At 39.8% G+C, this 144179-nt stretch overlaps 2 protein-coding genes and 1 pseudogene across 2 annotated transcripts; 2 read left to right on the forward strand and 1 right to left on the reverse strand.

Moving 5' to 3' along the window:
- Positions 1-15443: 15443 nt before the first annotated feature.
- Positions 15444-77601, reverse strand: LOC149198007 (uncharacterized; annotated as a pseudogene).
- Positions 77602-134542: 56941 nt separating this feature from the next.
- On the forward strand, positions 134543-137750 carry LOC149198008 (uncharacterized). The gene is made up of 3 exons (XM_089408890.1): positions 134543-135661; positions 136171-137046; positions 137211-137750. The coding sequence occupies exons 1-3, from the start codon at positions 134543-134545 to the stop codon at positions 137748-137750; spliced, it is 2535 nt and encodes an 844-aa protein (XP_089265016.1).
- A 168-nt stretch (positions 137751-137918) lies between these two features.
- On the forward strand, positions 137919-140127 carry LOC149198009 (uncharacterized). Its single transcript, XM_089408891.1, has 2 exons — positions 137919-139839; positions 140072-140127. The coding sequence occupies exons 1-2, from the start codon at positions 137919-137921 to the stop codon at positions 140125-140127; spliced, it is 1977 nt and encodes a 658-aa protein (XP_089265017.1).
- Positions 140128-144179: the final 4052 nt, after the last annotated feature.

Here is a 144179-nt window from a genome sequence, read left to right on the forward strand (position 1 = left end):
CAAGAATAGGGTAACTGTTGTCCCTTTGACGAAGGACTGAGTGCAAACGAGGCTAAGCAGGTTGAAGCAAACCGGTTCGGAAAAGGAGGAGAAGGCACCAGCTCGGCGAAGGAGAAAAGAAGTGATTAAGGGTTAACAGTTTGGCGAATCCCTCAGGATCTTCGATCCTGAGGGATCGCTACTTTATTTATCTTGTTATTTAGACATCTCCGCCGTCACCCTTATATAAAGGGACGACACTGTTAGCTTTGGGGATTATGCTTTTATGTAACTTTTTGTTAAAGATTGAACTTTGATCATCGAGTCTCGTTGAACTTGGCTCATTGTACTTTCTGTTTTATGCATTAATATAAACTTGGTGATTATCTTATCTCTGTGTCTGGATTAACTTAAAGCGGTGTACCCTTGAGGCTAAGAGCCCAGACCCGGAGGACACTTGCTTTTGTATCACTACGATTTGATTTTTGTGTGGTTTGCTTATCGTCATTAGTTGGTAATCTGATATGCTTTATAAGTTACATCATATGCTCTGTTAAGACTCGTTCATTAAGGTTCTTTATATTGACTCTGCATTATATCATCAATACTTTCAGAGTTGATTCAATATTATTAGACTTAATTGAACATTGTTATCATTTTGTTACGGAGCTTTTATGCTGTGTATTTGTGTTAAGGAAATTATCTGAAAGATGTGTTCTTTAGGATTCAGGATTCATGCTATTCCATTTTGAAACACAGTTGTAATTCCTGTTGATAAATCAGATTACTTTTCAAGGGTGTTGTGTGCGTATGATTTCCAAATGTTGTTCCATAATTAGTAATTAATGATGTTCCATTAGTTGGTTGCGTGATTCGCTTGGATAATGAAAGATTGGAGTTTTGATTACAATGGGTGCATTTGAGTTGATAGGATAAAGTTTGATTATTGCTCGTGAGGTTTAGTTATACGATTGTTGTTCCATTCTAGATTTGTTGTTCAATTTCCTATTTTCCATTTCATTTTTATCTGTTGTTTCATTTACTCGCATTTGGTGTGAGAGACGATCTATGGCTGTAGTGAGCCTCGACATTTACTGCCTCGCTCCCAGACACGTGGTCCATGCTCTAATTTCCTTTCCATCAGTTTCCAAAGGGATGGGCTATTGCTGTCGAACCCTTGACTGATAAAGTTGCCTAGCTTTAAGAGCGTGTACATTAGTCATTTGAAGTAACTTAGTCATAGAAAAGCATCAGTTTACTCTTGTATTTTCATAGAATGTTGTACTACTAGCATTACTCTGACAAATAGCCTCAGATTGAGTCACTCTTTGAAATAACCAAACGCTCCCGGATTGACATATTAATGTGAGGTAATTAGAGGTGAAAGAGACCCCTTTTATAGCTCTACACTTGTCAGTAGTTCCCAAGATTGAAGTGGACATGGACATCAATGGAAACCTATACGAACACTTATTATAAATTGTTCTCTGAATGCAGCTTCCATCGGGTCATCACACAGTTGTTAGACCATTTTTCCACCTTGGTGTACAAGATGATATTTGAGCAGGATCCACCTTGCATATTGAAGGCAGCAATGGAGGCATTGATTGAGATAGTGGATTGGTATGCCTCACCTTTTGGCACCTTCATAAGAATGTACAGCATAGAGAAGCCTCTACGTGTTTTACCAAAGCTTCCCATGGACAAGATCGTCATGAAAGAAGTATCCTACCACATCTCGGAAGGACTTTCATCTAGGATGTATCGGAAGAAGAAGGCACCTTGGCCAACTCTTCCGTTGTGGATCGGGTTCTACGAGATACAGAATCTCAAGCATGCGGGTGCCGAAAGAGAAGAGTTTAATAAATATCCTTTCGAAAACAAAAGCTTTAATCCGTATGACCCACATTGCTTTGTGAAGAATCACTATGAGAGATTAAAGTTTCCATGGATCCATGAGGAATTTCATTCGGATGAGGAAGACCCATGGAGATATTGTCACAGCTTCTCTAGGCCCAATGAACTAGTTAGCATCTTTGTGGAATGGTTAGTGAAGTAGTGTGAAGAAACATCTAAAAGAGCACCAGTAGCAGCAGCAACAAATCTAAACATATTGGCGCATGACAAGGGCAAGAGAAAGATTTTCGATAGTCCAAAGGCAGAACAAAGCTGCAAGTTCAGAGCAGACCCACTTTTGTAGAAAGCAACTTTGGAAATAGAGGCAAAGAGGCAACAACACAACAAGAGGACCACACAAAGGTAGAGAGAAAAACAAAGGATGGAGGAAACAATGAAGGATTTTCATGAGTTGAAGGAGAAACTTCGGAAGGAACATGAGTTGCGCAGATAAGAGAAGGAAGATTAGCAAGGACAAATACAATAGGGGGTGCAACATGCACAGACTGATGAAACTATGCCCACACAGGTGGTAGACTCATCTGAGTAGCTGGTGCAAAGAAGACAAGGAGAGCAGTCATAGGAGCAGGACTTCGCTCAAGAGATTGAATGATTAATTGAGTAGATGGATACGAAGATGGAGCAACTAGAGTTAGAGTAATACATTGACCTCATGCCTTACCACAAAGAGGTTGATCCACTGGTTTCACCAGATCCAGAAGAAAAGCAGGTCCCAAGTGACCAAGGAGATACTGAGATCCTTGGAGACAATTCGAAAGAAGAGATGCACAACATATCATTCGACAAGTCGCAACATAGAGTTGTGCAATCATTTATAGTGTCTACTCTAGATGACCACACATCTCCTGCATAGTTTGAGGAATGAGTGATTCTATCTGACGTGCGCAATGATCCAGCAGCATTGGCTGATGCTACTAGATCATATGCCAAAGCCACTAGTTCGAGTGTTCGCTTCTTGATAACAGAAAACAAGCGAATGGCTAAGGAGTTACAAATGGCCAACTAGGGAGGATAATTGGTTATATAATACGCCTGAGTAGAGATGAAGAAGGTGATACTGGATGAATTATCGTCCCTTGAGACAGTCATGCAGGCGTTGTATTCCATATTTGGTACCATGCATAAGGCAGTTGTCCATCTCAATGGTTGACAGCAGTGATGTTCTAGGAGAGCACGTACCTTGCCAAACATTCATAATGTTGTTGACCAAATGAAAACATGAACAATGAGATACAAGGGAGCCCTGTTATACTTGCCCAACATGATGAAGCCAAGAGCAGTTGAGTTGAAGGCACGCATCTAGAGTCAGATCTAGAACTATGAAGAACTCCTGCAACTCATCACTAGTTTGCAGGATTCCCATGCATGGGTGTTTAGAAGCATGGATGTTTTCATGCATGCACATGCAATCCCATCTATTGGGAAACTCACTGAGGCAAAGACAAAGGCACAAGTCTGATTGGAGCTTGACTTGTACTTTTACGAGTTCATGCGCATAGCCACCAATGCCGACTTGGTGGTCACTGCAGACACTATTGGTGGGCTCCAGTATTGCAACAATAATGCTACAACTCCTGAGACTCCCTTCTTTAATTTTATCAACCCGGTAGTTCGTAACAAACTTGGAAGCGACGGTGTTGTATGCACAAGTACTAGCTCTTGCCGCAGCTGTCACTTGGTAAGCTGGCACAAGTCCACTAGGAGCTTAAGCCAACTTCTATGAGCTCTTAGAAGAAGCTTTTTAATTTATGGATGAAAGCTATCTCGAAGGAAGCTAATCTATTTGCGAAAAGAGATTGAAAAACTGAAGGAAAACGCAAACCCTAGCAAACCCTAATTCTACCAGCTAATCCTACTGATGCAAAGGAGAGAATGAAACCTTCTGAAAGAGATGCCATTACTTCTATGAAGGTAAAATACATGTGTCTAGACTACCTCTACCTGAAGAAAATATCTTTTATTTTTGAGTAAGTTATTAGAATTATCATGCATGTGCTTTTAACTGGCTTTTTATTGTGCAGGGGTGGATCAAGGAGGAGAAATGCTTGGAAAAGGTTGGGAAGGTTCAGAGAGGGTCTAAGGAGTCCCTAACACCCTTCCGAAGAGTTTCACAAAGTTTGGCTATCAAGAAACCTCATTTGTGAGCTTCTACAGGAAGTCTACAGGGGTTCTACAGGATGTTCAGAGATTTCTACAGGATGTTCAGAAATTTCTACAGGATGTTTAAAAAGTGGATTTTAGAGGATGGGTGAGTGAGGGGAGATGCATGAATGGATAGGGAGGTAGGATGGGGACCTTAAATGACCCAAGGACTGTTGGATGGAGTGGTGAGAAGGTGTAGAAGGCTGCCTTGGCTTTAAGACGGCTGAGATAATGGAGGAGCAAGAAGGTAGGGTTACGTGGGCAAAAGAGCAGGTGTGAGATGAGGAACCTAACTAGAAGATGGAGCAGCTGGTTTGGACGAAGCTTAGGTGGATGAGATAGTGGTAGAGATGCCCTGCACGGTGTACATTTAACCGAATCAACAAAGTCCTACACACAATCAAAGTCTTAGCTAATCTACTCTAATTGTCAATGAAAGAAATGAACAACAACTTTATTTGTAAAGAGAACCATGTACATCACTTAAGCAAAGAAACATTTCAGAGATATGAACTAATGACTAACTTCTACAAATGAAAACAGTACACCAAGGATTGCATGGTCAAGCAAACTAGTGTTTTTGTTGGGGCAACATTGTTTCTGCAATTCCAACCCCTGATCCAATAAGTGTTATAGACATTTTTGTGCCTTATAGCTCTAAGCATGGAATGTCCATAAACCAAGGGATCCAAAGTCCCTAAAAGTGTTGTTCCTGCCCCTAAAGGAACAAGGTCAACCAAATACAGCTTCTCCCAGAAGTTATCCACCAGAAACTACTCAGAACCAGTCAAATCAGGATCATTTCAGCTGCTCCACTAGCTACCTGCGTTGCATAGCACCCAAGTACACTATCCAGGTGCATTGCAACGCACCTAAATGCACTACCAGGGTGCGCTGAGCGGGAAATGCCAAATGGCAGTGTCATTCCGCGAGGTGGACAGACAATGGAAGCTTCCAGAATCTTCCTCAATGACACTTGCCTCACTGAGTTCGACCAAGGATGAGTAAGAGGCTCTCAGTCTCCAAGTGGAAGCAAGAACTGACAGAGAGAAGCCACAAGTCAAAACATAAGCTGACCCATCCTCTCTGCTTACATCTATATATGGATCCCTCATCCCAGAGATCTAGAGGATGGAATTTTTTACTTTGCAGAGAATTGTTGTTGGTTTTGAGATTGAGATTAGTGCATTGGGTGATTTATGCTTTGTTGGAGGTGAGGAAGGGATTCCTTTGCTGGGAGGTAGATGCTAGATCGGGACTCACTTGGTTGTATCTCCCCTTGGATCTTCTTATTATATCAATAAAACTATTTGAGTTTCTCCTACATGCTTGTGTATCAATGATGTTTTGTTATATTTGCATGTTTAGCTTAAATCTGATCCTAAGCTATTTATGAATGTAAATCTATGTCTTTGTGTAGTTTTCCTCTTCTATGATCTTGCAGGAACTTGGTTAAGCTAGGTGAGTAAGGGAGCAGGTAGCTGGAAGCTGTCAAAGAGGAGAGCGATTGGATCAACAAACTAGCGCAAGACACAGGTTAGTTCATCCTTCCTCTTCGTTTACATTTCATAAAGAAGAATACGAAAGTAGTTTTCCTTGTTTGTTGCTAAGGTACTGTCACACCTTAGAGTGGGATAGGGGCGTTCTGAGTAGATACTTTTCCCAACAACAAAATGGCGACTCCACTGGGGATCGTGTCTAGTTAGTTTATTTGTGTTTCTCTTGTTGTTTGTTTCATAAACACAGAAGTAGCAATCGAACTGCATTTGCCATCATCAAATGCAAAGTAGCTGCTACTTCAATCCACTCACTGGATTTGTTTATGATTTGAATAGATGATCCACAAATGATCTGATTGCCCTTTGTGATAGCTCTTAGTCCTCCTTTAAATCATCCCTCTGATTGTACCTTACTGATTGCTTTTACTCGGCCAAAATCCATAGATTAAACTGCAAACCGTGACCCAGAACCCGGATAGAAGTCTCGTTTCTGTGCCAGCGCAGGCTCTGTGAAGAGTTTTTGCATTTCAACGCAGGTCCCAAGAGGGCTACCTGCGCTGCAATTCAGTTTCTCTGTGCAACAGGTGCACTGATCAGCCCTTGCCCTGTGCAGCTGAGGTTCTTTGCTTCATTTTGTTCAGTTTTATCTCTGATTTTTGCAGCCTGTTATCAGTGTGTGTACCTGTCTGAAAACCCCTTTTCTTTGCCTTAATTCCACCTCCTTTGTACAAAAAGACTGTAGATGTTCTTTGTGTGTTTGTTACGTCATTTACAGTTTTCCATTGAAAAGTAGAATAGTCATACTGTCGCCCTTAGATTTATATCTGTTGTAAGTGTCGATTTTGATCTTAGGAGAAAGTTTCTTTGTTGTTGACAGTTGATTATACTTTTACTTATACCTTTAGTTTGAATTTGTCTCTTTCTAGTGTCGAAACGAGTGTTTATTTCAAAATCATAAAGTGTCGTAATCTTCTCTACCTTTTTGATTTCGAAAAAGAAGCTTGTTTGTGTTTTTTACTTGAAAGCAAATTCAAATTTGTACATCAACTTTCTTTTTAGGCATCAATATTAAGAAAGTGAAAACAAATACATGCATTTGTGCATTTGCATATTGATAGTTTGTATGGTTTGATTTAGGAGAAGTGCATCTACAGTGTGCTCTTTGCTCTTTGAGAAAAGATTGTCTTTCTTTTCCCCTTGTAGCTAGGATTTTCATTGTTGAAAAAAGATAAAAGCTTGCTTATCGTCTTTAGATTGCATTTAGGAATTACATCTACATCTCGTGGTGATCCAAAAAGGCAAACTTCTAAGAAAGATCAACTTAAAATAAATTGAATGAATCTAACAACGCTTTGGAACTTAACGCACAACATAGAGGTCTAGGCTAGAGACGTGTTCCGGCGTCATAAAGCCTGGTAACTGTTGTCCTCACTGATGGTTGGGTGATTCCTCCACTGTGAGACGATAAGTGCCAGTACGGATTGTGCTCCCACGTACCGTCGAGTATATATTGGGAGACCCATATAGGCTTCCTTTTATCCATAGGAAGCTGTGTCGGCCGCCCTACTGATCGCAATGCACCGAACACAACATTCGGGAAGATTGACTGCCGTACCGTAAAACGTATTCTGTAGTTTTGTGATTGGTTTGGCACACCCTCTACCTAGATCTCCAGAGCAATCCCTTTCGTTCCTTTTCACACTCCTTAACGGAAAAGGTCCATCTGAGCACTTGTCACTTCAGGCTCATTAAAAATCGAAGGAGACTAGAGTCATCTTTTGTTTTTTCTCGACTCTTTAAAATTGAAAAAACAAGTTGTGTCTAAAGCGTCTAAAATTCATTTAATTTGGAAACTTATTTCCCCTTTTGTATTTTAGTTGATCGAGTAATCCGCAATCTTGGAAGAAAGTCAATTGAAACCCCGTTGTTCGCGGAGACTTATGAGTCAACCGTCTTTGTCTCCAGAATCGAAACCAGTACGGACAAAGCAAACTCGTTTAACCGGTTCCAAATATCCTATTAAAGTTAGAACAAGTGTTCCAACAACATCTGAGATTCCGGTTACTCCAAACATTTCTGGAAACCCTGCCTCTACAGAAGAATTTCAACATCCACAGAGGGACAGTGATACTGATCCTAGTCTGAGAGTAAACACTTGTGTTACTGAACCAGTTACATCTACAACCGGTTCGGAGAGTCTTGCTCTTCAAACATCTATCGCTGTCGATTCCACCCCTTCTTCGGCAGCAGAAATATTTTACGGACCTGATGGTCTTCCCCTTCCACCTGGTTTGATTGCGATTGAAGAAATTGTATAAGATCCTCAAACAAGTACTCCAACACACTTTGGAGTCGGGGTCACTCTATATCCTTCTTCATCAGAAATTAGTCTACCACCAGTGGAAGTTCCTGTAGAATCGCTAGGTAATCTTTTGGATAGACTCCAAATGTCTGAACAACCGTCAACATCTAGGACTGTGTCAACTGACACAGCGACAGCAGAACTTCCTGCCGCCACTCCGACAATGTTCGCCGGCATACCATCTGTCCCAACTAGCTCTCAACCACTAGAAGGAGCCCACTCAGGGGCTATTTCGACAGTCTGGTTCGTTCCTGTGTGTTCAACCGGAATAATATCCGGTAACTCTTATGTTGAGTCTCAAGAAATTGATCCATTTGGAGGTCAATTTGGGCAATCCAGTCCCCAAGGGCAGACAATCCCCTTGAGTTCCGGATTACCACCGTATGGGGGGCAGTATGCCCTTTCATTACCCCCTCCGGGAGGATATCCATACGGGAGTTCACAACAATATTCAGGTTACACTGGAATCACCTCAAGTGGTTGGGTACCTATGCTACCTCAACAACCAAGAGTTGTGTATTCAATTCAACAATGTGTACCTATGTCGAACATCCTGACTACACCAGCTATTGTGATGGTGTCACAAGTTCAAATGCTGCCTGTTGTGTGCCAACCTCAGATTTCTCAGGTTGTAATGCAACAGCCCCTTGACCCTGTGACTCAACCACAATCGCCAACTAGTGGGGCGACACAGGTCCAGACGGGTACAATTACCCCACACCTTGGTCCAACGGTTAGTATAGCGCAATAGCACATGGCTTCACAACCATGGCTGGTGCAATACCAACAACCACAATTCCAACAAGTATACCAAGGTTCTGAGCAGCAGATCTTTGCGAACAGTGGACAATCGTACATTCAAAATGGTCAAAATCAACCATTTTACAATGGTCATGTCCACCAACCGTATCAGTCATACCAGCATCAACTACATTATGCTGGTATGCAAAGGCCAACTGCTCAGGCAATTCCATCGTATCCTGGGTATGCTTCACCTAACCTGAATCAACAGTTACCATTCGTGGCAACCTTAGAGTTACTTGATTTAAACCGGTTAACAAACGATCCAATTGCTTACGCCCCTTGGTGGCCAGCAATTCCGCATAAACTTCCATCAGATATTCCTAAATTTAATGGAAATCCGGGTGAAGATCCATCGAATCACGTGATGACATTTCATCTATGGTGTTCATCAAACACCCTAAACAATGATTCGATAAGGCTTCGCCTCTTCTAGAGGACGTTAACGGGTCCAGCAGAAAAATGGTATATTGAATTGCCTAGAGCTTCGTTCGACAACTTCAGTACCTTAGCCACAACCTTTTTAACCCATTTTCAATTACCGATAAGGTATGAAATGGGAACAGAACTACTTACCAACTTCAAACAAACAACAGCCACTCACATATCTGATCATATACATGATCAGATATACGTACGTTCCCGATCATATACGTACGTTCCCGATCAGCTATTAGCTGAATGGTTTATCAAGTCGTTATTACCTTCCATCACAGAAGATGTGGCAAAGGGGGGAGTCGTAACGGAAGAGCAAGTTATAGCTCGTGCGCAATATCTGGACTTGATGTATACTCAGTCTGGCACGCTCTACGACAAAATACCTGATGCCCCTAGACCGGAATTCTCAATTCCTCCTCCTCCTAAATCGAACAATGACTCTCACGCTGGCGATGGCGTGATTGGCAAAACAGACACAAAATCGATAAAGGCCACATCTAAGAAGGCCCGTAAGATTTCAGATCAAAATGCAAAAGACGAACTTCTTGCTTCGGAAGTAAATGCCATATCGACAGATAAGGGCAAAGAAACCAAACAACCAGGAAGCAAGAAGAAACAAGGCAAGGGGAAGAAGAAGAAACAGGATGAGTCATCACCTGAAAAACCTTCTTCAAACCCTCCTGGAAATAGGAAACCCCCTTCAGGGTGTCAAATATGCGATGAGGATCACTGGACAAAAGAATGTCCATACAAAGCCGAGCTTAAGAAATTCTTTAAGAGTTTGAAAACCTCGCAGTGTTGACTAATCCGTTTCCAAATCCAGGAACAAATCTGGTTGATAGTGGAAATGCTTCCCCGTCTCAAGTGCTAATGTTGTCGGTTTCAAAACAGCAAAATGATGCTTTGATTTCGACAAGGAAAAAAGATTACGGGAATCCGCAGCTGTTGAACAACAAGGATAAAGATCAACCAAGTAGTTCTACAACAACTTCGATAGAAGTTGTACCACCCATCATTCCTGAATTAACAATAAAACTGCCAAAGGGAGTAGTACACAAGTCGACATTTAATCCCCGCGCTAGAGCGGCGCAGCATTATAACATAGTGGAAGATTTGGCCCAATCGCCATCCTCTATGTCGACTCTTGAAGTACTACAAAATTGCCCATCCCAAAGGCAGGCTTTGTTATCAGCCATTGGTGGGGTTGACCCAAAGGATTCCAATCTTGTATCCTTCGACCACAAAGGATACGATCCTCAGTTACTAGCCCAACTAGCTTTCCTTATTCAAGTGAAAGCCCTCAATAAAACTGTTCATCAAACAATTATTGATGAGGGGGCATCTACATGTATTATGTCGATGAGTTGCTGGAAAACTTTAGGATCTCCAACCTTGTCGCGATCTTCGACGACGTTAAAAGCATTCGACGGAAGGACATATACCCCATATGGTATCCTAAATAACTTGAAAGTTGAACTAGGGGGAAAAGCAGTAGAAATAGATGTTGAAGTCATCGATGGGAATCTTGATTACAACATCCTACTAGGAAGACCATGGATATATGCCATGGTAGCTGTTGTGTCGACCTATTTTAGAAAGATTGCATTTCCCTTTCAAGGAGGGATTACAATCTTTGATCAACAAAACTTCCTCCCCAATGGTTCTCAAGTTACAGGAAGCATTCCCATGATCCATGGAATCCCCCATTCGCTTCAGAATATTGGAGTAGGCCTACTAAAAGATCCTATACTAATGGGAACTTTCGCTCTTCCACCTCCAATCAATCTGGCGGAAGTAGCGTCGATAGGAACCTGCAATATGATATCTTCCACAAAGATCTCAGAAAATGATATCAACATGGATCATGCAATGGTTTTACCCCCAAGCCCAATAGAAATATTATAGCAATCAATGTTTCTAGCATGGGAGGCAAACCCAAATCAACGCTCATCAAGCGTTTGGGTAGATAGGTCTAGAGAATATGGTACCCCTTCAGATCCTTGGTCGCGAGTGCATGGAACCGACGAAGGAATTGTACAATCAATGTTGATTGAAGGGGCACCATGGAGTGATTGCCACCATCGTTCCCTTCTTCCGGATTATGAAGAAGATACTCAAGATGACCTTTATCATCCTTCAGTTTTTGAATTCCTATCAAATACTGTAAATACGGTGGATTCCGAGCGAAACTTATCCAACATTGAAGAGACTATAGCCATAAATATCTCGACTAAAACAAATGTTGTAGAGAATATTTATGTTGGCAAATGTTGTTCTCCTTCAGAACTGGAAATATATAACACTCTTTTTCGCGAATTCAGAGATGTCTTTGCTTGGTCATACAGTGAAATGCCAGGCATCGACTCGAGTATCGTTGAACATGAAATTAAGATGTATCCAGATGTCAAACCGGTACGACAACGGCTCAGGTAGGTGCACCCCAAGAAAGCCGCTGCCATTAAGGAAGAAGTCGAAAAACTTCTCCATGCTGGTTTCATCTACCCGGTTCCTCTAACCGATTGGGTATCGAATATTGTCCCTGTTATGAAAAAACAAGGGACAATTAGAGTGTGTGTCGATTATAGGGATGTAAATCAAGCTTGTCCAAAAGACAACTACCCTACACCCTTCATCGACCAGATAATTGGTGAATGCACCGGATGCGAAATCTTTTCATTCATGGATGGATTTTCCGGGTATAATCAAATAAATATCCACCCACAGGACCAGTCAAAGACTGCATTCATTTGTCCGTGGGGCACATTCGCATATCGAAAATTACCCTTTGGTTTAAAGAACGCAGGGGCGACGTTTCAGAGGGAAATGAATTATGTCTTCCACGACATCAAAAACATCGTTCAACCATACCTCGACGACCTTCCGGCTCATTCGCGAAAGCGGACTGATCATCCGCAGCATTTAAGAGCGATATTTCAACGTTGCCGACACTACAAGATACGACTCAATCCGCACAAATGTGTATTTTGCGTCAGTTTTGGTCGTTTACTTGGCTTTGAAGTCTCCAAGGATGGGATTCGTCTCGACCCGTGCAAGGTCCAGGCAATCATAAATTTGCCTCCACCTTCAAATTTTCTTCAGATTCAGAAACTCCAAGGGAAAGCAAACTTTCTGAGGGGGTTCATTCCAATTACGCCGAACTTGCTAAAGGTTATACACGTCTTTTGAAAAAGGAGGTACCCTTCGTCTGGGATCAGGTTGCACAAGCTTCCTTTGATGCTTTAAAAGATTCCTTAATGAAAGCGTCATTAATGTACGCCCCCGATTATCAAAGAGATTTTAACCTGTATCTAGCTGCAGCAGATACAACCATCGTAATGGTTTTAGTTCAAGAAGTCGATGGAATTGAACACCCTATATATTATTTAAGTAAAAACTTAAATGATACAGAAAGCAAATATTCTTATGTTGAAAAACTAGCGCTTGCAGCTGTTCAAGCGATACAAAGATTTCGACACTATGTCCTCTTCCGAAAAACTACCATTCTGTCAGATCGCAACCCCATGACTTATATATTGTCGCGACAGTTGCTGGGGGGCAAATATTCAAAATGGATAGCAATCCTTCAAGAGTTTAATCTGGAATTCGTAAAATCCAAATCAAACAAAGCTCTAGTTTTTGCAGAATTATTATACGATCTCCCATCGTCTTCCAACGATGAAACATCCGAAGAATCAATCGTGGATGAGAATTTGTTTCTGATATCTACAAGCAATGAGTGGTATGGAGATATAATAATTTATCTCCAAACCCAAAAGTTTAGGCCTAACACCTCACACTCTGAACAAAAACGTATTCGATACCAAGCAAAAGACTACATGATCGTCGGTGATACACTATACCGTCATGGTATCGATACAGTTCTGAGAAGGTGCCTCACCCATGAGGAGGTCGAGAAAGCCCTGAATGAGTGTCATTCAGGAGCTTGTGGGGGGCGTCAATCTGGATATGCTACAGCACAAAAAATCTTACGAGCAGGATACTTCTGGCCAACAATGTTCAAAGATTGCATAACCGCAGTCAGAAGTTGCCATGCTTGTCAAATTTTTGATAGCAAAACCAGAAGACCACCCGCACCTCTACAGTCCATAATTGTTGTTGGGCCGTTCGCCAAATGGGGCATCGATTTCATGACATGTAACCCCACCTCGACCGGGGGGCATGGGTATATCATAGTCGCAGTTGACTATTTTACCAAATGGGCCGAGGCAATGCCTACATTAGATAACACTGGTGAAACAGCTGCCCTTTTCTTTTTCAATCATGTAGTCGCCAGATTCGGCGTACCACAGGCTATAGTCACGGATCATGGATCGCATTTTCGCAATCACATGATGCTCGAATTAGCTGCCAAACTAGGTGTTATCACAAAATCAAGCCCTGAAAGGCTGCTGATCAGGTAGACCTTGTGTAACTCTTTCAAAACAACTTTTGGTTGAGGCTTAGCCTCCTCAACCTGAGAGGGCTCTCTCTAAATGGGTTAATGATTTTTACTTAAGATAAGATGGCTAACTCTTTGTGATATATCTGTGATAAATATGGATGCTGGAAAAACATTAAACAAATTTCCATTGGGCATATGGAGTCAACAACACCTCAGTAAACAATGATACTGCCTTTACATAGAAGTCAGGGCATTCAGCATTTGAGTATTCAGAACATAACACATATGGAACCACAACTCATAAATGCATACAGGAAATCAGAGCACAATCAGTGAATTCTGAGTGATTATACATCTATGCAACTGTAAAAGACATTAAGGAAAGGATAAAATCACACATTCTGAACATAGAAATCCTTCATGAATCCTGAGAAGTAAAGCAGCCAAATTATATTACTGAAACTCTGTCTTTACATAAGCCAAAACAATGCTCTGTTATAAAATTTCCCAACCCTCATTACATTGTTGTTTCAGCTATATATAGAGTGCTTATTCTAACTGATTCGAGCTTCCTCCTCCAGCATGAGGGGAATTCGAAAACTACTTCTAGTGACACCTATCAACATTTAACTAACTAATAAATACAACAAAGTGCTGACTGTAGTTTTTAAGAGTTCTAAATCAACTATGACTGTAACTCCATATTACATGCATGATGGTTTCTCCTCGTTCTTTGACATCTGGTTCTCTTTCAGTTTGGCTGAGATGAGTGTTTAATACTCCATGTTGACCTTGGATGCTTGGATGCTGAATCTTCTTAACTGCCCATAAATATTAGGAGACTATCCTTGCTTCTCGGCTTCAGTTTTCCCCAAAATATTCGAATGCACAGAAACATACTCTTTATCCTTTATTTACCCAAAATAGAGCAGACTGCCACGTCCTTGATGTGCTGTCTACCGTTTCATGTGTGAAGACAACACCTTTCAAAAAGATTTGTTGATTTGTCCATCATAATTGATTGGCTCAATTGTAACATGCAGCTACAGCAGTTTCGTAGCGCGCTACGAAACTGCTGTGTAATTTCAAAAACACAGTCTTAGACTCTACTCTGTTTGTATACCTTATCTTCGATTTCATTGCCTGAAAAAAGGAGCACCAGATTTGTCTTGTCTTTTAATATCTGAATCAGAAGTGAGACAGTTACCATTGCCAAAAACCTGTTCAAGTATGCCAAAAAGCTCCTGCTGATTTTTTATTTATGAAATTTCCACAAAGATCCACCTCTGACTTATCCTTCAAACTATTCTGAAGCATCATCTTGCCTGTATTTTCATCATTTCTAACATCAATGTCTGAAGCAAATTTCTCTGTCAACTGTCCAATTCGAAAATTCTTCCCCTCAGGCTTTTCTGCATTATTAAATTGCCTTCCCTTTTCATTTTCTATCAATAATTCCTCTGGCCCAATAACTTTAATGCTACTCACTGGACTTTGATCATATACTGGAGGACCAGTGGAGTTTAGGTTATTGCTTCTTGGATGTGAAGAAGATAACGCAGATGATAAGACTTGAAGTGATGTTGAAAGAGTAAGGCTATCGGGTAAGAAGAGCTTTGATGTGGTTCTAGGATGAGAACAAGCATTGTTAGACATAGTCTCATTTTTTTCCAGATTAACAAATGGATCAGGAGCCTGTTCTGTAAGGATTCTGGACTGCCTTATTCTCTACAATCGTAATTGAGCAAGTTGAGTATACTACATAACCTCCTGATTTTGAGCCTGCATCCGCCATGTCAATTGCTGCAAGAAGTAATTGCTTTTGCGGAAAAGCACATTTTGGCACCAGATCCAAAGCATACACCAGTTCCATAGAAACTTCAGCGGAACCATTAGATTGAAATCACACCACTCCTGAAGGAAGCCGCAGCACAAGTTGCCCTCCTACAACACTTTTAACATATTAGTAGCAAAAGTTTGCCAAAATAAAAGTCTGAACAATCTCTGACAAAGTACCATGAACGACCACAAACCATGGCCCAATGCAAAACAAGTAGCTACGGCTATTCAAAACCTAGAGTACCCAATATGCACAGCTGAAAAACCTTGCAATACCCAATGCAAACACATAATGGGCTGTGAATGGTTCAACTATCTTTGTATTTTGCATCACGCGAAGCTGGGGTAAAACTGCAACAGCTTCAAGGTAAACACAAAAGGCCCAAAGTATCCTGTTTACAATATTATGGGATGTTGATGAATGGATAAAAAAGGGCAAGTACTGCACATGGAATCACCACATAATATATCGGAAAATTATCCAAATCTTCATCATGTGTTGCCTTCAACTTGAAACGTATCCTGTAAATCACCCACAAAGTGGTGACTAATGTTGCACAATCAAGCACTGTGTGTATATCATATTCTATAACAAAACTGTAGTACACCCTCACTGCTAAGAATATAACAGTAAGCTCCTGAGATTTAAGTGATAAGCCTGCACAGTTCCGTTCCTTGAAGAGCTTGTAGATCAAGACAGATATGCCCACAGCATGTGTTGCTTCGGCAGCAACGAAGAGATTATCATGGTTGTGAACCACGAATCTGAGAGCAACAAGAGTTGTGATGTCACTTACTTCCGCTAGAAATGCCTTTTGAATCCATTTCTCACAATGAATGTGCCAAGCTCATTATCTAGTGTCCATATGCTGAAGCCGTCTCTCGTATGTTTAATTTCGGTTGTGTCCCAAATGTTGTTATCAGGAATCTGACCTCCACTTACCAAATCACTACGAACACATCATAATAAAGTAGTTTCCTCAGGTTTCATTGTACTCTTACTTGCAATACAACCTAGCGAAACATATCCTGGAGGTGCCTGGGGAAACCAGAAGGATACACTATCCATGTCTCTCCGTTTGTCTATATGCCCCACTTGTCTTAAATCCAGTGGAGATCACGAAGCACCAGAACCATATTCGGAGGCTCATATCCTGGAACTGCAATATCACCGACATAAAAGCATCCAGGTGGAAGAATAGGACGCCAAATAGAGACCTTTCTCTTTGCACTGTTTCCTCTGTTCCACCACACTAACTCAAACTCTGCTACATTTTGATATCTCTGACTAGATAATATGAGTTCCGGGCTTTCCTCAACAGAATCACACTGATCCTTACAAACCTCACGCCAATCAACATTATATTCAACATCCTGTACACTAGCTTTAAGATATACGAGCTGTTCGTTGAACTGAAGATTCTCCATTTCCGGCTTTCTTAAAACCTTGAGGGCATGAACATAGACCTTGTAATAGGCGCTTGTAGATTCGAATATGCAATACTCCGCTCCATTCTGGAGCTCAATTAGCTCATGCCCATCCACTGGAAATACAGAGCAAGGATTTGTTCATCAGAAGTTTTGAATTCTCCCAATCGACTTGGACACCACTTTCGACATCAAAGGAAACACCATAATCCACACCATCGCGACCTGCTCTCATGCCAACATATCTAACGGACCTGTAACTTGAATATCACATAACCTTCTCTGCTTTTGCAGCCCAAATGACATAATATCCAACTCCAGCTGTCGCAGCCCAATCTCTGCACCACCAACGTGTGAGCATGAACTCACAGCTACATGAACTTTGAGGCTTCGAGATTCTATATCTTCTTTTGAAACTTGCAATCTGAGCTTACGACGACACCTAATGACCTGATGATAAGGATAAGCGGTCGAATTGACAGGCAAAGGGTATAAGCTGATCACTGATAATGGATTTTGATGGATATGACAGCTATGTAAGATTGTCTATGGATTAGGACAAATCCCCGATTTCGTAGCGCAGCGATTACAAAATATGAATTATGCGCTACGAAATTACTTAAAACATGTTGCGCTGCGAAACTAATAAAAAGGGATTTATGTGCTGCGAAACCACTTTAAAATGATTACAGGCGCTACGAAATCACCTAAAGAGCTTTGTGGGACATAGTAACCTTTGAACAAAACTGACACATGGTTATGTGACCGGTAATGAATGAGAATGCATAGTTGACTCAAGACTCCTAAGACTCGGACTCTAAGGCAAACAAAAATCAAACTTAGACTAGCACTGACCTTTTTTACCATCAAGCTAATGTGAGTGGTTTTGAAATCAGAATTCTTTAAGTGATAACAGTGGCTCCACTTGGGATAGTGTGCTCCTGTAGTACACTAAGAACTCGCAGGTCCAGTGCCTTATCCATTTATGACCAACAGAAATTTGCTTGACAAGCATCCCCTTCCAGCTTCTTGGGCCTTCACCTCGGGCTTAAACTTGATGATCACTGTGGGAGAAAGAAATCTACATCTACTGAAAAAAATAAATGCTCAGTCAACCTTGAGCTTATTTGCATTTTCCTACCTACCTACCCTATCAATTCAAACTTCTTTCAGCTCAATCAATGTGAAATTTCCAATGCAGCCAATCATTTGTCTTATCTGATATTTGAGTTTTTTGACTGCATCGGAGTTCAGAGCCACTATGATATGGCGATGACCACTGCCACTGAAATTGCCTCTGACCTTCATAGAAGAACTGAAACACTGGAGAGTAAAACTCTTCCATGTAGTCAGCTATAGGATCCCAGAATACATGATCAGCTTGATGATTCTTGTAACTTTCTGGTTGTGCAAACTGATTTTCAACAACAGTGTACAGTTCCTCAATCGTGAAAGAGAAAGGAAGCAACACTCTCTCCTTGTGTTTTGCCATAGAAAGCTTTTGAAAATAATGATCATGATTATGAAGACTATATGCCTGAATCTGACCTTCTAAACCTTCAATGTCTTTCTCAATGTCCTCAGCAACTTCATCCAAAAATTTCATCTTATCCTCTGCTTTACAGTCAAATGATTTTAGATACGAGGACAAGGACAAAGAAAAATTTTCATTTGTTTCTCCATTACTATGATCATTATTCCATTGTTTGAAACCTTGAATTGAAGGAGAGTTTGCCACCACATCTGATCTATCTATCCATTCCTCCAAAAACATAAACCAAAAGTCTTCAAATGACTTGATGGATTTGGCGGGAAAGCTTTCAATCCACCGTTTACATTTCCCTTGAAATGAATCATAGAACAACATAATGCAAACATCTTCATTTTTAACTCTAAGAAGCTCGATAAAATCACAGAACTCAGATAGATGCTTCAAAGTTAAACTCAAATCTTCTCCGTTGAATTTTGGACCATTCCTTAGAAAATATGCATCCTTGGGAAAATGATTTGGGAAACCATTAATTCCTGAAAAATTTATGCATGCATACCTTGAAATAAGAATGGTAGCATCTGGGTCCTTCATAACTTCAGTGGAATCACCATGAATGTATGAATTTCGAATTCTTCAACAATGGAGTCGCCAAGGTAGATTTGCAGCCTCAAAAAGATTTCTGAGCTCCTGCTACCTTCAGAAGTTCAGCCATTGATTTCAGGAATGAATAATCTTCAGGCTCCCGGCAGACGCACCAAAATGTTATCACAAAATCAAGCCCTGAAAGGCTGCTGATCAGGTAGAACTTGTGTAACTCTTTCAAACCAACTTTTGGTTCAGGCTTAGCCTCCTCAACCTGAGAGGGCTCTCTCTAAATGGGTTAATGATTTTTACTTAAGATAAGATGGCTAACTCTTTGTGATATATCTGTGATAAATATGGATGCTGGAAAAACATTAAACAAATTTCCATTGGGCCTATGGAGTCAACAACACCTCAGTAAACAATGATAATGCCTTTACATAGAAGTCAGGGCGTTCAGCATTTGAGTATTCAGAACATAACACATATGGAACCACAGCTCATAAATGCATACAGGAAATCAGAGCACAATTAGTGAATTCTGAGTGATTATACTGTTAACACCCAGGTTGTTCCCTATGATTCCCAAGGGAATACGGCCGGGGTAACCACTAACCAATCTTTGGATCACAGTTTCTAGCCAAACTGTAATCAGAGAGGGCTCTCTCTTTATGATTTGTCTCTGTTATGATGGTGTTTTAGGCTAGCTATTATACTCAGGTTTTGGTTTATGTTTTGGTTGAAGGATTTCTTTCAGGTCTTATGATATACTATTTAGAGAGTAAAATATCATTGGGCAATGGAGTCTGGAGTTATGGAGTGCTTGGAAACGAAAGATTGTTGCTGCTTAAACTGCAGGGCCAATTTTGTATTTCAGACAAACAAATTTAGTTTAAATAGTGTTGTATGTCAACCAATAGAAAGCAATTAAGAATTTTCTACTAAGCTGGTGAGGTGAAAGTGTAACACGCTGCACAGGAGCAAACTTGAATTCCTGTGACAAAGGCTACTGTGAAAGATGTATTCTGAAAGTGCAGCAATTAAGAATTACACTTATCAAGATTGCATTTGAAGAAAACATTCATTAACAACGCAGATTGAACTCAGGGTATTCATTGAATAAATCCTGAAAGTTATTCTTTTTCCTTGTTGCTAGATATTTAAAGTGAGATGACATATGGATTTTAACAAACAAAATACATAACAGAGAGAGTTACAGAGACTTATTGTATGGCGAAATACACAGGAATCCAGCAGTTTCCAACAGACACCAGTACGCATTCAACACTCCAGAAATCCGAGAAATTCCATCACTTTCTTTATTAACTTCTGAAAGGATTACAGCATAAGAACTTCTTCAGGAGAAATCAACAACAACCCTTGCAAGCTCATGCGAAGGGGACTTTATAGGAATGTTCATACAAAATATCTCAGGCATTGAGTCATCTGAGAGAGAAAATATCTTCATAGATTGGTACAGAAAGTAGAAAAGAAGTTATTGCAACTTTGAATGCAGCATAAATGCTCTTTATGTCTGTCAGAGGATAATTTGACCTTTGGAGGTCATTGAGTCGGTTGAGCCGCTTTGCTTTAATGCTGAATAACGCGTCTTTATTTCTTGCTGCGCTGTATTTTCTCGGGTTTGCCATCTGTGACTGTGATTGCTGCTGTGGTGACTGAATAGCCCTGTTGAGTTGGCTCAGCCTTTTATCTTTGCTCTGTATGCTTATCTATCAAAATTCTGCCTGTGTATGACTTACTTATAAACTGGAAAAATTAACATTTACAGTTTCTGGCTTGATAATATTATCTGTGTCAAATTCTTCCAGACTTCCTGTGTGGGCAATTGGTGATTCACAATTGCCTCTATGGTTTCATCTGCTTCTGTATACTTAAAAAAGTTTGGAGGCACATCAAACAGATGATTGATCTCATTCATAATATAAAATAGGTTGTCCACCCTATTGTATAAAGTTTGCCCTGATGCTGGCCCTGATTCTGCTGAAGTGTTGGGTTGTCTTGCAATTTGTCCTGCAGCATAGGCATCAACCCTCTTAGTGTAGTTTTCAAGGGTAAGCAGTCTTCCTACACTGCTTAATATGCTGGGGAGGCCTCTGTTCTGTAATGCCTGAAATCTGTCCATGAACTTGTTGATTTCAGTCTACATATCCTGGGTTCTTCTTTCCAATGTTCCAACCAGGTTTCGTAGTGTCAGGACCCTTTTAACCATTGAGATGGTCTCAGTCCTGTGAGCAATTCCCATGGTGGCCAGTTGAGAGCTTGTTCTGTTATTTAAAATATTGATCATTCTGGTGGCAGCATCAGGCATGTTGCCAAGGCTCGCTCTAGCTCTGTGTATTTCCCTGTTTGCCTTTGCAATGAGTACTGATTGTTCATCTATAGTCTCAATGTACTGCCACTGATTGGTGATAGACCGGCCAATATTGGCCCAAAGGACTGCTTTTAGCTCTGCTGTCACCTTTTCTAGTGTGAGCTCCTTCTCAAGCTCAGTTATCCTCTTCTTTAGAGCTTTTATTTCTCGTTCCTTTTCAGCTGCATTCTGTTTGCTCTTATCATATCTCTCATTTACTTTAGCCAAAGATTCTTTGGCTGATTTGAGCTCCAACATTTGAGCTTCCAGGACTTGAATTTCATTTTGGAGCTTCTGCATATCTAGACTATGAGTCTGCTCTGTTGTTGGTGCAGTTGTTGATGTAGTTGGTGCTGTAGGCCCTGTTTGCTGAGGAGGAGGGGCAGTTGTTGGAGGAGCTTCCTCAAGATTAATTATTTCAGGAGGAGGCTGGGAGGTTTGACCCTCTTCTCTTTGCTTCAATGCTGCCCATAGTGCTGCCTTTGCAGCCTCAGATTCTCCTAGTTTGTCTTGAGTCCGGATTAGCTCCTTGTATAGAGATATCAACAGGGTCGTGGCCTCTTGATCATGCCTTTGCTGGGCCACCTCATCTGTTTGAGGGTGGATTGTGGCAGGGAGTTTGATCTTTCTCCTCAAGGCTGCCATGTCAGCATCCCTCAACTTCAATACCTCTTGTATCCCTTTGATATCTTTGGGATCATGTCCAATCTCAATGATTATGTCTTCCAAGGACTTTATTCTGTTGTCCTTTGCCTGGGATGATGCCCTCTCCAACTCCAGTTGAGAGGCTGTATTGTTAAGGCTATTTTGCAGCTTATAGTTATCCAAGGTTTGGTCTACCAGGGAAGCATAGACCATCTCACCCGTTTGCTTGTGCAGTTCTATCTTGTCCATTGGGTGGATATCCTTGGCAAGGACTTGCAAGTTAGTCCTCAAATAATCAGAGGCAGATTGGGGTTGTACTGCTGTTGGCATGAAATGACTCATGATCATTTTGCCTTCCTGCACATCATATGCAGACATGAGTCTTTGCTGATTGGTGGGAGCCAAGTTTAGCAGATGGTTGTACAGCTGTCTCTTGATGGGCTCATTTCTCATCTTAATATCGATGAACTGTTGTTTAATACTAGGCCCACCTTCCCTTTGCTGCCTAGAGGAACTCACTTCTCCTCCCATTGCTCTATCCTGTTCCTGTTGAAAGGAACTTGCTGATGTTTCCCTGCTGGGTGGGACCATACCCAGAGGCTGCCTTATTGGCATCTCTTCCTCTGAAAGAGGATTGATTCTCTGCCTCTTCTCCCCATGAGTTGCTGATGTTGTAAGGGGAGTTTCTCTGTCCCTTTTCCTGCTTGTGTCCTCCTTTTGTGGAGTCTGAAGTATTGTTGCATCAGGTGAAACTTCTTGCCTTGGAGGCTCAGTTTGTTTAGTGGATTTAGGGGCTTCCACTGTTTGCTTTTGCTGGGCAGGCTGTTCCTGCCTTTGTTCTTGTTGTTGTTGTTGCTCCTCTTGCTGCTGCCCTTCTCCCTGCTGCTCCATTTCTTCTTGTTGCTGCATTAGGGTTTCCATTTGCTCTTCGGTCATAGGAGGTGGCTGTTCCACCTGCTTTTCTTTGCCTTTGTTGACTGTCTGTGGAGGATTGATGGCAGCTTGATGGTGCGTTGTTGAGGACGAGGCAGCTGCTCCAAGTTGTTTTTTGTATGAGAGGGGAACCTGTCCACAAGTTTCTAAGTCAGCTTTCTTTTGAATATTTCTAGCCTCTCTCTCTAGTAGCTCCTCACTAGTAATTTCTTCTTCTAGGGTACCTTCTTCCCAGCTTAATTTATTGGCATACTGCTCAATCTCAGGCTGCCTTATGTGTGAATAGCTGCCCAATTTGTATCTTATCCTCCTGAGGGAGACAAAGTGATTGGGATCATAGGGTATCCATTCAAAGCTAGTTTGCAGTTTGAGGGCCTCTAGGATACTGTTTGCCTCTTTCCACCCCTCCTCTTTTCTGTTGTATAGGAAAGGGCCCAGCTGGCTCCTTACCTTCAACTGTGCCTTTTTGTTCTTGCTTTGAAAGTGGAGGTAGTCGGCATTCCCAAATTGCCTGAAATATTCTAAGGCAAAAAGCCTCATGGGGACATACCTTGGCAACCTAAAAGGTTTCAACTCACAGCCATATACTCTGATGACTGTGTGGTCTTGGTAGAGGTACCAATTACCAATGCTGTAGGTTTTGTTCAGGTGGAGAATTCTCCTCATGTCATCAGTTAACCTTGGAGGAGGAACACCATCCAATACTGTCATGGCTGGATGAATGAATAAGTCTATGAACTCAGAGTATGTGTATGGTGATACAGAGGCACAATGAAAAACAGAGGTCCAAAACACAACTGACCTTGGATTTCCCTGGGCATTGACTTGTTTCAAGGGAATAGAGAAGTTGGCTGGCTGATAAAACAAGAATAGGTGGTATATGTATGAAGTATATCTGAACAGTATTTCCCTCTTCAAGTTCATGAACTGGTCATGGATCTTATCTGCAATGTATGTGGCATAATCATAATGTACAGCTGGGGGTTTTCCAGGAGAGAATATAGACAGTATTGCCATTATGATTTCATCCACCTCCTCCATTCCCTTGAAGCCTAGGACATAGCTGATCAAATCCACTAGCATTCTGCCCAATTCATTCAAGTAATGATATCCAATAGGAGGGGTTCTAATGGTTTCAAACCCTGGTTTTACAAACAGCTGGTTGATTTTGATGGTCTGGTCATTTGACAACTTATTCCCCTTCTTTATCAAGTCCTGCATGTGGAGGGGGGTCAATGGCTTTGCAGTGTGGAAGTGCAGCATCTCATTTATGCTTTCTGGGGTGATATGAAACAGAATTGCGCCTGTGGGGCTGAGGATAGCTCTTTGGCCTGGATCATAGCACTCCTGGCATCTGTAGATCAACTCTGGCATAGGATTTACCTGGGGGAGGTTATAGATGGGCAAGTTTGAGTCCCAAACCCCTAGGATGTCAGCTCCACTAAGGTGCTGGGCTCTCAACTCATTCAGCATCTGGATATTATATTTGGAGCCTAATGGAAACCAGTCTAGCATTTGATAATCCATATCTCCCAGGGCTTTCCATTCTAATTCCTGGTGAGGGGCATTGAGAGGCTTGATATTCAGTGCAATTGGAGTCTCCATGGTCTATTCAGTTTCTGTCTTGCAGGTGAATTAGTTCAAGTGAGTAGTACAGCACAGAAGTGACTTTTTGCAATGCAACTGTGAATTACAGGGACCAGAGGGTGGAGTGGACACGCAGCAATTGAAATACTGCTCGAATTATGAATAAGACCAATGCCTGGTCTCCCTCTGTCTTCTTTGGCAGGTTTAAATAGCTTGACCAACTGTCTCACGTTTGCGCGAGCAGTTTACAGTTTTCGACCAAAACTCGGGTAATGAAGGCTCAGCCGGTGGTTTCAAGGTTGCAGTTGTAATTTAGAAGTGTTGCAGAGGAAAACTATCGGTGAAATAGTGAGTTTCAGTGTTCCTTAAGCGTTCTGAGCAATTTACAGTGAATTTAGGCGTATGGAGGATGAACTATGAGAAATACCTGGCTAACCACGAACAGAGGTCATAACTGTGGGTGGAATTGGTGCTCTGGAGGTCTTCAGGTCATTTCCCGCAGGTGGCGCAGTTCAGGACGTGAAATAGCATGCAGAGGAAATAATAGCAAATGAGCGAAAAGTATGAAAAAACGTGTTTTTGGCTAAAATATGGACCTTTTGCAATTTGGCGCTTTTTCTGTGATGACGTCAGCATGACGTCGTAGGGTGGGGTCAGCCTCGGATGACGTCAGCATGACGTCATCGGACGAGGTGGCGGGCAGCTACTGGTCCACGGGGTAATGAGGTGGCAGGCACGTTGGCACAGATGCGGACAAAAGTGTGATGCGGTGGCAGGCACAGTGATGTCGTGGGGATGGCGCTGGACCCGCAAACCGGGCGGTGAATGACCTAACGGTTACGGTTTAGCCCTAACAGTTGCGGTTTCTCGGGGCGGTTATGATACGGCCCCGCACTTGTCAGAGATTGCTCCGAGAGTCCTCAACGGGCGACGCGTGGCCGCGCCCTGACGTAACGCAACGTCACTTTCTCGGGCGCTAAACCTCTGTCACGGGGACCGCTCCGACATCCATAAGGACCGTCGGATCTCTTGGATCTGATCCGACGGTGGACGGGATAATGACATGATAGGTCGATACGGCCACGGGCGGAGGAATAAATATATATTTTTTAATGTCTTTTCAATATATTCCGAAAAATTGGATATATGCGCAAACTTTGGTTTAAGCAGCGGAAAGTGGGTTTTTCGGGGTTTTTGGTAGTTTCAAAGGGGTTTCATGGATAAAGGGGTTTTGTAAGGTTTTCTGATGTGCAATAAGACAAGCCCGAGACTTAGGATAAGCGAACAAAGTGGGTATTTTGGGTTATTTTTGCAAATGAAGCGGGTATGGGTAAAACAAGGTCATTTATGAGGCTCTTTTGGCAAATGAAGTTTTCTAAGGGGCCAAATGACTTCAGAAGAGGGGAGGGGGTTAGACTTAGGTTCATCAAGATGACCAGGTGTCATTTGATCCCTGACACAGAACTTATTGGCTATAATGCCAAGGGGAGGGGTATTTATACAAAATTTGGGGTTTATACACCATGGTGTTAATACTAGTAGGGGAAAGGTAATATAGGGGATTTACATAGTAAAGTTAGAGTTAATATGGGGGAAATGAGTGAAGGGAGAAAATACTAAGTTTGTTTGAGACTAACTTAGTTTAAGAAGTAGATCAAAATGAAAAGAATTTTTACATGGGAAATGTGGCTTTTAGAGTCATAAGAACCATCATAACACTTCAGATTTTTCATAACTCTCCATGGATGAAGGGATGTTAGTAATAGGAATGGAAGGGGATTTGGGGAATTAGACATGCTCCTTTGCCTTGTTCTCTTATCTGAACCAGCAAGATTCACTCTGGAAATGAATATCACTTCTGCAACCCCATCTACTTACCCAGCTACTTTGCCTAGCATTTTTTATTCCTTCTTGGAGGGTGCATTTGGACTTGCAGACCCTTGCTTGCCTTTTCTTTTCTTTGGCTTTTTTCTTTTGTTTTCTATCTACTTCTGCCCTTATTTCTTCCAAGGTCCCAGATTAAGCTGTTGGGAGCCTTCTTTTCTCTACCTGAACTACTTTGTCTGCCAAGATTAGACAGTTTGGACAGACTTCTTTCTCTATTCTACAACTGGAAATTTAAACCATGGAATGATCCAGATTAGACTGTTGGACCATCCATCAAAATTGAGACACATTAAGCTATTTACACACCTTGTACTCCTTTGGAAATATGGGATCTTTGCACAATCAAAGCAGAGCATATTTGGAACTTCTATAGCCATCATGAAATATGAAACCTATTGGTATAGGTAGCTAACAGTGGCTCCACATGGGGATGGTTTTTCATTTGAAAGACCAAGAACAGCAGGTCAGATTGCCTTGGCCCTTAACATGTTTTATCCAAAACTTGCCGTATGCTGCTTTGAAATGCCAAAATTGTGCTTTTCCTTCTTGGTTTATCTCTGATTCTATGTGCCTTCTGCTGATAGTCAATAATCTTCAAAAAACTGCATTTTTACAATCTAAACAGAAAATAATATATACATCTGCATATATACAAGGGAACCTCAGGCTGTACTCATGGGTAATAGTCAAAATAATGCTTCAGCATCCTGCCATTCACAGGACCTTCATCCAAGTCAGTTTCAGTTAGACTTTTAAGGAAATAGGTATTGTTACCTTGCACTGCTTGGACAGCAAATGGTCCTCTCCATAAGGAATCAAATTTTCCATGCTTTCCTTTGTCTTCTCTCCTTGCATCCCACTTGAGGACTTTATCACCAACATTAAAATCTTCTGCCTTAGTTCTTCTGTCAAAGGCCTTCTTCAGTTTTTCTTGTAATACCTGAACTCTGCTGAAAACTTGATCTCTGGTTTGCTGCAGACATATGATTTGATTTATCCTTCTTTGCATGTCATTTGGTTCAGCTTGGCTTTCTTGGAGAAGCTTCATAACAGGCACTCCTAAGGATGAGGGGAACTTGGCCTCTAATCCATAAACCAACTCATATGGGCTGGTCCCAATTGATCTTTTGGTTGTTAGTCTATCTGCCCATAGGGCATTCACAAGCTTCTTGTGCCAATTCTTTTTATTTTCTTCCAACACCTTCTTTATGATGTTCACCAGGCTTTTGTTTGATGATTCAGCAAGGCCATTTCCTTGGGGATAGTATGCAGTATAATGGCCCAAGGTAATATGAAATTTATGGCAGAAATTCACCATCTTTTTAGATCTGAAAGCAGCAGCATTGTCTGTAATTATTTTGTCAGGGCAGCCAAATCTAGCCAATATGTTGTTCTCCAAGAACTGAATAATTATTGAATCATTGGCTTGTCTGCATGGGGCAGCTTCAATCCACTTAGTGAAGTAGTCTGTGGCTGTTAAGATCCATCTGTGTTGGCCTGAAGATGAGGGATGAATTTCCCCAATGAAGTCCAATCCCCATTGTTGAAAAGGTCTCTCTATTGCAATAGGCCTTAAAGGAAGTGGTAGCAACTGTCTCTTTCCTTCAAACACTTGACATTTATGACATGAGGTGATGAATTTCTTGACATCAGAGAACATGGTGGGCCAGTAGTATCCAGCCCTTAGTATCTTATCCACAGTGGACTTCCAGTACGCTGTATGCACAAGTACTAGCTCTTGGCGCAGCTGTCACTTGGTCAGCTGGCACAAGTCCATTAGGAGCTTAAGCCAACTTCTAGGAGCTCTTAGAAGAAGCTTTTTAATTGATGGATGAAAGCTAACTCGAAGGAAGCTAATCTATTTGCGAAAAGAGATTGAAAAACTGAAGGAAAACACAAACCCTAGCAAACCCTAATTCTACCAGCTAATCCTATTGATGCAAAGGAGAGAATGCAAACTTTTGAAAAAGATGCCATTACTTCTATGAAGGTAAAATACATGTGTCTAGACTACCTCTACCTGAAGAAAACATCTTTTTGTATTTTTGAGTAAGTTATTAGAATTATCATGCATGTGCTTTTAACTGGCGTTTTACTGTGCAGAGGTGGATCAAGGAGGAGAAATGCTTGGAAAAGGTTGGGAAGGTTCAGAGAGGGTCTAAGGAGTCCCTAACACCCTTCTGGAGAGTTTCACAAAGTTTTTCTATCAAGTAACCTCATTTGTGAGCTTCTACAGGAAGTCTACAGGGGTTCTACAGGATGTTCAGAGATTTCTACAGTATGTTCAGAAATTTCTACAAGATGTTTAAAAAGTGGATTTTAGAGGATGGGTGAGTGAGGGGAGATGCATGAATGGATAGGGAGGTAGGATGGGGACTTGAAATGACCCAGGGACTGTTGGATGGAGTGGTGAGAAGGTGTAGAAGGCTACCTTGGCTTTAAGACAGCTGAGACAATGGAGGAGAAAGAAGGTAGGGTTATGTGAGCAAAAGAGCAGGTCTGAGACGAGGAACCTAACTAGAATATGGAGCAGCTGGTTTGGACAAAGCTTAGGCGGATGAGAGAGTGGTATAGATGCCCTGCACGGTGTACATTTAACCGAATCAACAAAGTCCTGCACACAATCAAATTCTTAGCTAATCTACTCTAACTGTCAATGAAAGAAATGAATAGCAACTTTATTTGTAAAGAGAACCATGTACATCACTTAAGCAAAGAAACATTTCAGAGATCTGAACTCATAACTAACTTCTACAAATGAAAACAGTACACCAAGGATTGCATGGTCAAGCAAACTAGTGTTTTTGTTGGGGCAGCACTGTTTCTGCAATTCCAGCCCCTAATCCAATAAGGATGAGGTGAAACTGAGAGTGTTTTCGACCCTTTTCTTGGAGATTTATCTGTTATTATCCTACCAATCTATTCTAAACATATGAAGCAATTCTATTTATAACCAGTGACCTATTTAACCAACACAAGTAAATCTGCTCAACAGAAACATGTTTCAAATGCATAAAAGGAAAATCACGATGCATAAAGAAAAGGTAACAGTACAAAGAAGGAAGCCCTAGGCTCTCAGGTTGGGCCCAACCCCAAGAGCTATGGCTCCTATAGAAAACTCAGAGTTGGTATCAAATCGGACTGCTTCTCATTATCAAAACATGATCATAAGTCAAGAGTTATGCCAAAAATGGCTACAAGAGAACAAAATGAAGCTAGTAGCACTGTAGTGCAAAGTATGCAAGAGTTTCCAAAAGTCCCTCACGAAGGTTGAGGCCTTAACATTTATACACCACGAGGGCCCTAGCTGGCCTCCTAAATCTATGGAACTTGGATGCCCAAACTGTGAGTAGACAGCTTCTTCCAAAATCTGCTTCGCTGCCTTCTAGATCTTGTTTTGGTGGCCTTTGGAGCTCGGAGTTGGGGGTGAAGATCCCAAGGAAGGCTATTTAATGCATAGACAACCCCCTTATGAATCCTCACCCCAAGCTTGGCTGTCTTCCAGCCCATGATTGCTCGGTTTTGCTCCAACATGTGTCAAAAAAACCTGAAATGAGCACGTGTTAGCCACCTAGGAAGAGTGACTACCCTTATTCATACAAATGACATAAACATACTGAAAAATAATGCATAAGTTATGAAAAATGAAGGATTGAACAAGGCTAATTAGGCCAAATGAGCCCAACAAGTTACCAAATTTCGGGCTCATCAACTATGCATCAGTATGTCGCTGGTCCAACCACGCTGAAGACAATGTTGCACATGTTATCAGAGGAGTTGGACAGAGGAGCTAGAGCATTGTACCCAGATGCAATGAAGGCAAGAGTTTGTTTCCAGAAAAATGTCACCACAAAGTACACGGAGAACATTGCGGACTACCAAGCTTGGAATCAGTTTGCCATCACGACCATCATGAGCATGTCAAGCCTTGGTCTTCGCACAGTTGTCTGAGTCATAGTGATGTCTTGCATGGCTTGCTCAAGCCTATTTTATCTCACATGGGTAGATGTGTAGATTTTATGTAACGTCTTGTCAAGTGGAATTTCAAGTGTCGATAGTTGAATGTAACAGTCATAGAGTAGTTGAAGAGTCATGAGGATAGATGAAAAGTCACAACGGGGAATGTCAAGGGTCACCCCACCCTTTGTTGAATATAGTCCCTTATAACTCATTGTACAGGCTTTTGGTCATCGAAGCTTCCGATAGGGGTACCTTAGAGAAAGCTTGGAGAGTACTGTAACGAGCCTTGGCTTCTCCACAGTGCAGAGCTAGTACATCTCTTTGGAGGAGCTGGCGGTAGTGACTGTAACGTTCCTCTATCAGGACTAGTGGTTGGTCATGGTTGTATTGTATGATTGGAACTTCCATTTATTAATATAACAATGCCATCACATTTCATGTGTATGTTGTTATTGTATCTTAGCTAAATTGTTTACTCTAATGATATATGTATTTGTTTGCTTACGCATGCATGTATGGACTTTTTCTATATAAGTATGTATAAATATTACTGAAATGTGTTGTTGGTTTAACCATCACTTTGGATTGTTAAGCTAACTTGCTTTCCAGTTTGTGATGCATCTTTTCTCATGTGTTCCCTTCCATGCCAATTGCTTTCACAGGTTTCCAAGGGGCACACCCACCCCACTCTCCATGTGTTAGAACCGTTCATGCACCTTCCTTGGATTGTTGCAAATGTCACACCCTTGCTACCAACATGGAAATCTTACTTGCCTCTACGCGCAACTGCTGTCAAGGTGATACCGTACAAACCACTACTTGGACTCCTACACAAAATGGTCTGAGGTCTAGTTGGGACTTCTTACCAGGGAGATACCCTAACATGTTGATAGGTCCATCACCATCAACATTTCTGGTGATAGAAGGAGGGCCAGATGGCAAGATGTGTCCTCTCATCTTGTTTTGAACCTTTGTACATCTATCATGGATTCTATTACACTCATCCCTCCACGATGTATTTTTCATGCTGAGCATCTCAACATCACAAAGGATTTTTCTGATCTCTTGTACTAATTCATGTAATATGGTGAAGGCGAAGTAGCCTAGCCTGAGTACTTAGAAGAATTCTATGCCTTCCTTGATGATGAAGACGAGTTCTATGCAAAAGAGGTTAGCCTGCTACTTTCATACACACTTCGCGAATCCCAACTACGATGGTACTGGAGTCTGCCACCTAGCGGCGTGCACTCACTTGAGCAGTTCTATGACCTCATTGAATCTACTTTCCATAATTTTGATCCAGAACCTCTTGACTAAAAATTGTTACAACAACGGAAGGCCTCGTACAAATCGCCTATGGAATTTTGGAACCACTTCCGTGTGTTGTAGTTTGAAGCCCTGAAAAGTCAGATGAAAGTCTAGTATGTCATGGAAAAATTTGAGTATTGTCTTACCAGATATGTTAATCCTAAAAGGAATTTTAAGCCCAAGCCCTAGTCAGCATACTTCGGTGATGGAGCTACGCAATCAAAAATGGACATGGTCGCTGTCACAAGTGACTTTCAGTCATCCCCTCATCAAACTACTCCACCATTGCAGATTGATGTGGAAGAACAAGCACACACATCCTCCCAACATCGCTTCTCTCATTTTTCGTGCATATTTGGTTGCGAATCCCATGGGTTGTCACATGTATGTTTTACCTCAACCTCCGTCTTCGTATTCTGATGATCCTCTGGATCTCACTGTCTTGTGTTCTTCCATTCCAATCTCTACACTTCTTATGAATGAGGATCAATCTATCGACAGAGTTGGTGTTGCACAACCAACCTGCATTTTCATTCATCAGGAGTATGACTAGGAACTTCAGCATCAACCCTCAGCGAAGGATCACTCCCTTCTATCTGAGCCTCCTCTGTTTTTTCCTGACATCTTTGGTGATCCTACCATCCTTGATTTCGAATGTGTATCTCCGTCTAAAGATGCACCCATTGTTTATCAGTCGCAGAACACATGGGATGTCAGTCCATCATCCGACAATCGAGAGGACAAATCATTCATTGAAGATCCACTTGATTTTCCATTTGCTTTTTCTAGAAAGAGAGAGGATGAATTTTTCTACTTCTCATCTACCCCTCTGTTTGATTCATCAGATCATGAGGATGTTGATGAAATCATTCATTTTACTAATTGTATATGTCATGATTTATTTAATCCTGTATTTGATCACGATGATGATTCTATCGCAATTGATTTTTCCAAGCCACCTATTTATGATGATCTATCTGTCAATGAAGTCCAAACCCCCTAGATTGTCGAGGCACTTCAGCCCGATCTGACAGTTATGTCAGGCCCTCACTGTCCTGAGGTTGGTTTCACTTCCGATCAAGAAATTGATGAAACACCTCAGGCTCCTCATCACTCATCTGTATGCATTGAAGATCAATGTCACACACAAATTATGCTTCCTCCACTCGAACTACATGATCCCATCACTCATGCATTGGAGGAATCTTACATAGAAAACACATGTGCACGATGCAAGTTGTCTTTATTTTATTTGTTTGCTTGCATCTCACAGTCAAGAGTATGCATATGCTTAACATTTGCATGCAGTGTTGCACAACATCATGGTAATTCCATGGATCGCATGTCATGCACTTGCACTCACTTATGTTCTGTGGATGCGTTTAAAGTCGGAGTGTGTTTGTCTTCATTGTTATATCTTTCATGTTTGCTGGTTCACACAGCTGTGTTGTTCACGAACCATGCCTTCACCAACATGGGTCGACCAATGCGCCAGTGGCTGCATTGGAAGTATCACTTCATGTGAGAAGACCCATGCACCGTTAGCTTAGGAGTAGGAGTAGTGTTTTCTTTTGGTTTGTTTTCTTGCATGCATGTTTTATTCTTACTTTGCATGTTTGTTTTCTTGCTTTCTTGTTTTCTTACTCACTTTTCTTACGCATTTACTTCTGCTTCTACTTTATTTTGTGTTTGTTTTCTTGTTTATGTCCGTAGGTTAGTTTCACATGAAACCGTGTGCAACTCTTGAAACAAGTTGGGTAAAGTACAAGAGGACTTGTACAGTTGTCAATACCTAGTTATCTGTCATCATGCCTATGCACAAAGAACTTGTTGTCTTTATTCCATGATACATCAATGGAAAATACGTACTGTTCGAAGTGAACCTTGGTGAAAACACACTGCTTTCACACTAACTAGTGTGACCTACTCTAGTCGGTTGTTTCTGGGTTAATCCTTGTCAACAAGTCAAGTAGCGTAAGGTGAGGGGGAAAACCTTAAAAAGCACGTCAGAGGTATATATAAACTACTTCTTTGAAGGAAAAACCTCTTCTGCTCCAAATAATTCGGGATCCCTCTTCCACCTCTGAAATGAATAAGTGTTATGCACAATTATGATAATGAAAAATGAAAATGTGAACAATTTTGAAAAAATGAAAAATGAATAAGGCAAAAGAAGAGAAAGGCTTCCTAGGTAGAGAGGTGATACAAGTAACTCCGTCGGGGTACGAATAAGGCTCGCTCGTAGCAGAGCGATGCTTGTGTTCCTTCATGATTCCACCAGGGTACTATCCAGGCCTACTGGTGTTATAGACATATTTGGGCACATCAACCCCAAACTTATATGTCAGTAAACTAGGCCTCATCAACCCCTCAAAGAGTTGTTTCATGCCCTAAAGGAACATATTCATCTGAATACATCATTCCCCAAAAGTTTCACCTGAGAAACCATCCAGAAATGGCCTAAATTAAACCATACTAACTGCTCCACTGGCAAAGTACAATGCATACTGAGTGGTACACTTCCAGGGTTCTATGCATACTGATTATGCCTTCTATAGGGTGCGATGGGCAAGGATGGACAAATGTCCGAGACAGTTTTATAGGTGGTTGCTCATAGAATCTTCTAGAAACTTCTCCTGTGCCACTTGCCTTTCTGAATTCGCCTAAGGATGAATAAGGGATCTAAGAAATCTCCAAGTGGAACCAATTGTAACAAGTGGAATGACATTAATCAAACCACATGGATGACTCACACCCTTGCATACATCTATAAATGGATCTCCAATTCAAGAGATCTAAAGGCTGGAATATTTTGAATTGCAAGGAAGTGTTGATAGTTTGTAATTGAGGAAGGAGCATTGTATTGTTGGTGTGATGTTTCTATTTCATGAGGTGAAGAAGGATTGAATCTGGGAGGATGATGCTGGATCTGACAACTACCTATCACTTTGGGAGGAAAAAGCGTTTATCTGAACGTGATGTTAGTCCCAGGACCTTTAGATTACAATTTACTTCTTGGGCATGACTATGTTTATCACATGGGAGCTATTGTTTCAACACTCTTTCGAGTGATTTGTTTCTCGCATGAAGGCAGGATTGTCACCGTTGACCAGCTTTCATTTCCCGGTCCAAATATGGCTCCTAGTCAACCATATTCCCTAAATGGTCCTTTTTTACCAATGGTATCATCCCCACCACGAGTTAATTATGCGACAACCTATTCCATACCTACATCGATTGATGATCAATTTAGTGATGTTGTACATTATGTACTGGGGGCATTGGAACCAAATCTCTCCTTCATGACCACTTATGAGTTTTGAACAAGGAGTCCGAGGATAGTTCGTTGTCTTGTGTCAACCTCGTTAAAAAATGAAACCAAGGGTCTCTGAGGATAGTTCGTTGTCTTGTGTCAACCTCGTTAAAAAATGAAACCAAGGGTCTCTGAGGATAGTTCGTTGTCTTGTGTCAACCTCATTCAAAAATGAAACCAAGGACCCCTGGAGCAAAGTTCCAAGTCGAATCTTTGACTAGATCTCGTAAAATCCTAGTCGAGTCTTTCACTTGATCTCGTAAAAGAACCTTCATTTCATCCACCTGATAGCCATGAGTAGTCTACTTAGGTAAATGTAATGAAGCTTGGGGGGCATGCACCTAATGGTAAAGATAAGTTTCCCTGTAGGTTATGTGATTAGTCTATCACCCCATTCACCTTTTTCTATCTGGACAAAGCTAAAAGGTGTTGGATAACTATCCTACTTCACCGTAGCGACTTCCATCTGGTTATAGGAGACTCTCCTTTTCATCATGTTGGGGGCATGCAAACCAACTTCAAGCATAGTTTCTTCTTTTCGAGCTTGTGTAAAAGTGAAACTGAATCCAAGAATAGTTCCCCATGGTTCAAGCTTGTCAAAAATGAACCCATTTAAAAGTAATTAACCTTTGTGATTGCCATTCTATCAGCCTTTTGAGCCTTGGTTGTGTACATCTCATCACCACCATCTCTTCGGCTGATCATACGCTTCCACTTGGTTGTTTTACCCTTTTTGAGGAACAATTGTGATGAGTGGTCTTATTAGCCAGCCTCTTCACAGAAATCATCATGTTTTGAGAAGTTCCAAAACCACCAGAACCAGTTGCTACCCTAGACACCACTCGTTCCTCAAAATTGAGTCCTCTTTAAACCCTTTTCAGACTCGTTAAATATGAAAAGATTGTCGAGCACTTGGCCTTTTCAGCTCGTTAAAGTGATTGGAAATGTCATCCCTCCTGTATTATTTTATCCTTTTTCGGACCTGAGGGATTATTTTACAAAAAAGAGATGATGGAGTTTTCTTTTCTTCCCTTTTCAAACTCTCTAAACATGAAAAGGACCGAGATATCCTTGTCGTTAAACTCGTTAAAACACTAGCGACAAACTTTTCCATCTACATGAGACCGAGTTTCACTGTCGCTAGACTCATTAAAACATTAAATAGCGACAGGTTTGCCTGAAGGGCGAATCATAGAACAAGCATATGTTATCCTCCTCAAGCTTGAAAAAAAGATAAAGAGGTACTGGTCAGTAATGACTGGGGATAAAGGGGAAGAAAACTTGAAGAATTTATGGTAGCAAGTCGCTCTTGAACATGACACTTTCACTTCATCATTGTTATTGAGTTGGGTTGGGTTATTCCATTCACTGGTCATCTCACCATTGGTCTTTCATACCATCCATCTTTTGGGGTTAACACTACCAATTCATCTCAGTTTCACCAACATGTTCAAGAGAAGTCATTCAGTTGAGAAACCACCATCCAGTTAATGTCTCATCCACTACAATACCTCCAACCTTCATTTTTTTTCATGACCACCATTCCTGAACCTTGTGTCATCAATTCATTTTCACCTCCAGAAATCATTTGCTTCGTTTCATGTCGTAGATGTGGGATACATCAAGGCCCTCCTACGACAAGTCGCTCCTTGTTTACATCAGCTCATTATCCAAGAGGTTGACTTAGAAACAACCCTTTCAGTGCTTTGAAGATTGCATACATCAATGGCAAGTTTCTCACTTCCGGCGACAAGTTGACATCAATGGCCTTCGACCAAAAGATTTTGTGTGGTGTCCGACGTCGGATCATCTATTCAAACCACATGAATTGTACTGTAGTACCTTGAGGGTCATTATCATTACCGGTGATTCCTCTCGCATCTGTTAATAGCTTACATCATTGGCTAGTAATCAGGCGATGTCTTTCCATGTTCGACTTCAGAACATTTCTTCACATGGATTGACTTGTACATCGAGTGAAGATTGAACGAGTTTGAAGACCCCGGATCTAGTTTCATCCATCCGAGTTGCAATATATTTTGGGACATAAAAACATCAAATGTATAAAGGCTCTACACAGATGGTCATCCTAACCATGGATGATGACTCTATATCTTAAGAATCACTAGTCTGTATCTACAGATGACTATCTCATCTATGTACATGAAATTAATTTATAAAGCTGAGCATAGGGATGCCTCCCTCAGCTAGATCATGAAAATTATATTATGATGATGTATTGTATTGTAACTTATGCAGGTCTCCTTCCAGTTCGAAACTTCAGATCCTCATGATAAAGCATTTCACCCAACATCAATATTTACGACTTCATGCTTTAGGGGGAAACTGTTATAGACATATTTAGGCACATCAACCCCAAACTTATATGTCGATAAACTAGGGCTCATCAAACCCTAAAAGAGTAGTTTCATGCCCTAAAGGAACATAGTCATCTAAATACATCATTCCCAAAAAGTTCCACCTAAGAAACCATCCAGAAATGGCCTAAATTAAACCATACTAACTGCTCCACTGGAAAAGTGTGATGCATACTGAGTGGTACACTCCCAGGGTGCAATGCATACTGATTAGGCCTTCTATAGGGTGCGATAGGCGAGGATGGGCAAATGCCTGAGATAGTTTGCTAGGTGGTTGCTCATAGAATCTTCTAGAAACTTCTCCTATGCCACTTGCCTCTCTCAATTCACCCAAGGATGAATAAGGGATAAGAAATCTCCAAGTGGAACCAATTGTAACAAGTGGAATGACACTAATCAAACCACATGGATGACTCACACACTTGCACACATCTATAAATGGATCTCCGATTCAAGAGATCTAAAGGCTGGAATATTGTGAATTGCAAGGAAGTGTTGATAGTTTGTAATTGAGGAAGGAGCATTGTATTGTTGGTGTGATTTTTCTATTTCATGAGGTGAAGAAGGATTGAAGCTGCGAGGATGATGCTAGATCAGAAAACTGGGTTGTAATTCTCCCTTCTATTAATAAAGTTCTTCAAGTTTTCTTCCATATGATTATGGAATTGTGAATATTCTCATTTGTGAATGCTATCATTTGTTCATTATATATATGATTTTGTAATAGTTCACGATGCTTTGATGGTTCTTTGTTGTTGTACTTGTGCAGGTACTCTCCAAGCATGTTAAGTACGGGGAGGAGTTGTGGGATCTATCAAAGGGGAGAGAGAGAAAAGAAGGGATTAAGCAGAAGCTCCAGGTTGGTTCCATTATCTTTCTCTTATCTTGTTACACATAGAAGAAATTGTTGAATTGCTTTAAACTTTTGTTTCTAGGGTAGCTGCCAAACCTAGAGGGCTAGTGTTGTTTAGGAATACTAGTTTTCCCAGAAACAACTGGCAATGGAGAAACACCAGAGATGAAACTTAAACTTTGACGGTTATATGACTTGTGCACCAATATACCCCTCATCCCCAATCGAAACAACTCTATTGACTTGGCTTGGAATGTGTGTCGATCATGCAAGAGCTTAGCAGATGCTACATCTTACAATCAATAAAGTGTGTAAACAGAGATGAACAAAGAACTAAACAATACTTCCAGAGGTGTTATACTTTCTTTTCACAAATAAGGTCCATTCAGAGAGCTAGAGTTCTACCATTGTGTTGCCAAGTGTTGTAGCAGCTACAACCACCCTTCAAATTTTGCCTTAGCTTCATTTTGGAGCCTCCCTACCAACCATCCTAGTAGCATGTCTTTCACTATCAATTACATAAGCTGCATTGGTTTTTCAGCAACTTTCTAGCCTGTGCATGATAGTTTGTTTCACTCCCCACACAGGTTGCAATCCCGAACTTGGGCCAACTGCTGGCTGAGCGGCTCCCTTAGAAAATTATACAATTCTAGAGGGGAACCAGCCTTCCCTCCAAAAATTGCGCAAATCTATTGGGCAGCCTGCTGGCCCTAGAAATTGCACAATTCAGTCAACCAGGCTTCCTCAGGGAAGTTATGCAATCTGGCCCAATAGTGCAGCTCAGCCTAGAAATTGAATAATTATGGATAGCAATCAGCTGCTCCTCCCAGAAATTATTCAATCCCTCTGGACAACTAGCTGAGATCCTCCTAGAAATTGTGCAAAATTCTCCCTCAGTCAAGCAGGGTGTTGCGTGTGCCTTCAGGTTGACCGGTTCCACCCGGGCCCCAGAAAACTTGACTTTCATGCATGGGTTGATTTTTCCAAAAATAGAAAAAAGAAACATGCAAAAAGCATCCCTATATTTTAGGGATCTATTTTTAGCAGTTGGAGGTTACATGCAAATATCATTTTAGAAACTTTCCTCCAAGTGACAGTTGCACTAAGTGATGATGTATTGTATTGTAACTTATGCAGGTCTCCTTCCAGTTCGAAACTTCAGATCCTCATGATAAAGCATTTCACCCAACATCAATATTTACGACTTCATGCTTTAGGGGGCAACTGTTATAGACATATTTAGGCACATCAACCCCAAACTTATATGTCGATAAACTAGGGCTCATCAAACCCTAAAAGAGTAGTTTCATGCCCTAAAGGAACATAGTCATCTAAATACATCATTCCCCAAAAGTTCCACCTAAGAAACCATCCAGAAATGGCCTAAATTAAACCATACTGACTGCTCCACTGGAAAAGTGTGATGCATACTGAGTGGTACACTGCCAGGGTGCAATGCATACTGATTAGGCCTTCTATAGGGTGCGATAGGCGAGGATGGACAAATGCCCGAGATAGTTTGCTAGGTGGTTGCTCATAGAATCTTCTAGAAACTTCTCCTGTGCCACTTGCCTCTCTCAATTCGCCCAAAGATGAATAAGGGATAAGAAATCTCCAAGTGGAACCAATTGTAACAAGTGGAATGACACTAATCAAACCGCATGGATGACTCACACACTTGCACACATCTATAAATGGATCTCCAATTCAAGAGATCTAAAGGCTGGAATATTGTGAATTGCAAGGAAGTGTTTATAGTTTGTAATTGAGGAAGGAGCATTGTATTGTTGGTGTGATTTTTCTATTTCATGAGGTGAAGAAGGATTGAAGCTGGGAGGATGATGCTGGATCAGAAAACTGGGTTGTAATTCTCCCTTCTATTAATAAAGTTCTTCAAGTTTTCTTCCATATGATTATGGAATTGTGAATGCTATCATTTGTTCATTATATATATGATTCTGTAATGTTTATGTTGTAATAGTTCACGATGATTTGATGGTTCTTTGTTGCTGTACTTGTGCAGGTACTCTCCAAGCATGTTAAGTACGGGGAGGAGTTGTGGGATCTATCAAAGGGGAGAGAGAGAAAAGAAGGGATTAAGCAGAAGCTCCAGGTTGGTTCCATTATCTTTCTCTTATCTTGTTACACATATAAGAAATTGTTGAATTGCTTTAAACTTTTGTTTCTAGGGTAGCTGCCAAACCTAGAGGGCTAGTGTTGTTTAGGCATACTAGTTTTCCCAGAAACAACTGGCAATGGAGAAACACCAGAGATGAAACTTAAACTCTGACGGTTATATGACTTGTGCACCAATATACCCCTCATCCCCAATCGAAACAACTCTATTGACTTAGCTTGGAATGTGTGTCGATCATGCAAGAGCTTAGCAGATGCTACATCTTACAATCAATAAAGTGTGTAAATAGAGATGAACAAAGAACTAAACAATACTTCCAAAGGTGTTATACTTTCTTTTCACAAATAAGGTCCATTCAGAGAGATGGAGTTCTACCATTGTGTTGCCAAGTGTTGTAGCAGCTACAACCACCCTTCAAATTTTGCCTTAGCTTCATTTTGGAGCCTCCCTACCAACCATCCTAGTAGCATGTCTTTCACTATCAATTACATAAGATGCATTGGTTTTTCAGCAACTCTCCAGCCTGTGTATGATAGTTTGTTTCACTCCCCACACAGGTTGCAATCCCGAACTTGGGCCAACTGCTGGCTGAGCGGATCCCTTAGAAAATTATACAATTCTAGAGGGGAACTAACCTTCCCTCCAAAAATTGCGCAAATCTATTGGGCAGCCTGCTGGCCATAGAAATTGCACAATTCAGTCAACCAGGCTTCCTCAGGGAAGTTATGCAATCTGGCCCAATAGTGCAGCTCAGCCTAGAAATTGAATAATTATGGATAGCAATCAGCTGCTCCTCCCAGAAATTATTCAATCCCTCTGGACAACTAGCTGAGATCCTCCTAGAAATTGTGCAAAATTCTCCCTCAGTCAAGCAGGCTGTTGCGTGTGCCTTCAGGTTGACCGGTTCCACCCGGGACCCAGAAAACTTGACTTTCATGCATGGGTTGATTTTTCCAAAAATAGAAAAAAGAAACATGCAAAAAGCATCCCTATATTTTAGGGATCTATTTTTAGCAGTTGGAGGTTACATGCAAATATCGTTTTAGAAACTTTCCTCCAAGTGTCACTTTTTCCTAGATTTGTGGCATGCGCGTCATAAGCCTCAAAATTATTTATTCAATGCTTCAGAGCTCATTCTTCACATCGATATTGAAGATCTGACATACCACAACACATCCAGGAGTCTTCATCGCATCCAACGCAGCTATTTCCAGGTAAGTTCTCTTTACTTGTCTTTTGCAACATTTTTGTCGCTTTTTGTGTTTTGGCTTGTGTGAGTGTTTTCTGCTTGATTTCTTTGAATGCTTGTTGTCATTTTCATGCATGTTAGCCTATACAGGTACTATTTTAGTTTTCATCTGCATCTCACTGTTGTTGCATGCATGACATTATTTTGCAAGAACGGTCGTCGATTCAGTGACTCGTTTCACACACATGCATATTTTTTCTATTTTCTAAATCTTGCATTAGTTGTTTACATGCATGACCATTCACTCCTACTTACACTCAGTATCTTTATGCATTCACATCTTCATATGCTTTCATTTTCCCATCAGCGTGTCTAAGCAACCTTGGCCCGCACTCTGCCTTGCCCGAACAGCATTGCGCAATTCTAAGAGGGAAGGCTCTGCCTTCCTCCTAGAAAATGTGCAAATCTGGCTAGTTAGTGCCCTCCAGTCTTACTTTGTACAATTTTGAGAGGCAGTGTCTAATGGCCTAGAAAATTGTGCAATGCAGTGCCTAGGCCTACATCACTTGCCAGATGAAATTGCGCATTGCGCAATATCATCACCCAGCAGGCTAGACTAGATTGTGCATTGCGTAATTCGAGCAGTCAACCAGCGTCCTGACAGTTTGGAATTCCTTTTGTGTAGTTCCAACAGTCAGTCTCCTAGCCTCCCAGTGAAAAATGTGCAATCCTTTCTAGTCAGTCTCGAGGTATGTTGCATGTTAATCCTCAAGTTTGCTTTGGTTTTAACTAATAGATTTCTTGCCATGCATGTCGTCATGTCTCCAAATATAATAGGTGTTTATCCATCTCTCAGCAGTTCAGGATCAATGGCCTCCAAGAGAACAGGGTCAAAGGACACCGATGGAAGCGCAACTAGAGAAGAAGTTAAGCGAGTTGTTGAAATATGGCAACAATAATATTCCAATTTAATTTGTCCTTGAATTAAATTGTGAATTAAAATATAATTTAGTCTTAACGGCTACTTGGAAATAATTAATTAATTTATTTTAAATTATTTAGTTGGAGAAATTCAAGTTAGAAGTCTTTCTGAAGTCATGCAAGAGTTATCCCATAAATTAAGGAGATAAGATTGAGTTATATTTGAGTTGCAATTAGTTAACTCAGTTTACTGAGTTAAGTCTAGTTAAATTAGTTCCAAACTGTTTTAGGAACTAATAGTGAGTTAACAGTTAGTTGATGCATTAACACACTCAATTAGTGCTACTCCAGTTAACTGAAGATTCCCTCATCAGAAACTCATGCATGTCTATTCTGAGAAAGAACCAGTTGAGATTAATGTTCAAGGACAGTGTACTATCAGTTGCATGTTTTTTCTCATGGAGAAAAATCATGCATGCAGTCAAGGATTTATCCTTGAGGATTGTGCAGTTTTGGAGGAAGTGTTTTCCACTTACTAACTGGGAATCATCCACAAGAAACAACGCAAGGAAATAGGATCTTGGAGGGTAGAGAGGAAGGTTGGAGAGAAGCCAATATTGCCTGTGAGCATCTGTGAGGATTGTACTGAGAGCTGGCTAGCTGTGAGAGCTAAGGCTTTGTATAATTCATATGTATTTCCAGCATGTATGATAATACAATAGTGTGGGATTTTTAGCTAAGGCTTTCCCCAAAGTATTTTCATGTGTATTATGCCATTGATCCTTCTTCTTCTAGTTATATTGTTCAGCTTGATCTTTAAGCTTCAGCGAATTGATAGTAGAATTAGGTTATAGTATTCTGCTTTGATTTATATTTCATTATCGGGTTAACCTATCACATATTTTCTACATGGTATCAGAGTTGTGAACAGTATAATGAGAAGAGAATTTGAACTTTGAAGTTCAGGGTTGCAGGTGCGAATCGAATTCATATCATACTTCAAGGTTGGCCAATGGCATTCTATGGCTTGAGACTCGAGTATGCCTTGGAAGGTAGCTCGAATTACATAGCATGGAAAAATAGAATGGAGGCTGTATTAGAAGACAATGGCTTGAAGGAATTCATTGATCAAGAAATCCCAAAGTTAGCTTCAACTAATGCACAAGAGTTGGCTGAGTGGAAGAAGTGTGTAGCGAAGGCGAGACAGATCATTCTTATGGGAGTTTGAGACCATATTGTCTTGAGTCTACATGGGAAGGGTACTCCATTTTCAATGTGGAAGACATTGAAGGACCTAACTCTGCCAGAACAATAGTGACCAGAGGAAATTGGCACTTAAGGATAAGCTTCAAAGAATCAAGATGGAGAAGGACAATACTATTTCCACATATCTGAACAAGCTCACCACCTGCAGAGATGAGCTTGGCAGTGTGGGAATAACTATTGCTGATGATGATATGGTGAGCCTCGCTCTCCTTGGCCTTCCAAAGAGTTGGAATAGCTACCAGGACTCTGTGAATGGAAGGGAAAAACTTCCAGATTGGGAACGACTATGGTCAGATCTTATGTAGGAGGAGATCAGGAGGAGCACACGAGATGGTTCTTCATCCAAGAATGATGATGAAGAAAATTTGGCCTTCGCAAGTAAGGCAAGGAAAGGGAAGGGGAAGGCTTCCCATTTCAAATCGAATTCTTCTCATGGAGGGAAGAAGGGTGACATGTCTAAAGTAAGATGATTTAATTGTCACAAGATGGGACATTATGCGACTAATTGCCCATCGAAGAAGTCCAAGAAGGGATTCTCGGAAGGATCGGAAGGTGAGGCATTAGCCTCTCAGTTCGAAATGGACTTTAACCTCATCGCATGCATGGTGTCATCAATGATGTGTTGTGTCTGGTATCTTGACAGTGGAGCCTCATTCCACATGACTGATGATAAAAATTTATTCAGTGCCTTGGAGGAGAAAGACCTCAAGATGCGCATAGAGATGGGTGACGATGGAAGGTATAGTGTTTTAGGAATGGGCATAGTTTCTTTTCAGAGGGTGCATGGAGCTCCTCTCACCTTGACGATGTGATGTGTGTGCCTGGACTGAAGAAGAAATTGGTATCGGTCGTGATGTTGGAGGACAAAAGCTAAGATGTTGTCTTCAGTAAAGGAAAGGCATTCCTAAGACACATAGCCACAGGTCAGACCAAGAGGATAGGGATTTGGGTGATGAATCTCTATAAACTAGAGGTAGATGATTGTGAAGCACTGAGTACGAAAGAAGAATTAGTGCAAAGCCAAGACATTGGCGAGTTGTGGCACAGGCAATTGGGCCATTTGCATCATGGGGATTTGAAGATAATGCAGCAGATATCTACAGGACTTCCCAAAGGTAAACTTGAGCAAGTTGACATGTGCAAAGGTTGTACCTAGGGAAAGTACACCAAGTCTTATGAAGCAAAGGTATTATGTGATTTTCATTGATGACTATTCTCGTAAATGTTGGATTTATTTCATGCAGAAGAAGGACCAAACCTTCACAAAGTTCTGTGAGTTCAAAGCTTTGGTCGAGAAAGAGTCAAGGAAGAAGATCAAGGCCTTGAGAAGCGACAACGGTGGAGAATATGTCTCTTAAGAGTTTAAGGACTTCTGTCCAGTGGAAGAAATTAAACGAGAGTTGACGGCACCTCATAACCCACAGCAAAATGGTGTGGCCGAGAGGAAGAATAGAACTATTGTAGGGGCAGCACAAGCAATGCTGCATGACCAAGGCCTACGACTTCACTTGTGAGATGATGCATGCAACACAGCGGTCTATTTTCAGAATAGAAGTCTGCATCACATACTTGGGATGAAGACACCAGAGGAAGCTTTCTCTGGTAAGAGACCAGATGTGGGTCACTTCAGTATCTTTGGCTCATCGGTATATTTCCATGTGACAAAGGATGCACAGAAGAACCTTGAGCCAACAACAGATTTGGGGATGTTTGTGGGGGTACACTGATACACCTCACAACTTATTGGGTGTACTTGCCTACCAGTTGGAGGACAATGGTTTGCAGAGATCTCAAATTTGATGAGCAGAAGGCCATGTGAGTTTCCCTTGAGAGGGAGCTCCAACTACAGGCTATGGAGGAATTGTTGGTTCCTAAGGAGGAGGTGCCTCAAACTGATGTGGAGAAGCCGCATGCAAAGGTTCAATGAGTGGAGACATCCACTCAAGCAAAGTTTTCCAGAGATGGAAGGAAGGACACAAGAAAAGCTGACAGATTTTTGGAGGATGCGAGAGAGAATGTGGGAGCACCATATTCTCAGCACAAACAGAGGAGGTCACCTGAGAGGTACACTGGATACATGGCCCTTGTTGGGAAATGTTTTGAGACCGAGCCATCTTCCTTTGAGGAAGCAGTGTAGCAGCTGATTTGGGTTGATGTTATGGTGTAGGAGTATGACTCCATAGTTTTTAACAGTGTTTGGGATGTGGTTCTGAGACTGGAGAACAAGTCAGTTGTGAGTTCCCATTGGCTTTACAAGGTAAATAAAGCTGATGATGGTAGTGTGGAGAAGCATAAGGCAAGATTTTTTGACTGTGGCATTTCACAAGTCTAGAGGATCATGTTGCTGCAGTATATTTCGAAAGAGGAGCAAGATGCTGACATTTTGACAAAGGCATTGTCAAAGTGTAAATTTGAGTTCCATAGAGACAGGATCAGGGTGGCAGATAACCCTTTTCTTGTTGAGAGGGAGTGTTGAAATATGGAAACAAGAATATTCCAATTTAATTTGTCCTTGAATTAAATTGTGAATTAAAATCGAATTTAGTCTTAACATCTACTTGGAAATAATTAATTTATTTATTTTAAGTTAATTAGTTGGAGAAATTCAAGTTAGAAGTCTTTCTGAAGTCATGAAAGAGTTATCCCTTAAATTAAGGAGGTAAGATTGAGTTACATTTGAGTTGTAATTAGTTAACTCAATTTACTGAGTGAAGTCCAGTTAAATTAGTTCCAAACTATTTGAGGAACTAACAGTGAGTTTGATGAGCCCAAAAAATGGGTAACTTATTGGGCTCATTTTGCCTATTATTCTCCATAAATCGACCATTCTTCATAGTTTATGCATGCTTTTGAGTATATTTATGTTAATTGGATGAATGAAAATAGTCACTTGACCATGAAGGATAATATGTGTTTATTGCAGATTTTTGGACAACGTTTGGACCAAGGTCAAGCATTTATGAGCCATTTGACAGCCAAATACGAGGAAAAAAGGCTGAGGATTCATAGGAAGAGTGTCTCCTGCACTAAATGGCCCTTCCTCGAGTTCTCCACCATCAGCTCGGAGTTCAGCAACCCACCAAAGTTGATTTCCAAGGGCAGCCGAGTAGCTTTTGTGAAGTGGTTGAGTACTTGCAGTTTTGAGCAGCCAAGCCCCTTGAATTAAGGAGGACTGTTGGAGGTCCTCGTAGTGCATAAGTAGGAAGGCTTCCAGCCTTCGTAGTTTACTTTTTGAACATTTTGTATTTTGCACTTTAGTGCTGCTCTACCTTTCAGCTCATTTTGGAGCTTCTGCTGTAAAACATTTTTTTTGTGACATGGTTATTTTCTGAGTAATGGAAATCAATTTCAGTTCGCATCAGCTCTGAGCTTCTTCTTAGGAGCCTGTAGCTCTTGGGGTTGCACCCAACCCAAGTGCCAGATCTTCCTCTGTGTAGTGTTATATGTTTTTGTTGCCTTCATAAAATAATTTCTGCTAGTAGATTAAAATCTTGCTTGGTTACCTAGGTCACTTTTGATGATTAAAAAAGCTTTTCATGTTTCAGAGTGATTTGATAGGTTGCTAACAGAAAATATCTTTGAAAAAGGCCATCAGGCAACTCTGTATCTCACCTCTCCCTCCTCGGGACCATGAGGTGAGACCATGGTGTCCTTGCTGCCACAAAAACAATATTCTTGCTTCTTCATGCAATCGCTAGTGTTAGTTTCTCAGTTGAAAAAGTTGATACCAAATGCGATTACATGCTTAGATCCATTCTTGCTTGGTTTTCATAGTTATTTTACATGATTTTCTACCAATGAATTTCTCTTCATCAAGGTTGTTGGTTCCTAGGTCAAAGTAGGTTAGAATAGCTAGATATTTGGTTTGCATGGTCTTTGTTTGGTCAGTTTCAAGAAATAGTGTGCAGAACACCTATGATACCTCCCTGCTTACCCTTCCTCCATCAGTGCAACTTGCTCCATCCCCTAACTTAGATTCTTGCCCTTCGTTTGCCACATTTTCTCACTTTGACCTAATTTCCATATTTTTGTGCAACATTGCTCTATCCATCCTTGAACAAATCCAACCATCCTCATCACTTCTCAGCTTCATTTTCCAGGTCCTAGACCCCTCCACATCCTCATCCAACCTCCATCTCCACTTTTCCACCTTTCTTCCACCATCAACCCTTCAAAATCCCCTTTCGGAACATCCTGTAGAACATCCTGTAGAACCCCTGCAGACTTCCTGTAGAAGATCACGTGAGTGATTTTTCGAGGTCTGAACACTGTGAAACTCTCTGGAAGGGTGTTAGGGACCCCTTAGGCCCTCTTCTTACCTTCCCAACCTCCTGCAAGTGCCTACCCCATTTCCTTTCGCCAATCAACCTCTGCACAGTTAAAAACAGTTAAAGCACATGCACATATGATTTTTACAAAATTACTCAAAAATACAAAAAGATGTTCCTTTTCAGATTTCACTGCAGAAGTAGCTTAGACACATGCAATTTACCTCCCCAAGAGTCAATGGCATCCCTTTCTGTAGTTTCATCCTCTTTTTTTGCACCAGTAGGGGTAGTCAGTAAAACTAGGGTTTGCTAGGGTTTGCATTTCCTTTCAGCTTTCAGCCTCTTTCTGCAAGTAGATTAGCTTCCTTTGAGTTACTTTCATCCATCACAATTAAAAGCTTCTTCTAAGAGCTCATAGAAGTTGGCTTAAGCTCCTAGCGGACTTGTGCCAGCTGATCCAATGATAGCCTGCGGTAAGAGCTAGTACTTGTGCATATAGCATCGTCGCTTCCAAGTTTGTTACGAACTACAAGGTTGATAAAAGTAAAGAAGGGAGTCCCAGAGTTGTAGCATTATTGCTGCAATACTGGAGCCCACCATATTTTTGGCGCTATTGCCAGGGAAGCGTCAAAGTATTTGTGATTGTTGCTTTTATTTTATTTTCTACTTCAATCTTCTGTTAAGTGGCTTATTTCAGCAAGCGTAAAGTAGTTGTTTCATTTTCATCCTGCAATTTCATTTCTGCAAAAGTAGATTAGACATTTCCTACTTTCATTTCATTTCAGCAAGCATAGATTAGGTATTTCTCACTTTCATAGATTAGCATTTCAATTCTGCAAGCGTAGATTAGCATTTCAATTCTGCAATTTCAATTCTGCAAGCGTAGCTTAGCATCTCATTTCTGCAATTTCATTTCAGCAAGCATAGATTAGTCATTTCCTTCTTTCATTTCAATTCTGCATTTTCATTTCAGCAAGATAGATTTTAGTTAGTTGCAGTTCAATCTCTTTCAGTTTTGTAGGTACAAGCAGAAAAAACACCAAAACTCCACCAAAAATATTCCATTTCATGCCTCGTAGGAACAGAGACAATACAGGGAAATTCTTACCCAACACCCCCACCACATCACTGAGTCACCCTTCTCTCTTCTTCGGTGGCAGTGATCCAGAAGAACCTATAGGTGAACCTCCAGAGATATACGAAGATCCTATAACAGAATAAGAGCAAGAAAACATTCCTCTTAAGACCATGGCTGAACACAGAAACGATATAGGAGATGAAGAGAGAATAGAAGGTGCCTTTCCCATCCGAGAGACCAAGGGGAACATGAAAATGAAAAACATAAGTCCCTCAGCCTTACCTCACTTCCATGGATTGACCATTGAATACCCTGATAGCTTCCTGTTTGAGTTTTTTGTCCTTTGTCGAACTTATGACTATGCAGAAGACAAGCAAAAGTTGAAACTCTTTCCCTCTACCCTCAAGGATGCAGCACTACACTAGTTCATGGGGTTACCTGGAAACAGTATCACAACTTGGGCTCAGATGCAGTAAGCCTTTAACAACAAATACCGGGACTACTTTAGGTCAAAGGAAACGAAGGGAGAGATCTTTGGATGACCATGGGAAGTGATGAGTCTTTAGAAGACTATGAAGAAAGGTTCCAACTTATTTGTAAAAGGGCAAGGTGCACACTTGACCACGAATCTCTGAAGTTGGTTCTGCTCCGAGGAGTCCCGGAAGACCTTCTAGATACCCTCCATTTGCTAGCTGGAGGAGACATCTACCAACTACCTTATGAGGACATAAAGACTGTGTTTAGAAACCACTCTAGGGCAGTCCGGAAAAGAGGTAGGGGGAATCCACTTTTAGCTAGTGCCACCTTCTCCAAGCATGAGTTTGCAAATCAGATGGAAGACCTCAAAAGTGAGATGAGACAGACCATTTCCATGCAACTGGATACTTTCTGAATCCAACAAAAGAAAGAGGAAGCTGAGAAGGCTTTGGCCATCTTTTGTCCCAGATGTACAAGGAAGCATCCTAAGAACGAATGTCCATTGCACTCAATGGAGGTATGTTTCGTTTGTGAGGAAGACCACCCCACAAACCAGTGCCCAACCTTACCCGGACTTAAAGCCATGTACCAAGGGGCTGAAGGAGCCACTGAACCACTCTACTTCCTCAACCAAAGGATGTCGCATGGATCTAGACCTTGCCAGCAAGGGATGCAAGGGACATCCCAAACTTATTACAACCCCAACCAATCCGCTCACATGCCTTCTTGGGCCCCCCCTGCTCATCCTTCCTGGTCCGCACCTCCTCCTTGGTCTTATCCATCTCAATACCATACTCAACCTGCTGCTCATTCATTTCACTCTCATGTTCAGCCACAACCTCAGTGGAATGCACATCAACTGGGGTGGAGGCCCCAATACAACTCTCCTCCCGCTATTTTTCCTCCATCGCTTGCTCAACCACAACCATTACCTCCTGATCCTCCAAGACAACCCAGATCCCTGCTCAACCGAACCCGAACCCCAACAAAAGACAGGCCTAGTAGGTATACACTAGAGAGACGACATGCCCTACCAATGTTGTGGAGATTCAGGAGATCAACCTTCGATCTGGAAAGGTCCTTCCAGAATGCCAACCTCCTCCCCTAGAGGATGAGGAAGGGAAACAGGGGAGTGAACCCAAAGCCATTCCACCCTTTCCTAAGAGACTAATAGTGGCCATGCAACCAAACCCAGAGGAGACTGAACTTCTGGGAGAACTTAAATAGTTGTGTGTGAAAATCCCACTTCTCCAGGCCATAAAAGATGTACCAATCTACAACAAATTGATCAAGGAGAAGTGTTTCAGGCACCCAGGCAGGCGCAAGAGAGATGCCCTGACTATCAATGTCATAGGACAACTGTCCAATTTGATGTTGGGGCAAATAATCTGTCCAAAATATTTGGATCCTAGGAGTCCTGTAGTTGATGTCCACATCAATGGCACCATAATCCCCCACACCATGATCAATCTAGGGGCTGCCATTAATTTGATGATCAGGGACACTATGCTCAAACTCAACCTTCAGAGTTCCTTAAGAAAGACCTCGACAATACTGCAGTTAGCAAACCACTCCACTGTGACTCCCGAAGGGATTGTGGAGGATTTATTGGTCTCTGTTGATTCTTGGGAGTACCTACGGACTTTTTGGTCCTTCAGCCAAAGGAAATACTCACTGGATACCCTCTCATTTTGGGAAGGCCTTGGTTAGCTACTGCAGATGCTTACATTAGTTGTTGAGCTGGGAGCATGACCATCAAGAATGGGCCTATGTCCAAACAGCTAGTCCTATATCCTCATGCCCAACCTCTGCTAGAACATGACTTACCTCTCTAGTTGGAGAAGGAAGATGAGGATGAAGTCTACTCTGCACCAGTGTGCACAGTGGAAGCCACCCGGGGAGGTCCTCAAACCGAGGATGACCTAATTGAGAATTTGATTCAAAATCCACCTCTAGGTGTACTGCCATTTGTTGTTGGGAAAAGTATCCAATACGGAATGACCCTATCCCACTCTAAGGGTGATAGTACCTCAGCAACAATCAAAGCAAAGCTATTCGAGATTACTTCTTTGTGAGATGTAAGAGAGGGGAGAAAGAGATCCACTAACCGATGTCTTCCGCTAATGATTGATCCAGTCTTCTCTCCTTGCTGCTTGCTCCCAGTTCCTTGCTCTTTCACTGGCCCAGCTACACCACGATCCTGCAAAATAGCAAGAGAGGGAAACTACAAGAAGCATACATTCATAATTGATTCAAGGATTAGAATAAATCAAATACACAAGTATAACAATACACCATTGAAACACATGCATATAGAAGAACCTCAAATGCTTTATTAATGGAAGAAGTAAAGTTCAGGAAGTGATACAACCATAAGAGGCCCAATCCAGCATCACCTCCCAGCAGAAAGAAATCTCCTCTTCACCTCCTTCAAAGAAAATCACCCAATAGTTCTATACTCAAACCAACAGCACTTCCTTACATTCACAAGATTCCAGCCTCCTTAGACCTCATGAGAGAGCTCTATATATAGGAGTTTTGGAGAAAGGATGAGTCAGCTTGTAGCTGGCATGAAGCTGACTAGTGTCCTCTCCCACTTCAGTTATTCTTCAATTCTTGAGTCCACTTGGAGGTTCTTGCTTCCACTTGGAGATCTAGATCCTCTTACTCATCACCAGTCGAATTCCCTGATCCAAGTGTCATTTTGGAAGCTTCCTGGGCATTGACACCTTGAGGAATGACTGTGCCACTTGTCCCAACTCGCCCAGCGCAGGTAGCCTTCTTTGCAGTTGACATTCAGCGCAGGTAGACAGTGGAGCTCTTGACATTCAGCGCAGATGCTCAGTGGAGCAGTTGACATGATCCAGAATTAGCTTGATTTTGAGTGTTTTCAGGTGGAGAACTGATATTCAGTGCTGTGGTTTGCTGACCTTGTTCCTCTAGGGGTAGGAACAACATGTTTAGGGACTTTGGATCCCTTAGATTATGGACATTTCATGCTTCATGCTGTAAGGCACAAAAATGTCTATAACAGTTGCCCCCTAAAGTATGAGGTCGTTTATCGGGTGAAATGCTTTATCAGGAGGATCCGAAGTTCATTCAATCATTGAGAGGTGACCTGTAATAAAATACAATACAATACATTATTTTTCATTCTGCTTTCATGATCTAGCTGAGGCGGGCATTCCCATGCTCAGCTTTATAAATTCATTTTGGTACATAGAACAGACGATCGTCTGATGGTAGACTGATAATTCTCTGCTGAAATTATCATCCTTTGAGTAGGATGATCATCTGCTGCAATGATGTACATGTCAAATGTCTTTATATTTCCTGAATATATATCGCAGCCCGGATGGATGAAACTAGATCCGGGGTCCTCAAACTCGTTTTATCTTCACTCTAAGTACAAGTCGATCCATGTGAGAATTGCGCTGAAGTCGAACATGGAAAGACATCGCTTGATTACCGGTCAATGATGTAAACCGTTAACAAGCGCGAGAGGAGTCACCGATAATGATAATGACCCTCAAGGTACTGCAGTACAATTCACGTGGTGTGAATATAGGACTTGGCGTCGAACACCACGCAAAATCTTCTGGTCGAAGGTCATTGATGTATACCTGTCGCCGGAAGTGAGAAACTTGCCATTGAGGCATGAAAGCTTCAAAGTACTGAGGGGGGTTTTCCTAGATCAACTTCTTGGATAATGAGCTGAAGTCGACAAGAAGCGATCCGTCAAAGGAGGGCCTTAATGAATCCCACATCAGTGACACGGAACGGAGCTAATGATTTTAGTGGAGGTGGAAACAATCTGTGAAATATGATTCAGGGTGGCGATCATGGATGGATGAAGGATAATGTATGGCAGTGGATGGGACACGGTTGACTCTTTCTGAAAAACATCTCTTGAACATATAACGACACTGATGCGATGGATCGGTAGCATTACCCCAAATGTGGATGGTTTGGCGAGACCATGGTGATGAGACCGGTGAATGAAACAACCCAACCCGATGTGATACGGAGGAAAAGTGTCATGTTCAAGAGCGACTTGCTACCATTAAAGCTTTGAGGTTCTCCCAATTTTTCCCCAGTCATTTCTGACCAGTACCTCTTTATTTTTGTCCAGCTTGAGGAGGATAACATATGCTTGTTCTATAACCTACCCTTCGGGCAAGCCCATCGCTATGTTTTAACGAGCCTAGCAATAGGGAAACTCGTTCTCGTCTAAAGACAAGTTTGTCGCTATTTAATCATTTTAACGAGTCTAACGACAAGGAAAACTCGGTCCTTTTCATTTTTAGAGAGTCTGAAAAGGTACAGAAAGTTAACTCCAAAATTCCTTTTTCATCATCTAATCCCTTAAGTCCGAAAAAGTATAAAACAATACAAAAGGGATGAGTTTTCGATAACTTTAACGAGCCGAATAAAACAAGCGCTCGACCTTTTTGTGCAATAATCCCTCAGGTCCAAAAAAGATTAAAATCTAGAGGAGGGATAGCTCTTCCGGTCATTTTAACGAGCTGGAAGGCCAAAACTCGGCAAACTTTTCATATTTTACGAGTCAATTGAAAAGAGCTCAAAGAAGACTTGTCTTTTGAGGAACGAGTGATAAACAGGGATAGCAGCACATTCCAGGTACAGGTTGGAATTTTCCAATCATGGCAGTGTCACAAGGATGGCTAGGTGAAATCACTCTTCGCAGCTGTTCCTCAAAATGGGTAAACAATCATATGGAGGTGAACGATCGGCCAAATGGAATGGAAGTGGCAAGTGCAAAACACGACCAAGGATTTTTATGGCTAATAAATTTATGATCACAGTGGTTATTTACCGGGGTATGTTCATTTTTTAATGAGCTTGAATGCTCAATCTTATGTTTATTTTTTAACGAGCATGAACTATGTACTAAAACTGCTCGGATCTTGCTTTTCTATTTTTTAACGAGCATAAATTCCGCGGTAAAACTGCTCGAATCTTGCGTTTATTTTTTAACGAGCATGAATTTTATGCTAAAACTGCTCGATATACCAGTCATAAGATGAGAAATGTCCCCTGTAAGATCCCATTTTTTATAGAGCTCGCGCCTTACCAAAGCTATGCTCCCTCTCATCCTTTCTTTATGCAAGTTCGGACACGGCTAATCCCAAAAACAGATAAATAACCGCTCTTAGCTTGCATTCCAAAAGGTTTGCATGCCCCCGGGTATAAAGTACAATTTCAAGGCTACCCCTACTTATCCATCAAAACATTTTTTTTTAAAGGGTGAGGCTTGCCTCTTTCTGGTTACCCAAAGATTGTTTTGTTAACTTCTTAAAACGAAAACATTTCCTCGGCACTGTCTACCGAAGTAGACAATGGTGAATGACCTTTGTCAAACACGTGACCTTAACAAAAGAATCCTATTCTAGAACAACCCCTCTTCCATCCACGGACGGGGTACGGACTAGTCATATTCTCTCGCGGAAATTCTACCTTATACCCAAGTTTTCCTCTGCCCGAAGCAGACCAGGATGCATGCCCCCTGGGTTCCAGTCCCATCTTTCTGAATCACTCGCACTCATCGGGAAGGAGGATTGGGGGTGGAGACATTTCTTGATTGAATAGACCATTCAGGGTTGGTATGTGACTATTTGCGATGCGTGATCCCGGAAATGAAAGTTGGTCTACGAGCTTGACCATCCATCCTTCGTGCGGAAAACTCATTACTCTAAAGAGTGAGGAGACTATTGCTCCCATGCAATATATATAGTCTCGTCCAAGGAGTAGGTTATAATCCAAGGGTCCTTGAACGACCATCACGTTCATTTGAACGGTCTTCCCTTTCAATGTAACAGGCACATTGGGGAGGATCCCTAATGGTCGACTGGTTCCTTTATCAAAACCCGAGAGATTTCTTATCTCAGGCAAAAGCGCCGGGGAACCCAGTGCTTTCCAAGCAATAGAGGAAAGGATACTCACAGATGCCCCTTCATCAATGATAGTGCCGGCCATTACCATTCTATAAATTTGGACTATGATTCTGAATGGTATACTGGCTGGCAACCGGGGTCTGCCTAGTTGGTTCCAATCAAAGGACACAACCAGGTTGCTTGGTGGTGGGACCGAATACACGGCCGGATATGACCCTGACGATGTTCCTTCCTGCGATAAAGGAATGGACGCATTGCCCTGACGCTCATCAGAGTCAGTGTTGATGAAAAGAATCTGGATGGTGTCATCCTTATTCTCTTCAGTGAGGGTGTCATTTGAAGATGAATCTTCAGTGACGGTGTCATTTGAGGATGAAACCTCTGAAGGAAGAACCGGGTCAATTGCCATTTCGACCTTTGGACTTTCGTCCGGTCTGGATTCAGTAGGTTCATTTTCAATGACTGACGCTTCAACCGACCACTTGAGTGGGCCAGCTGTATTTTCAACCAACGAAGGACTTGGCACGAGTTTTTTGTATCCAGGAGGAAGTCTCAGCGGTGAAACCGGGCGATCTTCCAAAACTCTCTTCGCTTCGTCTAAGAAGGGACAACGGTGGATGGCGTGATCGCCTTCACACAGTCTGCAGGGGAATATTGCTCCCCCTCTTTGTCTTGAACCTTCACTTTCGCTGGTTGACGGTAAGCATTCAACATGGCTATCAGAGGTTGATGCTCCCGAACTGTGCAAACGAGGGGACCAGTCCCTTAGTATCCGGGGAATACAGGGACAATCTCTATGGAAGTGGTCTCCTCTACATATGACATATGGCGATTTAGGCCCGGTCTGTGCTGTGTGTGGATTTTTGTCAGATGTCTTTTGCTTGCCCCCAGTCGCCTTAGGCTCCTTCTTCTTCTTTTCTCTCTTCTTCTTCTCCTTCTTCTCCATGGGAGCTTGGCTTTTGCCGGCTCTACCTTGCGAAGATGAAGGATTGGAGGAAGAGTTATAGGAAGTAGAAGGTTGGTGAGCAGCTCTAGACTGATCTAACTGTTGACTCGACTGTTCAGGAACCATGGTGTTCTGAACTACATTGGTTGAGAATAGCCAATTGTCAGTCCTGGAAGCGACAATGTGGCCATATGGGGTGCACCAACTTCTCCCCAAGAGGAGAAAGGACTAGGATTTCCATCATGTGGAAATCCTTGGTTGGGGCGTTCCATGTTCTCAACCTACAGATCAACGCAGGAATAGGAGGTGATTATGTTCCGTTTAAAATAAATTTTATAACGACGCTTTAGACACAACTTGCTTTTTCACTTTTTAAGAGTCTAGAAAAAGCTAAAGATGACTCTAGTCTCCTTCGATATTTTAACGAGCCCGAAGTGACAAATGCTCGGATGGACTTTTTCAGTTATAGAGTTTGAAAAAGGCCAAAAGAAACTGCTCTGGAGATCTAGGCAGAGGGTGTGCCAAACTTTTCGCAAAACCACAGAATACGTTTTACGGTACGAGTGGTCGATCTTCGTGAATGATGTGTTCACTGCATTGCGATCAGTAGGGCGGCCGACACGGTTTCCTATGGATAAAGGCTTTATTCCTATAGGGGTCTCCCAATATATACGCGACGGTACGTGGGAGCACAAGTCCGTATTGATACTTATCGCTTCACCGTGGAGGAATCACCCAACCACTCAACGCTAAGATATCACGTTTAACGACGCCGGAACACGTCTCTAGCTTAGACCTCTATGTGTTTGCATTATGTTTCAATGCGTTGTTATGTAAATTCAATTTATTTTAAGGTTGATCTTGTTTAGCAGTTTGCCTTTATGGATCACCACGAGATGTATAGTAACACTCCTAAATGCAGTCTAAGATGATAAGCAAGCTTTTCAATCTTTCAACTTTGAAAATCTTAACTACTGAGGGAAAAGAAAGACATCATCTTTTCACACAGATCAAAGAGCATACACTAATGCACTTTTCCCTAAATCAACATACAAACTTATCAAATGCAAAATGCACAATGCAGGTATTTCTTTTCTCTTCCTTAATGTTGATGTAATGCAAAAAGAAAGCTGTTGTATAACTTTGAATTCAATTTCAAGTGAAAGCAAACAAGCTTGTCCAAAATCAAAAGACACCTTAAGATTTACTTGTTTCGACACTAGAAATATATAAATTCAAACCATATGATGAAAGCAAAAGCTCAATCAGCTATGAACAGCAAACAAACTAACTCTTAAGATCAAAACGACACTTATCACAGGTCTAGATCTAAGAGGCCACAGCAAGACTAGTTCACTTTCGTTACGGGAAACTGTAAATGATATAAGAAATACACAAAGAACAAATACAGTTTCTTTATACAACCGAGGCGGAATAGTGGCAAGGAAAGTTGGTTTCAGATAGGTACATTGACTGATAACAGGCTGCAAAAACAAGGATGAAAACAGGGCAATAAACAGCAGGGAACCCCAGTAGCACAAGGCAAAACTGGTTCAGCGCAAGTGGTACACTGTCAGTTTGACATTCAGCATAGGTAGCCCCTTCGGGATCTGCGCTGAAATGCAGACTGCCTTCACAGTGCCTGCACTGAAGAGATAAACTTTCGTTTTTCTCAGTTTCCGGGTCACAGATTGCTCAAAAATTCACAGTTTTTGGCCAAATCAGAAGCTATCAATCAAGTACACACTAAGGGATGAAAAGGAGGATGAAAAGCTATCACTAAGAGCTATTCAGAGTCCTTGTGGATTAGCTGTTCAAATCATAAACATGCCCAGAAACTGAGCTAGAGTAGCTGCCCTCTACTTTGCATTTGAAAGCTCCAAATGCAGTTCGATTCGGTACTCCCTGTGTTTATGAAATGAATAGCAAAAACACAAACAACCAACAAGATACGATCCCCAGCGGAGTCGCCAATTTGTTGTTGGGAAAAGTATCCAATACGGAATGACCCTATCCCACTCTAAGGGTGATAGTACCTCAGCAACAATCAAAGCAAAGCTATTCGAGATTACTTCTTTATGAGATGTAAGAGAGGGGAGAAAGAGATCCACTAACCGATGTCTTCCGCTAATGATTGATCCAGTCTTCTCTCCTTGCTGCTTGCTCCCAGTTCCTTGCTCTTTCACTGGCCCAGCTACACCACGATCCTGCAAAATAGCAAGAGAGGGAAACTACAAGAAGCATACATTCATAATTGATTCAAGGATTAGAATAAATCAAATACACAAGTATAACAATACACCATTGAAACAAATGCATATAGAAGAACCTCAAATGCTTTATTAATGGAAGAAGTAAAGTTCAGGAAGTGATACAACCATAAGAGGCCCAATCCAGCATCACCTCCCAGCAGAAAGAAATCTCCTCTTCACCTCCTTCAAAGCAAATCACCCAATAGTTCTATACTCAAACCAACAGCACTTCCTTACATTCACAAGATTCCAGCCTCCTTAGACCTCATGAGAGAGCTCTATATATAGGAGTTTTGGAGAAAGGATGAGTCAGCTTGTAGCTGGCATGAAGCTGACTAGTGTCCTCCCACTTCAGTTATTCTTCAGTTCTTGAGTCCACTTGGAGGTTCTTGCTTCCACTTGGAGATCTAGATCCTCTTACTCATCACCAGTCGAATTCCCTGATCCAAGTGTCATTTTGGAAGCTTCCTGGGCATTGACACCTTGAGGAATGACTGTGCCACTTGTCCCAACTCGCCCAGCGTAGCTAGCCTTCTTTGCAGTTGACATTCAGCGCAGGTAGACAGTGGAGCTCTTGACATTCAGCGTAGATGCTCAGTGGAGCAGTTGACATGATCCAGAATTAGCTTGATTTTGAGTGTTTTCAGGTGGAGAACTGATATTCAGTGCTGTGGTTTGATGACCTTGTTCCTCTAGGGGTAGGAACAACATGTTTAGGGACTTTGGATCCCTTAGATTATGGACATTTCATGCTTCATGCTGTAAGGCACAAAAATGTCTATAACACCATTAGAGGAGTTGGTGGAAGGTACCCAAGCCAGCACTTTAGTGGACCTCTGTGTGGCTGATCCGACCTCTCCCAGAGTTAAGAATGTGGAATTTGGCCCTGAAAGAACCTTGAAGATCAGCTCATCCTTATCTCCCTCTCAAGAGAAGGAGCTGTGTAGCTTATTGAACCGCCATTTGGATGCTTTCGCTTGGAGCTATAAGGAGATGAAAGGAGTCCATCTGTCAGTCTGTACCCATCACATTTACATTAAAGAGGATTGTAAACCAGTCAGGCAGCCTCAGAGGAGAATGAATCCAGCCCTTAAGGACATTGTTAAAGAAGAATTGCAAAAGTTGTTGGATGCAAGATTCATCTACCCCATCTCGGACAGCGAATGGGTTTCTCCTCTGGTGCTTGTGCCCAAGAAAAATGGGAAGTGGAGAATCTGTGTAGATTATTGAGAACTTAACAAAGCCACCAAGAAGGACCATTTCCCTTTGCCTTTCATAGATCAAGTGCTAGATGGGCTGGCAGGGAAGAAGTTCTTTTCTTTCCTAGATGGGTTCAGCAGGTATAATCAGATCCAAATCAGCCTGGAAGACCAAGATAAGACCACTTTCACTTGTCCATGGGGTACCTTTTCCTACCGGGTCCTTCCCTTTGGGCTATGCAACGCTCCTGCCACTTTCCAGAGAGCAGTACTGAGCATATTTGTTGAGCTGGTTCATGATTCGGTAGAAATCTATATGGATGACTTTACTCCTTATGGGTCCAACTTCCAAGAAGCATTGACTAACCTGGGAAAAGTTTTAACCAAGTGTATTGAAATGAACCTGTCCCTCAGTCCTGAAAAATGTGAATTCCTGATGACTGAAGGGACCATGCTAGGTCATACAATCTCTCAGCAAGGATTACAGGTGGATCCTAACAAAATTGCTATCATCCAAAAGGTTCCACCTCCTCAAAAGGTAAGAGATGTTTGGAGTTTTCTAGGCTTAGCAGGATACTATAGAAGATTCATTAAAGATTTTAGTAAGCTAGCCTCGCCATTGTTTGGTCTTTTGGGGAAAGATGTTGAGTTTAAATGGACTGACAACTGCCAAGAGGCTCTGGATGAGTTGAAAGATAAGCTGGTAACTGCCCCAATCCTGAGAGGTCCAAACTGGGCCCTACCTTTCCACATCCACACTGATGCCTCGAACAAAGCCATAGGGGCAGCCTTAGGACAAGTTGAAGAGAAGCTACCATATGCCATATACTTTGTCAGCAAAAACCTGTCCAAGGCAGAATTAAACTATACTGTGACTGAGAAAGAGCTCCTAGCTATAGTCCATTCCCTAAACAAGTTCAGACACTACATCACTGGTTATCAAAAATTTGTACACACTGATCATGCTGCGATAAGATATTTGATGAATAAACCTAAGGTGAATGCTCGTATCATTAGATGGTTACTTTTATTGTAGAAATTTGACTTAACCATTGTTGACAAGCCAGGAAAGGAAAATGTTGTTGCTGATTTTCTGTCTAGATTAGATTTGCCTACAGGTGAAGAAGGGACAGTGGATGACCAGATGCCAGATGAACACCTGTTTGTTATTTCAGTACTCTCTCCATGGTTTGCTAATATATCAAACTACTTGGTCTCAGCACAGTTCCCTCCACACCTATCCTCAAAAGGGAAGAGCAGAATTGTGAGGAAAAGTGCCCCCTTTACTTGGATTGGGGGCAACTTGTTTAAACTCAGCCCAGATCAGATCCTAAGGCGTTGTGTTAGGGAGGAGGAAGTTTTTGACATTCTCCTAACCTGTCACGATGGACCCTGTGGAGGCCACTTTGCAGCAAAAAGGACTGCCTTCAAAATTCTACAGGCAGGCTACTATTGGCCCACTCTTCATCAAGATGTCAGAAGATACATCAGCCAATGTGACCGATGTCAAAGGATGGGGAAACCGACTCTGAAGGATGAAATGCCCCTCCAACCTCAAGTGACTTTCGAGCCATTTGAGAAGTGGGGCATGGATTTGTGGGTCCTATCAACCCTCCTTCAAAGCAAAAGTCTTACATCATTATGTGCGCAGACTACCTAACAAAGTGGACAGAAACAAAGGCAATCAAGGCAGCGACAGAAGAAAAAGTGGCTAAGTTTTTAAGGGAAAATATCTTCTACAAGTTTAGTTACCCAAGAGAATTAGTCACAGATCAAGGAAGTCAGTTCACCTCTAACCTGATTGAAGACCTACTCGTTCATCACAAGATCAAGCACAGAACTTCCACCCTTATCATCCGCAAGAAAATGGGTAGGTGGAAGTCACTAATAGGGCTTTAGAAGAGATTTTGACTAAAGTGGTGAGCAGCAACAGAAAGGATTGGGTAGATCGCTTGGTTGAGGCCACTTGGGCCTACAACACCACTTGGAAAGCCACAATAGCTTTCACACCTTATGAGCTGGTCTATGGGAAGAAGGCTCTGTTGTCCATAAAGTTCGAGTATAACACGTTAAGGTTGGCATCTTAGTTGGACCTGGATCTCAACCATGCGCAACAAGAAAGGTTACTACAGCTGAATGGATTAGATGAACAGAGAATGCAGGCCCTCCTCCACTCAGAAGTAGTTCAACTCTAGAGAAATATATGGCATGACCGGAACCTTAACGAAAAGCAATTTCAGCCAGGAGATTGGGCACTATTATATGATTCAAGGTACAATTATTTCAAAGGGAAGTTGAGGACAAGTTGGCTGGGACCATATGCAGTGGAGAAATGCAACGACAATGGTTCAGTCCTTATCAGGACCATTGATGAAGAAGCCATCCCCATGCTTGTCAACGGGCATCGATTGAAAATCTACAGGAAGCCCCTTTCCAAGAAGGAGTTCATTGAAACTCTAGATAAATCAGTGCTGGTAGTGGAGCAGGGCCTTGTCTCTACTCCACCCACACCTTGATCATCAAAAAAATATATATATATCCTTGGGTGAAAACCTCTTAGAGGCGCCTGGGGCAAACAGTGAGGGTGAAAACCTCCTGGAGGCGCCCCAGCTATCTCACCCAAAAAAAAAAAAAAATAGGCCTAATTTCTGTTGAATAATTACAGGTTGCAAGGAAGACATTGCAAGTTAGGAGGGTCACGCAAGACAAGGACAGAGATCAGCGACAGGCTGCAAGCATCCCTCACAGACACTTCCTCCATGACCACTCCCATTTCCTAGGATTTGATCACATTCGGGTTAAGATTTCACCTTCTACAGGAAGTTCTGGGCCTTCTACAGGAAGTTTCATGTCTTCTACAGGAAGATCCTGTAGAACCTTCAGACAGACCAAAATTGATCTTGGAAGGGAATCCGAAGGTTGGAATCTGCCTGCTAGGCCTGCAAACACCCCTATTTCCGTCCATCACCACATGTCACCCTGTTTCATCTCTTTACACCTCCGTTGCACCCATCCTGTTATTTTTTTCGGCACAGTCACACAAAAAAAAAAACCCTGTTTTCCTCATACTGCCAGAAAAACCTTTATTTGACAAATCAAGAGCAGTTTTTTTCACTTACCATACCTGTCAATCTCCATCTAGACTCCTCGTCAGCCGAACCCCTCAATAGTAGTATAGCCCTGCTCATGTTAGAATGCATCCCAGGAGGAGAAGTAGCTATAGGACATCCTACAATAATATTGTAGCAGCCGATCCCTATAGGAGACATATTGTGGAGACAGGGATAGCCGAAAACGACAAAGGAAACATGCAAAGGGCTCATCTTGAATGCGAAAATATCGTCAGCAGCGGACGCCAAGAAAAACCTATGCATGCAGCGGTAACAAATGAATGAATGGGTTCCAAAACCCGTGCATGCAGCATCAACGAAGGAAGGAATGGGTTCTAACACCCATGCACGAAGCAGCAGCGAATGAAGGAGTGGTTCCAAGACCCGAAATCTGCATAATGCGGCCTTGACCATGCAGGTAAGTGTCTAAACTCATTCATCAATTACATAAACTATATTTTAAGAGCTGCATGCCTATGGAAATGGTTCAGATTGAATGGAATCAGTGGCCAGTTAACTGGCCACCCTCAGCCAGTTACATAGCCTCATGGGATCCAAACGATCCAGCTACATTCAAAATTGTCAACAAGGTGTGCAGCCAACACGTGTGGAGTGTCCATTCAGGAAGAAATCGTTGAGACTGGTAGTGGTGGCAGCGGTTAACAGCAGAAGGGAGGTGATGGCGGTCAGAAACACGCAGAGAAATTATGGCCATGATGTCGGATCAACGGTTCGGTCCGGCCACCTCATCCCCTCACCACGAATCATGCCGTAGTTAATAGATGCTCGGCTAAAACTCACACCACCTTCTGTTCATTTTTCACTTGCAACTTCCTCGACTAAAGTACACATCCTTCGCTTCCAAAAACTGTTAACCAGTCGTCCTCCACCAGTTTTTCTACCTATTTTCGAGAATCTCCCACATATCGGGCTCGCTCAGAGGCACAGAGACATTCTACAGGAACCGGGGGGGTCTTCTACAGGAAACCTTGCACAGCTTTCTGGAGCAGAGAAGCCTGGGATTTTTCTTCGTCGAATTTGGAGCTCCAAACGAGGTAGGCTCGAAAAACTCTTCTATGCATGGTATGATTTGAAAAGGTGGTGAATTGAACGGTATCAAATTGGGGAATCAGAGAAAAATTTGCCTGGGAATTGAAAGTAAAACGTTTACCTGTGTGTTGCACTGGGTTTCTCAGTTGTTTCTACATCAAGATTCTCCTTCACGTTCCTATTTTTAAAATTCTCCTGTAGGGAAGATATGCAATTGTGGGGGCCAGCCTGTGTATAAAAAATTTTGAATTTGTATATCTGTATGTTTGCTGAGAAGAAAAATTGAGTTGTGTACTCTGCCTGTAGAAACAAAATTCTTCCTTTCATAAACATACAGCCGAGTTCTAGCCAACAACAGTCTTGAAAACCAGGGAATAGTTGCTAATTAATAGTGGATACCCGAGAAATCCCTTCTTGAGTTTAGGGGGAAAACCATAAACAACATTCCTTTTTCTGATCAAAGCATAAAAAAAGAGCACTCTCACCATGCCAGGGGGATTCATAAGGAAAGAACCCTCAGACCCCAGCAAATTGCATGAGCATCCTAAGGTGGTGGACCTTTTCACCCTAGCCAATTGGATGTCATTCTTTGACAAAATTCGGGGTCATGACGAGGAGATAATGGAGGAATTTTTAATGTCCCTGAGACCTCAATCAAAGACACAGGCCACAGTTAGTTTTAGGGGTTTGACCCTAGAACTTACCCCTAATCTCATCAGTCGTGTTACTAGTCTACCATTAGGGCTCCCTTGGAGCAAAGAAGAGAGGTCATTGGGCCAAGTTTCCAAGAAAACATTCTTCCTACCTGAGGAACATCCTGTAGAAGACAAAAACGGGGTTCGAAGAACCAGCTTTCCTCCTCTCTGGAGTGAGGTCAATTTCCAAATTATGAAGTACATTACATGTGAAGGGAGGTTTAGCATTGTCTACGGTCATCATTTCAGGTTGCTGTGTGAACTACGAAATGGAATTGATTTACCTCCAGACAAGAAACTGAACATCCCCTATTTTCTTCTTCAGTCACTAATTGAATGTGGTACAAAATCGAATGAAGGGATCACAGATCAGTTGGCCCATCATGGGCTCATCAAGATATTAGTGGAAGATGCCTTGGACACCTACACTGTCCCCATATCTTGGGAAATCTTCTGAAACATGTCTCAGGATGACGATATTAGAATTCTGGTCGAAGACATCACCTCATCCAGCAGTGAGGAGGGAGAACACACTAAAGAAGGTAAGAAAACCAATGGTGAAGGAACACAGGACATTCAAGCACAACAAGGATAGAAAGAAAAAGGGGGAAAGGGCTAGATTGCTGAGCCTAAAACAGAGGAAGAAACAACAGCACAAACACCAAGGGAAAAGAGAATGCAGAGGAGAGCAGAGAAGGCAGAAAAACCCCAAATGAAGGCTATCACAGCCAAAGCAGACACACAGAAACAAAAGGGAAAGACACATCCTGAAATGGCCGCAATACAGACAGAAACAGTTGACATAGGGACTTCTACAGGAAGCATGGAAAAAGAACAGCAAAAGGAGAAATCACCTGAAATATTGGCAAGGGAGGCAGCAACTGTGCTTGCCGCCTTAAGCACACCTCCAAAACAAAAAGGGAAGAGAAAGAGGCAAACCTCCATGTACTTTAAAGCAAGGAGGAGCACATGGATCAAAGTGGGCAGACCCCAGCCACAGTCAAAGGAGCCAATTGTCATTAAGGACACAACACCTAAACCAAAAGAAGGGTCTCCTTCAAAGATATCCATCACCTATGAACGAGGAAGCCCAAAAACCTCCACCTGGAGAGAGAGAATTAAGACGATGGACTCAAAGACAGCTCTACAGGAAGCTGAGAAATCTCTATAGGAAACTCGGGCTAAGCTAAAAGAGACCGAGAAATTGGAGGAAAAGGCGGCCAAACAATCACAGGAAGAAGAAAAGACAGAGAAAATATTGGAACCAAACCCTCAACCTAGCTTGGGATCATATTATAACCTATTAGAAGCCTAGAAAATAATTCCCCAGAAATTTTCGGTGCCACTCTTCTTTGCACTGGAAGAAGAAATAATTAGGACTCACACTTGGATGAGGATTGCCAAGTCCAAGGGTGTGGCAGACATAGGCCACCTAGAAGAACAACTCAAGGAGTCAAGGAAAGAATTGGACATGGTGAAGCATGTGGGAAGCAGTCAAAGGGCCAAACTACAAGAAGAGAACGAGCTGCTGAAATAGCAGCTACGGCTACAGGGATGTTATAAGGAAGACAAGCCCTCCATTCTACGAGAACAACAGCAACAGGAAAAGCCTCCAGTAGACAAAGAAACCTCTGATGAACAGCAGAGAGTGGACGGGCTGCAAGCTGAGGTTGAGATGCTAACAAAACAGCTACAGGAGAAGGAGTCACAAGCAGTAGAGGAAATACAGTCTCTAAAGCAGCAGGTACAAGAGAAGGAAGCCCAACTGGCCTACATGGCCAGCTGGGCAGTAGAGGCCTTGCAGTGTAGGAAACCTGCCAAGTCATATGCCTTATATCTCAAAGATCAATGGTTGCAATTCCATATTAACACCTTGGCCCAAAGGGGCACCATTCCATTTCAAAATTACCATCAATTCATGACTTTGTGTGACATCAGCTCAGCAGAAGATAAGGCCAAGTTATCTGAATTCTATTTACACAACTTGGCCCTTCCAAACATGACTTTATGGGACCCCAATTCTACATTGGGAGATGTGCAACTTATGGCCATGGCCTCTTGGTTAAATCATGAGGAAAAGAGGGCAGCAGAGATTCGGAATATTATGAATAGAGAGCTAAGTGAACCACTCATGATCAGGGCAGAACTAAAGGATACATCAACTTTAATATATGCTCATCAGCACTTGGACAACAACCCTCAGGTTTTACCAGATTACATTGAATGACAATCTCAAGCCATTGCTCACTTTGAGGACATGGAAAGACTATTGGGGGATAACTGCATTCATGCTTGCACAAGGAGGTGGAACACACTGCCCCACAGTCTAAAAATAAGAGAATACCACTCCCCAACCAGGATGAGGGAGGCCTTGGCAAGGGTACCCCTCTATAAACAGTCAATGCAAAATCTGCAAGCCAACTGGATCGACCTAAAGTTCAATCCTCCCTTGCTCTTAGGAATACTTGAAGGAGTCAAAGAAGAAGACGAACACAGGAAGTGGGAGGAAGAAGAAAGAAAAGCAGGATTTCATGACCGAGAAGAAGGCATCACCTTGGAGACATGGGATGTGAGAGAGGCAGTAAAAACAATCAAAGATGATGAGCTCGATTAGTTGCTCAGACGATGAGCAACCCCTTTAGCAAGGGGGTGATGATGAGTCCCAAAAATGGGTAACTTATTAGGCTCATTTTGCCTATTATTCTCCATAAATACACCATTCTTCATAGTTTATGCATGCTTTTGATTATATTTATGTTAATTGGATGAATGAGAATAGTCACTTGAACATGAAGACTAATACGTGTTTATTGCAGATTTTTGGACAACTTTTGGACCAAATTCAAGCATGTATGAGCCATTTGACAGCCAAATATGAGGTAATAAGGCTGAGGATTCATAGGAAGGGTGTCTCCTGCACTAAATTGCCCTTCCTTGAGTTCTCCACCATCAGCTCGGAGTTCAGCAACGCACCAAAGTTGATTTCCAAGGGCAGCCAAGCAGCTTTTGTGAAGTGGCTAAGTACTTGCAGTTTTGAGTAGCCAAGCCCCTTGAATTAAGGAGGACTATTGGAGGTCCTCGTAGTGCATAAGTAGGAAGGCTTCTAGCCTTCGTAGTTTACTTTTTTTTGAACATTTTGTATTTTGCACTTTAGTGCTGCTCTACCTTTTAGCTCATTTTGGAGCTTCTGTTGTAAAACATTTTTTTGTGACATGGCTATTTTTCTGAGTAATGGAAATCAATTTCAGTTCACATCAGCTCTGAGCTTCTTCTTAGGAGCCTGTAGCTCTTGGGGTTGTGCCCAACCCAAGTGCCAGGTCTTCCTCTATGTACTGTTATATTTTTTTGTTGTCTTCATAAAATAATTTCTACTAGTAGATTAAAATCTTGCTTGGTTACTTAGGTCATTTTTGATGATTAAAAAATATTTTCATGTTTTAGAGTGATTTGATAGGTTGATAACAGAAAAGATCTTTGAAAAATTCCATCAAACAAATCTAGATCTCACCTCTCCCTCCTCAGGACCATGAGCTGAGACCAAGGTGTCCTTGCTGCCAAAAAAACACTGTTCTTGCTTCTTCATGCAATTGCTAGTGTTAGTTTCTCAGTTGAAAAAGTTGATACCAGATGCGATTACATGCTTAGATCCATTCTTGCTTGGTTTTCATAGTTATTTTACATGATTTTCTACCAATGAATTTATGTTCATCATGGTTGTTGGTTCCTTGGTCAAAGTATGTTAGAATAGCTAGATATTTGGTTTGCATGGTCTTTGTTTGGTCAGTTTCAAGAAATAGTGTGCATATCACCTATGATACCTCCCTGTCTACCCTTCCTCCATTAGTGCAGCCTGCTCCATCCCCTAACTCAGATTCTTGCCCTTCGTTTGCCACATTTTCTCACTTTGACCTAATCTCCATATTTTTGTGCAACATTGCTCTATCCATCCTTGAACAAATCCAACCATCCTCATCACTTCTCAGCTTCATTTGCTAGGTCCTAGACCCCTCCACATCCTCATCCAACCTCCATATCCACTTTTCCACCTTTCTTCCACCATCAACCCTTCAAAATTCCCTTTCGGAGCATCCTGTAGAACCCCTGTAGACTTCCTGTAGAAGATCACGTGAGCGATTTTTCGAGGTCTGAACACTGTGAAACTCTCTGGAAGGGTGTTAGGGACCCCTTAGGCCCTCTTCTTACCTTCCCAACCTCTTGCAAGTGCCTACCCCATTTCCTTTCACCAATCAACCTTTGCACAGTTAAAAACAGTTAAAGCACATGCACATATGATTTTTACAAAATTACTCAAAAATACAAGAAGATGTTCCTTTTCAGATTTCACTGCAGAAGTAGCTTACACACATGCACTTTACCTTCCCAAGAGTCAATGGCATCCCTTTCTGTAGTTTCATCCTCTCTTTTTTCACCAGTAGGGGTAGTCAATAAAACTAGGGTTTGCTAGGATTTTCATTTCCTTTTGGCTTTCAGCCTCTTTCTGCAAGTAGATTAGCTTCCTTTAAGTTACTTTCATCCATCACAGTTAAATGCTTCTTCTAATAGCTCATAGAAGTTGGCTTAATCTCTTAGCGGACTTGTTCCAGCTGATCCAATGACAGCCTGCGGCAAGAGCTAGTACTTGTGCATATAGCACCATCGCTTCCAAGTTTGTTACGAACTACCGAGTTGATAAAAGTAAAGAAGGGAGTCCCAGGAGTTGTAGCATTATTGCTGCAATACTGGAGCCCACCAGAGTTAACAGTCAATTGATGCATTAATGTACTCAACTAGTGCTACTCCAGTTAACTGAACATTCCCTCATCATAAACTCATGCATGTCTATTCTGAGAAAGACCCAGTTGAGATTAATGTTCAAGGACAATGTCCTATCAATTGCATGTTTTTTCTCATGGAGAAAACTCATGCATGCAGTCAAGGATTTATCCTTGAGGATTGCGCAGTTTTGGAGGAAGTGTTTTGCACTTGGTAACTGGGAATCATCCCCAAGGAACAGCGCAAGGAAATAAGAGCTTGGAGGGCAAAGAGGAAGGCTGGAGAGAAGCCAAGATTTCCTGTGAGCATCTGTGAGGATGTACTAAGAGCTGGCTAGCTGTGAGAGCTAACGCTTTGTATAATTCCTATGTATTTACACTATGTATGATAATACAATAGTGTGGGGTTTTTAGCTAAGGCTTTCCCCAAAGTATTTTCATGTGTATTGTGCCATTTATTCTTCTTCTTCTGGTTATATTGTTCAACTCAATCTTTAAGCTTCCGCAAATTGATAGTAGAAGTAAGTTATAGTATTCTGCTTTGATTTATATTACATTATCGGGTTAACCTATCACAGATTTTCTACACGAGTGTCTACGCATTTGCCGATTTCTGATGACACCAAGCTAATTAGAGACAAAGACATCAAGCTAAAATGGAAAGAGGTCAATGATGCATTCTTAGGCACATTTGGGGAAGATCTCAAAGACCGCCAAGTCTATGTGAACATTCACAAGTCCGGCTTGTACAGGATTGCATGTAGGTATCTCACGTTCCCATGCGTAGATATGATACATTGGATTGTCTTGCACACTGACCCCGAGACGATGGTATTGAGAAGTCTCAGCGGGACAAAGATGGCTACCTTTAGGGCATAGGACTATCAGAAGATGTACCACTTGTCGAAGCCAGTGATCACCATGGAGACACCCTTCAGCATACCCAGTAGCAATGCCAACTCCAGGGATATCTTGAAGAACTAGGTGAAGGAGCCAGCCAAATTCAGGATGACACCCAACCAAATTTACAAGACAAAGATATTGCAGAAGGTGTATCATTGCTTAGTCATCTTTGCATGTTGCTTGTATGGCTAAGAGAGAACGGAGACCTTCCCGCAGAGTTGGGTGATTGCGTTGGACCAACTGGCCAGTGAAGGAAAAGCATGCAACTGGTCTGACATGTTGGCTCACAGGTTGAAGGAACAGGTAACAGGAGCTCGGCAGCTGCCCAAAGGTCAGCAAGTAGAAATCTACATGTCTACATACATCTTGGATGCAATCTGTGCCCGTCAGCAGTTCCCGAGCTTGAAGTGGACATGGACATCAGCAGAAACCTCTATGAACACTTATTGTAAATTTTTTTCTGAATGCAGCTTCTGAGGGGTCATCACACAGTTATTAGACCATTTTGTCACCCTGGTGTACAAGATGATATTTGAGTAGGATCCACCTTGCATGTCGAAGGCAGAAATGGAGGCCTTGATCGATATAGTGGATTGGTATGCCTCACATTTTGGCACCTTCATATGAATGAACATCGCGGAGAATCCTCCACATGTTTTTCCAAATTTTTCCATGGACAATCTCGTCATGGAAGAATTATTGTACCACATCTCGGCAAGACTGTCAGCTAGGCTGCACCGGAAGAAGATGGCACCTTGGCCCACTATTCCATTGTGAATCAGGTTGTACAAGATATGGAATCTCAAGCATGTAGATGCCAGAACAGAACAGTTCAAGAAATATCCTTTCATCACTAGAAGCTTTAATCCATATGACCCGCATTGCTTTGTGAAATGTCACTACACGAGAGTACAGTTTCCATGGATCCACGGGGTGTGTCATTGGGCTGAGGAAGACCCATGGAGATATTTTCACAACTTCTCTAGGCCTAATGAACCGGTCAACACCGCTATGGAATGGTTAGCGAAGCAGCATCTAGGAGAGCACCAACAGTAGAGGTAAACATACCAGCGTGCGACAAAGGCAAGAGAAATATTTTCAACAATGCAGAGGCATAACAAAGCTGCAAGTTCAGAGAAGACAAACTTTTGCAGAAAGCAACTTTGGCAATAGAGGCAAAGAGGCAACAACGTGACAAGAGGACCACAAAAAGGAAGAGAGAAAAATAGAGGATGGAGGAAACAGTGAAGGAGTTGCATGAGCTAAAGGAGAAACTCCGAAAGGAACAGGAGCTGTGCAAATAGGAGAAGGAATCGCATCAAGGAAATATACAGCAGGGGGCGCAACATGCACAGACTGATGAAACTACGCCCATATAGGTGGTAGACTCATCCGAGCAACTAGCACAAAGAAGACAGGGTGAGCAGTCACAGGAGCAGGACTTTGCTCAAGAGATTGAACAAGTACTTGAGCAGATGGATACGGAGATGGAGCAACCAGAGTTAGAGCAAGACATTGACATCATGCCTTACCACCAAGAGGTTGATCCACTGGTTTCACCAGATCCAGAAGTAGAGCAAGTCCCAAGTGACCAAGGAGATACTGAGATCCTTGGAGAAAATCTGAAAGAAGAGATGCACAACATACATTCGACAAGTTGTAGCGTAGAGTTGTGCAATCACGCAGAGTGTCTACTCCGGATGACCACACATCTCTTACACAGTTTGAGCAACGAGTGATCGTATCTGACGTGCGCAAGCATCTAGCAGCATTGGTCGATGCTACAAGAGCATATGCTGAAGCCACTAGCTCAAGTGTTCGCTTCTTGATAGCAGAAAATGAGTGAATGGATAAGGAGTTACAAACAACCAAGCAAGTAGGAGAACTGGTTACATCATTCGCCCAAGAAGATTTGAAGAAGGCGATATTGGATGAAGTATCATCCCTTGAGACAATCATGCGGGTGTTGTATTCCAGATTTGGTACCGTGTATAAGGCAGTTTTCCATCTCAACGGTTGGCAGTAGCGATGTGCTAGGAGAGCATGTATCTTGTTAAACTTGCATACTGTTGTTGACCACATGCAAACATGGAAAATGAGATACAAGGGAGCCCTGTTACACTTGTCCAATATGATGAGGCCAAGAGCAGTTGAGTTGAAGGCATGCATCCAGAGTCAGAGCCGAAACTATGAAGAATTCCCACAACTCATCATTAGTTTGTATGCTTCCCATGCATGGGTGTTCATAAGCATCGATTTTTTCGTGCACGCACAGGTGATCCCATCTATTGGGACACTCATCGAGGAAACTACAAAGGCACAAGTCTGACTAGAGTTTGACTCGTACTTTGACGAGTTGATGCGCATAGCCACCAACGCAGACTTAGCGATTAGTGTAGACACTATGCATCAGTATGTCGCTTGTTTGGCCGCACTCAAGACAATGTTGTACATGTTATCAGATCAGTTGTAAAGAGGAGCCAGAGAAGTGTGCCTGGATGCAATGGAGGCAAGTGTTTGTTTCCATAAATATGTCACCACAGAGTACATGGACACCATCATGGACTACCGAGCTTGGCATCAGTTCGCCACCGTCGACCATCATGAGGATGTTGAAGAGTTGGTCTTCCCACAGTTTTCCAAGTCATAGTGATGTCTTGCATGGCTTGCTCAAGCCTATTTTGTCTCACATGGGTACATGTGCAAATTGTATGTAACATCTTGTCAAGAGGAAGTCCAAGTGTTGATAGTTGAATGTAACAGTCATAGAGTAGTTGAAGAGTCATGAGGGTAGATAAACAGTCACAAAGGGGAATGTCAAGCGTCACCCCACCCTTTGCTATATATAGTCCCTCATAACTCATTCTATAGGTTTTTGGTCATCCAATCTTCCGATAGGAGTATCTTAGAGAAATCTTTGAGAGTATTGTAATGAGCCTTGGCTTCCCCATAGTGCAGAGCTAGTACATCTCTTTGGAGGAGTAGGTGGCAATGACTGTAACATTCTGCTATTGGGACTAGTGGTTGGTCATGGTTGTACTATATGATTGGAACTTTCACTTCTTAATATAACAAAGCCAGCACGTTTCATGCATATTTTGTTATTGTATCTCACCTAACTTGTTTACTCGAATGATATATGTATTTGTTTGCTTACACATGCATGTATGAAATTTTTTGTATATGTATGAATCTTACTGAAATGTGTTGTTGGTTTAACATGCACTTTGGATTGTTAGCTAACTTTCTTTCTAGTTTGTGATGCGTCTTTTCTCGTGTGTTCCCTTCCAAGATGAGTTCTTTCACAGGTTTCCAAGGGGCGCACCCACCCCACTCTTCATGTGTTAGAACCATTCATGCACCTTCCTTGGCATGCTAAAAATGTCACACCCTTGCCACCAACAAGGACATCTTACTTGCCTCTACACACAACCGCGGTCAAGGTGATATCATATGACCCACTGTTGGGACTCCCACACCAAACAATTTGAGGTCTAGTGAGGACTTATTAATGGGGAGATCTATTGACATGTTTGCAGGTCCAACACTGTCAACATCACCTTCCCTACATTCCCCACAACCTTCATACAACTGTCCATCACTTTAACCCATCATTCGTACCCTCCAAACCCTCTCGTCCAACTTCTTGTAGCATTTCAAGACTTGTTGTAGCAGTACAAAAATCCTGTAGCAACATCCTATAACACATCTTTAACAACATGTTTTGACCCTATTTTGACCTGCAATGATAGCATAGATTGATTTAGGAGTAGGCTGACCCATCAGGTTGGACTCCACGACCAGAAGTACTACCTAAAACATTCCCTTCATTCATTTTCCTTTCCTTCAAGATCAAATAGCATTAGTTCTTTCATTCTGAATTCGGCAATTAGAACTTTACTTAATCTACAAGTGTGAATTAATTAAACAACACATGCATTCTTGAGTTGTGAAGTGGTAGGATAGTCTTCTATTTTCAAGCAACCCTGATAGCTAGATGATTGGTGAAAAATTAGAGTAATTTCCTTTCTACAAATTATCATAAGTCTTATGTGCTTTCATATCATTTACAAGTTTGAGTGAAAAGCTTTTACTTTGTCTGCACTAGGACTAACCTTCACATTATGCTTTCAGTAGTTAATCTCCTTTCAGTTCAATAGAGGAATGGTCTTAGAACCCTAATGATCAAGTGACCTAGTTGAGGGTGGCATGAGTAGAATGCATCTAGTGTGTATATAGCATTGTCACCTCAGTTTTTTTAGGAAACCTATTGATAAGTAAAGTTGAAGAGCCTCTTGAATTTGTAGCACTCTTGGTGCAATACCAAGGCTCACTAAATGGTACCACTACGACCAACTCGTCGTCCTAAATATTATGGGCTAAGTCTCTTGCAAGTGTCCTGAGATGGCCTCAGACTTTTTTTTTTTACTCTGAAAGGAGTTTTACTCCCACCAGATTAATATTGCAGTGGCCGAATTCCAGAAATCTTGACACTACCAATTATCCTACAAAAATTGGGCCGAAACTGTAGCAATATAAACCTAAGGGTCTTGGTACTGCAGAATGTGTTGTGACTATTTGAACTGGACTATGGTGACCAAACCCTCACTGCACAAAGAGTTTGATCTGTGCTGTGAAAAATCCAAATGCTGAATTTGATTTTGTACGACAACGACATAACCCCAACTGTTGGATATGATCTGGACAACGACAATCGAACCCCAACAACTAGATTTGATCTGGAAGAAAAGGTAGGGGGCAATCTTCAGATAGTGGAGGGAACTATGGTCATAAAGGAGAATCAGGCACTACAAATTGCAATATATGCAAGAGTCCAAAAATAGTACTCGACCCAATCTTTCAAGATGCTAACTAAGGAGGATCAACCATACCCTTAGCCGTACTACCCGACTACCCTATTGTACATGTGGGTAATCTCCTTGAGTGTTATTCTCAATGTATTGTAGCAGAAAGACGACTGATAGCTTATCTAAGGTTAGGTTTTAGGTTGTCCTAGGGGGCTTTTGATATACCCAAGGGTACGTGCAAGTGTAGCCCATGTGCGGTTTTGTCTAATTCGCTACTACTCGAAGGGGTACCCACAGGGATTACAAGGAAGTCCAACAAGTGTGACCACCTCTTGTAGTTCCTGCGTCAATGGCTCCCCAAATATGCAGGTTTATGTGCTCAACGAGAGATCCCGTGGCCTAAAGACGTCATAACACTTCTCCAGCCTAAAACAATTATGCAAAAATTGGAGGTACCACTGGCCCTAGAAAGTGCTCCAATACCACTTGTTATGCTCTTGACCTGTAAGAAATCCAAAATACTAGAAATACGAAATAATATAACTCAAAACACAAAATTATCGCATGACATGAGACAAATTGCAAGATATTTTATTATTAAGAAGCATAATACAATGTTCACTTGCCTCTTCAAAGGGGCAACCTCCAACATAGTAGAGCTCAATTACAATAAGACTCAATAATATTTCTCCTACTAACTAAGACTATTTATAACTTAATGACATCCAAAACCCTAACTACTAGTGGTCCCTTGCATAACACAAGTTAACCACTTTATTTATTAACGATGGCCCGTTTACAACTAATTATGGTCCCTTTTCTATAATGCGGGTTAATGATGCAGGAGCATCTAGCTAACAGGGCAAAGACAAAAGTGAGGGAATATGGTTTCTGAAGAGGATAGAGAGATTAATTCATTGAGTGGAAAACATGCTTGTTTTTTTTCTTTTCTTTTATCAAGTTACTTATAATTTACTGTAATAAGTTGTAATTAGGAGTAGTAATAATTAGATTAGAGTCATTGTTTTCAAACAGTTCAGTTACTGTTGTAAAAAGCATGAAAAGAAAATGTACTAGACAACCAGACAAAGTTCCATATGGGAAATAACTAATGTAACTAATTGAACAAACTGAAAAAACTAACAGCAGTTAGAACGGTTTGTAAACAGTGCTATTAAATAGTGGAAAAAAGCACAATACGGGGGTTCGGACTGAGAGAAAAATATAGAAAGAAAAAAATACAATTTTCTGTGCACATAGATCCTTACAGCGCCCTATTCATTTCTGAAATATTTTTTGTATTGAATTACTGTGTGAATATTATCAATGCATGGTCACAGAACTTAAATCGAAAAAGGGAGATATTTGAATGCAGAGGTCGTTCAATTCAGAGAAGGAGTAACGACGCCCATCTACAGGCGACTCCAACAGAATAACCAAACACACAACAAGAAATCGTCTATACAAATTCCTATATACGAAATCAGAGTTTGCCATTACAATGAAGAGAAAAACCACAGTAAATCCAGGTATGCGAACTTAAAAGCATAACCAAAATTCAATTCTAGATAGTTCATGTACAGTCATCAAAAAGTTATTGTCCATTTACATTTTGTGCAAAAACTTAAGAACAAACCAGTTCACGGACTTGGGAACCGTAACCATTACCAACATAAACCAAAACCCCATAAATCCCCAAACCCACTCCTACGACTCGACATAGACATTACTTGACAACAGAACTAAGCACAGACAATGGCTCGAGGCCAACAACCATACCAAACCACACACCGAAAGACTTAGGGCAAGCAAACCACAAGTAAACAGAACGATGTACCTGGAATTCCTTTGGAATAGTTGAGTGTCCAAGCACCGAAACCCTCGGTCGCTCCACCAGCAAGGGAAACCAACAACCGAGAGTCAAATTAAAGTGGAAACAAAATACAGAGGATTAAAACAATTTTATGAGCAAATACTACACAGGGGTTCCGCTTACCTAACAGACAAGCCGTGACCACCGTAACCTCGGATTGTCTTCCTGCTCACAAGGAGCCGAAGATGATTAGAACCAGAAAGAAGAACAAGTACAAAGATATAGCATAGAAGGAAAGCTTACCAGTCAAGTTGGCGGAGGAATCGATGGAGAACGCCACCATTAGTTTGCCGAGATTGTGCATGAGCCGAATCAGTGCTGGAGAATGAGACTGAGAACCACATACTCATCAACCAACACACAGAGGTGACAATAGTGAAAACCCAGGTGACAAATCGAGAAAAGGACGCACAGAGGCAGAGACCCATAAAGCCGACAACAGAAAACATAGGAACAGTCTAGACACAAGCAGAGAAACAAACCTTACCAGGGTTCAACAGTTCAACAGACGAACGAGACACTTCCAAAACAAATTCTGAACCAATGGAGTCGTGAAGACTGCTGAGAGCATGCAGCTCAAAGAACTCGGAGCAACAAAACCCCGGACCAGCTAAAAGAACCCACATTGAAACTTGCAGACTACCAGCTCGTAGCTCAGAGAACCAGGTGGACGAGTTTCGAACAAATACGAAAGCATCACAGAAAAAAATCACAGTGAAATCGCAAGGGTCGCCGAGAGCTCGCAGACTGAAGGACCGGAGGAAACACAAAACCAAATGAATGCAAGGGTGGCGAAAACCCTATACCAAGGCGGGGTTTTAGGATTCCAAGAAGGGACAGGTGTCCGCTCAACACATAACCAACGTACCATTACCGTAGAACCTCTTAATTAAACATAGATTGAAAATCAAGTTGCGTATATCCGAAATCCGGTGATTATAAACATCAATTGACAGTACAACATCAAGTGGGGAGTAACGATGGTGGTACCATGTGGGCTGGCCCCATCAAGTGGTATCAGAGTAGGTAATTGAAAAAAATGGAAGTTCAAAGACGGGCACGTGGAAGAGGTGTGCGCAGAGTAGCAGACGAGGGCTTGAGAGAAGAGTTGAGAGTCCTTACTGCTCGCTTAGAAGCAGTGGAGACAGGAAGGAGAAGAGACCCAGAACTTGGGGATGATAGTGAGGAAGAAATAGCAACTGCTACGGAAGGATCAGAGGAAGAAGCCCGGAGATAAAACTATAAGATCCGTACTGTTATCCAGCAGCAAACCCAAACCTGAGATCCCTAACTACAATGGCAGTCTATCCGCAGATGTTCTGCTGGATTGGGTAAGTGAGTTAGATAAGTATTTTGAAAACAAAGAGATCAGTGAGGACAAAAGAGTTAGATTTGTTGCAACCAAGTTAAAATACACGCTGCTTTATGGTGGGATAGTGTCCCCAGACAGGAAGAGGATGAACAAGCTACCGATAAAGAAGTGGCCAAGAATGGTGGCAAAACTGAAGGGCAGATTTTTTCCTAAAGACTATCAGGTCGAACTTTATCGACGAGTGCAGAATCTAAGGCAAAAAGGTATGACTGTAAAGGAATACACAGAGGAGTTTTATCGTGTAAATTTGCAGGCTGGTTATACTGATGATACCCCAGAGAAGACAGCGAGATATGTGAATGGCTTGAGGATGGAAATACTGGATGAGATCAGTATTCTCTCTCCACGAAATATAGAAGAAGCCTTTCAGAGTGTTGTAAAGGCTGAAGAAAAAATTAACAGGAAACAGAACAATAGGAGAGGACGAGGAAATGGCAGAGAACGAGGATAGTCCTACGGCAGAGGGAGAACTGCTACTAACAGCGAGGAAGGCAGCAACTCCAGAGCTTCAGGGACAACAGAGAAGGGAGATAGCACTAGAGGAGGTCGGCCATATCAGCGGGGAAGAGGAAATGGTCGCGGAAGAGGGACTAATGTCCAGTGCTACAGGTGCCATAAGTGGGGGCACAGATCCTTCGAATGCCCGGAAGCCGAGCATGCTGGCCAGAGGGGAGCATTTGTTGCACAGCCTGAGGAAGCTGAAGCATAGCCCCGGGAAGTAGAAAATGTGGCAGAAACAGGAGAGGCATTAGTTTTAAACAAAGTGTTGTTGAAGCCAGCAAAGGAGATGGCTGAGCAGACCCAGTGGAAGGCACTGTTCCGAACAGTTTGCAAATCACATGGGAAGTGTTGTAAATTAATCATAGACAGCGGGAGTACAGATAACTTAGTTGCCACTGAGATGGTGGAAAAGCTGGGATTAAAGCGGCTTAAGCATCCCACACCTTACAAGGTGTCGTGGCTACAGAAAGGCCACCAATTATTAGTTGATGAACAATGTGAGGTTGAATTTCACATTGGCAAATACCAAGACAAAGTTGTCTGCGATATTATGCCAATGGACGTATGCCATATACTGCTAGGGAGACCGTGGCAGTATGACCGGAAGGTGACACATGATGGGAAGATGAATTATTACAAATTTGTGAAAGATGGAGTCAAAAATACGCTTGTACCCATCAAGGAGGAGGATGCAGCAGAATCAAGTGGAACAAAAGCATTGTTAATAGGAGGAAAACAGTTTGTTAAGCAGATTGAAGAAAACGAGGTGAATTATGCGATTGTAAGGAGGACAAAGGCAGTGTCACTGAACACAGAAAAGTCAGAATTGCCTACAGAGATTCAGGAGCTATTGGAAGAATTTAAGGACATTGTGGTCGACGATTTACCAGATAAGTTTCCTCCCAGGAGGAGCATTAGCCATCATATCGATTTCATACCTGGAGCAAGTCTACCGAACAAGGCAGCATATAGAATGAGCCTGAAAGATAATGAAGAGGTTCGTAAACAGGTGCAAGAGTTGCTGGATAAGGGACTGATCAGAGAAAGTTTGAGCCCTTGTGCGGTACCAACAGTACTCGCACCTAAGAAGGGAGGAGAATGGCGAATGTGTACAGATTCATGAGCTATCAATAAAATCACTATTCGGTACAGATTTCCCATACCTAGAATGGATGACATTATGGATTGTCTCAGCAGAGCAGCCTACTTTACGAAGATTGATCTGAAGAGTGGATATCATCAGATCAGTATCAGAGAGGGAGATGAATGGAAAACAGCCTTCAAAACCAATGAAGGGTTGTACGAGTGGCTAGTCATGCCATTTGGTTTGAGCAACGCTCCTAGTACTTTTATGAGGTTGATGAATGAAATGTTAAAAGAATTTATTGGCAAGTTTGTGATAGTTTATCTTGACAATATTTTAATTTTCAGCAAAACGAAGGGAGAACACCTTCAGCATGTTCGAAGAGTGCTAGAGAAGTTACAGCAGAACAAACTGCTAATAAACTTAAAAAAATGTACTTTCCTGCAGAAGGAACTGGTTTATTTGGGTTTTGTAGTCGCAGAAAATGAATTGAAGATGGATCCAGAAACGATTGCAACAATCATCAACTGGCCATCACCCAAGAGCTTGTTTGAGGTACGTATCTTTCACGGATTGGCAAGTTTTTATCGAAAGTTTATTAGAAATTTCAGTGAAATCTGTGCACCAATCCTAGCATAGAAAATTTTAGGGGCGAATGTTCGCCCTTTGGCAAAATTAAGGGGTTTTAAATTTTTAGTGGGCGAATATTTTGTATCATAGTACATTTTTACAAATCACCTCAAATAGCCCACCTTATTTTAAGGGAGACGGTAAAAAAGGTAAATTTAGCCCTTGAAATTAGGAGTTACAACCTTCCATTCGCCCATTTTCAAGAATAGGTTTTATTTAAGTGAATCCATTCGCCCATTTTCAAGATAGGTTTTATTTAAGTGAATCCTATGGGCCAAAGATCCAAATACCATATTTATAAAAGAGGTATGTTAAATTAATAAAAATATAAATAAATGAGAGGTATGGTAAATAAATAAAACATTCTTTATATTTACTCCATAAGTCACCTTATATACATGCAAAGGTGTAAACAAATAAAAATATAAGTAAAGTGGAGGTATGGTAAATAAATAAAACGTATTTTTATACTTACTCAAAAGGTATGGTAAATAAATAAAAATATAAATAAACTAGACGCATGGTAAATAAATAAAACCTCTTTTTATATTTAGTCCATAACCCTCATTCTATTTATGAAGGCTCAAGAAAGAGGTTTTATTTAAGTGAATCCTATGGGCCAAATACCATATTTGTAAAATAGGTATGGTAAATTAATAAAAATATAAATAAATGAGAGGTATGGTAAACAAATAAAACATTTTTTTATATTTACTCCATAAGTCACCTTATATTTACGAACACTCAAAAAATGCATTATATTTAGGTGAAAACTATGGGAAAAATACTATGGGACAAATACCATGGACTAGATTGTTATTAATACCATGAAAAAAACATTATTAACCCTAATATTAGTATTAATAAAAATAAAAATGGCACATGGTATTGACCCATGGTATTCACCAAAATGGCACATGGTATTGACCCATGGTATTCACCTGGAATGTAGCCTATTTAAATGGGGGAATTAAACCAGCATAGATCCATCTTTACTCTGGATCTACTAACCCCCTAGAGGTATCAAATATCGTGATATGAAAACTATCATAGAGTGAAAAAATATTTGATCTGATCAAGAGTAAAAATGGATGTTGTAATGTAATGTATGTTAAACATTTTAGCTTGGTTAAAATAAAAAATAAAATAAAAATCAACTATTAATTTTATTAATTTTTATAAATTACTAATAGTAATTTCTAAGCTCCAGGTTTATGATAACCCATGATATTGACCCATGGTAATACCATGGTATTCATGTGAGCATAGACTATTTAAAGGGGAAATTCTATCATCTTGGATCCATCTTAATGCTGGGTCTACCAAGTGCTCAGAGGGATAAATAGATTTCATCCCCCTAAGAGTGGTAGATGTGGAGTTAAGATGGATATAGATTGGTTTTTATGATAATGAAGATATTAAATAGACTCAGGAAATTATCTTGTAAAAACATCTTAAGGTGAATGGTTAAAGCATATACATTGGACAAATATATTTGTATACTTCTGTTTTACTGAAACAAATCCAGGACTAAAAGGAATGGATTGATTGCACTAGTCATCCTTCTAGAACTTTCCAATATATGTTGGAGTAAACAGATTGTAATTTGGGTAATTTTTCTAATTGCAAACAGGAAAATACTTGTGTATTGGCAGGGTGGTTACGAAGTCCCTAGAAGTGATGAATTTGAACTTTTCTTGGTTTTATATATAGTATTAGGTTTTTTCTCATGCTTTCTGTGAATGGCACGGGTGAATTTTATCCTACACCCACTAGGTTATCAATATGTAATTTCGGTAATTTTCATTTCAAAAGATATTTTAAAGAAATGCAATGATTTCATTTGTGTATTCAATAAACACAAGATTTTATAATTGAGTAAAATATTCGCCATGCCTGGTGAGAGATTCGCCAAAAAATTATATATACATATCATATTATTGATAAAATCGCCTTCCATTTTTCCTATATACCATGGAGATTCGCCCATTTATTATACATGTAAATTTAAGGGGGGTTCTTAAAATTTTCCCTGAATGCTAGACACCATCAAGAAGGCCAGTCAACCTTTTTGTTGGACCAGTGCAGCAGAGGACAGTTTTCAGCTTTTGAAGCGGAAGATTACAGAGAGACCAATCTTGAGACTACCCGACTTCAACAAACTTTTTCAGGTTCGATGTGACGCAAGTGGGACAGCTATTGGCGCTGTGCTCAGTCAGGAAGACAGACCGGTGGCATTCTTTAGTGAGAAATTAAATGAGAGCCGGCAGAAATACTCCTCGTATGACAAAGAATTTTATGCCGTGGTCCAAGCTTTAAAGCATTGGAGACACTACCTGCTGGGCAACGAGTTTGTATTATTTTCCGATAATTCAGCATTACAATATGTAATGCAGCAGCACAAATTAAACCATAAGCACGCCAAATGGGTAGAATACTTGCAGAGTTTCACCTTCATGCTAAAGCACATTAGTGGGCAAGCCAATAAAGTGGCAGATGCCTTGAGCAGAAGAGCTTTGCTCTTACAGGAAAGCAGAATACAGGTGATGGGATTCGAACATCTAAAGGATTTGTACCAGACCGACACAGATTTCAAAGAAGCTTTTGAAGCCTGCCAAAATCCCGTGTTGAGGAATGCAAGTCCATGGTTAGACTACAATTTGCAGGAAGGATTATTTTTCAGAGGTGGATAATTATGTACCCCGGACTGTTCGATGAGGGAAAATATTGTACTGGAGAAGCATAGTGGTGGACTAGCAGGACATTTTGGCATCAACAAAACTTTGGAGCAACTCGAACATTTTTATTATTGGCCCAAAATGAGCAGGGATGTACAAATATATGTGAACAGGTGTAAAGTCTGCCAACTGGCGAAAGGACACAGTCAGAATACTGGACTTTACATGCCACTACTTGTTCCAAGTAGGCCATGGGACTCAGTCAGCATTGACTTTGTCTTAGGACTGCCTAGAACGCAGCGGGGATATGATTCAGTGAGGGTGGTGGTAGATAGATTTTCAAAAATGGCTCATTTTATTCCTTGCCGGAAAACTAGTGATGCCACATACGTAGCTCACCTGTTTTTCACGGAGGTTGTTAGATTACATGGCCTACCCAGATCTATCATTTCAGACAGGGATGTAAAATTCACAGGACACTTTTGGCGCACCCTGTGGAAAAAGTTGGGCATGCAATTGAATTTTAGCTCTACGTATCATCCACATATTGATGGACAAGTGGAAGTGGTGAACAGGAGCTTGGGGAATCTATTACGGAGTTTGACTGGAGAAAATTCACGGTTATGGGATCGTGCTCTCACTCAGGTAGAATTCGCTTATAACGATTCGCCCAACCGTAGCACCGGACACAGCCCATTCCAGATTTTGTACGGCATGCATCCTCGGGGAATACATGAACTGCGAGATTTGGGAAAGTTGGAGCGGAGAAGCGCGGATGGGGAAGATTTTGCCGAAGCAATGAGCGAGCTACATGAACAGGTCAAATTAAAATTGCAGGACAGCGTACAGAAGTATAAGCAACAAGCAGATTCAAAGCGAAGAGAAGTGCAATTTAATGTTGGAGATGAGGTTCTCGCGCACCTGCGCAAGGAACGATTTCCTAAGGGCACGTATAATAAATTAAAATATAAGAAAATTGGTCCCTGCAAGATCTTGCGTAAATTCTCAGCCAACGCCTACGAAATTCAGCTGCCACCTGATATAGGCATATCACCTATTTTCAATGTGGCAGATCTGTTCCCATATACTGCCCAAGCAGAGGAAGACAGTGTGGTACGGCCAGAACGGGACACCCAAGTTGGAGACAGTTCTTGGATGAGGCATATGCCTTCGGCTCAATCCCATGAGATTGAAGGAATTCTCAGTACACAGGTAGCCAAGAAGACACGTAGGAAGGAATATCTGCGATATCTCGTCAAGTGGAGAGACCGTCCAATGGAGGACAGCTCATGGCTCGACGCGGCACAGATACGGAAGGCTGGCTATTTGGTGGAGGAGCTCATGGAACGGAGCCATGAATTTCTTTTACCCCGGGAGCCTGATGCAGGAGCATCTAGCTGACAGGGCAAAGACAAAAGTGAGGGAATATGGTTTCTGAAGAGGACAGAGAGATTAATTCATTGAGTGGAAAACATACTTGTTTTTTTTTTCTTTTCTTTTATCAAGTTACTTAAAATTTACTGTAATAAGTTGTAATTAGGAGTAGTAATAATTAGATTAGAGTCATTGTTTTCAAACAGTTCAGTTACTGTTGTAAAAAGCATGAAAAGAAAATGTACTAGACAACCAGACAAAGTTCCGTATGGGAAATAACTGATGTAACTAATTGAACAAACTAACAGCAGTTAGAACGGTTTGTAAACAGTGCTATTAAATAGTGGAAAAAAGCACAATACGGGGGTTCGGACTGAGAGAGAAATATAGAAAGAAAAAAATACAATTTTCTGTGCACATAGATCCTTACAGCGTCCTATTCATTTCTGAAATATTTTTTGTATTGAATTACTGTGTGAATATTATCAATGCATGGTCACAGAACTTAAATCAAAAAAGGGAGATATTCGAATGCAGAGGTCGTTCAATTCGGAGAAGGAGTAACGGCGCCCATCTACAGGCGACTCCAATAGAATAACCAAACACACAACAAGAAATCGTCTATACAAATTCCTATATACGAAATCAGAGTTTGCCATTACAGTGAAGAGAACAACCACAGTAAATCCAGGTATGCGAACTTAAAAGCATAACCAAAATTCAATTCCAGATAGTTCATATACAGTCATCAAAAAGTTATTGTCCATTTACATTTTGTGCAAAAACTTAAGAACGAACCAGTTCACGGACTTGGGAACCGTAACCATTACCAACATAAACCAAAACCCCATAAATCCCCAAACCCACTCCTACGACTCGACAGAGACATTACTTGACAACAGAACTAAGCACAGACAGTGGCTCGAGGCCAACAACCATACCAAACCACACGCCAAAAGACTCAGGGCAAGCAAACCACAAGTAAACAGAACGATGCTACCCGGAATTCCTTCGGAATAGTCGAGTGTCCAAGCACCGAAACCCTCGGTCGCTCCACCTGCAAGGGAAACCAACAACCGAGAGTCAAATTACAGTGGAAACAAAATATAGAGGATTAAAACAATTTTATGAGCAAATACTACACAGGGGTTCCGCTTACCTAACAGACAAGTTGTGACCACCGTAACCTCGGATTGTCTTCCTGCTCAGAAGGAGCCGAAGAAGATTAGAGCCAGAAAGAAGAACAAGTACAAAGATATAGCATAGAAGGAAAGCTTACCAGTCAAGTTGGCGGAGGAATCGACGGAGAACGCCATCATTAGTTTGCTGAGACCGTGCATGAGCCGAATCAGTGCTGGAGAACGAGACTAAAAACCACATACTCATCAACCAACACACAGAGGTGACAATAGTGAAAACCCAGGTGACAAATCGAGAAAATGACGCATAGAGGCAGAGACCCGTAAAGCCGACAACAGAAAACACAGGAACAGTCTAGACACAAGCAGAGAAACAAACCTTACCAGGGTTCAATAGTTCAACAGATGAAACTTCCAAAACAAATTTCGAACCAATGGAGCCGTGAAGACTGCCGAGAGCATGCAGCTCGAAGAACTCGGAGCAACAAAACCCCAGACCAGCTAAAAGAACCCACATTGAAACTTGCAGACTACCAGCTCGTAGCTCAGAGAACCAGGTGGACGAGTTTCGAACAAATACGAAAGCATCATAGAAAAAAATCACAGTGAAATCGCAAGGGTCTCCGAGAGCTCGTAGACTGAAGGACCAGAGGAAACACAAAACCAAATGAACGCAAGGGTGGCGAAATCCCTATACCAAGGCGGGGTTTTACGATTCCAAGAAGGGACATGTGTCCGCTCAACACATAACCAACGTACCATTACTGTAGAACCTCTTAATTGAACATAGATTGAAAATCAAGTTGCGTATATCTCAAATCCGGTGATTATAAACATCAATTGACAGTACAACATCAAGTGGGGAGTAACAACGGCGGGACCACGTGGGCTGGCCCCATCAGTTAACCACTTACAATTGTTACTAATGTGGATAACCTCTTACGGGATTTATTGACTCTCTAACTAAATATGACTTTGACTAGGCCCCTTGGGGTTATTACATAAATAAAGGGGTTAGGGTTGGACCCTAACAATGCACATATCAAAAAGACTCTAAGGTCCTTGTGGAAAACGGGAAATGAGAAGCCGATGACCTCATCCCTTTTCCACATGAAGTAATGGTAAAAATTATTTTGAAAATGACATTAAGTGATGTGTTGGCCTCTTTCTCTATAACTAATGATTAGGTCGTAGTTTATGTTTTTTGACAATTCCAGTCTATGTATCTAAAATGTGAGAAGTTCATCATAATTAATAGCATTAACGAAATGTTGGATTTTGTTGAAGATCCCTTTGTGATTGCGAAGAGTTGGGCATGAAGACTCTCGGCTTGAAATTTTCTTTTGACGGCCTGTTTTTGGTAGCCCATTCTAACTTCAATTTATTTATTGTTAATCCTCTAACAACCCAGGTCGAAAGTTTGCCAAGAATTTTACCACACATTGATTCATACCATGTGAGAATCCTTGACTCATTATTCATGGAACAACAAAGATGCCAGTTGATAGTATCACAAATAATTATGCAGTTTGTAGGTTCGGAAATGTTCCAAAAATTGCTCAACGACATCCAACCGCTCATCGAATTTTCCTTCCACCACTCGCACCTTGGACAATAACCTACATCCAACAAACAAAATCATAATCACTGTTATTGATTGGTTAGTTTTATTTTGTAGATTTTGGAAATATTTCAAAATGAAACCATGGAAGTCAAAACAATGGTTTCATCGTTGTTTGATTCTAAAATGTTTTAAAAACTATAGAGCAGTCAGCTATTACTATGTTCAGTGTTAAGTAGTGATAAAGTTATGTAATTTTTTTCATTGGAGTTGTTACAGTAAGGTAGTTAGGTGCTGTTGTTACTTGAGTTACAGTTCAGTTGAATTTGTGATGTGTATCTCTGTATATGAGGGAATATATAAAGTACTTTTATCTATTTTGTAAAATCTATGTCCTGGACTAATAGGTAGTTGTAAAGGAAGTCAAATCTGAAAATGAATTTATCAGTGGTTGGGTCAATAAAACAATGATGAACAAAGGTTGATTTTATAACTTCAATTTATATGATATCACATATATAATCCATTAAAGTGAGAAAGCATACAATGCAAGACCAATTTATAATCCATTAAAGTAAGAAAGCATATAATGCAACACCAATTTTTTTAAAGTGGAAGATTCACCATAAGTGTTTATTTATTTTTCTTAACCAACTTTTCGGTGTTAATTCACTTTTCTTAAGTGTTTTTTTTTTTTTTCTTAACAACTTTTCTGTGTTAATTCACTTTTCTTAACAAACTTGTATGTGCCTGGTTTTACACCACAATATACTGCTTTTAAGTATATTTGGTCTTCCCTTTTACTATAATTATAGGCATTATTAATTATCAAACTGTGAGAAGAAAATACATAACACTTTACACATTTAATCAGTTGGCTCCATGATCAAGCCAAGCCTGGCTCACACTTTGTTCTGGCTCTCATGGGCTTCTGTCAATTATTTCTCTATTCATTCTTTTCTAAATTTCTTTAATTCATTTTATTTTTAAGATTACTGTGTTTGTCATGTGTTCATTTTTTTTTTTATAAATACATTTTATTGGCTTTAAATTTATACACAAATTGATCTATATGATCTCCTCAACATGGTCTATTCTATAGATTTGACTTCACCTCTCTGAAGATAATGACCCAGGTCTTTATTTCAAAATTATTTTATAATTCATAAAGGTTCTTGATATATTTATGAAAATTTTAATTTTAACATTAAATAATATTATTGTACTCTAAATTGTAATAAAGAGTTAATTAAAATTTCTTTTTAACTGTCAAATTAAATTCCAAGGCTCTTTCAAGTTTCTGGTTTTACATAGCTATCAAATTTAATTCCACTACTCTATCGAGTTTCTGGTTTTACATGATTGACCTTGTGGTTTTAGATTTTAGATTGTATAAGATTTTAGATTGTATAAAAGTCTTATGGGCTTACAAATACTTTTCACAAGGTAGTGATGGTCATGTTCTTCTTTTCTTTTTTTAAAAGGGAGGGGCTAGTTCTCAAGCAGAAGCATTATAGGGCCCTCTCTTTTTTTAAAAGAGAAGGGCTAGTTCCCAAACAGAAGCATTAAAAAAAGAGAGGGGCTAGTTCCCAAACAAACGTATTATAAGGCCCTCTCTTTTAATTACAATATATGCATATCAGTAACCTGATATCTGTCACATCAAAGCCATCATATAACTAAATTGTCACCTCTAGAATACATTCGCAATAAAAGCTGCTGCGCAGCGACACCATGGGGGTTGAACACGGACCGGGTGCGAAGTAACCGACTTCCTCGACTGCTGTATCATGCACTTGCGTGATTGTGACCTTCTGCAGCCTCTGATAAACAACATTATCTCGACAGACATTTATCTTCGATCCATATGTATATGGTACTTTTATTTTTAATTGGTTGTGAGAAAATATAAAGTCACATGCAAGGCGTGAAAAAGTGAGTTTCAAGTCGCCTCCACAAGCTGGTACATTTATTTTTATTTTGTCGCATTTTGATGCGCATGCTAGTGTCAATATCATCATCCTTTATAATTCCTTTACAGCATTATTACTTAATCTCCTCCATCTCCCCTATGCCATTACATTATCCTAAAAATTCAATTTTGTAATCAATGAAATCCAGTCACAAGTCTGATTGTTTCATCACTACTTACTTTGTTTTCTCAATGACAATGACAACTCATAACGTTGCAATTATTATTTTATCTATGTTTAAAGTGGACAAGTACCCCATCCTTTATAATCCATGAGTGTGGGAAACCAAAGTTATTATTAAAGAGGTAGTGATGTTGTAGGGGTATACACCAAAGGTGTTCGTGCTATTTATATATGATCAACATTGAAGTGAGTTCCATGGCAAAAAACATACGACATAGTGTGTACAATTTAAAATTAACATTTTATGTAGTGTGTGCAATCTACGAGGTGCGCATGGATTCACTATATGAAACCACATTTTCTTATTTAATATAAAAATATGTATTTGTTTAAGCATGTGACAAATTTTTTTAAATTTTTTTCAAACGATATTTTTTAGAATATTATGATTTTTTTTCTTCAAAAAAATCTAAAATTGAGAGTGTTTGAATCGTTTTTTTAATAGTGGAAATAGATTTAACACCCTCAAGGATCCCCGAAGCACTCAAAATTCTGAAACTTGATAATTGTAACTTGGGTTTCCAAAAAATTTGAGGCAAAAAAACATGCTTTTCTAGGAAAAATCATTGCCGATTTAGATTATGCTTAACAAAATTGTTATTACAATGAGTACAGTTTGAATAGTCATATAAATAGTTCCAAACAAAATATCACGTTTTCTTTAAACAATATATTCAAGATGATAAAAAAAATAATGTCCTACAACTACTTTTGTGTTGGGGGTTTAGTTGATTAAGTTTCAACTTCAAATTTCATAGGCCAGGGGAGGAGTTGAGAGGAAAAATTTTATGAGCGAAATTTTGTCAATTGGCTATTTTTAGACGTTTTCTAGAAAATAAATAAATATATTATTTGGTTAAAAATCGTCTTATTTTTTACCTATATATGATTAAATTGATGATTTTCACCAAAAGTTTACTAGTTTTAAGAGTAAAGTTCATATTTTTGTTCAATATTCACCTACATTCTATATGTATGATTTTTCAAGCTAGAATAGTTGCCTATAAGACTACACGTAAGCATAATATTTGAACCCTTAAAAAATACCCTAATTGAGAGTGAGAGATAATTGTGGGGGTTACACTATTCCATGGGGCATCTAGGCTTGACCAATTCTCACATAATCCTGATGGAAACATCTTGCTATTGGACAAGTTGTTCTTCCATCCAATATCGAGGCTACCATTAACCTAAGCACAACCTAGTATTGAAGAAAAGACAAAATAAGTAAATGAAGTTACCTTTGTATAATAGCTATCAACGCCAATACAATAATGGATAATAATATAGTTCCACTTTCCTTTCCTTTTGCAAAGGTTGCTAGTGTAAAGAGAAGATAATAATTTGGATTTGGCTATGTCAAATATCGTATGCATGGATGCAATGTCTCATAGCATTGGCACACGATGTAATATTTATTTATGATAAAATAAAATATGTAATTTAGTTTATTTTACAAGGTCAATGTTTCAATTTTCAATGGTGGAGTCTAAATGCTCTATGTTTTATACTTTTTGTTTGGAATCTAATGAAATAATTCTCGGTGAGATCATAGTTTTTTGTTATTTAAATTACATTTTTGAATGTATAAATAGATTTGGTGCCCTAAAAACTCATAATAAATTTAAATGGTATAAATTCGGCAACTAAAATTTACAATTCCTATAAACTATACCCAAATTGAAAAAAAAAAAAAAAATTAATTAGAAAATATACCCAGGAAAAAACAAAATACAAAATATTTACATTTTCATTTTTTAACTCATTATCCATTTCATAATATTTATTAGTTCCAATGGTAGGAAAACACTATTGCACCAAGTTATTTTTTTCAATAATTTTTTGTTGTAAAAAATAAAATCACACGTTACATTAAGATAGTTAAGTTTAATAAAATATTTTTTATTTTTTATTTTTTAGTGGCATTTTTTTCATATTTGATTGAAAGGTTATTTTTTATTATTAACCAAATGAAAAATTAATAAAATAAAGAAACTTGTGATATCAATTAACAATTTTTTCATTCTACTTGATGTGGTGTCATAGTTGTTTTCATGATAGCTCTTACTCTCTTATAATTCAGTATCTTCACAACAACATAAGCTAGAAAACCGCATGTATTCTATGTCGTTCAACTTTATTTATTGATTTTTTTTGCAAGATTTGTGACATATATTCATCCTCTTTTACAATTTAATATTCTATGTAGAGTTTTTAATAACATTACGAAGATTAAGAGGAGAAAAAACAAGGGTTTAAGCCGCTAGGATAGGATGGTTGGAGAGAGGAAAAGGAGGGATCATGTATAACTATGCATATAGCACTAACCTCCTTTTAATGCATGAAAATTGACAAAATAAGTTTAGTAGGAAGAAGTCCAATTAGGATCAAGGTAGAACATCCTCCCTAAACAATAACAATGAAAAGTTTGATCAAAAGTCAATGCAGCCCTAACAATTATAGACTCTTGTGTCTGTCACAACAAAGTCTTGGGCCAATATGGATGATGGTAAGGATTCTTATGTTGCCACCATGCCTCCACCTCCAATAGGGGGATCTTAGCATGTTATTCAAAGTAATGAGGATGCTAGGGACATTCAAAAGCGATTGTAATTATTGATTTGTATTAGATGACTATTCAGGAAATATCCATTACCCACCTATCTTCCTCTTTCAATTTGACTAATCCTAATTTGTTTTCCTTGAAACATAATGCATAATGCACCTGATTTGTTTTTCCTTGTGACACATTCCAATTTGCACCCAATTTCTCTTTCCTTTTGTGACATAGTGTGTAGTGCAACTCTTTGCACGATGTAGTGTTGTACACTTTCATTCATAAAGATAAAGGGAATCTTCCAAGTGAAATATTTTATTCTTTGTAACACTTTATGTATCACACATCAACTCTTTTTATTTGTGACACATCACATCTTTGTGAAATTCCATTCATCACAATAAAGGGAAGTTGGAAAGCGATCTCTTTTTTTCTTATTTTCTAAAGGTATAATTTCCTTCATTGAATCATTCGAATGTTTCCATGCTTGCATTGTTTCAAGCTGAAAATTCCTTTGCTAACAAATTGTCACAACACACCATTCATAGTCAAATCTATTTTTCATTGTGAAATATTGTATTGCATGCAAGCTTCTTGCGTGTGATGCACCGCACTTCTTCAAAGTTTCCTTCAAAGTGAGAAAAATTTTATTACGTTGCACGCAGGTTTCTTTAAGTGTGCTACAAAAAGGAAAAAAAACTTTTAAAGAACACACCAGGCAAATGTGCATGACCATTTCCCAGTGTAATACTCTCCAAACAAGGTCTTTTGAGTTCACATCATTCCAAGGTATTAAGGGGAGCACATAATCACTTTTACCTAACAATAATTACACTTTGGCACACTCAAACATGTTTAATCATAGTCAAACACTATCAACCATAATCCATTATAATCAACCTAAATCAACTAAATATAACTATACTCAATCTACACTCAAGCATAATTAACCATTGAAAAGAATAATACTTATTGGTGATTATAACAACAGAAAAAATTCTAATCAATTTATATTAGCATTCACTTTTAAAGTATGTCACCTACTCAAGGATGGTGGACATGAAACTTATGGTCTTTTCAAGACTCTATAGAACACGAATATTGATAATAATGACTATAATACTCATTATGCATTGTATAAGTTAATTATGAAATAGTTCAAAGCACAATACAAACTTCAAAATGTAAACTTTTTCTTTTCTTTTCAAAATATGTCAACACAACTAAAACACGATTGAAATAAAATATAACACTTTCCTTAAAGTAATAACCAAATTCTACTACCAAATTAAAGATTATCATATAAAAATAATAACTAATAACCAATAAAATTATACAATTATGTTGGTCTAAAATTGAATTTAATATTTCCATACATGACCACCACCTTACCATGTTCCCACTTCACTTCTCTAGCCCATGCTTGTTTGAATCGAAATCTTGCTTCACAATCCTACCTCAATTCCATTTTTTAACATATTAATCTCATGACATTTGAGGGTGCCATTTTCTAGTGAAAATTTTCACATGTTATTATTTCTAAGAGCCATATGAAAATATCATTTTTTTCCCTAGCAATAAATTCACACTCATTGACCCAAGTGGAATACTTTTGCAATGCAATGACCACATGAAGTCTAGCAGGGAAAATTTTAAGAACCCCCCCTAAATTTATAAATATAATAAATGGGCAAATCTCCATGGTATATAGGAAAAATGGAAGGCGATTTTATCAATAATATAATATGTATATATAATTTTTTGGCGAATCTCTCACCAGGCATGGCGAATATTTTACTCAATTTTAAAATCTTGTAAGACCTTGGCGAGCCTTTCACTAAATAATAAAACTTTGTAAAGTCATAGTGAATCTTAGCATAGGCTACAAGCTGGTTTAATTCCCCCATTTAAATAGGCTACATTCCAGGTGAATACCATGGGTCAATACCATGTGCCATTTTGGTGAATACCATGGGTCAATACCATGTGCCATTTTGGTGAATACCATGGGTCAATACCATGTGCCATTTTTATTTTTATTAATTCTAATATTAGGGTTAATAATGGTTTTTTGCATGGTATTAATAACAATCTAGTCCATGGTATTTGTCCCATAGTATTTTGGCCATAGGTTTCACCTAAATATAACCCATTTTTTGAGTATTCGTAAATATAAGGTGACTTATTGAGTAAATATAAAAAAATGTTTTATTTGTTTACCATACCTCTCGTTTATTTATATTTTTATTAATTTACCATACCTATTTTACAAATATGGTATTTGGCCCATAGGATTCACTTAAATAAAACCTCTTTCTTGAGCATAAAAAGAGGTTTTATTTATTTACGATACGTCTAGTTTATTTATATTTTTATTTATTTACCATACCTTTTGAGTAAGTATAAAAAGACGTTTTATTTATTTACCATACCTCCACTTTACTTATATTTTTATTTGTATACACCCTTACATGTATGTAAGGTGACTTATGGAGTAAATATAAAAAATGTTTTATTTATTTACCATACCTCTCATTTATTTATATTTTTATTAATTTACCATACGTCTTTTATAAATATGGTATTTGGCCCATAGGATTCACTTAAATAAAACCTATTCTTGAAAATGGGCGAATGGATTCACTTAAATAAAACCTATTCTTGAAAATGGGCGAATGAAAGATTGTAAGTCCTAATTTCAAGGGCTAAATTTACCTTTTTTACCCTCTCCCTTAATATAAGGTGGGCTATTTGAGGTGATTTGTAAAAATGTACTATGATACAAAATATTCGCCCACTAAAAATTTAAAACCCCTTAATTTCGCCAAAGGGCGAACATTCGCCCCTAAAATTATCCTTGGAGTCTAGGTTTTTTGGTTCCTTGTACAAGGTCAAGACCATGGACATATTGCACAATACTTTGAAAACTTGTTTATATAGTTTTACTAGTCATGATAAGTAGGAAGAAAATGCAATATACCCAAAGATTCTTTTAAATCCCTTAGGTTTTCATTTTCCTTCTTCTCACAACAAAACATATTCATCAAATCCCATTAGTTTCCCTTACTCTCATATGCAAGGGATTGCAATTTATTCAACGTCTTATGCCTTAGAATGATGGCTATTTAGTTTAGGTTGAAGTCTTTCAAGTTTGGTTGTGTGTTTTGCTATATTCTTTTTTTTATATACTCTTCCTTGCACCCCTACACGCATTCTTCTTGTCTTTTTTGCAAGCAATGAAATTCTATATTATGTGTTTGTAATTCTATAATATGTTTTTGTATAAATTCCATGTTAAACTATGATGATTCCAATGGTGTATGTGTCCTTGGCCATGCACCCTACAAATAACACATCAACATTTAGTGAAAGGGAGCCCAACATGGATATGAATAATGCTAGATCAAATAAAACTATGATGATAATGAGTATTATCAATCTCCTAATGTGATGTTTAAAGCATTTAGAGCCCTCAATATATCACAACATAGTTCTTTTTACTATGAGAAATTGCAACACTTGAAAACAATTCCCTTGAGATATTCACATGGAAAAAAAATGTTTTCACCATGAGACAAAGTTTTATCATTTGTGGTATGTAAAAAAATTAAAAATAATTACATTAACACAAATTGTATCATTATATTTTTTTCATAAATCTCATTTCTTTCATGGTATAAAAATCAAAGAAATCAACTTAAAGGAGCAATTTTAGCAACGAGACCTTTAGGGCCAGTTTGAGGTCTTAAATGATGATTTATGGGAGGTAAAAAAATTTCACATAAGCATCATACCCTCTAGTGCTATCCTATAATCAAATACCTTTCCAATAGTGCAAGAATAATGGAAATTAGAGTTTGGATGCAAAATTCATTCCTTTCAGAAGTTGAAATTTCATGTTTGACCACCATAATTCGAGAGCATGCCATGTTGGGCCCCATTACTCATGGAAAAGGGACTAGCCACATAAGATCTATGACGAAGACTTTAGAAGGATCAAGTTGTAAATCATATTGAGGGTAGAACGAGTCACATTTAATCCCTAGTTGACTATCAAGATATGTTATAAACATGTCACTAGGAGGAAAACGAGGTCGATTCTATTCTTGTTCATTTTGTTCCATATCATAGTAGAGTAGTTGAGAGTGGATAGAGAGGGTTTGTGCCCTCTAGTATCCCATGGGTCACATGTCTCACTCCTTTGTATTTGCACCAATTCCATTTAGAGAAAAAGAGAGTAGAGAAACCTCACCTTCCAGACGAGTTTCTTCTCAAAAGGGTTTCCCAGGCCATATTTAGTGTTATTGTGGTTTTGAGTGATTGTTTTATCTAGCTCTCTATTTTCTACATTTTATATATTGCATGCAAAAGAAGAAAAAAATAAGTTAATAAATCCATAAATATAAGAAAAATTAACCCTCATAGTATAGATTTCATATTTCAATATATTTTTCATTAAATATGTTGTGGTGACCTATCGAGTGGAATATCCATGTCAGATTACGAATCATCCACATGGAGTCACCATGGAGTGGGAAAAACGTTTTCGTGCAACCACATCATATGAAAGATCTTCTCCATGTGACACATCAAATTCTCCTAAGCTTTTCTCTCTAAAACCATATATTTATTTTGTGTTGCAAGAAATATCTTCTCCGTGTGATATCATGCACACTAGTCACAATTTGAAGAAGGATGTAACCCAATGTTTATCACACCCATAGAGAAAATAACTTCTACACCCATCAAATGAAATATTTTCTTCAGTGTCATACAGATGAAACTAAAGTGTGCATAAACCTTATAATACATACTTTATCATGTCAAGGGTAGACTCCTTTATCAAAATGAGCCTAGTACGTTTCAAGCTTCAATGCATTTATTTGCAACCAACAAACTAGCCAACCAACATAATAAAAAAATTCTCAAGTCGTTAAAAATTTCAATAGCATTATTAAATGTTGAACAATTTAATAATCACATTCCCCTTACATTTGAAGATGAACAATTAGATACAAAAGTCTTACATGTCTGAGCCTAAAAGTGATGTTAACATCTAACTTATGGGTTGCAACAAGCATTGTTAATGGATAACTCAGTCATATTGCTACCATATTATACAAACAAAATCATACATCTCCTCAACTTCCAACATTTATGGTTGTCAATTTTAGTGAGTATATTGGACCTCCATGGAATCCAAACAATCTTACCTTTTTTCAATTCCACCTATATAAAAAATAGTCATACTCAAATCCTACGTTCTCAAGAAATGATATTACCAAAAATTACATTTAAATAAAATATATTCATATTTAAATATCATGTGCTTTACTATCATAACTTTCACGACTCACTACTTTAAATATACAATATATTGAATAACCCTAAATTAATACACCATAACAATATTTTATTATAATAAAAAGATATATTTATCTATTATAATATATTCTTTAGATCTATTTTATTTTATTGTATTATATTTTATCAAAATTTATTCTAATACGATATTCGTAAAATTACATACTAATTTTTTTTTTCTAATTTTCACATTTTATTAAACATATTTATTTATTTTTTCATTTTCATATAATTATGAACAACTACATAATTGTGTCAAGGCTTTTTGTCCAATATCCACAAAATAACCGCACCAAAAGAATTTCTTACTTACTGTTATAGACATTTTTGGGCACTGCAACCCCAATCATAAATGTCCATAAATCAAGGGCTCTTAAGTCCCTAAAAGTGTTGTTCCAACCTCTAAAAGAACAAGGTCAACTGATTACATCTTCTCCCAGAAGTTCTCCATGAAAAACTACTCAGAACTGGTCAAAACTGGACCATCTCACCTGCTCCATGGTCAAAGTGCGCTGCATCCCACCTAAATACACATGGGAGGTGCGATGCATACTGAAAATCCCTTCTATGGGGTGAGATGGGCGAGAGTGGACAAATGGCAAGGTCAATCTGCAAGGTGGAGGATCATGGAATCTTCCAGAAACTTCTCCTGTGACACTTGCCTCTCTGCATTCCCCCAGGGATGAGTAAGAGATCATCAATCTCCAAGTGGAATCAAGAACTATCAGAGAGAGGACACTGATCAACCCTAAAAAGCTGACTCACCCCCCTTGCAAACATCTATATATGGATCCCTCATCCCAGAGATCCAAAGGCTGGAATTTTGTATCTTGTAAGGAAGTGCTACTGGTTTCTTGGTATAACATCATAGTGTTGGGTGATCTAAGCTTTTCATGAGGTGAAGAAGGTCTTTCTTGCTGAGAGGATGATGTTGGGTCAAAACAATTGGTTGTAATCCTCTTTGCTATTCTTGATTATTAATAAAGCTATTCAAGTTTTCCTCCACATTCTTGTATGATTGATGATATATGCATTTGTGTGGTCAATATATATCTGGTCCTATATTGTTTATGATAGTAGATCTATGTTCTTGGATAGTGTTATGATGCTTTGATTCTACAGGTGCTCTTTGAAGCTGGGTAGACGAGGAAGTGAGTGGCAAAGATCTATCAGAAGGGAGAGGAATCAAGCAAGGAACCAAGCGCAGGATAGAGGTTGGTCTCCTTCTTTCCCCTCTTATCTACTTCTCATAAAGGAAAACGAAAGTGGTTTTAGTTTGTTTGTTTCTAAGGTAGCTACCAGCCTTAGTGGGACTAGCAGCTCTGCATAGACACTAGATTTCCCGATAACACTTACATTAAACTAAGATCGATCTTAAAATGAATTTTCAAAACCCCTGTTTGATGAGACTTTACAGTTTCTGTCTAGGATAAAGAGATTCATTTGTCATTTTCAACATATATATTATAAGAAGGTAGGGAGAAAAATTAGGGCCTCAACGACATAACAACCATGCAGTTTGATTTCATGTTAATTGATGCTATGTTTGTCACCAATCTAGTTGCATTTTAGAATAGGTTAGGTTGTGTTTTTCATATAAGGGATTGTTACCACTCTGGTTTTAAGCTATTTGATTTTATGTAATTAAAATGTACATAGCTATTTGATTTTATGTAATTAAAATGTACATAGTTTTGAAATTGAAATTTCTATTTAATTTGTGATCGTTTGCGTAATTTTTTTTTACCATTATTACAATATATAATTAATTTTTACATTTTACATTATAATATTACATTTTAATTATATTTTAGTATTTACTAAAATTAGTATTAAAAATCATAACTTTATATTATACTACTAGATTTTTATTTTTTTTATTTATTAAAATTATATTTATATCTTGCAATTAAATTGTAATTTATAAAGCCCACGGGATTTTGGATTGACGGTGAATGGGTGGACTGTAACAGGCACTCCTTGCAATAGGTCACTGGTTCAAATCCCCCGTGGGTGCTTACCTACCAAAAAAAATGTAATTTATAAAAGAATTTGGTAATCACCGATATATTACACCCAAAAAAACACACTGAAAATTTCATCAAAATTTTAACTTCATATCAACCCTTGTTAAAAAATGAATGTCAATTTTTACCACATTCATATTATCGGTTAAAAAACAATTGCTAATTATTTCATATATCCATTCATTATTTAATATGTAAAATATTTTGACGACCAATGCTATGATACTTCTAAACTTAGCTTTGGGTTCTTATTTTTCAATTATTGGCTTCGATTTTGTATGATAATAATAGTTTCCTTTTTCTGAAGGATCATATGACATGACCTTGATTATCTTTACAAGTGTGCTTTTATTTAAGTAACTTTGGACAGTTCTTGTTACTTTTATCCAAAGTTTTTCCAAACTTTGGATATATAGAACTTTATATTAAAGCAACTTTGGAGAATGTATATATAACAACTAGATATATATTCTAAGTGTAATTTTTTGAACAATTTGAAGTGCCATGTGTGAAGTTTGAAGTGTCATTTGTCTTCACACAGCCTCCCCAACTCTCCACTGATTCATCCTTTCCTCATGTCTTCATCTTTTTGTTGTATACTTGTGTAACACATTACTTGCTGCATAAAATTGTCACTGTAACTTTAGAGGTCCCTAAAACCACCAAGAAAGGAGAGTTCTCTGAATACTCTTCATTTGCAATGGCTCTAAGAATAACCTGCAAAGCATAGGTCTCTTCAACCACCAAGAAAAGAGGTCTTTGAAAACTCCTGCATCACTGGACCACAGGATGGGAATTCCTCATTTGCATCAGAGGACTCTTCATCTACGTCAAAGGTAAATCATTTATAAAACTCTTATTGCGAAAATATTGTTCAATTATTGTTCAATTTTGATCTAATTGCAGTCTGTTGGAAATATGAGTAAACAAGTGAACAACATTAGTGAAGATTTAGTGAACAACAATAGTGAAGATTTATTTCTACAAGAGATAACACTTCCAATATATAAAGACTTCGTGGATGCTAGAATCCCAATTAAAAATAGGAAAATGGTTCAGTTCAACCAGGGGTGAAATATAGTTCATGTTCTGGATGGTGATGCCCTAACCACTAACTGACTCGATAAGCATTCATCTCAGAACCATTCAGATGAGTTGAATGGACATGGAAGCACCATCAATTCAATTTTGGCACATGTCTTCCAATCCTTCTATTCATGCCTAGTATCCACTTAACAGAGATGTGACGGTGAAAGAGAGAGGAGCCAAAGGCTCCTATGAGAGAAGCAAGATTCTCCTGGTGATGCAAGGTGGACTTATTGTAACTATTTAGAGGCTCAAAACTACAACAGGCTGAACAATTGTTAGTTTGAGAGTCACATGGAAATAGTAGAATTTTCAGGCATCCCAATATTGTTTCCTTGAGGGCCTACTTCCTAGCCATGGGGAAAAATTCCCTTCCATTTCATAGCCATTAGGCCACAAAATCGCTCCAGTAATGCAGAGCCCATTGAATTGTTGATAAAAACCCATTTTTACAACAACCCATTTAAACCATAGTCCTTATTCTCGATGTCCAAAGCTCTAGGCAAAGCCTGATTTATTTACCTACCTCTAAGTAAGTTATAGTTCAAAAAAGTTATAACTCGAAAACAGATTAAGGGCCACCAAACAGAGTTCCTTGGTGCAAAACAAGGGCATGCTCGGAGTGTTAGTCACTTCTATTATTAAAGCTAGGGAAGCAGGCTCTTAATAAATATACAACTATCTTAAAATACATGAATTGAATAACTAGCTCCAGCTTCTAGGAAATAAACTTCCCTCCAGTGTATCCTAGGGCATAACTACACCTCACTTACCTTAGAATGAAACTAGAAAACAATAATGCTAAAACGTTCTAAGAAAATCCAAATTTTCACTTTTAAGATCTGTATATTGTAAAAAAATAGTACCTCGAAACTAGGATGGCACTGATATGGTTTTACCACCAAGATACACTAGGACACTTAGGTTGAGGGGATCTTCCATACATCAGAGAAAGACCTGCATAGTTGATAATTCATATATCTATAGTGGCTAACATTTTCTCAAAATCCATGTTTGCAAAGCATAAAAACTAACAATGTTCTTGCATGAACTCGGTGACTCTGAGCGGCTCTTTGTTATAGAAAGAAATTAAGGAAGAAAAATCAACAAACCAAACACGAGCATTGTAAACATGTTTTAAACTTGGGAAGGTATGTATTGTATGTGTCCATTCGAGAAAGAATAATAGTGATACAGAGTGTAGTGGCCAATCTAGAGTGCTAGATTAGACTAGATTTAATATCAACCAAGGTAGGTAAACTTAGAGGCACGTGTCTAAAGTCTATAGACCTAAAAGGATCTCATCTACTTAATTAAGTGTTTACTGTGACAGGCTACAACACTCCTTTACAGGAGATTGAATTATGTTTCCTCTCACACCTTAACACTTAGATCATCTAATTTATCTAACTGTTCTAAAGAAACAACATGTTGCTAGACTGAGTTTTCAACCCTCTTACAAGGATATTATCCACAAAAGCTCTTTCCAGCTAACACACTAAGCATTCATGAAAATCAAAAGCTCTTTTAAGCACACTGAAATTTTAAATGCATGAAAACAGAGTCCACAGAGATACTTTGAAATCTAATGATCGATCAAATCTTTTACAAGATATTGTTCAATGATCTAGCAATCGAATTCTCAAGCTATCACCATGAATATTATTTGCAAGAAATTTTAATCAAATCAATAAACTCACAGGCAAGAAAATAACATTAAATGCTATTCACACTATTCAGATTCGAAAACGCTATGGAAATGAAAATAAAAGTATACCAATCTCCACGTAGGGCCCATCCACGCTTCAATGGCACACTTAAGAAACTTCAAGCGATGAGAATGTTAACGCATAAGCACTGTAAGGGTAAAACGATGACTGTAATTAAGTTCTGGAAGTCGAAATCACATGCAAGAGCAATGTTCTGGAAACAATACACAAGAATAATAATCGTTCTGGACAATACAATACGCAGTCTTTTATCTGCTTATCCCCTATCCTATATTCACTAACTTTCCCTCTAAATCGAATGTACATACAGTATGCAGATGTTTCTGCTTTTACAAAAGAGTGATTTTTGTCTTTTCTAATCTTAACTAATTTCCAAAGCAAAACGAAATCAATTTGGGAAACTCTGTCTTTTTGCTGCCTTTGTGACCAAAAAGGTTGGGTTTGACCAGCATTGACCATGTATCCAGGAGCTTTAGATTCGCTGTTGAATAGATCTTTCACCATGTATGTACATTCCAAATCACGTTCCTATCCTTTGTTTTGATTTTCCTGCCATGCCACGTGTCACATCATAAACCATTTACAGGAAGTCATGACATCCTATAATTTTTGTTGAAAATTCCTAATTTTTAACATAAAAATTCACAAATTAAATTTAATGTAAATTAACGACTATAATGCTTTGATTAATCAATTTCAATGGACTATGAGGGGTTTATGGGAGAAAAAGATAGACAAATGATGGATTTCTAGAGGAAAAGGATGGCAATGAAATGGTACCAACATCTCCCCCAAGCTCAATGATTTAGCATGTCCTCATGCTAATCCTGATGTGCTCCATTTATACTCTGTTCCTGCCTGTGCCTCTATCGCTTGTAACAGTGCATCTATATTCTTCTAACCTTGGGCATTATTCTGAACGTGGAGCTCATGTTTCAAATTCTTGTATTTCTCTTTGAGAGATTTCTTTTGAGTATACCATTTTGTTGCCCACTTGCAAATGTCGGTTTGTTCAGCCTTGAGTTCTTTGATTTGCTCCTTCAGCTTCTCATTTTTCTGCTTAGTCTTCTTGCTCTGAGCTCTCAACGTTTCATTCTCCTTCTTGATGACCTTCTCTAGCATGTTGGCCTCCATCAATTCTTCTTTTAGAGTTTCAATTTGTTTTTCTAACCTCCTTTGTTTCTTGTTTGTAGGTGTTGGCTCTTTCCCTTGTCCATTGTTACTCTCGACTTCCATTTCGGCTTCTGGTCCTAGTTGTGAATGAGCACTGCTCTCAATGTCCATCGGTGCATGTAAATTTGACTCTGGTTGATCTTCTTGTGTTTGGGTCTTTTGTATTCTCCTTGATCTTCTTGTATATGTAGTGAAATTTTTGTCTTGCTCAATTTTCTAGGCAGCTTCTTGCCTCATCTTTCTTGTCCTTACACTATTGTTGTGTGGAGGAACATTGCTTGACTTGCACACAGGGATTTCCTCATCAATATCAAGCATAAATTCTGAGCACTCTTGTTGTTCCTGTTCATCTTCTCCATCTTTGATTTGATTAGCAACCAAAAATTCTTTCCATGTTTTTCCCCTCCTCTGCACTTCAAATTCAATTAGAATTTTAATCAACCCAAAATGACATAAACTCTTATCTTCATTACCCTTTCATTTCTGAATGGTCTTTGCCATTTTTGATCTGAAAATGGAATGTACTTTTTTAAGGGTGAAAGGTATCCATTTCCCATAATTTCAAATGTGAGCTATACACTCCAAGTGACCTCTGAAAATGTGAAAACTTCTTATTTCTTATACAGAGATAGACTGTAGGGGAATTCACCGGACATGTCACCTCTAAAGAGAGGATGAGTTCCAGAGGCTACCTGGCCCTCTACAGGCTCTGCCTAAAGAAGTAATGAAGTAAACACTTAGAAGTCTTTGACATACACATACTTGAAGTTTGATGTCTTGCGGAATAAGACAATTAACTTTTCGCAACTGAATAGGTGATTATGTGTGTATGCAAGTTATGTATATTTGTTGTTGAACACTTTATATCAGTTTTGTTTAGCATATCATCTTCAGCAAATAAAGACATCAAAATGATAAAGCAGTTCACCCCCTCTGGGCTACATCTACTGGACCAAACCTCTCAAATTAAGCTTGTCCTCTTGTATTAAAAATGCTACAAAGGCTAATACAAGAATATGAGTGTCTCGAAAGACAGATCTGACTGTAAATACAAAATCAAAAGATAGGAATTAGCTGAACGTGTTGTTTCCCAAACACTAAACAGTGAAATTGTACCTTATACAGTACTTTCCCCAATTGGCCCTGGTGGCCCTTTAGACTTGCATGGAGAATTTCGAGGTGAAGATGACCTCAATTGGTTCTGAAACCTCTGCCATTAGACTCAGAAGGTTGAAAATAGCAGACATAGGCTTTTGAATCACCAAAAATGGATGAACATAGCCCCCAAACAGCTCAAGCACTGAAATGGCCCTGGTGGCCCTGAAAGCTTCCCTGAAGCTAAAAAGTGAGAAGAATGCCTCAACAGGCAAAACGAGCTGTAGAAATGGATTCAAAATACTGAAAACCTTTAGGAATGACCTTCGTTCCACATTCACTGGCTGCACAATTCCCAATGCAGCTCCCAAACTGATTTGGCCCTGGTGGCTCCTAGAACTTCAATGAAGCAAAATCACCTGCAAACGACCTCGGATGGCTGTGAAACCTGTGCCAATGGCTTCATAAGGTCGAAGAGACCCAAAATAAAAAACAAAATTCGTCCAAAACGGACTTTCCTAGCCAAAGTTATGGCCATTTACTCCCAACTGCCAATTGGTCCTAAAAAGACTCCAGCTAACTTTAGTTAGAGTCCAGATAGGCCCGCCAAATATGGCGGGCCCGCCAATTTTGGCGCTCCGCCAATTCCGCCGCTAACTGACCACCGGTTATCCGTTTTTCATAACTGTGCATGTGAACGGGATTTAATTGAACAACAGTTTATCTCGGATTTTGTGCCGACGGTTAAGGGTTAGGCCCTTGGATCCGGGTGGTGGTCGTATTACATGGGGGCTGGCCCTTAAGGGCTGGCCCCTTCGGGTCCCACCAAAAACCATTGTAAACTTCAAATAAAGTTTTTTCCGCTCACATATCATGACTTGCCCATGTGGTGGAATGGTAAAGCGCTGTAATGATACAAGGGAGGTCGTGGGTTCAAACCACAATACAACCAAAATTTTAAACATGCGCCCAAGTGCTGATGTCACCTTGCCACGTGGCAGCCTCTGAGCCTGCCACGTGGTGGCTTCTGATTGGCCTGCCCAAAAGGAATATTCCCTGGAATATTTTTTTTAATTTTTTTGAAAAAATTCAAAAATTAAGGGTTATTGGGCGATTTTGTTTTTGGCATAACTTTCTCATACTGCGACCATTTTCCGAACCGTTTGCGGCGCCGGAATCAGGAGGATGAGCTCTATATGGTTGTTTAGGTTCGAACCAATTCTAATCACTTTCATTTTTGACCATTTTACGACACTTGGTCCTAAGCTCCTAATCAATTTTGGTCAAACTCTGTAAGAGGAAGTAAGGTAAACTGATGGTGCATTGCCCTTTTAAGTGCAACAGGAGTTTGATGTGATATAGATAGACTATGCTGTAACGACCTTCACACGTAACAAATTTCTGAATAATGTACACCATTTCATCCCATGGGTGCATCAGCCAGCTTCTAGGGACACCCTTTTTCCAGTTGACAGAGGAAACCCTTGACCTAGACATGAATTGAGTCCATGATTTTTCCTTAAATTGTTTTGTTTTGAAATATTTTTCTCCTTCTGGACTGATTCCCAAGGTTTGTGCTATGGTATCCTCTGAAATCCTAAAAGAGAAGTTGCCTATCAATGCTTTCTCTCCATTAAATGTAAATGCAAACTGCTTGGTTACTTCTTCATTGTTCCCATTAAACTTCTCTAGGAAGGATAACCATTGTTTTTCCCTTAAAATTGTAATACAGTCATCATGATATTGGGAACTATCAAATGTCGTAGGCTCTGCTCTATTGGTCATTTTGACAAAGAAACTCTTGTTCTAACCCTTTTTGTTTATGCTTAATAATTCAACAAGGGTCTCTTGATTTGTTACCTCTGTTTTGCGCTCCACTCAACCGACCTGGTAGTGCCCTCTGTTCTCGGGGTCTCCTTCTTCAATGACTTGGGCAACGACCGGATTAATGTCCTCGGATTATGGCGGAGGTAGAAACTCGTGGTGAGCCCAATTACTATGCTCTCCCTTTGTAGCACCTGTTGTTCTTGGCCTTCTTTGAAATCACAGAGTTTGAATTACTAGTATGGTAACGCCCTTTTTACGAACTGAGAATGAAATGAAACATAACAACCGAACTTACCCAATTTACTATAATGATAATGCAGAGCGCATTCATATCACAAAGACAAAGGAGCTGTACTGGTTTGCATAGGTACAATCATGAGAATGTCGTAGACATATAAGGAGTGCTGGAGTGATGATAACATATAGTTGTTGCATGAGTCGACTTGGGTCAAACGATCGTTTCATAACTTGGCCGATTCAAACAAATGAATGAAATCGTTTAACACTTGGCTCTCCAATGATTCACCACGTGTCCATTACTTTTTGGTACTTGACCGATTAAGAAGATGATGGATCGATGATAATGTTTGATGGTCGATTCACGAATGAGGAGTTAATGACAAGGTTTGAAGGGTGGTGTAGGAGAAGATTTAAAAAAAATCGTAGGAGGAATATGGTGATAGGCTAGAGTGTGTTGGGAAATGATAGTAGTTAGGAATGTTACAAGGGTGATGGTTATAGGGGTGTTTTTGAAATTGATCATAAGCAATCATAATCAACATATTTAACACTAAAATAATTCAAGAATTTTAAATGTTAAAAATAAAAATTACAACAATACATTACACTTTGTTGGTTGACCAAGAGTTGAGTTGGCATGCATAGGTAGGACTGATCTTTATTGTCTAGATATGACTAATCTTCACTGTCCATAACAGGTCCCTTCTGAGATAAAATTGGATATAACAGGTCCCTCTGAGATCTGAAGAATGTTGTGTGTGCAGCTTCTTTGAAATCTGAAGAACTATGTGTGTGCAGCTTCCTTGATCTTTGGTGTTGATGTAGCCTTGATGATAAGAAAACTTTGAAACTATGTTGAAACTTTGTTGAAGTAGCCTGATGTAGCAATCTTTAACAGGTCCCTTTAATGTTTGTTGAAAAGGTCCCTCTAATATTAGTGCTGGTAACATAGTCTTCTGAACAGGTCCCACTGCATATTGCTTGAACAGGTCCCTCTGATTAGAAAAAAGACAAAAACAACTTCTTTATTGAAATACTGAAGTGCTGAAACAAACTCTTTGAAAATTTACAATGAGGAGATGAGATAAGGAAAACAAAAATGCTGATACTTCTCCCGCACTAAAGCTTTGACTTGTCCTCAAGTCATTATTGAAGCGATGAACCAAACAGTAAACAAATAGAACAAGGAATTCTTACCAGCTAAAGAATTGGTTTTCAAGTAAGAATTCTGGGTTAGAGTGTGCCAAAGTCTGGTTTTCACATATAAACCATTATTAAAAAAAAAAAAATTATATATTTTTTAAATTTTTTTTAAATTTTTTTAAATTTTTTTTTAATTTTTTTTAATTTTTTTTAATTTTTTTAAATTTTTTTAAATTGAAATGAAATGAACGAAGGTAGAGATATCATAGCTGAAGGCTGCAATATATCAACCTCCCTTTGCTGAGATACAGTTTGAAGAAAATCCTCCTTGCTGATGGGCTTATGGTAGAGTTTCAACCGATGGCCATTAACAAGAAAGGGGTGGCCTTCTCCATCAATGGTAATAAGCTTGACTGATCCATTTTTATAAACTTGAACTATTTCATATGGGCCCATCCAATGTGTGGTAAATTTGGCTTTATGATCTCTGAATTTAGAGTCAAAGAGGAAAGCCCCGTCTCCTTCTTTGAATTGTTTCTTCTTGATGTGTGCATCATGCCACTGCTTCCTTTGTTTCTGCATTAGGAGTGTTGTCTCCTCTGCTTGCTGCCTCATTTCATCTAGCTGGTTCAATTGCTGAATCCTCTCTTGTTGGGCTTCATTGAGATCAATTCCTAAATCTGCAGCCATCTTATAAGTGTGTATTTGAAATTCAATAGGAAGCATTACCTCTTTGCCATACACCAACTGATATGGTGTAAATCCTGTAGTGTTCTTCCACGTGATTCTGTAAGCCCAGAGTGCATCTTTAAGCTTCTCTTCCCAATTCTTTTTGTTCATTGCTACGGTCTTAGTGATAATTCCTTCCAATGTTTTATTTGTGGATTCCACCTGGCCATTGGCCTGTGGATGGTAAGGTGTACTTTTTCTGTGCTTGATTTGATATTTTTCTGTGATGTCTTTAACTAGCTTTGAAGTAAACTGAGTACCTTGATCTGTCACTATCTCCCTTGGTACTCCATACCTTACAAAAATTTCTTCAAAAAGGAAGTTTACCACTATTTGTTCAGTTGCTCGGACTAGTGCTTTGGCTTCAGCCCATTTTGTCACGTAATCAGTACATACTAGGATGTACTTTTTACCTTTGGAAGTTGGATTGATGGGTCCTATGAAGTCGAGAGCCCATTTTTCAAATGGCTCTAAGTGTACTTGAGGCTGAAGTGGCATTTCATCTGTAGCTGTTGGCCTACCCATTCTTTGACAGCTATCACAACTCTTCACATACTTCTTGGAATCCTTAAAAATAGATGGCCAGTAGTATCCAAGACTAAGAATCTTGAATGCTGTTCTTTTAGCTGCAAAATGCCCACCACACGGTTCATCATGGCAAGATTTTAAAATATCAATTATTTCATCATTTCTTACACATCGTCTAATAATCATATCATAACCAGTGTAAAATAAATCTCCATTAACCCATGAGTATCGAGCACTGAAGTTTGATTAGCCTCTTCTTTTCCTTTGGAGTAAAATATGGAGGTGTTCTTCCTGTTGACAAATAGTTGGCCAAGTCAGCATACCAAGGATTCACTATTAAAATTGCAAATAAATTTTCATCTAGAAAAGAATCTTCAACTGGAACAACCTCACCTGGATTTTGCAGTCTAGAAAGAAAATCTACCCCCTGATTCTCCTTACCTGGTCTATCTAACACTGTGATATTAAATTCATGTAATAATAACAGCCATCTGGTAACTCTGCCATTAGTTACTGGTTTGTTCATTAAATACTTAATGGCAAAATGGTTAGTATGTACAAAAACCTCATAACCAGTTATATAATGTCAGAATTTATTCACAGCATGTATGATTGCAAGCATTTCTTTTTCAGTGACTGTGTAGTTTAATTCTGCAAGTGTTAGATTTTTACTAATGAAATAGATGGCATAATGAAAAGACTCCTATTTTTGGCCTAATGAGGCACCTATTGCAGTATGAGATGCATTTGTAAAGATGTGAAATGGTAGGTTCCAGTTAGGTCCTTTTAAGACTGGTGTGGTTGATAACTTTTCTTTGATTGTTTCAAATGCTTGCTGAAAATTCTCATTCCAGTTTAAAGGTGTATCGTTTGCTAGAAGTTTAAATAGAGGTGAATATATTTTACTAAAATGTTCAATAAACCTTCTGTAATAGCTTGCATACCCAAGGAAACTTCTTACCTCTTTTTGAGTCTTCGGAATTGGCAAATTGATAATGATCTGGATTTTTGATGGATCAACTTTAATGCCTTGAGAAGAAATATAGTGGCCTAATACTATCCGTTCATTTAACATCATAAAACACTTTTCATTGCTCAGGGACAGATTAGCTTCAATACATCTCTTCAAAACTTTTTCACGATTCTCTAATGCATGCTCAAATGAATTACCATACACTGAAAAATCATCCATGTAAACTTCAACACAATCATGAACTAAATCAGCAAAAATAGCTAATACAGCTCTCTGAAATGTAGCTGGAGCATTGCAAAGTCCAAATGGTAAAACATTATAAGCATAAGTGCCCCAAGGACAAGTCAAAGTGGTTTTGTCCTAGTCCTCTAAGGCTATCCTGATCTGGTTGTAGCCACTGAAACCATCAAGAAAAGAGAATGATGATTTCCCAGCGAATGTGTCTATCACTTGGTCAATATATGGTAGTGGGAAATAATCTTTGAGGGTTGCTTTGTTCAATTGTCTGTAATCAACACAAATCCTCCACTTACCATTTTTCTTGGGCACTACTACCAATGGGGATACCCACTGACTGTCAGAGATAGGATAGATAAAATTGACTTTCAATAGTTTTTGTAATTCATCTCTAACAATATCCTGAAGCATGGGATTCATTCGTCTCTGCGGTTGCCTCACTGGTTTGATATTACTATCCGTATAAATATGGTGAGTGCATGTTTCAAGGTGAATTCCGTGCATATCGGTGTAGTCCCAAGCAAATGCTTTCTGGTATTTTCTCAATAATTGAATCAATTTTTCCTCCAGAGATGAGTCTAGGTGAGTGCCAATATTCAAAGTTTTTCCTGGACTAATCTCTATGGTCTTTCTCTGTGTGTTTGTGATAGATTGGATAGGAAAAATGTTCTGAAATGTTGTTTGCAAGGAATGAATGGTGCATGTTTCCTGAAAATTTTGTGCCAAAAGTTCATTTGTAGCATGGTATTGGTCATTTCTCAATTCTTCGGAAACATCAGGTTGAGAAAGGAACAATTCTACCAGATCATCATTATTATGTTCTTGAAAATCATAGATTTGGTTGATGCTGAAAACATATTGAACTTCTTCCTTGTCATTGTATTTATCGTCAAGCCATAAATTGTGTGATACTGCTAGGGATTGTGCTGATGGGTAAAGAGTGAGTTGTCTTCTTTCAGTTCCTCGTGAAATGATCATATTACCCGATCTACATCCTATGAATGCATCAGCAGTTGCTAACCATGGTCTACCAAGGATGATAGGGTGTCCTCCTAAATTGGATTTTGGCTGAAGAACTAAAAAGTCCACTGGATACTCCCAAGAGTCTGATGAAACAATTATGTCCTCCAAAATCCCTTCAGGAATCACTTTAGACCTATTAGCAAGTTCTAGAACAATTGTTCTGTGCTGCAAGTTTGTGAGCTGGAGTGTTTTCATTGTTTCAAGAGTCATCACATTTATTGCGACCCTAAGGTCAATTTAGGTGTTTGGAATATGTATGTTGTTAATGATTGTAGTGACTCTGGGAATACCAGGATCAACATACTTTTCCATTGAAATGGTGTTTGTCATAAGGCCAGCTAAATGTCCAATAACATGAATAGTTTGTGGATCAACTCTTTTCCTAGTAGGCTTTTTAAGGCACAGTTCTTTGATGGCTTTAGTATATATGGGAATGTCTTTTATGGCTTGTAGTGTTGGAAATAATACTGAGAGGGGGGGGTGAATTAGTATTATCTAGTTCTTTTTAATAAATATTCCTTATTTATACTTTGAATTATTCTTATATGTTAGTACCATAAAACAATGAGCATGAACAAGAAAAATAGATAGTCACACCAAAGAACACCAGATGTAAGGTGGAAACCCAATGTGGGTGAAAACCACCTGCTGCAATATGTCTCTATCTTCTTTGAATTAGAAACTCCTTTTACAATGATTTTGTACTGGTGCAGTCCTTTACCAGTACGCAGGCTGCAACCTGCAGAGAGCTACAACTCTCTCTCGTTTTCCAGTCTCTCCTGGAAGGGAGCTCCTACTTCTTTTCTTTCAAGGACCACTTTTCATAAATTTCCAAACTGGATCCATGAACATCAAATGATCATCAAGTACAAGTAAATCACCCAGTCAACTGCAGTAACCAGATCAATAGTAACAGTAAACTAAACCCAGAACACCTTATCAACAGAGAAAAGTCAGATTTTTATTTATCTGGCATGCGTTGCTACGCACTTCACCTTCTGCGCCTCTGTGTATCCCCGCAGGGAGCCTTGAACTGCACTGCGTATCCACGCACTGTTCCTTTAAACGCACCACGTACCTTCACTGTGCCCACGCACCCACTGCTTCTATCACACCGCGTACTGCTACTGTGGCCACGCACTCTCAGATGCTATCGCGTCGCGTATCTACGCACCTGCGGCTTCTGTAGCGCCGCGTACTGTGCCTCCGCACCTGAACCTCTGTCGCGCTGCGTACCCACGCACTGTGCCTTCTTCTGCTCTGCGTACCCACGCAATGCACCTTCTTCTGTTGTGCGTACCCACGCACCTGCACTGTTCATCACCTGCGTACCTCTGATTAGGGCCGAATTGGTAGTCCCCCAGTGTGCCTAGATCTGATCATGCGCTCGAGAGATCACACTTCATAGATTCACTTTCAACTTTACTTTTATATAGATCAAGCTTTTAAACTGATAACCCAATATTTCAAATCTTAAGATATTCAATTTGCAAAAGATGCCTTAGCCAAGTGATCTCCTTCCCTATTTATAGTCAAGCCCTTATTCACACCATGGGACAAAACCATCAATAACCAATACAAGGGATCCAAACCGGGGCAAAATTAGATCCTATACCACGGGCCAAAACCATAGAATCAAAAATGGCGGGCTAAATACCACGGACCAAACATAAGAAACCCCACGTGAGCGCGCTTCTCTGCCTTGAAGTGAGTGAACTGGGGGTACGCACCTCATGAACGGGTAACCTGCGGGTATGAACGCATTTCCTGGCCGGCGTACCTGCGGGTACACACCTTTTGAATCATTCACCTGCGTACCTCTTAATTTCCAACATTTTGAGAGCCTGATCAGAGCATTGCCACTTGAGGGTGTTGCCATCAAGTACAACATCTGTAACATAGAGCCATACTAGAATCATAATGCCAACAATCTCCCCCTTTGGACTTGATGGCAACCTCAAGATCCTCAACATCATTCTCCCCCTTTGACATCAAGGGCAAAGGGTTATGCTCCCCCTAAGAACATGCTCCCCCTGACTATAAATTAGATCTGTAAAGAAGAACCATAATCCACTAAACACCATAAATGACCATGAAAGAGATAGAGGCATATTGCAGCAATATTCAGACCAACATCCATGATCTCCTTCTGTACTTCCTCCATAATGCCAACAATGCATTATATGCTCCCCCTAAACCTGTGCCATTCGACCAATCTGCAACCCAGCACATGTACGCATATACCCCAGATGAGCCTTGCGTACAACCAACAATCAGAAGAGATTCAACAATATGATGATGCATCAACAACCCCCAGCTTTTGCCTGAGGTATTCAAAAGTCTCCCTGGGCAATGGTTTGGTGAGTATATCAGCAACTTGTTCCTTAGAAGGAACATATTCCAACTTGACCTTTTGTTCAAGCACTTGTTCCCGGAGAAAGTGATACTTGATTGGTATGTGCTTGGTCTTTGAATGCATGACTGGGTTCTTTGAAATGCTGATTGCACTTGTATTATCACATAAGATGGAGATGGGTGGAATACAAGTGATTTGAAAATCTTGCAAGGTCTGCATCATCCAAAGGAGTTGAGTGCAGCAAGATGCAGCAGCAACATATTCCGCTTCAGCTGTAGACAAGGCAATCGAACTCTGTTTCTTACTGAACCAAGATACTAATATGGAACCCATAAAGAATGCACCACCACTTGTGCTCTTCCTGTCATCCACGCTTCCGGCCCAATCTGCATCTGTATAAGCATGAAGTGTGAGATCTGTATCTCTAGGATACCATAAGCCATAGTTTTGAGTTCCTTGAAGATATTTGAAGATTCTCTTTACTGCCTGAAGATGAGTTTCCTTTGGATTTGCCTGAAATCTTCCAACTATTCCTACTGCATGCATTATGTCTGGTCGGGTACCTGTCAAATAAAGTAGACTTCCAATCATAGATCTGTAGGTTGGTTGATGCACTGCTGTTGATTCATCATTTGCACTGAGGCTACATCCTGTGACCATGGGTGTACATACTGGTTTTGCATCTTCCATGCCATATTTCTTCAAAATCTGCTTGAGATACTTGGTTTGAGACAAAAAGATCCCTCCTTCTTTTTGCTGGATTTGCAAGCCAAGAAAATATGTCAGTTCTCCCAGCAAGGACATTTCGAATTCTTTCTGCATTACCAAGGCAAAGCTTTGACTCATAGCTTCTTCATTGCTGCCAAAGATAATGTCATCTACATACACAACAAGTATTAGCAATTTGTCGTTTTCAACTTTTATATAAAGATTGCTATCTGCTGATCCTTTTGAAAAACCTTGTTGATGAAGATATTTGTCCAAACGATAGTACCAAGCCCTTGGAGCTTATTTGAGACCATAGAGAGCCTTTTTCAATCTGCATACAAGATTTGGATCATTTCCAAGAATGAAGCCATCTGGCTGCTCAATGTATACTTCTTCTTCCAAGTCTCCATTCAGAAAGGCTGATTTCACGTCCATTTGAAATACTTTGAAGTTTTGAAAGCTTGAGAGAGCAAGGAACATTCGGATGGCCTCAAGTCTTGCAACAGGAGCAAAAATTTCTTCAAAATATATTCCTTCTTGCTGCGCATACCCTTTACAAACAAGTCTGGCCTTGTTTCTAATTACTTCTCCATTTTCATTCAATTTATTTTTGAAGACCCATTTTGTCCCTATAACATTCTTATCCTTTGGTCTAGGAACCAATTCTCAAGTGTTGTTCTTTTCGATCTGCTCAAGTTCTTCATCCATTGATTTGACCCAACATTCATCTTTGCATGCCTCTTTCACATTTTGTGGTTCAGTGGAAGAGAGTAATGCCAAATAGCTTGAAGCTTCTGCAATTGTTCTTCTTGTTTGTACACCTGCTTCTTTCTGCCCCAAAATCTGAGATTCTAGATGATTCTTCTGAACATATCTAGATGGAGTCTTCTCTTCTATCCTTATCTGCTCCTCTGGTTCTTCTTGAGGTTCTTCTTCATCATTCTGTCTTTGAGGGTAGTCTTCATCTTCTTCGATATCTTCATGATTTACTTGCCTAGGAATGTATCCCTTCTCATCAACCACTACATCAATGTTGTCAACAATTCTTCCAAGTCTTTTATTGTAGCACTTGTATGCTTTGTTGTGTGGAGAATAACCAAGAAGAATGCCTTCATCTGCTCTAGGTTCAAGTTTGCCAAGTTGTTCATCAGTATTCTTAATATAGCATTTGCTCCCAAATATTTTGAAGTGCTTTACCGAAGGAGTCTCACCATACCAGAGCTCATGACGAGTTTGAGTGCTGTTCACCCGGACATTTGTTTTGTTGAGAATAACAACCGCAGCATATGTAGCTTCACCCCAGAAAGTTGCGGGAGTTCTAGACTCATCAAGCATAGCACGAGCCATTTGTTGGACTGTTCTGTTCATTCTTTCCACTACTCCATTTTGCTAAGGAGTTCTAGCTGTAGAGAATTCTCTTCTTATCCCATGTTCTTCACAGAAATCGAAAAATTCATTTGAGGTAAACTCCCCACCTCTGTCGGATCTGAGGCACTTAATTTTGTATCCTGATTCATTTTCAACCAAGGCTTTAAAGGATTTGAATTTTTCGAATGCTTCATCTTTGTGCTTCATAAGTCCTAACCAGACAAACCTGGAGAAATCGTCAATGAATAATATCAAGTATTCTTCTCCTCGAGGTGTCCTTTTCTGAATGGTCCACATACATCTGTATGTACAAGCTCAAGAGGCATGCTAGCTGATCCTTCCTTCTCTGGAAAGTTAGTTCTGGTTTTCTTTCCAAACTGACATGATTTGCATATGGTGTTGTCTGGAATTTTGATATCTGGAAGACCACGAACTGCCTGATATTTGCATGCTTTCCTTATTTGAGAAAAGCTTAGATGCCCCAACCTCCGGTGCCATAACCAGTGTTCATCATCCTTGCTTAGATAGCATTGTTGTTGTCCTTCTTCAAATATGTATAGATTATTTGGAGTTCTTTCACCTTTGATCACAGTTTTACCTGTATCAAGATCACGAACAAGACATCCATTTGATCTAAATATCACCTCGGTTCCTTGATCGCACATCTGGCTGACACTCAGAAGATTATGCTTCAATCCATCAACATACAAAACATTTCCAGCTTTGACCTTTTCTTTTAACTGAGCAGTGCCTTTTCCTTTTATAGCTGCAGGAGTATCATTTCCAAAAGAAACTTTCTTTCCCTTTTCTAAAGCAGAATATGATTCAAGTTTTTCTTTATCACCTGTCATATGCTTCGAACATCCACTGTCAATGTACCATAGATTTTCCTGTCCCTCTGCATAAAATGCTATCCCACATCTTTCTAGTTGTGGTTCCTTTATTCTCCATGTTTTGGTGCTTGAGGCTTGTTCCTTTGTCTGCTGAAACCTGCTCCTACATTCAGAATCTTCATGACCAAAGTTATTGCAAATAGAACATTCAACTTCATTTTCAAGAGCCGAAAAGTTGTTATAGGTCCTTTTTGTAATCCCAGTCATACTTCTTTGTTTTTGAGCTTCTCTAGTCATGATTGTTTTATATGCAACACATTGAGCTGCTTTGTGACCAAAGTTATGGCAAGAGAAGCATTGTCCATTGAAGAAACTTCTGCAGTTATTAAATCTTCTGGCTAAATGATTGTAATTTCTATTGTCATCCATTCTTGAAGCAAATTGAGAGGATTTTACCTGTGGCTGGTTGTAGCTTTTGTTCATCCTTAGGACGGATTGCCCCTGGTTTACCTGATAGTCTTTGTTTGATGTAATTCGTCCCTGCTTTACCTGGTGATCTTCATTGTGCTTTTGCTCATTCCTTCTTGCTGCATCAAGATAACTCTTTGAGGTGGATGGTTGAGAAGTTTCTCCATTATAGCCCAGACCTGTCTTGTTTAGAGGAGAACGCTGTACATTGATGATCTCATCCAGAGTTTCAGATCCTTTGACAAACTTAATATTAATAGCCTTTGTTTTCTCAATCTCTTTTCTAAGACCAACAATTTCACCTTCTAACTTTTCAAGATATTTTTATTTTTCATCAATTTGAGATTGTAGGGTATCAATGATCATATTCTTTTCTTCTATACATGTCTTGAGTCTAGAAATTTCTTCATAAAAGCTATCCACATCTATAGCATCCATGTAATCATCATCTTCAAATGCCATTAAAAGTTTATAGTCATTACCTCGTTCATCTTCATCACTATTTGATAGACCATCACTATCTTCATGAGTGTAGTAGCTTTTCTTATTTGCATTATGTTCCTTGTTCCATCTAGCAGGTTCCTTTCCTTTCTCAATCTTATCCTTATGTGGACATTTCGCAGCATAATGACCTACTCTTCCACAAGCAAAACATTTAAAAGGTAACTTACCTCTGAACCTTCTAGTACCCCGTTGAAGATTTCTGACAAAATTTGATTCTTCTTCTTCTTCTGGCACGTGACTTGCTTCATAGTAGTCTCCTTTGCCTGAAGCCTTGAAAGCAGCTTCTCTCCTGTCTGATGGACCTCCCTTTCTCATTTCATAAGAAGTTAGAATTCCGTGTAGCTGAGACATAGTAAGAATTCGTAGATTTTCCTTTTCTTCTATTGCAGACACTTTAGATTCAAACTTGGGGGACAATGATCTTAAAACTTTTTCAACCACAATAGCCTCTTTTATTTCTTCACCCAAGTTTTTCATGCAATTAACAATCTCGTCTACCCGAAGAAAATAGTTAGCCACACTTTCATCATTATACATTCTGAGATTCTCATACTGAATCCTGAGGGTTTGAAGTTTAGCACGCTTTACCTGTTCATCTCCTTCGTAGCTCAAGACAATCTTGTCCCATATTTCCTTTGCGGATTTATATTGCATAACCTTTACGAATTCTGTTTGAGATAAGCATCCCAGCAAAGTATTGACTGCTTTAGCATTTGTTTCATATTTCTTCTTCTCGGCCGAATCTGTAGGAGTAGCTGAAGGAAAAGTGTAGCATGTATCTATGATATCCCAAACTTCTGTACCAAGAGATTGAAGATAGGCAGTAACTCTTACCTTCCAATAGTTGAAGTTTGTCCCATCAAAAATTGGTGGCCTGATTGATGCTTCCCTCTCGTAATTGCTCATGATGAATGATCTTCCTTCAAGCGATCAAGCTTCTCTGAAGGACCTGCTTTGATACCAATTGTTGGAAATAATACTGAGAGGGGGGGGTGAATCAGTATTATCTAGTTCTTTTTAATAAATCTTCCTTATTTATACTTTGAATTATTCTTGTATGTCAGTACCATAAAACAATGAGCATGAACAAGAAAAATAGATAGTCACACCAAAGAACACCAGATGTAAGGTGGAAACCCAATGTGGGTGAAAACCACCTGCTACAATATGTCTCTATCTTCTTTGAATTAGAAACTCCTTTTACAATGATTTTGTACTGGTGCAGTCCTTTACCAGTACGCAGGCTGCAACCTGCAGAGAGCTACAACTCTCTCTCGTTTTCCAGTCTCTCCTGGAAGGGAGCTCCTACTTCTTTTCTTTCAAGGACCACTTTTCATAAATTTCCAAACTGGATCCATGAACATCAAATGATCATCAAGTACAAGTAAATCACCCAGTCAACTGCAGTAACCAGATCAATAGTAACAGTAAACTAAACCCAGAACACCTTATCAACAGAGAAAAGTCAGTCAAATAAATGCCTTAAGACAGGTACGCAATTTTTCTTTATCTGGCATGCGTTGCTACGCACTTCACCTTATGCGCCTCTGCATATCCCCGCAGGGAGCCTTGAACTGCACTCCGTATTCACGCACTGTTCCTTTAAACGCGCCACGTACCTTCACTGTGCCCACGCACCCACTGCTTCTAGCGCGCCGCGTATTGCTATTGTGGCCACGCACTCTCAGATGCTATCGCGCCGCGTATCTACGCACCTGCGGCTTTTGTAGCGCCGCGTACTGTGCCTTCGCACCTGAACCTCTGTCGCGCTGCGTACCCACGCACTACACCTTCTTCTTCTCTACGTACCCACGCACTGTGCCTTCTTCTGTTGTGCGTACCCACGCACCTGCACTGTTCATCACCTGCGTACCTCTGATTAGGGCCGAATTGGCAGTCCCCCAGTGTGCCCAGATTTGATCATGCGCTCGAGAGATCACACTTCATAGATTCACTTTCAACTTTACTTTTATATAGATCAAGCTTTTAAACTGATAACCCAATATTTCAGATCTTAAGATATTCAATTTGCAAAAGATGCCTTAGCCAAGTGATCTCCTTCCCTATTTATAGTCAAGCCCTTATTCACACCATGGGACAAAACCATCAATAACCAATACAAGGGATCCAAACCGGGGAAAAATTAGATCCTATACCACGGGCCAAAACCATAGAATCAAGAATGGCGGGCTAAATACCACGGGCCAAACATAAGAAACCCCACGTGAGCGCGCGTCTCTGCCTTGAAGTGAGTGAACTGGGGGTACGCACCTCATGAACAGGTAACCTGCAGGTATGAACGCATTTCCTAGCCGGCGTACCTGCGGGTACGCACCTTTTGAATCATTCACCTGCGTACCTCTTAATTTCAAACATTTTGAGAGCCTGATCAGAGCATTGCCACTTGAGGGTGTTGCCATCAAGTACAACATCTGTAACATAGAGCCATACCAGAATCATAATGCCAACATGTAGTAGTGGAATTTTTATATAGACATTCTTTAGCTCATCTAAAACATCAAACTGTGGTATAGACATGGGAAGTTTTTTTTGGACCAATCTATCTGGAAAAGGTGGTGGATGCAACGGTTGCATTTGTTTATTTCTGATGTCATCATTTTGTTTCTTTTGAATTGGAGTTTCATTTTCATTTTCTTCATTTTCTTCTTGTTTATCAGCTGTTGGAGATTCTTTTTGAAGTATCTTACCAGACCTCAAATTGATATTTTGCAAGGGTAATGTGGGATATGATGATCCCTCATCTACATTATAAGCTGGTCTCTCTGCTCTGTTATTTGGATTTGGTACAGGTTGAGTAGCGATTTGAGTAGGTATAGGAGGTTGTTAGTTAGATGGAAGTTGTAATTGTGGTGGATTTATTGGTGGAGGAGCAGGTAATGCTTGTTGAGTGGGTTGGGGTTGATGTGGGTAAACAACTTGCTGCTGAGGATATTGCTGATATGGTTGAGGATATGGCGAATATGGCTAATGATATTGTTGATATGGCTGCAAATATGGTTGGTATGGTTGAGGATATGGTTGATATTGTTGAGAGTATTGCTGAGATGGTCTCCATTGTTGTTGTGGGTAATTTTGGTGCTGCCATGGCATGGGTACATTCCACGAATTCTGAGCATACATCTGATCATGTGCAGGAAATTGCAAATTCTGGTTTGGGAACATACCTTGAGGTGGAGGTTTTGGCTGCCATGGTCTCTTTGCGCCCATGAAATACACATTTTCCATATCTGTGTTAGCTGCCACATTACAATTCTGCAAAATCTTGACTTTAGAGCAATGAAATATATCATGATTTTCAGTACAAAAGGCACAAACTTGAATGTTTTCTAATGGGCAGTCTTTTAAGGCATGTTTCTTCCGACATTTTGGACAAAAGACAGCCATCATTTGATCTTCCTCTTCTTGTCTTTTCTTAGCTTTGAGAGTGTCAATTTGAGTTCCTAAGGTACTCAATAGATCTGTTTTGAATTCCTCTAACAAATTTCCTATTTCAGCTCTTGTGACACTTGCTGAAGCAGATTTTGTGGCTTTGGATGATATGGTTCTTTTTCCAATTTTGGCTTTGCTCCTAGAATACTTTTCACATAACTCAGCAATTTATTCAAAAGGTAAAGTGGAAATATCACCTTTTCCCATCAAATTAAGATCATCTAAGTATTCCTCTCGATTGCCCTTCAAAAATATTGTTCGAATCAGATCAAGAGGCATGGTTCTGTGTTTTGATTTTTGTAAATTGTAAACAAACCGCTCTAAGTACTCCTCTAAATTTTCATCCTCTTGTTGGTTCATCCTAAAGATATCATCTTTGGAATCTTTCAATCTACAATAAGGTTGGTATTTCTTTAGGAATATTCTTCTCATGCCATCCCAATTAGTTATTGCATGTTCACCAAGCCCCATGAACCATCTTAATGTTGATGCTTTTAATGTTGCTGGGAAGAGTCTAAGCCTATGGGCATCATCTGTGTAACCATATGTTCGACATACTATGTCAAACTCAAACAAGAATGAATCTGGGTCTTTTGAAGCCATGCCATAAAAGTTTGGTAGCACAGATGGAGGTATGTTTTTCATTTTTATTTCTTCATCCTCTTCTGGTTCTTGAATAGAAAATTTAAAGGTTGACTCTTCCTCCTCTCTTCGACCTTGATTTGGTGGTCCTCTTGCTGATCCATCTCCTTCCTCAGCCATTTTGATAAGTTCCTCTGTTGATTTAATTTCTTGTTCAGTATCACTTGTTTTAAAGCGAAGTTCAAGGAAAGATTATTGAGTTACTGTGCTACTTTCTCTTTTTATAGAGGATTTAGGGAAATGTTTCTTCTGTGATTCGTGTGCTAATAGAATTTTCCTCTCGATGAGTGTGAGTCTTTGCCCTGATTTCTGTTTATCCTCTAATGTTTGTATGGTAGCTTTCCCAGCTGGTGTTGTGTGTTCAACTTTTCCTAAAGGGTCTGCTCCTAGGGGTGAATTAATTTTTGGATGGGGGGTTTTTATGAATCTACCTTTATCATCTCTAGATCTAGACATAAGTAAACATGACTTCTAAAATGATGAACTAATATTAAATCTATGTTTTTTCTTGTTTTTGTTTATTTTTGTTTATTTTTTTTTTATTTTTTTTAGAAATCCTCTAGCTGCGCCTCCCCCGGCAACGGCGCCAAAATGTAGTGGCCAATCTAGGGTGCTAGATTAGACTAGATTTAATATCAACCAAGATAGGTAAACTTATAGGCACGTGTCTAAAGTCTATAGACCTAAAAGGATCTCATCTACCTAAGTGTTTACTGTGACAGGCTACAGCACTCCTTTACAGGAGATTGAAATATGTTTCCTCTCACACCTTAACACTTAGATCATCTAATTTATCTAGCTGTTCTAAAGAAACAACGTGTTGCTAGACTGAGTTTTCAACCCTCTTACAAGGATATTATCCACAAAAGCTCTTTCCAGCTAACACACTAAGCATTCATGAAAATCAAAAGCTCTTTTAAGCACACTGAAATTTTAAATGCATGAAAGCAGAGTCCACGGAGATTCTTTGAAATCTAATGATCGATCAAATATTTTACAAGATATTGTTCAATGATCTAGCAATCGAATTCTCAAGCTATCACCATGAATATTATTTGCAAGAACTTCTAATCAAATCAATAAACTCACAGGCAAGAAAATAACATTAAACACTATTCACACTATTCAGATTCGAAAACGCTATGGAAATGAAAATAAAAGTATACCAATCTCCACGTAGGGCCCGTCCACGCTTCAATGGCACACTTAAGAAACTTCAAGTGATGAGAATGTTAACGCATAAGCACCGTAAGGGTAAAAAGATGACTATAATTAAGTTCTGGAAGTCGAAATCACATGCAAGAGCAATGTTCTGGAAACAATACACAAGAATAATAATCGTTCTGGACAATACAATACGCAGTCTTTTATCTGCTTGTCTCCTATCCTATATTCACTAACTTTCCCTCTAAATCGAATGTACATACAGTATGCAGATGTTTCTGCATTTAAAAAAGAGTGATTTTTTTCTTTTCTAATCTTAACTGATTTCCCAAAGCAAAACGAAATCAGTTTGGGAAACTCTGGCTTTTTGTTGCCTTTGTGACCAAAAAGGTTGGGTTTGACCAGCATTGACCATGTATCTAGGACCTTTAGATTCGATGTTGAATAGATCTTTCACCATGTATGTAAATTCCAGATCAGGTTCCTCTCCTTTGTTTTGATTTTCCTGCCATGCCACGTGTCACATCATAAACCATTTACAAGAAGTCATGACATCCTGTAATTTTTGTTGAAAATTCCGAATTTTTAACATAAAAAATCACAAATTAAATTTAATGTAAATTAACAACTATAATGCTTTGATTAATCAATTTCAATGAACTATGAGGCGTTTATGGGAGAAAAAGATAGACAAATGATGGATTTCTAGAAGAAAAGGATGGCAATGAAATGGTACCAACATAGAGGCGCAAGTGGGTTACATGCATGTTATTTGTTTTTATTATTTTTATATGTTTTATTATATAATATATGGATTGTTAAGTATATGGTTTTTTAACGTCCAAACACATGGGCAACATGCGCGTAGTGTTGACTGGTCATGTTGACACAATAGTCACTTATTTTTTATGTTATTCTAATGTGTTATACCAACCAAAGTGAGCTTTCTTCCTTAAAGATTGGAGTGGACTCTTCTTGTAGTTCAGATCAAAGTAGTTGACATTGTCTATTCAATGAGATTGATCACACTTTAATGCACTTCTATATACCACCCCTCGCCAAAATCCAGGTAAATAAATCCTCGCGGTCTCAATAAAGAAATTGTCTTCCCCTTTTGCTTCTGAACACAATTTTAAGGTTGTTCTTACTGTAATAAGTGAAGATAAATATGTCAGTCATTGAAGACATCAAGGATGACAGAGTTTGCTTCGCACTAGTTAAGGAAGAATCAATATATTTCTCCTCTACTACTATGCACATAGTAACACTGGCTAGATTTCTTGTGCTTCATAATTTTGGTCTAAGTTATTTGTGTGAAATTATTTGGATGAATTTTCTTCTTTTAGGTCAAGTTATTTATGTGTGAAATTAATTGGATGAATTTTATGCTCTGCATTGCATTGCAAGTTCCACACTTTGGGAATTGTGAATCAAACTCTAAGCTAAACTTGTAGTAGGAGCGTGAATGGGGCCATACCCATACCCAAAGCACTCGCAGTTGGGACCACCATAGGGAGAGAAAAGGCATCTGCATATACAAAGCATGTAACCAGAGCAAAGTTGCAGAGCGTGTAACCCAAACAAATTTTTCCCTATTTGGTATATCAAGCAAGCCTTTTATTCATATGCCTTTGTGATGAACATTCCAAATCTTGGCACTGTGTAAGAACTTTTGATAGTTGCAACAACTTCCAAGAAAAAGTAAATTATTTATTGTCTGACATAATTCATGGATTAAACTAATGTTGCAAATATCTCCGATTTCTCCTGATCATTCCAAATTTTTAAAGTTCCTGATTTTCCTGAGATGTTTAGGGCAACAGTTACTTCCTCCCTTATTACCCTAATAACAAAACTAAAATTGTGCATCTTACCATTTGTTATTCATAATTAGTTACAATAAATTCACACTAATTACGTCTCTTATTCAGTGGGCAATCTCTCCACTCTTTTGTATATTGCATATGGAGTGAGGAGTAATAGAAAAAAGACTACAACGTTGTGTGTTCGATCAATGCTAACAATAGCCCATTCTCTACATGAGTATAGGCCGCTTTACTTATTAATTTTTTTTGTTCTTCACGAGCAATCATAATATATTTATTAAGTTCGGTAATTTAGGCAATGCTCGATGCTCTGGCAGTGTTCGGTAGTGTGTTCATGCTCTTTTACTTGTCGGAAACATGGCTTGCTAAATCATTGATAATATTCTCTCTTTCCTGAACCTTTGGCACATGCTGCAAGGAATTCCATAGTAGAAAACTGGAATCTACAAGCCCTATGAACTTTGTTGCCTCACCCTTCACTTTGTCCATCCACTCTTTAGCTTCCAGTATATTTTGATTCAACTCCATCTGTTCTAGTGTAGTTAGATTATTTACCTCTTCTTCGATTTATATGTTGCAAGAGCAGAGAGATTTATACAATCTTCTAGTGCACATGTATATTTGAGAATTATTAGTATTTTTTTACGGCCTGCCAATAATGGTTCGAATATGGAGCCACTTGCCACTTTGGTGGTTTCATTTGGTCTTCAACCTTTTATCGGATATAATATTATTATTGTTCGATTCAAATAATATATATTGTACAATTTGAATAATTTAGAAGTGTATATATCTAAGCATATACAATATTAATTACTTTGTCATTAAATGTATGGTATTAACATTGTGCATTATTTTAAGAAATTTATGTTTATTTTACTAAAAGGGATGCAATTATCATCCCTTGGGAAAAGAATCGTATTATGACATCAAGAAATGATGAAAATTTTGGCTTCAATCAATGAAGCTAAACTATATGAGTTTCTTGGAGACTCAGAAAATACTTGGCAATGGAGATGGAATTTATATTTGACTCCGGGAGTACTGAGTGGTCTAAGTCATTCTTTTTGTCTGAAATTCAATTTTGTATATATAATTACAGTGTGTTGAAGTAATAATATTCAACATTCAATTTATAGGGATGCAAACCATACAAAGATTACAACATTTGTACATTCAAGCTACAGGGATGTAAATACAAAGATTACAACATTTGTCTTTAGGAGGCTCAAAATCAATTGTAGGTAAATCTAGCGAAATCCATCGTCTCAAAACTCCACCTTTCATTTCTTTTTACAAATCATAGCCAATGGCATTTACAAGTCATAGCCAATCACAAATGTCATGACATTCCACCAATGCACCAGTCAAGTGCTTAACAATTCTTGAAAGGTAAGTTTTAGTGCTTCCTGACCGAGATCTGGTGAACACTAAGTCATGTTCCTCATCCCTTACATTTCTTAGGCCACCTAAATGAAAGGAGAAAAAGCTTAGGCAACCTTAACAATCTTTATAATTGGGGCTCCGTACGACAACCGTTAAGTCCCTTATTGTGTCCAACAAGGATATTAATGAATTATAGACTTGACCATTACCTCTTAAAACAATCCCATAAGGAAAGGATATGAATGAGACATTCTCACAGGATGCTTATTCATAGGTCTCCATAGTGTTTAGATATGCACATTACCACTGCCTCATCAACTGTTGTGTTAAACCTCTAAAACTGAGGAAACACTCAGAGAGAGACATTGCCGTGGACATGTTAATTACCTCAGGGGATCTTACATTCCTCAGGGGTGCGCTATATTCCCATTGCCTCAGGGGATCTTACATTCCTCAGGGGTGTGTTATATTCCCACTGCCTCTTGTACCCACAAGTGTGGGCTATTTCACACTTCCTCATCAACCAATCGCATAAGGAGAAGGATATTTCTTATCCATATTAAAATGGTCTCTATTCATAGATATTTATTCATTAGTCTCACACTACGGTTTGCATATTGTTATAACAATATTATTAGGGCAAACTGAATTGCAAATTGCATGTTACAGAGAGCCTATTATGGTTGTAAATCAATGCAAAATTTTATCAAGCATGGGTTCTACAAAGATTATTCCTTCAACTTATATTATGAGTGCATTTTATTAAGAAATTAAACCATGCAACAATTGCCAAAATGTTTACGAAGGAATTAAACTGTGCAACAACTGCCAAAATGATAGATGCGATCAAATTACTTCCATGAACAAAACAACAAAGAAACTAGAATGTGGAAAGTCACACATCATTTATTTCCTTGTGGAAAATATACCTATTACCATTAAGCATTCACTTATTGCCTTCTGACACAAGCGTTTTCATATATAAAATCACCACCAACATTCGGCCATAAAGCTCCTGAGGAAATCATCTTACATGAACAATAATGCACCCATATATTTCCAGAAGACTTTAACAAAGTGCTTAATATGTCTCCAAAGTTATGACCACTTTCAAGAACTATTAAAGAAGCCTCTATTATATAAAGTTCTAAGCTCAAAATTTTCAACAGTAAAACAATAATATCAAGGCTATGCTTAGGAATTCATTAGAAACTATTATATGTGAACTAACTAAGGTAGACAAGTCAAAAAATGCAAAAAATATTGGTGGCCATTGAATCTCTTTTTCCTGACAAAAAAGAAGTTAGTGCTTTGCCGATTTTTCCATCCTGTAAAAAGCTCTTCTTTCTATTTCTTAACTGCATAAAATTGAATCTCTTGATGAAAAGAAGTTAGTGCTTTGCACATTTTTCCCATCTTGTAAAAGTCTTTTCTTGCTATTGCTTCACTGCATAAAATCAACCTTTTTCCATCTCATGGAAACAATTGGATTGTATTTCATAAACTAATGCTTTCACCTTCTTATATTTTGAATTATTCTTGCATGGAGGTACCATCATATAGCTGATAAGATTGTGCCCTCCTTGTCCGTGTAAATACATGATCAAACTTGTCTTTAAACATTTTTTAAACTTATCTTTAAACAAAGAAATATTTAGATTTGGATTTGGAGTTCAACCCTCTAGAATTTCAGATCCGACATGGACTATTGCTGCTGCACTTGTTTCAAATTCGCTGATTAAGGCCTATGATTTTCTATTGTAGTAAATGTGAGAATGAACAACCTTGCTACAAAATTTTCATTCTATATCAACCTTGTCTTATTTTTAAGTTGCATATTCTAATGTCTTTCTAACACTTTATTCTATAGGTCGAATGTATAAGTTGAATGCAATACATATATATGTATGGGCTTTAATATTTATATTTGGCTAGGTAAATGTATAGTTGTCATTGTATGGAATATAAATTTTATATTAAATTTTAACTCGATAAATATATTAGTTTATTTTCCATGTTTTTATACTCCCTATACTGCGACCTATTTCATTAAACTTGGTTTGATTTATTGATCCCATGATTGACTAAGGATTATGGTCTTTATTGATGCATGTGGAGATGGTCTTTGTTTCCGTTAATGAATTGTTTAATCCAACGCAAACATAACGAATAGCCTTATAATCAACGGGACCATCTAAATTTGAAAATAATAGATGGACTTAACAACCAAATGATGTAATCATTGAAGAGTAGATTGCGTCTACTATTTTTTAAGGCATAGCAGCTTATGACTTCTCCATGAGCAATGGAAAGGAGCTTCCTGACTTCGTAAGAAAAACCATGTGGAACACTGAAATTAGGGAATTAAAAACCTTAATTTAAAATACTCTTGATTTAAACTTATATTTTAGGTGAAATTTATACTTTGTTCGAAAATGAGTAAGAAATCATAATTGTGTTGTTATGGGGAAGAGGAAAAGTGAGTCGGCCTTCGGGGAGGACTCGCGAGGCACATTGAGTGTGCCTTTTTAGATGTCGATATATTTAATCTAATATTTCCTACTTGATTTTAAATATAGTTTTATTTTTTAATTTAAATTAATACTTATAATATAGTTTTATTTTTTTAATTTAAATTAATATTATAAGTAGTGAGCAGGGTTGAGCAGGTAGGGGGGGCGAGCAGAAGCGGCAGGCAGGGGGAGGTGCGTGCAGGAGGGCGCACAGGAGGGCGTGCGCAGGAGGGCGAGCAGGGGTGAGCAGGCAGGGGGGGCGAGCAGAAGCGGAAGGCAGGGGGAGGAGCGTGCGCAGGAGGGCGCGCAGGGGTGAGCAGGCAGGGGAGGCGAGCAGAAGCGGAAGGCAGGGGGGAGGAGCGTGCGCAGGAGGGTGAGCAGGGGTGAGCAGGCAAGGGGGGCGAGCAAAAGCGGAAGGCGGGGGGGGAGCGTGCGCAGGAGGGTGAGCAGGGGTGAGCAGGCAGGGGGGGCGAGCAGAAGCGGCAGGCAGGGGGGAGGTGCGTGCGCAGGAGGGCGTGCAGGGGTGAGCAGGAGGGCAGAAGCGGTTGGGGAGCAGGAGGGCAGGAGCGGAAGGCAGTAGCGGCAGGGGAGCAGGAGGGCAGCAGCGGTAGGGCGAGCAGGCGGGCTGAAGTCTTCTGGTCTTTAGTTTTCGCTTAGCGGGGGCGAGGTGGCTCCCCTTGCCGCCTCTGCCCCCGGTGACGCCTCTGCTCCGATGGGTCTTCCCCTTCTCGGCGGCAGTTTGGTCTTGTTTCTGGCCACGGCATATCCTTTGGAGTGTTGAGGGAATAGTGGTGCCTCTGCCCTGTTTCGTGCCGCTCCTATGGATGTCCCTGTTGGTCTTTTCTGCAGGCAGATGCGGTTGATTGTGGCAGCGTTCTTCCTCTGTTTCTCGTCTGAATCGGGTGGAGAGTTTGAGGGGGCGGGGAAGGAGTGGCTCCTTTTGCTGCTCTCTTCCTCATTTCGTGCCTCTCCCTCCATTTTGGGCGGTCAGAACTTGCTGCTCTTTCTTCAGATGCTTATCTGCTTGGTTTCTTGGTGCCTCTTCTGCACCTTATAGTTGGATTGCCTTGTCTGGGGGGCAATATTGGCCTTTCGGGGCTTTATTTGGGATCTGTTTTAGCAGATTTGCTTGTGGCTCGGTCCACGTTTCTGCATATGCTTTCATGCATTTGCTTATGTAATCTCCATATATGAATGTTTCTGCATATGCTTCTTGCATTTGCACTATGTAATCTTCTTATATGAATATATTTCGCTTTTTCTTCTGAAAAAAAAGTAGTTTAGTTTTTGTTATTAGAAATTATGTTATCAAAAAGTTGTATATTTATTTTTTAAATCAAATATTATAATATGTATTGGTCAATGTTAAATTAAAAGTGGCCATCATGTAAATCTTTCGTTATAATTATGTTTTAGTATGGACTAATAAATTGAAATTTAAATTGGAGAAATTGATTGCCTACTCAAACACAAAGGCTTGCATAATTTTTGGTTGGTAGTAACTAACAATGAATCTACATCTTTATATTTTTATTTCTACTTATTAAAGTGTTGAATAATACATAAATGATGGTGGACAATAACCCATGGTAAGTTTATATATTTACTCTTATTATCCCTGCCGCAAGGCAATAGATATTGCAATGGTTTTTTGGTCAAATCATATTAGTTTGGATTTGACCAAAAAATTTGCAAAAAACTCTATAGTATAACATTACATATTGAAATATATGTTTTTTTAAAAATAATTTAGTTTATTTATGTTCAACTTGATTGGCTATCAAGTTGAACATATTATTGTGCATTGGATATTACAATGGGTTTTTGGTGAAATCATATTAGTTTGGGTTTGACCAAAAAATTTGCAAAAAATTCTATAGTATAACATTACATATTGAAATATATGGTTTTTTAAAAATAATTTAATTTATTTATGTTCAACTTGATTGGCTATGAACATGTTATTGCGCATTGCATCTATTGATGTGCCCATTACCTCTATTAATTAACCAAAAGTACATAGATCACATCAAATTGTAAGATGGACATTTATGATGCATAATGACTACTCATCATCACAACATTTAAAATCATCCCAACTTCAGATAAAATTTTCTGAAATCCTATAAACACTCAACTCTCAAGTTAGGTGAGCTCACAGGAGGAAGGCAGTAATTACCATAGCTATAAGGACGGACCTGTAGCTATATATTAACGGAATAGGGGAGATGGTTTTTATTGTATCAAGGTTGTCAACGAATTAAAGGTTGTTGCGAAGACTTGCATATGTTTACTCTTATTTTTATACATTTTTTATGCAAATACTTGTATAAATTATGATGGGCAATATCTAATGGTAAATACATTATTTACCTAAATATGAATTATTTTCAAGGATTTATATTTTGGGTAGTTTATAATAAAAAAATAACTACACAAATATCTAAAAATCATGGCATGATTTTTTTTTAGGAAAATATCATAATTTTTTCAACCTTTAAAAAAGGAACAAAATTGCATTATGTAGATGTCGTTAGGTATCCGATCATCTCAACCTTTCGGCTGATGCACAATAAAAGAAAAAAATTGTAAAAAAATACATAATTTTTCCAAGGGTTAAGTGTGATAATATTCACTTAACTAATTTTTCCAAGGGTTAAGTGTGATACTATTCACTTAACTTCTCGTTTTTCCTTTCTTTTTCTGAACTTTTTTCCAAATCCCATAGTTGGGATCAGTTTCTACTATTGCCAATTGATTTCTTCCTTCCTACACAGGGACTTATTTGTATAAATTTGAACTCTCAGATACATGGGTTCCTTTTATAACCCCCAATCCCCTTTCAATGAGTGTATCCTCTTGTTGTTGCTCTGGTGCTTTGATTTCTGCTAATTTTGTACCCTTTCTATATATGGGTAACAATTCTTAATTGGTCCCCACCTCCTTTGTCTACTTGGCTACCATGTTGTACCTAAGCATCCATATCTCGAGTATTTTCCATGAAATCTTCTTCTTCATACTCATAACTATTAGGTACCTCATCCCTTTGGCTTACGGGCCCACCTCTTTTTTTTTGGATCTTTTTTTCCTGTGGGCATGTGTTCTTCAGGTGTCATGTTTGGAAGCAAATTCAACATTTAAATGTTGTATTCTTATTATATAGAACTTGGGCCTATTGAAATTTTTCGTGTTTTAGATTGTATAATTAGGCAAAATTTTACTAAGGTCTATCTCCACACAAACTTTAGCAAATGTAAAGAGAATTTTTTCTGTTCTGTCAGTGTCCATTCTTTTGAACTCTCTTGGAGTATTCCCAACATCTTCCAGGACTTGATGGTGCTAAAAAGGGAGAGGGATATTTGGCAATGTCACCTAGACTGGCATTGTAGTGACCACCATGCTTGTAACATCAAATTATGGGAACCATTGGGTAGTAAAGAGCGTAGATCTACCCCAAAACCATGGCCCATTGTTTAGGGGCTGTTACGTAGCTTTTTGTGTGTCATATTGAACTATGAAGAAACTATTGAAATATTTCACAATTGGTTGTCCAAGAAAAATATACCCATTGATGTAAGTCTTCAGTTCTCGGCCAAAAGCTATTAAATCTGCGAATTAATGTCGTAGATTGTAGATAAGAAAAAAACAATTTCACCTTTGGGGGCTTAATGTCCATTGTTGGTGCCTTTTCCACTTGTTCGACTATGTAAGGTCCCGTCAGATTTTGGATCTGATCTGCAGGAGTGGAGATTTTCTCTTTCATCACATCCTTGAACGAGATTGATCCATTAGGGTTTTTAAAAGCTGTAGCTCCACCTCGAAACTTCATATTTAATATTATGAAGGAATTCCTTTCCACTCCATAATTTTTCAGCTAAAAGAAGTCCTATAGCAGTTTCCCCTCATATATCAAGCATTGAAATGTTTTTGGTATACCTAGGTTGTTTTGAATTCTTTGCTTCATATTTCCCACTAGATCTGAGTGCTTGATCCCAAGGATGGAGCTCTTTTGAGTAATTTTTTTGAGAAAAATTCAACATTTTATATTCTCATCCTGTATTTTGGCCAAATATCAGGATAAAAGACAGAGAGGGGACTCATAGTAGGGTCGATCCCCTTTATGAGTTAGATCTACAAAAGGTTGCCCCTTCAACAATAATAGATCCTTAAAAACAAATCTCAACATACAAAGAAACATGATTTGAGAACCCTTCATGGCCCTATCCACTTCCATCACAAGCCAAAGACCATATTTACCCAATTTGCCTCCAAATTTGCAAGAAAAATGACATTCGACTGCAACTTTTCCATGTTGGCCATAAATCTGATGGTGTTGTATACTCCAAGGGGTCTGTTGAATGGGTTATCGATAGATCCTTTTTCACGTAGATTCCTACTATAGACAAACTCCTCAGATCCATACCTGCGCACGTCTTCTTGGGTTTTAAGCGCAATGTTGCAAGAGCATCATTTCTTCTTCGTGGGTATGGTAAAAAACAAAGCCTTCCATTATTGTGAGGGGAAACGATCACAACTTCCCCTTTCCATGAGACTCCTTCGTCCCTTGTAGCATGCTCTTGGACATTGACAAAGCTGATAAAAAATCCACAAGAGATAACCTTAGCCATCGCTCTGCTACCCCTTTATTATAACTTACTCTAACCTAATCAAAATTGTCTCTTTTAAATGTTATTGCATCTATGTCCATATATTATGACAAAAAATCTAGGAAGCATTTATCCACACAACATTATATTGTGCAAAAAAATGTAATAAAACCTTCAATGATTATCCAATCAAATATTTAAAAAATAGTTTTTAATAATATTAAAATATAATATTTAATTTTCAAAATTAACATTATCACTTGCATTAATAAATACTAAATTAATAATAAACGATAAACCATTCCATTACTATACATATACCTATTGGAACCAATAAAACACTATTATTCCATTTTATATTTTTTTCCATTAACCCTCAACAACCGCCTAGGTTTCCAACATTTCCTAATTACAATCTACTTTATCCAGCTTTCTATCATTATTTTTTTACGAACAATATGCCATCGCTGTATTCCTAAATGGTCGTAAAGTAATGATGACCTAACTTTTATATAAATCTTGTAATATATTTTATTTATAATGTAACATCACGCCAGCACTTAAGATACTCTTGTAATATATTTTATTTATAATGTAACATCACGGCACCACTTAGGATCGTATCTTAGCATGTTATTTATAGGTAAAGGTATAATTGGGTATAATTTTTTTTATTTTTTATTTATTTAATAATTAAAACAATTACAATTTTAATGTTCAATACCATCGTAATTTTATTATTATTATTATAATCAACGAATAATTATTGATTCACATCTCTTATCATGAATGTATATGTTTAAGGGCGGAACCCTAGCTCGGGAACTGCAGGTTTCGTTTTCAGGCGTATTCGTCGTCTATGGAGACTAACACTCGGGCCCTCCGGGGTTATACATTTGGGGCCACTGCCATGGGGCAGTGCTGACCACCTGTCGCCCGACAGTAAAATTTTTGCTCGTGGTTTTAGGCTCGGTTTCTTGGCGGATTCTGCTTTCTCTCCCGCGGTTCCCTCCTCGCTCGCCATCTCCAGACGCTGACCTCCGTTACCAGTCTCCGTCGGACCCGGGTTCGAACCCTCCTGGCGCTGACCTCCGTTTCCCGCTCCCGACGGACCTGGTCTCGAACCCTTCAGCGCTCCCACCGACAGCTAACATGATTGAGAAGGACCTTGTGGATTATGGGGAGGACCCCATACCAAACCAAGAAATCTGGGCGCATACCACCAGACCGTCGATGATACCGAGAAGTGTTGCGCTTGGGTTTACGGTTGGCTCTTCCTCACGGCCTCAGCACCAGCTGTCAACAGGGAAAGACAAGGGGCCGGAATATCCTCTCCCGGACGCCGCACCACTTGAATGCCCGCCCCTCTCTCCGGCGACTCTTCAGCTACTGGGTTCATGTTTCCCTGCGTCGCCATCACTGGACGCTCCTCTGCATCAACCTTATCGGCCCCCCCTTCCTCCGCCCCCGCCCCCACCCCCTCCATCTAGCTCTCACTCCCTCTCGGTCTCATTTATGCCGCTGGGCCAACGAATGCCCCCCCCTGCCTCCGGCCCGATTCCGCAAGGTACCGGTACCTCGGCCCCTCGCTCCCCTATTCGTTCTGGCTGCTTCACTCCGCCATCTCCAGCTCAGTCGGTACATTCTGCTCAGCAAAGCTCCTCGGACCCGTGTCGCAAGCTCCTCAGAGAGACCCTTTCTGGTAAACGCACGGAGAAGGTAACAAAAGGTAGATGCTTAAGAGCTAATAATTCTGGTTTCAGGGTAAACTTCGGGCCTGAAGCTCCGCTGCCTGATATTATGGATGCTGCGCGAAAGGTCCTTGTAGGCCGTGTTCGAGGGCGCACTTATACGGCGGAGAGACTTAAGATGTGGGTGGAGGAGATATGGGGACCGTTACTAAAGGAATTACCAGAGGTGATGGTTCTTACCAGAGGTTGGTTCGCCTTGCATTTCTGTTGCCATCAATACGCAGACTGGATACTGGGACAATATTGGCACATTGAGCTTGTGCCCGTTATGCTTAAACGCTGGGATCCCTTATTTGATCCTGAACGCGAACAACTGGGGGCAGGCCCCATCTGGGTGCGTTTACCTGGCTTGCCATGGCAATTCTGGAGCCCATACGCATTCAAACGGATTGGGGACACCCTCGGCACTTACCTGGAACATGATCACTCATATGAGAAGACGGGCAAAAGATCCATGGCCCGAATTTTGGTTCACTTGGATACTAGACCGGGACTGGAGGAGATAATCGAACTCTATCACAACCATGTCACCCGGAAGCAGATTCTGGATTATGAAGGAGTACCCTTCCGTTGTCGCAGATGCCACAAAACCGGACATCTCTATAAGGACTGCCCATTGGTTATAGGGGAGGTCAAGGAGAGCATGCAAGGACCCAGACATCAGCCTCCTGTTAATCAAAAGGCTGATGCCAATACTAAGGAGGGTGGCCCGACGCAGCAGGAGACGCCAACCAAGGTGCCGGGCGACGGGGGGAAGAAGAGGAACTCCAGGAAATTTGCTATGCCTTCAACTGAGCCGCCGCGTACCAGATCAAAGACAGCAGAAGCCGCTGCGAAGCCGATGGAGACGGCATCTTCACATGAGGGTTATAACTCCATTCCTGTTTGTCATCCTTTAATTTCTGAAGAATTGCAATCCATAATGCACTCTGCTTTCAGAACTTCCTTTTCTGAGATTGTCTCCCTACCCACCATCCACTGTCCCATCGCCCCACCCCCCCCTACTTTCTCGACTACCCCCCCTTCCCATAACCCGGAGCCTGGTGACCCCGACTCCCCTCCTTCCCCGATGGTTTCTGGTGGGCACCATTATCTATTGAGATCCAGGACTCGGCCCAAATTTCTGGGCCTGGGCTCCTCCCCCGGTCGTCACCGTAAACAAAAGCGAGGCTGACCATCCCTCATCTCTTCTACAAAATTATCTGCGGTGGCAGATGTTGCTTCGGGTCGACAGATCACTATTGAAAGGGCACTTAGAGCGAATGAGCCCCTGACCTGGGTGACCCCATGATTTGCCTCTCTTTTAACTGCAGGGGTCTAGCCAACCCTAAAAAACGTGTGGCTCTCAAGAGACTGGTACTTGAATCCAAATGTGATATCATTTTTCTTCAGGAAACCCTATGCTCCTCTGAACTGGCGGTTCAATGTCTTTCCTCTATGCTCCCTGGCTGGCTCCTTCATGGGCTGGACGCCTGTGGTAGATCAGGTGGTCTACTCATTGGTATTAATCCTAGAATTCATAGACCCCTTTTGGTTTGGGGAGGCAGTGGATTCCTTGGCATGGACATCACTATGGGGGAATTGGGATTACCCATCAGAATAATCAACATCTATGGACCCAATCAGAACAGGCTCATCTTTTGGCAAAATTTCCTTTCAGAAGGTCATATTACCCAAAACACTATAATCGGGGGTGATTTTAATTTCTCGCTGGGACCTAGAGAGACTTGGGGCCTTTCAATGCAAGGGGATCCCATTGCGGATCAAATGTCTATGCTACTCGATGCCCATCATCTAGTGGACATCCCCATGAATAAAAAGCTTCCTACCTGGCACAATCAGCGTACTGGAGAGGCTGCTCTAGGAAGGAGGCTGGACAGATTTATGATGCATGAGGCCTTGATACAGATGTTTCCTATATACAGACAGTGGGTCAGCAATGGGGGTCCATCTGATCATCATCCCATCCTTCTTCAGATAAGTGGCAACACACCAAAGCCGCGTTCCCCCTATAAATTTTTCGCAGGCCACCTACAAGACCCAGAATACATCAAGATGGTCACGGACTTCTGGGCTTCACAGCCCCAGTTGAGAGATAGGAGGAAAGCCGCGGACTTCTGTGACAGGCTTAAAAAGCTCAACAAAGTGTCTGAAACCTGGGCTCGACTGAATCGAAGCAGAGATGACCAGATCCTGAAGGACAAGGAAGACAGAATTGCCCAATTGACTGATGAAAGGGGAACAGGTTATCAAACGGATGCAACAAAAGTTGAACTTTGCCAACTGATTGAGCAAAAAATGAAGATCTTGAATGAGAGAGAAGAACTCTGGCGTCTAAAGAGCCGGGCCATCTGGCTTAAAGCAGGGGACAATAATACAAAATTTTTCACAATATTGCCAATGGCAGAAAGGCCTCTAACACCATTTGGCAGCTTCCAATGGAGCCTGATGGTTGGGCGACCACACATCAACAGCTGGCTAGACTGGGGATCACTCACTTCAAGGGTCTCTATTCGGCCCCAAATACTGTAAACCTGCCAGAGATTATCAGACTTGCAGGAAAGTTTCCGAGGTTTGTGTTGCCGGAGGACATTGAGGATCTCAGCCAGCCGGTCAGTGAACAAGAGCTTGAAAGCACGCTTAAATGGTTCAAAAAGGATAAGAGTCCAGGACCAGACGGATGGCCAGTGGAATTCTACCTGGATTTTTATGAGCTGATGAAGGATGACCTTTTGGCGGTGGTGGAGGAAAGCAGGATCACGGGCCACATTCACCCTCCGATGAACCAGACCTTCATAGCCTTGATCCCCAAATCTGATGACCCCTCATCTTTCAATGACTTTCGGCCTATTTCCCTCTGCAACTGTCTCTATAAAATCATAGCCAAAATCATTGCAAACCGTATTAAGCCAATTCTATCCTCGCATATCTCAGCAGAACAATTTGCCTTCCTCCGGAACCGTCATATTTAAGAGGCTATTGGCACTGCACAAGAAGCACTACACTCTATTAAGCTGAAGAATCTGAAAGGCATTTCCTTAAAAATTGACCTTGCCAAGGCCTTTGACAAAGTTAATTGGTTATATCTGAAGATGATTCTTACTCACTTAGGATTTCCTCATATTCTCATTAATTGGATCATGGGCTGTGTTACTTCGGTTTCTTTTGCTATATTAATCAATGGTGCGGCTTCGGAACGTTTCAATATCTCCAGGGGGATCAGGCAAGGATGCCCTTTATCCCCACTACTCTTTCTCATTGTAATGGAAGGTCTGAGCAGGCTTATTGCGGATGCAAGAAGGACTGGTGACATCTGTGGTCTCAAAATTACGGAGCAGTTTGCCCTGACCCACCTATTATTTGTGGATGATATATTAATATTCCTTAATGGAAGTATCAGAGACACTGTCGCCCTTAATGATATCCTACTCCTTTTTTGTAAAGCCACGGGCATGGAAATAAACGAGCAGAAGTCCACCAGGTCCATGATGCATTGCTCACAGCAGGAAGCACTACTAGCTGGACAGTTTTTCCCCTTCATAGAATGCCAGTTGATGGATGGCATCAAATATCTGGGCTTTAGATTAAGGCCGGATGGTTATAAAATTACTCACTGGTCTTGGCTTATTAATAAAATTGAAAGAAGGATTACAGGTTGGCAGCATCGCTTTTTGTCAAAAGCTGGTAGACTCCTACTGATCAAGACTGTCCTGGAGGCCACCCCTGTTTATTGGATGTCTCTGACTTGGATCCCTAAAGGCATTTTGAACAAGATCCAACAAATATGTTCCCGCTTCCTATGGAATGGCAACAAAAAAGGGAGGATCTTTGCTTGGACCAGATGGTCTACCATTGCATTGCCAAAGCAATGGGGTGGATGGGGTATAAAGTCCCTACAGGAATTTGCACAAGCTCTCACAGCTAAACAGGGCTGGTCCCTCACTAAGATGGACAGCCTATGGGCTGATGTTATTCATCATAAATACATATGGCCATCCAGCTTCACGGAATGGCTTCGCAGACCTTCATGGAACCATCAAGGTATTTCAGCGATCTGGCGTGCCACTCTTAAGGCGATGCCCCTAATAAGAGATAATCTTCTTTGGAGGGTGGGCAATGGTGCACAGGTTCGCATTGGACTTGACCCATGGCCTGGATCGGGGAACGCTCACATACTGCCTGGAGGACTAATTCAACACCTCAATCACAGAGGCATCAAATTCTTAGCACAGATCGGGGATCCTGAGCGTTCCACCATTTTTACTCAAGCATGGATTAGCGACGGGCACTGGCAGATACCGGAGGCATGGACAGAACAGTGGAATGGATACATTCGGGCTCTTATTGAAACACATATCAAACTCCGGGAGGAAGAAGATCAGCTCAGTTGGGCCCCTGCTAAATCTGGGACATACTCACCAAAACTGGGCTACCTCAGGCTGATGGAAGCCAGACAACCTGCAAATCTACTAAGCTGGTGGAAAATTGTTTGGAAGCTCCAAGCTCAGCCCCGATGCAGGCTTCTCATGTGGAACATACTTGCAAATAAATTACCTACGGGGGATACCCTTAAGAAACGGGCTATAGCAGGACCATCTTGGTGCGTCCTATGCCAAAGTAATGAGGAATCATCGAACCACCTCTTCCTCCACTGTGAGACTACTAAGGGGATCTGGCAACAGGTCACACAGGTACTGAATATCAGAACGATTTGGCATGGAGAGGACATACCGTCTGCTTGGTCAAATTGGTGGGGTGCGGTTGCCTCCGAAAAGGCCTTAAACCTTCCAGCAGTGATTTCGGGTTACATATGGCAGAACAGAAATGCAATTATTTTTGAGAACCGCAGAGTCAACTGTCAGCTACTCTCGGCATCCATATGTGCTGCCTACAATGAAATTCCTTTTGAGAGCAAACCTCCTCGTCCAAGAAATATTAAGCCTGAACATATTAATAAGGATATGCCTTGGGCATATTTCGATGGGGCAGCTCCGCCTCAAGGTTGTGGTGGGGGGATTGCTTTATTCTTATCTGATACTCATTATTACTTTCTGAGACTGGGTCTGGGGACTGGCTCCAACAACTTTGCGGAGCTTATCTCCTTGAGACATCTTCTTTATTTTGCCCTTACTAAACATTGCAGACAAATTCAAATATTTGGGGACTCAAAGATTGTGATCGATTGGACAAACAATAAATCTATTTGTCATGCATATTCTTTGAAACATATCTTGGAAGAAATTGTTTTTCTAAAAACACATTTTGACCAGATCACTGTTTCTCATATCTACAGGGAAAGAAATGCGCTTGCTGACCAGCTTTCGAAAGAGGCGGCAGATCGCCCTCTAGGAGACTGGCTGATCGAAGAGTACTCACCAGCAGGGATGCACAGATTCTATCATCGCCCTTACATTGACGGCCTGCTGATGGGGGGCCCTCCCCCTCTCTAGTTTTGCTGCTGCTATTTGGGAGTTTTTCTTTTTGTATAGCAGAAAATTTTCATTATTCGGGTATATATTTTGTTGGACATATGGAAGTACATATTTCTGTAAGGCATCGGGTTTCTAATTTGAGATTTTTGGGGACTATGTATCTTCTGGTGACATACATCTCCTGTATTCACCTTTGGACATCTCAGGATGTTAATATCTAGCTTTTTTTTGTAACGTGGCTCATGCCACTCTACAGCATATGCCTCGGCATCTACAACATGTAATATCTATTATCAACTTTTTAATAGAAATTACGAACTCTATTTTCCACGGAAAAAAAAAATGAATGTATATGTTTAAGGTATCTATGTGGTGTGTGGGTTTATGGGTAGTTACCTAACATTAATATAATATTTCATATGTTAAAGTGCTGAAGAATAATACTCATGTTTGAAATATTTGTGTGTTTTGTTTTAATTTATTTTTAATATCCAACTCATAGTACAATATGTTTGTTTGTTTTTTAAATGGAAAATATTATATTTTTTAAATTAGAAATGAATATTTTTGTTGTTTTCAAAATTTAATATAAAAATAAACTCTTAATAATTTATTGTTTATTACTATTGATATGTATTAATAATAATTAATATTATTAATTATGTTAATATGTGTTTATTTTGGAATATGTTTTTAGAACTTTAATTTAATTATCAATAATTATTAAATAATTGGTAGAGATTTAATTTGTATGGAATATTAATATTTTTAGTAGTAGTTTTTTGTTTTTTGTTGTGGTTCACGAACACCATGGTCAACAGGTGGTCGTTACGTCCACAGAAAAATCTGAGCTGATCAACCCCAAAGGGAATCTAGCCCCATGGTCCACTAGCAAGGCCTAACCCCAAGGGCTTCGGGCAGAATGGACCCTGTGACCTCCCGAACGATGAGGCACTAATTTTGACCTACTGAGCTAACCCTTGGGGCTTATATTTTTAGTAGTAGTTATATATGAACACCATTAATTATGTCTATAGGTATTTCTATTTTGGAATGAGTTTTCCAAATTTTAATTTAACTATCAATAATTATTAAGTGGTTGGTAAAGATTTAACCTCTATGGTATATTCTAGAATATTTTTAATCGATTAATTTAAAATAATGTCATATGAAAAAATGGCATATGAAATAAGTTATGGTTTTTGAAGTTGTGCTATTGATAAGCCATGGTATTGTGATAAAACCTATTTGGAAATTAAAAGTCTCCATAATAAAATGAGGGTAAATCTCCATATTTAAGAATCTTGCTATATATATATATATATATATATGTTTAGTTTATATATTAATTCCTTTTTATAATTGATTATAATAATAGTAATTTAAAATAAGCTTACAATTCAGTTAATATTTATTATTATTATTTGGTAATGTGAGATGTATAATAAAATAAATATTTTAATTTTATATTAGTTTGATATGTGCTAGCATTTACTGACCATTTAATTTATATAATTAAACTAAATAATTATAAATAAAAATACACTAAATAAGCATAACTATCAAAATTTAAATTTAAACCTTTATAACAACTACCCTAAATTATTATTATGCCACAAACAAAATAAACCAACAATTTTATTATGTAATTATGGATTATGTCCTATCTCCTCACATAGTTAAACACATCCTTGTTTTTCTTTATCGTTGGACTTTCACAATATCCTAGCATATATTTGGGGATATGCAGAATAGCTCGATACATAGTATTGATATGTTGAAAACAACTACGGGTTTGGATATCAATATTTGTTCTTCCGTCTCTTAAGTCAAAGCGAGTGGTTTTAATCTGTAACTTAAGAATATCACCCAAGTGTTCATCAAGTGCATATACTGAAAAGTTTGGGATGCAATGAAACCATAAAGGGCCATTAGATAATGGAGCAATTATTCCCCCTATGAGAAAAATAGAGAATTTATTGTGAGTGAGGTCTCAAACTGTACAAAGGACATAAGCATCAATTCCCCTATGGAAAAGGGTTGAGATTCTACTATGGTAAACCCAAGGTGTAGATATTGGGTTCGTGTTTCTTTGCTTAGGCCTATATTTGCTTTGGATCTAGAAGAGAAATGGTCTGGGTTGTGTCACAATTTTGTTGAACTTGTGACACATATTCTTTTATGATAACATGACTAATAAATTTAAGATGGAACATATTCAGATAAGCATAGATACTACTTGCAGAAATAGGAGGAATTTTCTATGCAGCTTGAGGTTGAGCCTCAACTATTTCTATATCAACTTCATTTACAAAGGAAAAATGACGGGACTACAACATGTAGTTTAATGTAGATGTAGAATGTTGTAGCATTTTTTGGTTTTGATAAGTTAGAATAAATTAGACAAAAAATGAAAATGTATTTACAAAATGTTAAGATAGGATATGGACAAAAAGAATGTTGAATAAAAAATGTTAGGAAAATATTTTTATAAATATGTCCATATCAAAGAAAATGTTAGGGTAGATGCTCTAAAAAATGAAGGCAAAATAAAATGCTAGGTTAGACAGAAAAGAAAAAGAAATAAACTCTGAAAGTGTTGCAAATCTAAATGCCACTGCTTTGTTCTAAATTTAGTTTGAAAAATAATAGTTGTGTGCAGTTTGTTTAGATGCCACATTTTTTTTTTCAATTATACAGTTGCATCATAATTGGATTTGTTTTAAATTAATTCTCAAAGGTAGAAAATAAATTGGCTCAACAATTTAATTTGAGCCAATGGAAGAAATAAGGTATAGAGATAGATTGTTTATAAGAAGAAAATATTGGGTTGCTAGTTCAAATGCACTCTAGAAGGATAAGTAAAGATGTTACGAATAGAAGGGTAGGTAGAAATGTGAAAGTTTGAATGGTTATTTCCTAAAGATCCATATCGCATCGCAGCATTCATAAGTGAATAAATTGTTGGCTAGAAGAAAGTGCAATGTGCGATATGTGATATCGCTGTCAACCATTGGATGACTGCTCATTCCTGACCGTAGGATCATACCGCATCGCATCATTCATAACTGCATGAACTATTGGACTGAGGAAAGTGCGATGTGAAATATGCGATATCGCTGTCAACCGTTGGATGACTGCTCATTCCTGACCATAGGATCATGTCGCATCACATCATTCATAACTGCATGAACCATTGGGCCGAGGAAAGTGCGATGTGCAATATGTTATCATTTCATTCATTAAATCACCTGGACCCACAACCGTCGTGTCCGCTTATCATATCACAACCCCACCATTCATTCCCTGCTTATACATGTTAAACTCCCTCCACCTCACCTCTCATCCCACACACTCCTCTGCAATCAAACGGCCCACACTGCCTTTTGGCCCTCATTCACCGTCCAAAGTTTATCCGGGGGGGCTGAAATGGGCAGTCTTTAATACCGCCCATATAAACCACAAAAGTGCCTTTTAGTCTTTCAGGACTAAAAATCCCAAAACCACAAACCACTCCGTCTTACCCCTGAATGCAGTATATTTCATAGCCGTTACTGCCACCCCACGTCACGCCCCGCGCATTTATAACCAAATGTCCATTAATTAACCCGTTGGTAATTAATGAACTTTCAAATGCTCGACGCCACCCTTCCACTCCATTTTTCTCTTTATAAGCACTATGCCATACATTTCAAAGGTTACACAGTTAACTTTTGTGACCGAGAATAATCTTTAAGCTCACCTGCTCAATGGCTCAGCCACTGTCTGACATTCTAGTAACCATTTGTCCTATTCACAAGCACACCTTCCAGGTCCACTTGTCAGTTACCTATTTCCACTCTATTTACTCCTTTTCTTATATCATTATGTCATTTACAGTCCATAGTTTCATTTGCCAAAATTCCTCTCAAGGGAAAAGCAATTGTAGAAGTGTCAAATCCTCTAATCCAACCATAGATTGGTTTCCAC

Source organism: Pinus tabuliformis, chromosome 2_2, assembly GCF_031772625.1.
Source record: "Pinus tabuliformis cultivar Carrire ecotype Pingquan chromosome 2_2, CPIR1, whole genome shotgun sequence".
Classification (NCBI taxonomy): Eukaryota; Viridiplantae; Streptophyta; class Pinopsida; order Pinales; family Pinaceae; genus Pinus; species Pinus tabuliformis.

Excerpts from the sequence above, each read along its gene's own strand:
- LOC149198008 (XM_089408890.1), top strand. The coding sequence starts at position 134,543 with ATGCCGCTGGGCCAACGAATGCCCCCCCCTGCCTCCGGCCCGATTCCG. Across the intron at positions 135,662-136,170 it reads AGGGTTATAACTCCATTCCT|GAAACCCTATGCTCCTCTGA; the intron begins GTTTGTCATCCT and ends ATTTTTCTTCAG. Across the intron at positions 137,047-137,210 it reads ATCAAACGGATGCAACAAAA|CTTCCAATGGAGCCTGATGG; the intron begins GTTGAACTTTGC and ends ACCATTTGGCAG.
- LOC149198009 (XM_089408891.1), top strand. The coding sequence starts at position 137,919 with ATGGGCTGTGTTACTTCGGTTTCTTTTGCTATATTAATCAATGGTGCG. Across the intron at positions 139,840-140,071 it reads TTATTACTTTCTGAGACTGG|GGAAAGAAATGCGCTTGCTG; the intron begins GTCTGGGGACTG and ends TCATATCTACAG.